The sequence below is a fragment of the Misgurnus anguillicaudatus genome, chromosome 24 (assembly GCF_027580225.2).
Source record: "Misgurnus anguillicaudatus chromosome 24, ASM2758022v2, whole genome shotgun sequence".
Lineage (NCBI taxonomy): Eukaryota > Metazoa > Chordata > Actinopteri > Cypriniformes > Cobitidae > Misgurnus > Misgurnus anguillicaudatus.
This window is the reverse complement of record NC_073360.2, coordinates 562,233-663,261: the sequence shown is the minus strand read 5'-3', so window position 1 is coordinate 663,261 and position 101,029 is coordinate 562,233. Positions and strand designations below refer to the sequence as shown.

Sequence of the window (101,029 nt, the reverse complement as noted above, 5' to 3'; positions counted from 1 at the left end):
AAAATGTTTAAAAGTATCTTCTCTTATTTTTGTGAAATTTTGGTTGTTTGATTTGCTTTCCATACCTTTCATTGTGGTGTCTGTAAATAACAAAGCATAGATTTAATTGTAAAAAGCATATTTATTGCCCATAAAAAAGAGTACATAGCCGTACACAAACAATCAAATTTCTGATAAAAATATAGTATATTTCATATCTCATAATCTAAAATGACAGATGCCCAGTAAACATTACAATTAGATCAAGTTGTACAAGTAAGGATTAATGTATTGGCAGCAGGTCATCACAAAAAAAGCCCAGACAGTTTTTTTCAGGACAAATGTCACAAACACATTGGTTTAAACATTTGCAAATTTAATGTCGGATATGTTAGTAATAGGCATTGATATTACATTTTTGTATAATATTAAACAGTACCTGTCAAAATGATTTTCAGCATCTGAGTTTTTAGTTTTAGTAGTAGTAGAATGTCATGACTGGCCAATCAGAATCTAGCATTTTAGAGAACCATGTAATAAGAAATGGTTAATGTAACAAATAAGATCAACACAAAGTGGCACAAACAACATATGATCAACATGAATTATCACCTTACCATGACAAGTAACTACACAGACTTCTTATAGAAAGGGATTTCGTTCTTGGGAGTTTGTAAACAACAGTCTGCAAAAACACCCACACTGGTGTGCACTGCTTGGTAAAATTAATGTCCAAAACATAAAAAAAAAGTTTCAAACATGTCAACAGCACCAAGGAGGGTGTATTGCTGGAGTGACTGTGTGTCAAAAACAACTAAGGCTTGATGGCAGAGATCGCCATCTTCCAAGCCATGCAATCATGTTGGTCCCAACCTGTTGAAACAGTCAAAACACTTCTTAGAATGCAGCAAAGACTCTAAATGCATGATGCAGCATTATTATACAAAACCAAACAATTCATACAGACAAATGTACCATCTAGTATAACTGTCATGAAATGTACAAATTTCTGTTTTATTTCAATAACCTTGCAATATACCCTTCATGCCAATAACTCTCACAGTAATTTCAGATTCTGCCACGTCGCTCTACCTGGCAGTAAGCCCAATTTTCAAAGATCGCATACATTTTAAAATACTTCTAGTCACCTATAAAGTCTTAAATTAACCATGTAGAATCTTTGAGAACTACTATCCCTGCTGAAAAAAACAGCATACCAGCAAGACCAGCATATGTTGTGTTTTGGTGCTGGTTTGCTAGTGAACACCAGCTAAACCAGCACCAGCATTAGCACCAGCTAAACCAGCATTAGCACCAGCTAAACCAGCACCCAACCAGCATTAGCACCAGCATCTCATGCTGGTCATACCAGCAAGACCAGAATATGTTGTGTTTTAGTGCTGGTATGCTGGTGACCACCAGCTAAACCAACATCAAACCTGCATGGGAATTATGCTGGTCTATGCTGGTTTGATGCTGTTTTTTTTTCAGCAGGGATCAGAATACAATCCATCACATACACTACCGTCGCAAAACTCTGGTCACTTAATTATCCCTAGAATATAAAAAGTGTCTAAACGTGGTAGATCCTTTTCATACTAAGCCCCTAAGCTCTGGACTGATTTACCCGTCAATGTTCGAGAATCAGACACAGTCAATCAATTTAAGTCTAAACTTAAGACATTTCTCTTTAACAAAGCATTCACATAATTTGCCTAGTAAATATACTTATGCCGTAATAGTTAGCTTGTCCTGAACCGACCAGATATCACACACAGGGGCATACTATAAATGACAGGCAAATCCCTTTGCCTTGTACAAACTTTGACTGACACTATCATAACCCCCCCAAAATGCCAAACAACTTGTTTGACACTAATTCCATAAATATGAGAGTCAACCTGAGTGACAACTTAAAGCCATTAAAATGACCTTCAAACTTGATTGAGCCCAAAAAAACAAAACTGCCTGACGTGTACCATTTTGATTGACAGGGGGCCATAAATCTATAGGTGATAAATCACATTTGACACACAGTCTATGATTCAACTACTTAGGTGCCATGAGAACACACAAAATTTAAAATACTTTTAACCAGTGGCGGCTCGTGACTGCTCATATATATAATGGGTCCTTTCTGCAGCCTTATGTCACATACCCATACTCCAGCCCAGCCTCAGGGTGTTTTCACACATGTTGTTGCACACCGTGGTGCGGCCTCAGAGTGCACAAAAATTACATTTACATTAGAGTTGTGTAATAATCTATGTGGTGAAACTGCATAATGTTTAGTGCACTGTGAACTTCCTGTACTGATGGGGCACTAGGGGGCATAGTTGGGACAGATAAATAAACCACATGTTGAGACCCTGAGAGCTGGTGTGTATGTGTGTTCTAACGGAGCTACTAAAAAGTAGATAATACGACATGGTTTCAGAAGTGGGATCTTCTAGGTAGTTTGCGGAAGAAGTTTGCTTCGGGCAGGTGAAGTTTATTAATGTTGTTAGATCGCAAGCATGGATCAAGCAGCAAGAGAACGACGCGCTCCAGGTGATGCAGCTCAGAGTCCTGCAACGGGTCGGGTACCCGCTTTTAAACACGGCTGTTTTTTTCAGCCAAGCGCTTTTTAGCTGTGACACTTAAGCTTTGTATGGAAGCCCGTTTCCGCCATGTTGTAAAAAATAATAAAATAAAATTCTGACTTTGTATCTCAAAATTCTGAGATACAAAGTCAGAATTCTGAGATACAAAGTCAGAATTCTGAGATACAAAGTCAGAATTCTGAGATACAAAGTCAGAATTCTGAGATACAAAGTCAGAATTCTGACTTTGCATCTCAGAATTCTGACTTTGCATCTCAAAATTGTGACTTTATATCTCATCTATATGATGTGTTTTAAGTCGTTGCTAAGGTATTATGGGTGGTTGCTAGGCTGTTTCTGTTGCATTCTGTGTGTGTTTTAAGTCATTGCTAGGGTATTATGGGTGGTTGCTAGGTTGTTTCAGTTCCTTTTTGTGTGTGTTTTAAGTCATTGCTGGGATATTATGGGTGGTTGCTAGGCTTTTGCTATGGTTATTAAGTGGTTGCTAGGGTTTAGCTATGGTTTTCTATGTGATTGCTAGACAATTGCTAGGATATTATGGGTGATTGTGAGGCTGTTGCTCTGGCATTCAATGTGGTTGCTAGGCTGTTGCTCTAGTGTTCTTTGGGGTTGCTAGGCAGTTGCTATGGCATTATTTGTGATTGCTATGCTATTTCTCTGATTTCCTGGCTAATTGCTACACTGTTGCTAGGGTATTATGGGTGGTTGCTAGGCTGTTGCTCTGGTGTTCCGTGGGGTTGCAAGGCAATTGCTGTGATATTATGGGTGGTTGCTTGGCTGTTGTTGTGGCATTCTGTGTGCTTGCTATGTTATTTCTCTGATTTCCTGGCTAATTGCTACACTGGCAATTGCTGTGATATTAGGGGTGGTTGCTGGCTGTTGTTGTGGCATTTTGGTTGGTTGCTAGGCTATTGCTAAAATATTATGGTGGATTGCTATGAAGTTGCTAGGATATTGTGGGTGGTTGCTAGGGTGTTGTATTCTATGTGGTTGCTTGGTTGTTGCTATGCTAGGGTATTTTAATTGGTTGCAAGAATATTATTATGGTTTTCTTGGTGATTGCAATGGTGTTGCTATAGCATTCTGGGTGATTGGTAGTCCTTTTCTAGGGTATTTGAGGTGGTTTATAAAATTGATAGGCTGTTCAGTGTGGTTCACAGAGAACTGCTATGCATTCAATAGGGTGTCTTTGAGTGAATGATAGGCAGTTACTACAGTGTTATGGGTGGACCCCTAATTTAAAAACAGCATATCATGCTGTGATGGTACTGCAGGAGTGACAACCCGAGATGGGGTAATATCATTCTGAAGTGGAATGATTCTGTAGAATCGGGTTGTTTTCCTTAAACATTTACTTGAAGGAATAGAAAAGACAGCATATGTGTGACTTTTTAGAGACCCCTAAATTAAAAACAGCATATCAGGCTGTGATGATACTGCAGGAGTGACAACCTGAGATGGTGTCCTCCTATCATTGGAATGATTTTGTGGAAACAGGTTCTTTCCCTTTAACATCTAGCTGAATATATAGACATTTTGCATGTTTGCAAACAGAGATTATGTTTTTTGTGAGTGGAGCCCAACTGGTGGCAGAAAGTGAGTGACAGATTTCATCACACATTCCTATTCTGACACTCAATAGCACAACAAGACATTTTCCAGTGAGTTATCTTGCTCGTTTCACTCGTGTATATTTAATTTTTACTGTTTTTCTGGCACCACATTGCACACACAGCTTGCAGTGACGTAACTGTGACATCTACTCGCAAATGGTCTATAAAAATACAGCATGTGCTGGACATTTTAGATCACTCTAATTTAAATACCCTATCGATTATATAGCAATGCTCTGTCAAACCCCAAACTACCAAGCAACTCATAACACTAACAGCCATCCATGATAATATAGCAACTACCTATCATTTTCTCACATACACCATATTAAACGCATAGCAGTTCTCTGTCAACCCTCCCTGAACAGACTAGCAATTTTATAAACCACGTTAATACCCTAGTAAAGGCCTATCAATCACCCATTATGCCACAGCAACACCATCGCAATCACCCAGAAAACCATAACAATACCCTAGCAACCAATTAAAATACCCTAGGCCAGCAACAGCCTAGCAACCCTAAATATCCCATTAACTTCATAGCAATCCACCCAATATATTAACAACAGCCTAGCAACAACCAGTATAACCCTAGCAACTGCCTAGCATTCACTCAAAACACCCTAGCAACAGTATAGCAACCACCCATTATACCCTAGCAACAGTCTAGCAATCATCCAGAAAACAAAAACAACAGCCTAGCAACCACCCGTAATACCCTAACAACTGCCAAGCAACCTCACATAATGCCAGAGCAACAGCATAGCAAACACCCACAATACCCTAGCAACAATCTAGTAATTACATAGATTTCAGATGGAGAAGCATTTACTACACAGAGCCGTAGTTCACTGAGAAGCTAGGCAAAATCGCATAGATTATCTGGCCCGATTTTCCTCAATTATGAACACGATTTTGCCTAGCTTCTCAGTGAAATACGTCTCTGTGTAGTAATGCCACTCCATCTGAAAGCAGGTGATAGCGATTTAATACTAATCAAGGAATTGGCCTAGCAACCACCCATAATACCCTAGCAACAATTTAAAACAAACACAGAATGCAACAGAAATAGCATAGCAACCACCCATAATACCCTAGCAATGACTTAAAACACACAGATATAGATGAGATATAAAGTCAGAATTCTGAGATGCAAAGTTGACTTTATATCTCAGAATTCTGACTTTATATATCAGAATTCTGACTTTATATCTCAGAATTCTGACTTTATATCTCAGAATTCTGACTTTATATCTCAGAATTCTGACTTTATATCTCAGAATTCTGATTTTATATCTCAGAATTCTGACTTTGTATCTCAGAATTCTGACTTTGTATCTCAGAATTCTGACTTTATATCTCAGAATTCTGACTTTATATCTCAGAATTCTGACTTTGTATCTCAGAATTCGGACTTTGTATCTCAGAATTCTGACTTAACATCTCAGAATTCTGAGATATAAAGTCAAAATTTTATTTAATTTTTTTACAACATGGCGGAAACGGGCTTCCATAGCTTTGAGACGGTTGGTTGTTGTGATACTTGTCCCGCCCCTTCTCCACTGTGATTGGACAGCCGTGTGAGAACTGACATTGACGAGCGAAGCATTTCACCCAAACTTGAATCTCTTTCAACTCTCAACGCTCAGCACTGAGCGCGGAAAAAACGCTGACCGCTGGCTTATTTGAAAAACGACCGCGGGGGTAAAAGCGTTGGTGTGCACGCCCTATTTACCATTACACGCGCAACATATGACATTTGACCCATCATGTCATCACTACTACAACAGTGCTGTTGATAGCCGGAAGCTGAACGTCTTCTCTTAGAAAGCATTTCGAGACGAGACTTAGGAGCACAGCAGGGGTTGTGTAGGTAGGTTGTTCTTTTTCTTGGTTTTTTTATTAATAGGTCTATTTGTGTATAGTTATCAGGTTCCATTTGTGCCGATAGGCTACTTAAATGGCACAAAACAGACTGCACTTTAGCCTGTTTCATTAGCCTATTCATGACGCTGTTGTGATGTTGAGAGAGGTACGAGATAAAAAATAAAGTATTTTAATTGGAATGATTTTAGCGTGTGTGATTTATGCGTGTGCGATTTATGCATGTGCGATTTATGCATGTGCGGGTACAGGTCGGGTAACGGGCCAAATATTAACGGGTCCGGGTGAGTGCGGATTTAATTTTGATATTATCACGGGTGACGGGTCGGATCTGGTGCTGAACTTTGCGAGTACCGGTGGGAGCGGGTCTCCAAAAATGGACCCGTGCAGGACTCTGATGCAGCTGCCGGGGGCAGAGAGCCGCCCGCGCCGGGCCCGTGTGCTACGTTTAGCATCCAGCCACCGGAGCCATTTAACTTCTCTAAACACCAGGAATGGGAAAGATGGATTCGACAATTTGAACGTTTCCGTCAGGCCAGGAATCTCCACATTTCTTTGCAAGACAACCAGATAAACACACTCATGTACTGTATGGGCGATGAAGCGGACACCATCTTAAAAGGGCTGAACTTGACACACAAAAACATGCAGAGGTACGACGCAGTGAAGGAGGGTTTTCACACGTTTTTCATCGTCAAGAAAAATGTGATCTACAAAAGAGCATGTTTTAACATGCGTAAACAGGGTGAAAATGAACCTGTTGACACTTTCGTGACTGCACTTTATTCTTTGGCTGAGCACTGCAAATATAGGCCATTACACGACAAGCTCATCAGATACCGTTTAGTCGTTGGTTTAAATGATATACGTCTGTCTGAACGGATGCAGTTAGATAAGGATCTAACGCTGGAAAAATCGATTAATATGGCAAGACGGACCGAAGCTGTGAAGCAGCAGCAAAGTAACCTGCATGGTGAATGTGTCGCTAGCAAGCATCTGGCTCTGTAGATAGAGTCATAAACAAAAACAAGACATTTCAAAGCAGGCAGAAAGTAAAGAGTTACCAAGGTGCAAATGAGAAATATAAACAGTCTCAGTCAAGATGTCACAAGTGTGGGAAAAGCCCATCTCACCCAAAAACACACTGCCCTGCAAATTCAGTATTTTGTCACGCCTGTGGAAAGAAGGGGCATTATCACAAAGTGTGCGCTTCATCCAGAAAGGTAAATGAGATTCAAGAGAAAGATGATGAAATATTTTTTTAGGCACTGTGATGGCTAAGGGGGATCCCTGGCTAGTGGATATAACAATTAAAGACTGTGAAGTACAGTTCAAAATTGTCACAGGTCCCGATTTCACTGTTATGCCTGACCATATTTTTCACAGAATATTTAAAGATGGCAATAAACCAGCTCTCCAGAAAGTGACAAACCTCTGCTGGGACCCAGATGTGCACCTCTCAGTGTCATTGGGGTATCAAACATACGCCTTCAAAAAGGTGAAAAGCATACATTAGAGGAAGTGTATGTTGTTAAGAGGTTACACTCTCCACTACTAGGCAGGTCAGCTATAACCAAGCTGGGTCTTGTTACGCGTGTTGATAGCTTAAGTATGAAATAATTAACCAAAAACTGTGCAGTGGCCTTGGCATGTTACAGCGGCCATACACCATTAGACCAGAGAATCTGTGTTGATTTAACAAAGCTCAAGGAATCAGTGCAAAGGGAAAAATTCATTCTACCATCCATGGAACAGACCCTCGGAGTACTGGCAGGAGCTAGACTTTTTAGCAAGCTTGATGCTAACACAGGGTTTTGGCAAATCCCTCTAACAAGCCAATCAAAGTTTCCGTGGACGCATCATCGTACCGAGGAGCTTATGGAAAGCACCAACATCTACATGGACAACATCGTGGAACACCTACCCGCCAGTCAGTCATTCCTAGACAACCTAAGAGAACACCTCAAACATGACAGTGTGTGCTCAAATGTTATGAGAAAAACTCTATTGGTCTGAACGAGCTTACCTGTTTGTATATGACAGCCTTCTTCTAAAAGGTACCAGACTTGTTATTCCTTCTGTATTGAGAAACAATGTCCTCGCTAGGTTGCATGAAGGGCACCAAGGAGTAGCTAAATGCAGGGAACGTGCACGTCAAAGTGTGTGGTAGCCAGGACTGAGTCAGCAATTAAATGAGCTAGTTCTGAAATGTCATGCTTGTATCAAAGAGCGCATCAACCATACCAAGCCATTGATTCCAACAAACCTACCTGAGAGGCCCTGACAAAAGCTAGGAACGGATTTGTTTGTCCTGAAAGGGAAAACATATCTTTTAGTTGTGGACTATTATTCATCGTATGATGAGGTGGCAAATCTTTCACTTACCAGCTCTGCAGACATCACTACACACCTGAAATCTATCTTCGCACGCCACGGCATCCCAGAAACATTAATTAGCGATAATGGTCCACAGTTCTCATCCAGTACCTTTTCAGATTTTGCAACAAGCTATGGATTCAAACACATCACCAGCAGCCCAAAGCATCCATGCAGCAATGGAGAGGCGGAGCGTGCTGTACAGATGGTAAAGAACCTCCTTAAAAAAGCACAAGATCCTTATCTTGCATTGTTGTCATACAGATACAGATCAACTCCTCTTCAGAATGGGTACAGCCCAGCTCAGATGCTCATGGGACGCCGTCTTCGCACTACGGTGCCAATCCTTCCAAAGTTGCTAGACCCTAAGACGCCTGATAGCGTCACTATTAGTGGTAGAGAGAGAGAGAAAAGATGTGCAGACATGAGACATTTCAATAAACGCCAGAGTGCATGATCTAAGCAACCTCTCGCCAGGTGATCAGGTGTGAGTCACAGACCAAAAGGTGTCTGGAACTGTGGTGGAAAAACATCATACACCTCTGTCTTACCAAGTGGATGTTCCCCATGCAACAATTCGCAGGAACCCTCATCTCCTCATTCCTATGAATGTAAAGAAGGGTGATTGTGACACCCTGATTGATTCACAAGAACAATGCTGTGCCACAAACAGCGCTTACACCTCACACATCTCCTGTTTGTTCAAAAGGACCAATAATTAAAACCAGACCTGGGAGGCCAGTCATAAAACCTAAAAGGCTCAATTTATAGTTATTCTGGGTTTATAGAGTTTTATTCAGTGTTCACAGTTTTTTTAGAATGGTTACCCTTACTACAGAGATAATGTGGGAGATGTTGTTGTTATGCCGAAAAAAGATACCTGTTGAAGATACCTGTATATGTGTTTACAATGTTTGTAACCTGAAATAATTTGTTTCCAGGAAATGTTATATATGTACAAGATATGCTTTAAATTCATTGTTGAATTGTACTCTGAGTAAATGTTGCTAAAAGTAAGATGTCACCAGCAGCCGAAAGCATCCACGCAGCAATGGAGAGGTGGAGCGTGCTGTACCTCCTTAAAAAAGCACAAGATCCTTATACTCAAAACGACACACCGTACACCATGTAACAACAGTCAGCGCTGTCATTGGTCTCTGACAGCTCTTACCATCTCATGACCATGCCCCATGTTTCCACGACAACCAGCCTTTTGCACAACTGTTTTATTAAAAGCCCTTCTCATTAAGCCATCACTATTTTTGTGTGTGGAGGACAGCTATGCTTATATAAAATCATCAGCTCAAATGTCCAGGATACAGCGAATCCCTGCAACGGACCCAGATTGCCTTGTTTGTTGTTAACCCACAATATAACACCCGGCTCACATCAAGACGGAAGCCCAGTGGCTCAAACATGTGGAGAACTTCCTGTATTTGGTTCGACCCGAGGTTGAGCAGTGTTCACACCACAGATGGGTTGCATAAGAGTTCGGCGACAGACGCTCCGAGACCATCTGTTTAGAACGTTTAGTGCGCACCAAAGTGCGGCTGTTGTGTTCACACTGACCCAAACTAACCGTACTTGGACCGACAAGTCAATTGGGCCGACCTAAACAGTGTATGTGTGAAAGACACATTGTTACTCCTGATTCCAAAGAGTCACACCCTCGCTCTTCAAGTTTCCGTCAGGTGCACACTCATTCTCCTGCCTCCAGCAAAGTGCACACTAACCCTCCTGAACTCTACCTTGAGCCGGAGCTAAAGGTAGTTGTTTTGACCGTGATGGCGTTGGAACTCATTTGCCTGACCCCAGAAAAGCTCAATTTGACTCTCCAAATGCCCGTTGTCTACCCTGAGCTCAGATCAATGCCCGCTGTCTACCCTGAACTCTGCCCAGCACCTGCTGTCTTCACTGAGCTTAGTCCAACGCCCGCTGGCTCGCCTGATCTCAGCCTAGCCCCCCTGATCCTACACTTCCCTGAACTCACTTTTCCCAAGGAATTTTTTGGGGGGCTCCCAAGGCCACAGTGTCGGTCTGCCTCATCTACTCTCCAGTCTCCTGGGTGGCGGTTACTGTGGGCGTCTACATTTCCAATGCGCAGTGACTTCCTGCTTTGCCTGCTCCTCCTTGGCTTCCTGCTCTGGCGGCTCATATCCCGCTCTGCCAGTGTGCCTGTGGCTTCCTGCTCTGCCAGTGTCCCCATGGCTTCCTACTTTGCCGGCTTCTCCCTGGTTCCCTTGGCCACCTAATCTACCTGCACCTCTCTGGCTCCCAGTGCGGGCTGTACTTTCCTGACCCCCGGGTTCCATGTGCACTGTCTTGGAGGCTTCCTGTCCTGTCCCATCCATCCCCCAGCCTCCAGGACGCCCCCCTCTCTTCAAGGTGGGACTTTTTTCCTTTTAGGCACAAGGACACACCTGCCAGGAGGGGGAGTACTGTCACGTTCCCAGGTTGTTCATGCCTGAGTATGCCATGATTCCCCAGTCGTCGCCCTTTAGACTCCATTTCTCACAATTCTCTTCACTCCATCACCTGAACTGTGTTTGTTATTATCCTTACCTGACAGTCATCACCCTCATCACTTCATTGTGTTTAATAGACCCTTTTACAGCTCACGTGATCTAATAGCCTGTGCGCTCATTTCGGCAACAGGAGTGGTGTTATTCCCCATTGGTTCCAACGTGTTAGCAACTCGGAAAGTTTATTAAAACGGTTTCCCAGCATCAAACTGTCTGGTTGTTGCGATTGGTTGCACTAATATAATATATATATACGTATATATGTGTCACGGCCGGGGGCGGACCCAAGGTAACTAAAGGCCACGCCCCTCTCTAATGACCAGACAGACGAGTAAACTACAATTTAAAATAAACTTTATTTAAATATTTAAAAGGGGAAGGGGAAAGGGGGAAAGGGCAATTAAAACTAATGTGGCTTCTTCTCGCCTCCAGGGCCACTTGGGGCAAGGACTGGGGACAGGGGCTCCTTTATGGCTTTGTCCTAGAATCCGTGGCGCCCTCCGCTTCTTCCTGGAGGCAGAATCAAGAAAACACAGGTAGGTGTCACCACACAAAGGTAAGTTACTCACAGCACTGGGGGTCTTCGTTCACGACAGAGCATTCGTTTGGGGAATTCACTGGTACCCAGGGAAGTGATTTACACAATTCACACTGTTCGCTCTTCCTCAAAACATTGTCTTAGACAAAGGGAAAGTGTCACAACACACAGGTAAGCTACTCACACGACTTGGGCGTTTCACTCACTTCGGGGCATTCACTGGTACATGGGGAGGTGATTTACACAATTCACACTGTTCGTTCTACCTCAGAACATTCCTATATAACACATGTGAGAGACACAAGACACTTGTAAGCTACTCACTGAACTGGGGCTTTACACTCACTCGCAGACAGTGGGCTTTTGCTACAGCATCGGTGCACCGTATGCCTTCACCCGTCCACTCAAGCTTCTCGGGCGTTGTGGGGACTGATGGGTCGAGTGACACAGAGCCGAACGCTTCCCGAACTCCCCCTCCTGTTTCAACGACCGGGGTCACGAGCTGGAGCGAACTTTCGTCGAGGCTCCGCACACCACGAGCTTCTGTTGGGTAGGTCAACACACACAGCTATGACCCTCAATCCGCACAGTACACTTCGTCTAATACTCACTACTATCTACCGCTGGGCTTCGCCACTGTCCGCTATTTAGAGGAGTGGGGCTCTCGCTGACACACCGGGGCAAAAGGCTTAATTTCTCTCTCTTCATAGGGCTCAGGCCGCAACGTATGTTGTCATCTCACGACTCGTCCGAGGCCGGGCAGTTTGGTCGCTACAAGCACAGCATACACACAGCAAGCATAGCGTAAACACCAATAATAAGTGAAACTCACCCACAGCACTCTTGTACACACTTCACGTGATTTTCAATGGACTTGGCCACCTGGCTTCGGCTCCCTTGTGAGAGTGGTTGGGTGGTGTTCTTGCCACCGAGGAGAATAGGGTGATTCACAGTTATATTACTCACAGCCCCGGTATGTTCTTTATTACTTCTCTGGCTCACCCACGCTTTCCTTTCCCGCAGGGCCACTGATCTGATGGCAGACGGGTTTCCCAACCGAAGTGTCTTGTCTGTGCTTCCGGTCAACCCGCGGCTCAACCACACTTTCCTCTCCGGTGGGGCCAGGGACCTTAAACACACGTAAAACACACACCAAGCAGCTCCTCTTCTAAGTACTTCACAATATCACACAACGGCTGTTACTCACTCTTTGTTGTCAATATATTCCTGTATTCATGGACTCGATGACTCCATATCTGCCCACTCACGAGTGAAACCAATAACCCAATAACTCTTCGCCCGGTCGCCTTTCCGTCTCTTGTTTCCCCAAGGGAATCGATCGAGGCCAGCACAATGCGTCTGCACAGCAGCAACACAACGCACACAAAGTACACCAAAAGCACCCGGTGTAGTGCCCCTTTAATTATTTTCACAGCCCCGTCCATTTCGCCTCTTCTGGCAGCCGCACTCTTTCCTTACACTATAAGTGGTTAACGGATCAACGGCGCCCTTCGGCTCCTCCAGGGACGGAGCGTGTGTTTACGTTTGCCCAAGGCAGAAAGGGACTCACACCCGAAAACAACTCGCCCTGCTTTGTGCTTCTTTTGGCCTTCTTATGTGTCCTGTCTTTTCTCTCTCCTCCAATCGTGGGCGCCCAGCCTAATTCACCCCACCTGTTACTCATTTTCTCCTGCTCTGCGTTGCTAGGGAGATCAGGAAGTAAAGTGGTGTAGTTAAAAATCGGGCCCGGGCGGAAACCGTCTTCAGGCGGAACCTTTCTCCGCCACCTTCGGTTCCGCCCCATCATAGTCACCCGGTGACATATGTATCTGGCAACTTTATTTTTGGCCATCTGCTAACGTCTTCTATCCACTCCAATATAGTACATGAATCTGGTAGTTGTGTTGAAAAAGTTGATAGTCAACTTTTAAAATACCTTTCTCTGTCTGTGTTGCTTCACTGCTGATTCTTGCCATACTTCCGTTGCCTAAATGCGTGCACATACGCTGCCACAACATCATTGTTAACAAACTGTAAAGGGTCTATACCCTGCTGTTTCCTTTGTTTTGTCTGTTCTTGTCTTTGCAATGTTAAATTGTCCGTGTAACATTGTAATTTAGTTGGTTCATGTTAGATAGTCTTTTGTATATTCTAAGCCATTTACTTCATTAAAAGTTATATTTTATCCAGTCATCCTCTCCTTCCATCTCCTCCATCAAATACTCTTTGTCTTTTACAAAATGTTTTTGTGCGTTTTGGGTCGTATTCCAGAACATGGTGTGTTCTGTTGGTTAATATCCATCATCCCACCAACAACCAACACATTAGCCTACCAGTTAAGACAGTTTTTCTTTTTGAAAGTATCTATTAAGTGACCTTGGGTACCATGAAAGGCGCTATATAAGTGTTATTATTATTATCATTAAAACCAATACAATTTGCATTTCCCCCTACCCCTTAACTGGTTGGAAAGGTCTAAAATGTAGTTTTCATATTTTAAAACCTTTTAGCAGTTATAATAATGCAGTGACCGTAATTTATTAATTTGTGACCAGAGCAGCAAACCTCACAACAAACCAACACAAACCCTAATTTGTTTGTGATAATTTGATGTATAAAATAATGCTATATGGAATTATTTTTATCTATGACAATAAATTTAAGCTGCTATAAAAAATGTATTTAATATTTTCACTTCCATACAATTCTGTAAAAAGCTTTCTTCTTTAAAACAAGACCAAAATTAGGCTTCTAGACCAAAACAATGCCAGTTATATTAGGTTTCTACTTATTTTTTCTTTTCCTTTTTTGAACAGGATTGGGACTTTAATTCGACATGAGTTTTCTGTTCTAAACAGAAATTTCCTGGCACGCCAGAATATACGTTTTTTTTACCGTTTAACGTGTTTAAACAAATACTGTAAAAAAATGTAATGCACATGGGGAAAATATAAGGACAATGCACAGGTCTTACAAAATGGCGCAGTAAGGTCTCACAACAACACGACGGTTGCTCTGCTGTAATTCAAATCGAGTTTCAGTTTTTCAAGTTCCTTGCTAAACCACCCGGCTACGCCTTTAAAATGGGAGTGAACTTTCACTTTCGTTTAGTATTCCAGATGGGAACAGGCAGATATCTATGTATGCCGAACTCCGTATAGACCGCTTTAGGTTTTGTTTTGAAAAATCCCCGCTGTGGTATTTTAAGCCTATTTACCGGATTAGCTTTCATACTGTGGCCGCAATTCCAGGGTTTTTTTTTCTTTTGCGGCTAGCCTCAATGCGATGAAGTCTGTGCTGTGGATTCTGACAGCCCTGCTCGCTCAGCAGGCCCAATGTATCCTGAGGAAATATTATTTAGCTATAAGAGAGGAAGACTGGAACTACGCACCCACCGGACATAATCTGATCAATAACAGAAACATTGATGAAGACGAGTAAGTGTAATAATGTTTTTGTGTAAAAACCAAATAAAGAGACCAAATAAATTATTAGAGCTTTAATCGCTTTCACATTAGCTACCGTATTAATATGACGCAACACACGCATGTAATTGACTGTTTTTGAATGTTTTTTATCCATAGGCTTTTGTAAGGATTGTACAGTTTATTCTAATATTTTTAACAGACTTAGCTGTAAATAACTATAAAGAGCTATAAAGAAATGATATGTTGTAACTTGTACAACCCCAAATCAGAAAAAGTTGGGACACAGTAGAAATTGTGAGTAAAAAAGGAATGGAATAATTTACAAATCTCATAAACTTATATTTTATTCACAGTAGAATATAGATAACGTATCAAATGTTGAAAGTAAGATATTTTGAAATGTCATGCCAAATATTGGCTCATTTTGGATTTCATGAAAGCTACACATTCCAAAAAAAGTTGGGACAGGTAGCAATAAGAGGCCAGAAAAATTAAATGTACATATAAGGAACAGCTGGAAGAGGGCCAATGTTTAGGAATAGGAATGTTGTCCTATTCTTGTCTAATACAGACTTCTAGTTGCTCAACTGTCTTAGGTCTTCTTTGTCGCATGTTTATGATGCACCAAATCTTTTCTATGGGTGAAAGATCTGGACTGCAGGCTGGCCATTTCAGTACTCAGATCCTTCTTCTATGCAGTCTTGATGTTGTAATTGATGCAGTATGTGGTCTGGCATTGTCATGTTGGAAAATGCAAGGTCTTCCCTGAAAGAGATGACGTCTGAATGGGATCATATGTATCTAGAACTTGGAAAAAACCTTTCAGCATTGATGGTGCCTTTCCAGATGTGTAAGCTGCCCATGACACACGCATTCAATTCAATTCAATTTTATTTATATAGCGCTTTTCACAATTTGGTAATTGTATCAAAGCAGCTTTACATAATAGATGCAGTGAAAAGCACAGAAAATCAACAGATAGCACAACATAATAAACGATAGCACAAGCAGTTAAATTTGCTACGGCTATAAATCAACATTATAAGCAAACGTATTACTAATGTAACGTATAGAAGTTAAGCCCAAAAAGGCTGTCTCCCCGGGTTGAAAAACCCCCTAGGAGAAAAAAACCCCGGAATTTTAGCCGGGGAAGTAAAAAAGTCATAGGAGGAAAAAACCCTTGGGAGGTATATATATATATATATATATATATATATATATATATATATATATATATATATATATATATATATATATATATATATATACACACACATTGAAAAGGAAGGAGATTAAGCGGGTTCTGCCGGTGGTCTTTGGTCAGGCATCAGCTGGACATCACGTTGAAGAACAGCTAGATCAGTTGTGTGCCGACTTTCACATGTACCGGAACTGGATCTGTTTGTCTCGTCCTCGGGATCAAGGACGAGACAGGGAGAGAGAAACAAAATCTTATTAGCGTAGGGGCCGTTCACATAGAAAACAAGTGTCACACAGTAATGTGGTTTTAGTCAGCTCGGTTCCGGACAGGCTAACTATTGCTGGTTAAGTGTATTACATATAGTTGATGATTTTAGAGACGAAAACAGAACTCGTTTGACTAAGGCCAGAGGCCCCACTGCCGTCGTTAATACTAACGTACAGTGGCAAACGGTTCTGTATGACATACTATTTTAAGGTCATGGGAAAAGGCCAAAATTGCAAGCCGGCCATATTTGGCAGTTAAGACTCAATCGAAAACCAATTCAAAGTTTCAGCATATTACTAAAGAGTATTAATGAGATTTACCATGCTTTGAAGTGTTGACGAAAAAAAAAAGGTTTTAATTTATTCATTAATTTATTTATTTATTAGGTTGTACAAGCTAGCTATTAGGAGATAAGTACCATTGTTAAAACAACTATTTGAAAGCCTTGTTAAAGAGAAAAGTTTTAAGTCTAGATTTAAAGTTATCTACTGTCTCTGATTTTCGGACGTCGGTTGGTAAATCATTCCATAGCTTAGGGGCTAAGTAGGAAAAGGATCTGCCACCTTTAGACACTTTTGATATTTTAGGGATAATTAAGAGGCCAGAATTTTGTGACCGCAATGCACGTGATGGATTGTATTCTGATAATAATTCTCTAAGATATAAGGGTGCTAGGCCATTTAAGGCTTTGTAGGTGATTAGTAATATTTTAAATTGTATACGATATTTAACTGGTAGCCAGTGTAAAGATGCCAGAATTGGGCTTATGCGGTCATACTTCTTAGTTCGAGTAAGAACTCTTGCAGAAGCGTTTTGAACTAGCTGAAGCTTGTTGACCTGTTTTGCATGGCATCCTCCGAGTAACGAGTTACAATAGTCTATTCTAGAGGTCATAAAAGCGTGGATAAGCTTCTCTGCATCTGATGCAGACAACATATGGCGTATTTTTGAGATATTTCTAAGGTGGAAGAATGCTGTGCGGCAGACATTGGAGATATGGCTGTCGAAGGATAAACTGCTGTCGAACATCACACCTAAATTCTTAACCGTGGAGGTTGGCACCACAGTGCAGCCATCTATACGGACTACCGGCACATCCGGGAACTTGACTGTAAATTTCGTCACCGCCCCTTTACGGGGGATAAAAAAGCAGCGCTTCCATTGGCTTCCATTCAAAATAGCGGAACAAAGCAACGTTTTTACACAGCCGGCAGGCGTAAATAACTTATGAAATCACTCAGATTAAACATGTCGAGTATTTATCTGTCCATCCTGCCTGCCATAGAGCGCGAAAGATACATTAACACATTTAATTTGGTCAATATAAAAACATGTCCCTTTCATTCTCACAGCGTCAAATTTGTGTAACAACGCCAACCAGTGATTGCTGTAAATATCGCTAAGCCAGTTAGTTGTATGGCTGGACGGAAATGTGCACTCATTACTCTAAATATAAAGACATAATAAATAAATACGAAGTAACTTTCAAATACGAAGTAAAATCATTCACTTGCTTCCCTGTTGACTCGATGAGGTACGAGTTTAATGTCCGGGTAAGACACCTCTGGCCAATAGGAAGCGTTGTTACACAAATTTGATGCTGGGAGAATGAAAGAGACATGTTTTTATATTGACCAAATTAAATGTGTTAATTTATCTTTCGCGCTCTATGGCAGGCAGGGTGGACAGATAATTACTCAACATGTTTAATCTGAGTGATTTCATAAGTTATTTACGCCTGCCGGCTGTGTACGAAGGTCTCTGTGCTATGGTGGGGCCTGAATCCTGATTGGAACTTTTCATACGTACTATTATTTGCTAAGAATGTGCGTAGCTGGCTTGCCACTACCTTTTCTAAAATTTTGGAAAGAAAAGGGAGATTTGAGATTGGTCTAAAGTTATTTAGATCTCCCTGGTCAAGGTTTGGTTTTTTAATGAGCGGTCTAATAACTGCTAGTTTGAAAGCTGATGGAACGTAGCCTAATTCTAATGATGAGTTAAAGACATTTAATACTGGGTTAGACACTATAGGGAATACCTCTTTGAGTAATTTTGTTGGAACAGGGTCCAATATACAGGACGATGATTTGGATGACGCTACTAATTTAGATAGCTCTTCTATTGTAGTAGGTTTACACAATAGGGGTTGTGGGGTTATACAGCCCCAAACCATCAGAGATGCAGGCTTATTTTTTATTTGGTTTATTTGCACAGATATAAAAATATGTACAATAAAAACAAAATACAATCCATATATTGTGCAGGGAGAGGCAAAAAACCCAAAGGGCTTATTTAAAGCCTCCACCTAAACAAAACAACAACAAAACTAAACAAAATATAAAATTAAAAAAAGAATAATAATAATAAACATCAAAACTATATAGAGTAGATAAAATACATAAAACCTCAATAAACAAAAACACAATTACAAATCAGCAATAAAATTATTCTTTATACATCTTTTATAACTTTTTAAAGAAGAACATTTTTCTGCTAAATGAAATAAATTATTCCACAATTTAATACCCCTAAATCGTATAGAATATTGACCTCTACAAGTAAGAATTTTAGGGAAATGAAAATCTGCACATTGACGAGTTAAGTAACTGTGAACCTGTGAATTAACTTTAAAATACCCTGTAAATTGCTCTGGAATGTTACCTTCACCTGAATATATTTTATAAATAAAGACACAAATTTGAGAAATGTTGATATCACAAACAGTAAGAACTTGAAGTTTTTGAAATAGAGGAGCCGATGAGGTATATGAATTGGATCGGGTTGCAATCCTAACAAAACGTTTCTGAAGGGAAAAAATTTTATGAAGAGTGGTAGGAAAAGTGCTCGCCCAAACTATATTACAATATGAGAGATACGGATAAATTAAACTATAATAAAGAGTAAGAAGACACTCTGTCGTAATAAGATGCCTAACCCTCCTTATTATTCCAGTAGATTTATGCATTTTCCCACTTACATAATCAACTTGTTCCCTCCAACTCAAACTCTCGTCAACAAAAACTCCTAAAAACTTTACAGTTGACACTTGTAGTCTGGTAGGAAGGGGGGGTTCACCTGCACCCGAAAGGTATATTTTTTTAACCTAGTTTTTTGTAATCCTTAAGGTGTCTAGTAAAGGAATTTTGATGTTCCCCATGCAAATTATTGTCCCATATGTGATTTTTTGTACCATCTTTTGTGACTGTGCTTGATATTCGGCTGTGAAAAATGTAAACTTTAAATCTACATAGAATCTGAACAATACATCCTACAGACACAATCCACCCCATTTTCTCTTAATCTTTGCATAAGGAATTGATAGATATGAGGATTGTCATGATTAGATGATGTATGGTGCATTAAAACTCAAATAAACACAAATAATTAAAAAAAATCTGTGACCTTGGATCAGTGGAACTTCTCCCCTTTGGACCCTATTGATATATGTTTTCTAACTTTTGTATTTTTACAGTCTTTAGGATGTCTAAGAAGCAAATGTTAATGATCCCTACTTAAAATATTGTCACATGTTGGTCCAACTGAACATCTTCCATAATAAGGAGTTACTATTCAAACCGTTATTTTGGTATTATATTTATAGAAACAAAAGAGAAAACCACTCATATAGTCAAATATGTGTATATAGGGTATAACAAATCCCCATTAGAATAAACTGAAATAGAAAAAAGTGATTCTAATCAAAGGTCAAAAGGTCAAGGGCAATGAAGTCTATTCATCATACAGCAGGGCTGTTTCTCAATATGCGTTCTTCAGCGATCTTGCGTTCTCGTGTCCTCGCTCTATGTCATCATTAACAGTCGAAGTTAAATTTCAATTCTCAAGAACGCAAGTATACAGAGGACGCATGAAAATACCCGGATATGTTCTTGATATCGAGGATGCATCGAGTGCAGACTTGAACGCTGAAATCGCTTTACGCCTCAGAAGTCATTGAGGCAAAACAATGGCGGAGGTCAGGTGACCAACAGGAAGATCGCACACATCTCAATTCTCATAAGTGCGTTCTGTGTTCTAGCGACCTTCTGAGTTCGTTCTTCCGAGGTCGCCTGGCAAGTTCAATCTCCACAAGGACGCAAGTCCGTTCTTTGCGTTCTTGGAATTGAGAAACAGCCCAGGTCTTCATAATCGATCTCTTGCTCCTCGTCGTCTTCACCATCTCCATCCATCTCCTCGACTGTTTCCTCCAGCAAGCCAGTGAGTGAAGTGGGGAGGATAGGTCCACAAGACCACACTGGTTCCAGAGTACCCTCTTCAGTCTTTTCCCAGCCTTGGCCAGGATCATGGGGCTTGGGACACCAGAATATCGGTGTGGCTGCTCTCTTGTAGATGGCCAGACGGTGGTTGACACAGTTGATGTGTGGGACCAGGTTGTCTCTGCAGGGCAGGAGCCCGGACAGATCCACCTTGGTTTGCCAAGCTGAAAGTTGGTTAGGAGAACTGTGTGAAGAGTTTTGCAAAAGTGACCTATGTATTGAGAAATGTGTCCTAGCATCTGTAAAAAACTGTAATTGCCATTACATGCTACAGAATATCTGCCTTGAAAAAACTCACTTGAAGGCTGCATGGTACTTGGATTACTCTGCAGCTTTTTCAGAGACCCAACCTTCCCTTTGCCTCTAAAGGTACTTGTAAAGCTTTCCCTGTGAAGATGTAGAGGCAGAGTATTGTGCAGTAGTCTGCCCCCTTACATTCTGCCAGTTCGCTGAATTTAGGATCTGCCTGTGCTTTCCGATCCCAATGTCGACGTAGATGGTCAGCGGGACGGATTGGGCGTGGTGTAGGAGGATGAAGAAAATGTCTGTGTCTGCAGTCCTCACCACAGCCACCTTGTGCCCCATTTGAGCGGCATACAGCAAGTACAGAACAACCCGGTTGTCAGTCTCTTCCTGGGTTGAATCCAACTGAGGTATCTCACATAGTACTTCTCACATGGCCATAAGTGTGGTCCTTCAGATGAGACGTTAAACCAAGGTCCTGACTCTCTGTGGTCATTAAAAATCCCAGGATGTCTTTCGAAAAAGAGTAGGGGTGTGCCCCGGCATCCTGGCCAAACTTGCCCGTTGGCCTACTAATCATCCCCCCATACTAATTGGCTATATCACTCTGTCTCCTCTCCAATAATAAGCTGGTGTGTGATGGGTGTTCTGGCGCAATATGGCTGCCATCGCATCATCCAGGTTGATGCTGCACATTGGTGGTGGTTGAGGAGAATCCCCCTTTCATATGTAAAACGCTTCGAGTGCTGCAGAAAAGCGCTATATAAATGTAACAAATTATTATTATTATTATTTAACACCATCATCTCTCTTGGATTTCTTTGTAGCAGGATTGAACTCTTCAGACTCACTATCATTTTCTTCCTTGTGTTTCTTTGACTTGGGCATGATTAGCAATGATCACCAACTAGCCAATTAGCTATTATAGTATAACAGTGTTGACTTTATTTTTCCTTAATGTCTTCAAGGCAGCTTCAAACTTGGTAGAGGAGTATATTTTTCAGACTCACCATAGATATCAATCTTCTCTTTTTTGAGGATGATTAGCATGCATCAATTCCAAAAAAAGAGAATCTGGGAAGATGGGCCGGCACTGATACAGTGTGGCACTGGATTACTCCAAACAGCTTTTTTTGTATTTTGGGCTTGCTAAGTCTGGACTTTCTGAAGGCCTTCAGAGTTATTAACTTTCGACCACACTTATTGCTCTAAGTTTCAAATTGATTCCAATCTAAATAAAAAACTTGGCACAATATTTTAATGTGGAATATGTTTATCAGACACCTGAAGCATTTCAAATATATACCAGTTTGAAAAAGACATTATGTAAATGTTCTTTTTTGCTTTTTCTGGAAATCCAGGGAGGCAACCAATATAGCCAGAAAAGACATACACGTGACAATATCATATGTCAGGTGTGGATCATCAACGTTTGTTTATTAGACATCTTACAGACTGTAAAAATACAAAAGTTAGAAGACATATATCAATAGGGTCCATAGGGGAGGAGTTCCAGTGATCCAATGTCACAATTTTATTTAAATTTTTTTGTGTTTATTTGAGTTTTTATGCATTATACATCATCTAATCATGACAATCCTCATATCTATCAATTCCTCATGCAAAGACGAAGAGGAAATGGGGTGGATTGTGTCTGTAGAATGTATTGTACAGATTCTATGTTGATTTAAAGTTTTCCTTTTTCACAGCCGAAAATCAAGCACGGACACAAAAGATGATACAAAAAATCACACATTGGACAATAATTTGCATGGGGAACATCAAAATTCCTTTTCTAGACACCTTAAGGATTACAAAAAACTAGGTTAAAAAAATATACCTTTCGGGTGCAGGTGAACCCCACCTTCCTACCCTACTATTGGGGCAACTCAATAGATTCAACTGTGATTTTTGCTAAGTCCTTAGGGTATAATTTTTTTCCACTTAAAATAATAAAATTAGATTTTTTTAAGTTTAAAGATAATTTATTTAAATTAAACCAATTAGCATAAGCAGTTAGGCCATCATTTACACTCTTAATCAATAAATTAAAATTTGAATGAGAAAAAATTAAGGTGGTATCATCTGCAAACATTATTGGGGTAAGAATATTTGAAACATTCGATAGATCATTTATATATATAAGAAAGAGTAAGGTCCAAGAATGGACCCCTGAGGAACCCCACAAAGTAATCTTGCTGTATTAGAATAGCAACCATTAACACAAACAAACTGTCTTCTATTAGAGATGTAATTTTTTAACCACTTATATGAAAAATCATGAAAGCCATATTTGTACAACTTTTCCAATAAAATATAATGATTAACTGTGTCAAACGCTTTTGACAAGTCAATAAAAATACTACAAGTGAATTCATGATTTTCAAGTGCAAGAGTAACATTGTCAATCAGGTGAAGCAGAGCCATATAAGTAGAATGTTTTTTTCGGAATCCATACTGATGTTTATAAAGAATAGAATTAGAATTTAAGTGACATAAAATCCTTTTATATACAATTTTTTCTAAGATTTTTGAAAAACATGGTAAAATAGATATAGGTCTATAGTTGTTAAAACATTGAGGATCATCTGCTTTAAACAGAGGAATAACTTTGGCTAATTTTAAATCTTCTGGTACTATGCCTGTTTTTAAAGAAAGAGAAAAGATATGAGTAAGCGGATGTAATATTAAGCCTTTCACCTGTTTTACAAGAAAAACAGAAATATTGTCATGTCCAGCTGAAGATAACTTTAAATCATCAATTATTTCACTTATTTCATCAATCTCAGGTGATTTAAAGATCGAGATAACAGGAAAATTTCCTGATAAATAATCCAAAGGTTTGCCACTACCAACAGGAATATTATTAGCCAATGTTTGACCAATGTTAACAAAAAAATCATTAAAATTTTGAGCTATATCATATGGATTATTATAGGACCTGTCACCATCCACAAAATCTGAAGGTAGCTTTGAAGTAATCTTCTCTTTTTGCAGCACCTGATTTATAACTTTCCATGTTGTTTTAATATCATTTGAACACCTCTTAAATTCTTCACTAAAATATTGCTTTTTTGCACATCTAATAGACTGATTATATTTATTCCTATAAGATTTATAAACCCCTAAAGTGAGAGGTGTAGGATTTAAAACATATTTTTTATAGAGTTTGTTCTTAGTCCTCAGCATCTTTTGTAAACTAACTGTATACCAAGGTTTATTAAAATGATTGGTTTTCTTTACAGAGCTACTAACTGGAAAGCATTTATTAAAACTAGAGCTAATAATAGTCATAAATTGTTGATATGCTCTTTCAGCATCATGTTCTTCATACAGATTATCCCAGGAAGTACTAGCAATCAAATCTTTAAATTTAGAAATATTTACATTATTCATGATTCTCTTTTGCTGTATATCTTTTGAAAGTTTAACTCTGTTAATCCTAATTTCAGAATAATGAAATATGGGAAAATGATCGGATAAATCTGAATATAAAACACCAGATTTAATTCCTTCGCTTATAGAATTAGTTAAGATATTATCAATCAATGTTACTGATTTTTCTGTAACTCTTGTAGGTTTATGAATTAGAGGAAAATTATAACTAGAATAAAGAATATTAAGAAAATCTGCAGTAGGGGTATCAGATTTATTTAAGAGATTTATGTTAAAATCTCCTAAAATATAACAGTATTTATGCTCATTATTGATCAAATCAAGTGAATTGGCCAAACTTTCATTAAAATCTTGTATACTAGAATCAGGTGGTCGGTAAATAACCCCAACAATGATGTTCTTTCCTCCAGAACCAGTAAAAAGCTTGACAAATAAAGATTCCACCTCATTTCTATCTGATTTTAAAGTGAGATCATCCCTAATTTTAAATTCATACTCTTCATAAATAAACAAAGAAACACCACCTCCCGATCTATTTTCTCTAACATAATGAACAGAATTATAATTAGACAAATTAAAAATGTCTTTAGAATTCATAGTAAGCCATGTTTCAGATAAAGCAATAACAGAAAACTTAAGTTTTAATAAAAATAAATAGTGAATGAAATTGTCATAATTCCTAGAAAGACTTCTTATATTTAAATGAAAAGTAGAAAAAATATTAGCAGGCAGAGATCTACATAATTCATTAAACTTCGTTTCGGTATAAAAAGTACAAAAATTTGAAGCACCCAATGATGAAAAAAAATTTGAGTCTGGGTCAACAAAAACATTATAAGATCAGATGTAGAAAAATCAAAAGGTTTAAAGGTCTCAGCTTCAAAATCAAGTTTGTTAGAATCAATAGTGTATTTAAAGAATAAACAGATATGTCATTACTAATAAAAGAATACTATAAGTGGTTATGTTATCAAATTTAATGAACCAAACTCTAAGCATTTGGCTTTCTTTGTGTTAGTTGATTTTGGAAAGGTGGATGAACAATAAGTTTGTCATATCTCAGATATGCAATATCACCTCTCTCACGGGCTGCCTTCATTGCTGGAAGTAGTTCTCTCCTTCTTTGTCGAATGGTTTCAGGAAAGTCTTCATTTATGAAGATGCCTGTGCCCTTTAAGTTCTTAGCTTTATCCAAAACTGCAAGTTTATCCTTCAGCCGCAAGAATCTAACAACAATGGGTCGGGGTTTCTCTAACAATGCCCTTTGATTCCCAACTCTATGAGCCCATTCCAGCTCTATTTTCTGCTGATCCAACTGTAGATTTTCACTAAAAAGTTTTCTCACTTTTTCTTCAGATTCAGACACATTTTCTCTTGTAGATTCTTTCAAGCCATCCACAACAATATTATGGCGTCTTGACTGACCCTCCAGATGTTCTGTCTTGTCTGAAGTTGTGATCAAACTTTTACCAATTGTATCCAGATCCTTCCTGGTTTCCTTACAATTTGTAGACCAAGTTTTACAGTTGCTTTTAAGATCATCAAGTTCTTTTTGAGTCATTTCTAGACTCACCTTAAAATCATAAACCTGCTTTGACAGGTCATCAATTCTCCTGTTTGAAGAATCAACTATGATTTGTACACAGGTTTTGAAGCTTTTTTCTTGTTGATCAAGCAAGGTTCTGTAGAAATCTTTTTGCTGTTCCAACAATTCACGTACTTGGGTCATGGTAACATAATCCTCAGTATTGTTGTTTGTTGCTTTAGGTGGCATGGCTTGGTCTTCAAGGCCTGTTAGGCCCAAAGCTCACCTACAGCCAAAAATCTTCCACAAAAGATGATTAAAGTCCACAATTTAGTAATTTAAACTTGATTTATCTCCTCTTAACACTCTCTTTAAAAAAAGAATGTCGTTTTGGACAGGATTCTTCGGATTATTGTTCGATTGAAAACCTTGCACAGCTCAGAAAAGCACGACAGCAGCCATCTTGTCAATCTGTACGTTGAATATAGATGACATACCAAATGTTGAAAGTAAGATATTTTGAAATGTCATGCCAAATATTGGCTCATTTTGGATTTCATGAGAGCTACACATTCCAAAAAAAGTTGGGACAGGTAGCAATAAGAGGCCAGAAAATTTAAATGTACATACAAGGAACAGTTGAAGGACCAATTTGCAACTTATTAGGTCAATTTGCAACATGATTGGATATAAAAAGAGCCTCTCAGAGTGGCAGTGTCTGTCAGAAGTCAAGATGGGCAGAGCGCTTCTGAAAAGAGCGCTAATAACAACTTGGGTTGTCATGTCCTCTTTAGTCCGAATGAAATGGCATCCCAGTTTTTCAAAAAATAACTTCAAATTTTGATTCGTTGGACCACAGAACAGTTTTCCCCTTTGCCAAAGTCCATTTTAAATGAGCCTTGCCCAGGGAAAACGCCTGTGCTTCTGGATCATGTTTAGATATGGCTTCTTTTTTGACCTACAGAGTTTTAGCTGGCAACAGCAAATGACACGGTGGATTGTGTTCACTGACAATGTTTTCTGGAAGTATTCCAGAGCCCATGTTATGATTTCCATTACAGTAGCATTCCTGTATGTGATGCAGTGCCGTCTAAGGGGCCGAAGATCACCAGCATCCGGTATGGTTTTCGCTTCTTGACCCTTATGCACAGAGATTGTTCCAGATTCTCTGAATCTTTGAATGGTATTATGCACTGTAGATTATGATAACTTCAATCTCATTGCAATTTTTCTCTGAGAAACTCAGAAAACTATTTTTCGCTGCAGCATTGGGGGAATTGGTGATTCTCTGCCCATCTTGACTTCTGACAGACACTGACACTCTGAGAGGCTCTTTTTATATCCAATCATGTTGCAAATTGACCTAATAAGTTGCAAATTGGTCCTTCAACTGTTCCTTATATGTACATTTAAATTTTCTGGCCTCTTATTGCTACCTGTCCCAACTTTTTTTGGAATGTGTAGCTCTCATGAAATCCAAAATGAGCCAATATTTGGCATGACATTTCAAAATATCTTACTTTCAACATTTGGTATGTCATCTATATTCTACTGTGAATAAAATATAAGTTTATGAGATTAGTAAATTATTCCATTCTTTTTTTACTCACAATTTCTACTGTGTCCCAACTTTTTCTGTTTTGGGGTTGTATATTTAATTTTTTAAGTGCTTTTTTTTCTTCAACAGACATGCATCTGTTTTTCTCTCATCTGGCCCTACTCGAATAGGGAGTGTTTACCGAAAGGCTGTATACAGACAGTACACAGATGACTCTTATTCAACAGAGATCCCCAAACCTGACTGGCTTGGCTTCCTTGGACCTATTTTACGGGCTGAGGTTGGTGATGTCATGGAGGTCCATCTGAAGAACTTTGCAAGCAGGCCGTATTCCCTTCACCCACATGGAGTGTTTTATGAGAAGGATTCAGAGGGTAGGATATACTTTTTCTCTCCTTATCTTTTTTAGGAGACTTATCCTCAGTGTATGAAGCAATAACAGAGTAATAAACAAACATTTATATGCAAAAACTGTGTTTTCGCGTTCTGATAAGAGATATAGCACCAGAAAAAAAAGAGTGTTTACATTCCTCTTTCCAAGTGTTAATCGTCCACACGATGTGACAAGACATTACTCCCATTAACTTTAACGTAACATCCAAGAGCGCTGATCTTTGACGAAATAATAACTTCCGATTGGGGATTCACAGACTGATTTATGAGCTAGTGAACTAATGAGAGACACGGAGAGTGTTTAAAAACAGGGCGTCTGTGTTTTTCCATTCAGAGATGAGCCTGTTTAGGACCTCCATTCACTAGGTGGCGGAATGATACGAAAGGTGAAGCGGTTACTGTGCCGTTATCAGTACAATATTGTATAGCTCTTAGCCAATCAGATTCGAGAACCAGAAAGAACTGTTGTATAATTATAAGACGCTGTTTTCCCCATCACCCAGTAAGAAAGCTGTGCGTGTGATTGTGGAGGACAAGACATTGTTCTGTTTTGATGCGACATGCCTCTTATCAAAAATATAACCTAGGCTGTGCACAGAAAAGACAAAACAGAAGAACAGATAAAATCTTTTTTTGGTATAATAATATATTTTTTAATTTAAAGGTCCCGTTTTTCCTAGAGGTCGACCGATATATGGCTTTTTCTCTGGCCGATGCCGTTATTTATAAATCAGGGCAGCCGATGGCCGATATGTTTGGCCGATTTTCTATATGTACATAATAATCAAAATGTTCTCATCATTAGCAGATATTTTAAATGTAAAATGTCACTATTTAAGTTAAAGTATTTTAAAAAATGATGACTGGTCTTTCTGAAGAGTTTTACAACCTCCTCTGCACCATGCATTTATCAGACACAGATATTACCTGACACTCTGCTGTCATCATCTTTGATCAGTTTTTTACCATGACTTTTATTGCTTTGTAGGATAAAATCCTTATTTGGTAGACCTGATAAATTATTTATTCATCATAAAGTTAACATAGTAAATGTCTATGTTTTTTAGTTGAGATTGTTATTAGGGCAAATCTTTCTAAACACGTTTACATTCTCATTTCTGAGGCGCTATAAGTGACTGATTGTGCTGACAGTGACGTCTTGTGAGTTTGGTGTTGGTACAGATCTGTTTTTTCAACCGTTCATTCAAACGAATCCGTTCAAAGGAGTCAGTTCGCGAATCTGACGCGTGGTGTTGTAATCCAGGCTGAGCAGCGCAAAACTGTAAACAAACTGTTACTGTAACAACACGAAAAACATTTCCTCGGTGGATATGATTTGGTCTTCCGACCTTTCGCCATCGAGTCAGTTTTGTTTTGAGTAATAAAAGCAGGGAGACAGTGCGCAAACTAAGATCATCATCACTCATTATTCACATGAAATGAGCCTAATCTTTGCATAGACAGTGCACTGCGAGACATAAGCCCGTCGCGCTGTTGTTCTGGCTGCTTAATTCGCGCGATCCCGCCATCGTTTAATCACTAAAGCTGTTTGTGAACAAGGCACGGCTGCCCGTGTAGTGCGTGAACGCACAGCGTTTGAAGCCCAATTCATGCGTCCCGCAAATTGAGACCGTGTCACGCATAATCAATGCTTGCTTAAAAAAGTTTGTTGCTCTATATCCTTGAGCCCCAGGCAGCCAAACGAACATTACTAGACAGTTCAGGCTCGCTCGCCACTCGCACGCTACTGTTGCCCCTCAGCTGAACTGCTGACTTGGTTGTTGTCAACTTTTCGTTGTTGTCATGATAGCGCAGTCCGCACGCAGCCACGCACGTGCATCCCTTTTAGATGCGCGCTTTCCAATTCGAAAAATGGAGAATAAGACTGAGTCTGACTCTGCACCGCCATCATCAATTAAAAAGAGAAGGTGTGGGTACAAGAAAGACTGGGAAAATAAATATTTGTGGCTGGAAGTCCTAAAGATGTCTCCAAAACACTGAACAGTTTTTTTCCTGCGCCTGCCTTTACTTAGCCTGGTAATACCATCCTCTGCTATTTTGCTTCGCTTCATAGACAGAGTCTGGCTGGGCATAATTGACAATCGTTTTCCTTCTCGTGGGAGGGGCTTGTCTGAAGTTTAAAATCATTGGTCTAAACGTAAGCCAATCACACATAACATTTGGATATGATGTGCTTTATGCGCCGGATCAGCTGCATCGAATCTCTGCTGTAAAATACACGTATGATGTGAAACCAAACCCATCGAGCGAAATACCAGAGTTAACATGGCTATGAACGACTTTTGCAGATTATGTAAAGTAAATCGGGCCAGAGCTAGTTAAACACTATCCTTACGGTGGCTTTCCACTCACGTCTAACGGGAGGAAAGCCCCTCTCTCCTCTCAAACTCTTCCACCAGACAACCATAACCATATGTAAATTAAATCTTCCTACCTTATTTTCTGGTTAATCAGGAATGTCACCAAAGAATGCTTGCCCACGCGTCCTCCACCATTAACTGTGAACAATATAATTCCCTTCCATGATTTCTCGATCGTTGTGCACGTCAAGCTGTGCTGCACACAGTTTCTCGCTGACGATCGGTAAAGTTGATAAATTAAACTTTTCCAAAAACTTGTCGGGAGTAGGGCAACAACATAATCTCCATTCAAATGTTTAACAAACACTTTTCTTGTTCGGGTTTAAGTTGGCAAGTGCCGGTTCTCCACAACAGAGCTTTCTGTCTCTCCATGTCCATAACAGACTACAACCGTGATTCGGCGTTTAGCGTCTACGTCACGGCTCTCAGCCCGCCCTCTGTTCGTTGATTGGACGGTCGTTTTGAGACCGGTGGAAAACGGTTTGAATGGGAGGTATCTCAGACTGAGTACAGAAGCGTAATGAAATTTAGCGGAAGTACGAAGTCTGACGTAGTCAGGCTAGCCTTTACTATAACTACTTTAACATGCAAGTTCACCATCCTTCCTATCCCTTCTCGTTCCGTGAGAAGAGTTGTGAGTTAAGACTCTTTTAAACTTAAATTCCTGTTAATTCTATAATTTTATATTATAATTTATTTAAATTGAATAAATTATAATGAAAAATAAATTAAATAGCTTAAGTAAATCGTAAGTGGAAGTGCATCTGTCAATTCATTGAATGTTCAAAATATTATGAATCTTTATTTAAAAAAAATACACATTGGTTGGCCTATTCATGAGCATACATCAGCAATTACACATGTTTAGGGGAAAAGGGCATTATTAATATGCCATGTACACTGCAAAAAAATTATTTTCAAGAAAAAAAATGTCTTGGTATTTTTGTGTTGTTTTCAGTAAAAATATCTAAAAATTCTTAAGATGCCTTTTCTTAAGGAGCAAAACGACCCAAGAAAATAAGTCTAGTTTTTAGACTTATTAATATCAAAAATATCAAATTTAAGTGATTTTGTGTATAAAACAAGGAAAAATCTTGAATTTAGTGTTTTAGAAAAATGTTTAAGATTTTTTTGCTTACCCCATTGGCAGATTTTTTGTTTTGTGCACAAAATCACTTAAATCTGATATTTTTTGTCTAAAAACTAGACTTATTTTATTATTTGGGTCGTTTTGCACATCAAGAAAAAGCATCTTAATTTAAGAATTTTTAGATATTTTTACAGAAAACAAGACAAAAATACAAGATTTTTTCCCTAGAAAATAAGTTTTTTGCAGTGTAAGGTGGTATGTGCTAGAAATGGGTAAACCACTATCAATAAGTCGGCCCGTGGGTCGGGTGGACCGCCGGGTCAGGGAGTGTCCCACATTGTCCCTCAGAAACACACCCCTTGTCCCCCCTTGGGCTTATTAGCAGGTGGTCACCCTACACACAAGGGAGCAATCTGCTTGCAGCAAGAGGCAACGTCACGAGTTCTACAACAGCGCTTAGGTGCCCGCAGATGCGCCTGCATATTAATCGGTCTAATTTTGCATCTAAATCGGCCAAAGCCGATATTTTAAAATATGCCAAAAATTGGCCAATTAATCGGCCCATTTTTCAAACTTTAGTTAGTGTGTAACGTTGCTGTTAGAGCATAAATAATAACTGTAAAATTATAAAGCTCAAAATTCAATGCCAAGCAATATACAGTGGGTACGGAAAGAATTCAAACCCCTTTAAATTTGTCACTCTTTGTTTCATTGCAGCCATTTGCTAAAATCAAAAAAAGTTAATTTTATTTCTTATTAACGTACACTCAGCACCCTATTTTGACAAAATAAACAGACATGTAGAAATTTTTGCACTTTATTAAAAAATAAAAACAGAAATATCACATGTTTATAAGTAATCAGACCCTTTGCTGTGACACTCATATTTAACTCACATGCTGTCCATTTCTTCTGATCCTCGTTCATTGGAGTCTTCATGATGGTTCTACTCCTTCATTGGAGTCCAGCTGTGTTTTAATTTTTAAAAAATGATTGTACTTGATTAGGAAAGGCACACACCTGTCTATATAAGACCTTACAGCTCACCGTGCATGTTAGAGCAAATGAGAATCATGAGGTCAAAGGAACTGCCCAATGAGCTCAGAGAAAGAATTGTGGCAAGGCACGGATCTGGCCAAAGAATTTTTGCAGCACTCAAGGTTCCTAAGAGCACGGTGTGCTCCATAATCCTTAAATAGAAGAAGTTTGTGAAGACCAGAACTCTTCTAGACCTGGCCATCCCGCCAAATTGGGCAATTGTGGGAGAAGAGCCTTATTGAGAGAGGTAAAGAAGAACCCAAAGATCACTGTGGCTGAGCTCCAGAGATGCATTAGGGAGATGGGAGAAAGTTCCAGAAAGTCAACTTTCACTGCAGCCTTCCACCAGTTGGGGCTCCATGGCAGAGTGGCCCGACAGAAGCCTCTCCTCAGTGCAAGACATATGAAAGCCCGCAAAGAGTTTGCCAAAAAACACATGAACGACTCCCATACCCCGTTTACACGAAGGAAAGACGCATATATTTCCCTGCGGTTTGGCCTGTCATTTACACGAAAAGCGCGCTTTTATTACGATTATTTCTAAAACCTCCGGCCAAAGTGGATATTTCTGATTACCCCGGTTATGTGTTGCCGTGTCAACTGGGAGAAACGGGGTTTTAGGTTCTTAAACGTCACATTTTGCGCCAGAAAATGTTTAACGTCATGAGAGCGCCCTTACAGTTTGTTTGGCTACTGATCAATCAGGTTTATCATGTTTGCTGTTATGAAAGGAACAGGAAGTCGCTCGTGTTCTTCGTTGGTGTCGATTCTGACGATTTTGATTGGCTTGCATGGCTGTATTCCCCTTCCTACACTGCCTCCCACAGGTTTGGCATAGTTATTATGCCGCTCGATGGCGTATTTATGTGGGTTGATGTAAATGGAAAGTTTTTTTTGAAATCAATGTTGTGTGCACGATGTTATTATTGAAAACAGAGGCGGGAAAGTATTCGTTTCTCAAAATACCCGGCTATGTGTAAATGTAGCCCCAGACTATGAGAAATAAGATCCTTGAACTTTTTGCCGTTAATTCTGTTTGAAGAAAACCAGGCACTGCTCATCACCTGCCAAATACAATCCCAACAGTAAAACATAGTAGTGGCAGCATCTTGCTATGGAGGTGTTTATCAGCTTGCAGGTACAGGACGATTGGTTGCAATGAAGGAAAGATGAATGCGGCCCAGTACAGAGATATCCTGGATGAAAACCTCTTCCAGAGTGCTCTGGACCTCAGACTGGGCCGAAGGTTCACCTTCCAACAAGACAATGACGCTAAGCACCCAGCTAAAATAACGAAGGAGTGGCTTCGGAACAACTCTGTGACCATTTTTGACTGCCCCAGCTGTCCTAAAACATATCTCACATCTCCAGAGCATGTTAACAGCACGTTAGAGATGCGCGGATGGGCTATTATTTCATCCGCAACTGCATCACAAAACTCATCATCCGTCCGCCATCCATCTGCACCAACGTTTCTGACCAGTTTTCAAAACCGCACCCGCCCGCCATCCGCTGACTGGGTGATGCAAGGCGCTGCTGTTGACAGCCGCGAGACTAGAAAGCTCTAGAATATCAGCAGTGAACTCAGTCTCCGATCGGCGCACATATGCCAAAAATAAATAAATAAATAGCCTAAATTAAACGCACAAATTACATAGTCTGCACTGGTGTCATCCTGATTTACCACTTTGTAAAACTTATTCCAGGCAACCCTTTTCTGACCTTCTATTTCCTTTGTTTTTAATTCTCATTGTTTGAGTTTGCCACGTACCTCCTTCGCCAGCGTTGATAAGAGCTGTGTCAAAATGCGTCCTCATTTCTCCGCGCTGTTAATGATAGAACGAATGGATCCTTAATTAACATGCCGAGGCTATCCCAAACAATTAAAACCTTTATTAAATAAAAGTGTATTAGAAAACTTTTTCTTGTCACTGTTTTAGTACTATAAGTTATGTTTTGTGTTAATATTATTCTGTGTATGTTGCGTATATTTCTAAGGTTGATTATTTGATATACTGTTGAATAGTTTAATCTACATCTGTCATATTTTCTAAAATAAATTAATATTGTTGATTACATATTTATTTTAATAAGTCAGAAATGTCTCCGCTGTTTTCTGCTGACAGGCGCGGTGGGCGCTACTGGGGACGCGTGCAACAGGTGACGCAAATTATGGGTCCTCAGAAGGCTAGACCGTTGTCATGAGCAATTCGGTCCCCCCGGGCAATTCGGTCTCCCCTAGGACCCTGCGTGATTCCATTGGCTGAAAAAACTCCTCATGGGTAGTTTTCTTAGCGCCTTATTGCAATTCCTACAAAATCGCGTTATGATTTATGTAGTTAGAACACACTTTTACTATTAAAAAATATATTCCGTAAGGTATGTTAATAATTTACAAAAAATAAAAGTATTGTTTTTGTAAAGCAGATGATGACACAAAAGTACGTGACGTGTCTGCAACATGAATATTAGTTCATTATATTATTTTTTAGTTAACTTTTATTTTTAAAAAATGTTATGCTTCTATTTTGTACAACATAATTAGCTTGCTAGCCGCGTATGCAGACAAGATATTGCAATGACAAATGACAAATTTTTGAGCAGGCATTAGTGCTAGATACCAATCGGGGTCCTAGGGGAGACCGAATTGCTCGGGGGGACTGAATTGCTCACGACACCGTCTCATTTCAGTTCTCTTTGAGAACTTCTGAGGCTGCCACCCTGAAAGACAGAGTGCTCACCTTTGAAGGTTGCATGCTCAGAAGGACACAGCTAATAACAAGCAGTCAATCTGCCACCCGCCCAAATTTAATTAAAAGATTATTTTTGGTTTATCCGCGGAGTGCGCAGCTGTAACCGCCAACCGCGCATCTCTAGCCTACAGCACGTGTAGCATTAATGTTATCCAGAGCAGCAAGTAACATGTTAGAGATTAGCCCACCATTAAAACACGACAAAGAAAGGGATTTATAATAAAACTTACTTTAAAACATCAAAAGTTGAGTGCTTTAAACAACTGTGCGTGATCTGATTTGTCTTCTGATCACAAAATGAGATAGAACACTATTTTACAGAACAATTTTATGTTATTTATGCTTGATTAGCATAGCATTATTATACATTATTGTTATAAAATACCCACCATAGCGTGAAGAACACAGATATAAACCATATATCATCTCAATCGTGTTTATTGTCTCCATGCTTTAAAACATCACAACATCTTCATTTGCCTGTTATTGAATAAAACGTTGATCTCTGCGTGACACGTTTTCTTCATTAAAGGAATAGTCTACCCTTTTGCCATATTAAACTATGTTATTACCTCAACCTAGACGAATTAATACATACCTATCTTTTTTCAATGCGTGCACTGTACAGCGCGTTGTGAATGTGTTAGCATTTAGCCTAGCCCCATTCATTCCTATGGTACCAAAAAAAAGTTTTATTTTGTGGCACCATATTTACTGGTATAACTCCTCATGTAACAGTCTTTAAATAGGGAAAACACGAAAGTGTTTGGTGGCTTCCCTGTTTGGTACCAAAGGAATGAATGGGGCTAGGCTAAATGCTAACACATTCACGACACACTGTACAGTGCACGCATTGAAAAAGATAGATATGTATTAATTCGTCTAGGTTGAGGTAATAACATAGTCTAATATGGCAAAAGGGTAGACTATTCCTTTAAGTTGTCATAATGAGACTGTCTGTCACGAGCGCCCTCTACAGTAGCTTAATGTATGAATAAAACAGACAAATAACGTGTGAATGGCTGTAGCCATTGCCGTGTATGGCATAAATATGGGTTAAATATATTACCCATCCCTGCAGAGATTTAAAGTAAATATTTAAAATGGAATAAATATTTCTACAAATATGCACACTTTGAATAAAAAAGCCGAAATTAACATTGTTGAGTGCGTTCATGAGAAGCCTGCAGGAGGATTTTGCTCAATGACAGCGACTGAGGGTCATAATTAAATATTAAATACAAATTCATAACTCCTGACAAAAATGAAGACATTTCTGTAACTATAGGATTTTCAGAGTAAAATAAAGGTCAAAAACTGATTCTTAAGTAAAGTATTAAACGCTTTTTAATGCTGTATAGTTTTTTGAGGCAAGTATTTAAACTTTAAACTTTTTTCTTTTAAAATAGAGTGCTGAGCTTACATTAATGAGAAATAAAATAAACATTTTAGATTTTAGCAAATGGCTGCAATGAAACAAAGAGTGACAAATTTAAAGGGGTCTGAATACTTTCTGTACCCACTGTATTTTCTTTAATATAATTCCCCTTTCAAAGCCTACAGCAAATGGCCGGTTTGGACTACAGCCCACTACTTCCCAGTTGAATGATTTCAAAATATGTTTTTTGACAAAACTCTGTTTTCCTGTACAAAGTGTTGTGAACTCTTTTAAATATTGTAAAGCTAAAACAAGTCCGGATCCAGATAATATTGGCAGTCTTGTTCTTTCTAGTTGTGTGGAACAGCTTAGCCCTATTTTTTCTTATATTTTTAATCGATCTATATATCAACAGAAGGTCCCTGACTTATGGAAACAGTCAGTGATAGTTCCTGTTGCAAAGAATAGCCACCCTAAGACTTTAAATGATCATAGACCCATAGCCCTTACGTCACTTGTGAAAAAGTAAACTGTCATCTATGACGAATCACCTCCTTGATCCACTACGGTTTGCATACAGACTAAACAGAGGTTTCCAGGATGTGACTGTAACAGTAATCAACCTCATTCTAAATAATCTTGAGGGCAATAGTAATCATGCCATACTACTGTTTGTGGATTTCTCGTCAGCCTTTAACACCATTCAACCCCATTTGCTGGTTTAGAAGCTCCTACATCATTTCAAACTGGAGACAAACACTGTGGATTAGATTTCCTCACAAATAGACCCCAGCTAGTGAGAGTTAATTGTCATCTTTCTGACTAGGCCCTTACATCAACTGGTTCACCGCAAGGGTGTGTTCTTTCCCCCCTTCTCTATATTCTGTATATTAATGACTGTCGCTCTATGACTGAAAACCGATTCTTTGTGAAATTTGCTAATGATACGGTCATTGTCAGCTTATTGAACAATGAGGAAACTTCACATGGTTCGGTCATTGATCACTTTGTTACATGGTGTCAGGATGCTTTTCTTGAACTGAATGCCTGTAAGACCAAGGATATGTGTATTGATTTTAGGCGCAATGCCATTAACACTGAAAAAACTAGGATACATGGTCAGGAAATAGAGGTTGTTAAAAAGTACTTAGGATCCATTATTGATGATGAGCTGTGTTTTGACTCAAACACCAGTGTGCTTTGTAAGAAAGGCCAGCAACGTCTGTATTGCTTGAGGAAGCTGGCAAAGTTTAATGTGGATAAGACTTTGCTTACCCTCTTTTACAGGTCCTTTGTTGAGTCAGTTGTTACCTTTAATTTGCTGGTATGGGTCTATCAGTGTAGCAGCAGCATCACAGGTTCTAAGCAAAAAGGTCTGGAGGAACATACCACAAGCAGATGTTAAGAAGGGTTGAATCTATCCTGGTAGATAATTCTCATCTATTACTGGCTGAATTTCAGATGTTGCAACTGGGATTACGCCTCAAACTCCCAAAAGTCAGAACAAATAGATACAAATACTCTATTGTGCCTGCAGCCATTCTGCTTTTCAACTCTATAAAGAACCATAGATAACTTAGGGATTTAAATATGTATTGATTGTTTATTGTTTTTATTATTTTTAACCATGTTTGTATGTAGGCATTCTTTGTATTGGTTTGTGTGTGCATGAAATTGTGTGTGATTGTGTTTTGCTATCTGCTTGCACAGCAAATTGCCCCATTGGGGACAAATAAAGAACTTTGAACTTAAAGACAATTATAATGTTTTGTTTCAGGTGCACTTTACCCAGATGGTACGTCTGGTCATAATAAGAGTGATGATGCAGTGTCTACAAATATGAGACACACATACACCTGGAGAGTCACATCAGAATATTCTCCTACTGAAGCAGATGGTAGCTGCCTCACTTGGATTTACCATTCACATGGTGATGCACCAAAAGATATTGCATCAGGTCTTATAGGAGCTCTCCTCACTTGCAAAAAAGGTAATGCCAAGAAACCACAAATAAACAATTCATGCATAAAACCTGTTTTTCTTTTTAACTAAAGGGGTCATGACACTTGAACTTTTGACATATAACAGGTCTTGCTATCATTAATACATTCTGCAAGTTTCATAGCTTAAAACGCCCTCTCTTTCAATGGCTAATTAAGCATTAAACCACCATTCTCTGGAACAAGTGAATTTGAAATGGCTGGATTAGTGACGTAAATAGATGCCTCAGAGAAAGATACAACATGTCATTGTATTGTTGGCTCCGCCCACTGCCCTATTGTCAGAGGAGCGACACAAATGGGACTCCACTTGGATATTATTGTCTAAAGGAGTAGTTAAATTGTAATAACAGTAAGATCATAATGTCAGACAAATATTGTTGTTGCTGGCTGTGGAAAATGATAATTTTTGCAAGAGAAATTGGTTGTTTATCTTTTAAAAGATGTAAGTTCATATCAGTGCTGATCTATATGCCAACTGTTTTGAACTAAACAAGAATCCAAACTAGTAGTAACATATCGTCGCTGCCTGATAAAACTCACGTATGTCCAAAACGGTTACTTTTCAGAAAGTGAAAAAAACACTGTATATCAAAAGCAGTTGAATGTAGCGTTGTCATACTTGGTACGGCATATTTACATGTAACCATATTCTTGCCAGTGTAATGATATAATCCACATTTGACCAAAATTGAGTTTAAATGGACATGCGTGCATATTTTACAGTAACTGTGATCGATACGCGTTCTTCCGATCATTAATTAGAATGGCCAAGTTGCGTTTCGTATTGACAGATGAATACACTCAGTTCATTAAATAGCCTACGTCTTAGTTAAATACGCTTACTTTATTTAATATTAATTATACATTTATTAAATGTCTCTTGCAAACTATGAAGGGACAATGAATCAATACACTGACATGGTAATGCTACACAGCAGGGGCGTCAGTTTGTGTTGAAAAGTGGTAAGGACAAAAGATCAGATAAAAACATTACTGCAGGACAGGAAAAATATTGAATAACGGCGCATCAAAAATGGGCATAGCGTAGGCTAGTCAACAACAAAAAAAATACTCAGCATAAAACCCTCAACAATATCGACTGCAAACATGTAACAGTCCCTACAACACCAGCTCAACCGAACAGTGCCAAAGCACCATACCGTAGAAAATGAAGTAGTTTATTTTAATCCAAATATGTGCATCATGAGTTTACCATTATAATCCAACTATGCAGTATGTGTATCAGGAGTTTAAGAACCATCTGTGTGTATCTAAGAACCAGCTGTGTGTATTCATGTTTCATGTCAAAGGGCACAAAGGGTTTAGTATAGTGAATAGCCAAGGGTCAAATAGGTCATGGAAAGGAGACACTGGTCTGAGGAATGTCATGTGGTTCTTCATATTACAAATCCTATATTGTTTTAAACATGAGGGGAGGGAACAAAAACCTATATATTTACCAAGTCATGGCTCAGAGGGTCAGATTGATTTTGGAGGATCCTCCCTGGACCACACTCTGGTTCTGGGGGGATTCACCAGGGCGTGCTCGGCTTTTTATTTTGTCCGAAAAATAAAAGTCTATCTCTTGAAATCAAAACCTACGACTGAAGATTGTTTCATGGGAGGAAAAAGAAAACCACAACAAAAACAGCAGCGCTTTTAGTCAATGATTACAAGGAATTTCATTACATATGTACAAGAAAACACACCATAAGCATACAACGCAACATATGTGACACTAGACCACAAAACCAGTCTTAAGCATCGCTTGATTTTTCAGAACATTTTAACCAAATGCTTTCAAAAAGTGGTGGGGACATCCCCAGCGTAAATAACACCAATGCTAGACAGATACTTTGTTTGCACAGTCCTACCGTAATTAAGTCACTCCTAGATGTTCGTCTGCCGTCCGGGGGAAACGTTTACCTCGACGAAGGAATGTCATTGTCATGTTTATTCGGCTATATCCAGTGCTGAGCTTCGATGAAACTTTACGAGACCGGCGAGATGCTTCACAGGCGGAAGATATGCGGCGTGATTGACAGCTTTGACACCAAACGGGTACGTGAAAATCAGATGACATGATTTCACAAGTTTTCATTGGCCATTTAGGTATGTGACGCATACTGTATACGGAAATAAACCTGGACATTCAATCTGTCGAAAAATCACAAAATCTGCAAAATGAACACACGTGATTTTCATCGGACAGGGACGATATTTTACTCTTTCATCTTTTGAATTTCATTGCCCAAGATGGAAGCTGCTGATATTTGATCAAACTATATGGAGCCAGCAACCATATCACCCTGTAGCCCAAGACAGCTTGCCCACTGAAGCTAAGCAGGGCTGAGCCTGGTCAGTACTTGGATGGGAGACCACCTGGGAAAACCAGGTTGCTGCTGGTAGTGGTGTTAGTGAGACCAGCAGGGGGTGCTCACCTTGTGGTCTGTGTGGGTCCTAACGCCCCAGTGTAGTGATGGGGACACTATACTATCCAAAAGCACCGTCCTTTGGATGAGACGTTAAACCGAGGTCCTGACTCTCTGTGGTCATTAAAAATCCCAGGATGTCCTTCAAAAAAGAGTAGGGGTTCCCCCAGCATCCTGGTCAAACTTGCCCATTGGCCTACTAATCATCCCGCATACTAATTGGCTATATCACTCTGTCTCCTCTCCACTAATAAGCTGGTGTGTGGTGGGCGTTTTGGCGCAATATGGCTGCCGTCGCATCATCCAGGTGGATGCTGCACATGGGTGGTGGTTGAGGAGATTCATATAAATGTAACTAATTATTATTATTATTATGTACTCAAGAGCATATGTGTTAGAAACACGCTGGTATTGTATTGACTATTTGTGCTTAAAGTTGATGGCAATAAGTGCATTATTTAGAGTGCAATTTTCATTTTAAAAGAGTAAAAAGGAGCAGCGTGGAAGTCAAGGCTGTAGATGAAACACGTAACCGAGTTTAATTTATTAGGGCATTCCTCTAGTGAAATGGATTTAATTAGGGGCTCTGACAAGTGAACAGACATATGTGATAAATTACAGAAAAAGTGAGTGGGTCAAATATCGTTTGGTCTTAAAATGTGAACATATAATGGTTTCGACGTCCATGACACACACACACACGCACGCACACATTCTGGTTTCCATGTTTTGTGGGGACATTCCATAGGCGTAATGCATTTTATACTGTACAAACTGTATATTCTATTCCCCTAACCTACCCCATTCCCTAACTCCAACCATCACAGAAACCCTTCTACTTCTTCACATTTTCAATATGCATCTTTCTGTTTGACTTATAAGCTTGTTTCCTCATAGGGACATCTAAATGTCCCCACAAGGTCACAAAAACACTGGTATTCCTATCTTTGTGGGGACAATTGGTCCCCACAACGTGATAATTACCAGGTACACACACACACACACACACACACACACACACACACACACACACACACACACACACACACACACACACACACACACAGAGAGAGAGAGAGAGAGAAAACTCGTTTACTCAATAGCTATTTGTTTTTTCAGTATATCTTCTTCACCTTCTGTCTCTTAGGCATTTTGGACTCTACTAGCTATAAGCGCTTAGATGTGGATGAAGACTTCATTCTGATGTTCAGTGTTGTGGATGAGAATTTGAGCTGGTACTTGAAAGAGAATGTAGAAAGATTCTGCTCTGACCCAGATAAAACTAAAGAAATCATACATGATGGGGATGAGGATTTTAGAGAGTCCAACCTTATGCACTGTAAGTCTCAGGATGTTTTACTTCACTTCAGAAATACCTAAAGTTGCCTCAAAACTAAAATTCCATGCAAATGTTTTGTTCAGTAAATTCAATTTTCATGCATTAAATTATTGACAGAATTATTGTTTAAAGTCTAATATTTTAAATGTATTTATATAATGTACAGTTTCCCTTTTATAAAGTAGTAAAACTGACATATGCTTTTTACTTACCACAACATGTTCTTATCTTTCTATTAGCAATAAACGGATATGTTTATGGTAATTTGCCCGCACCAAAAGTGTTTGTGGATAAGCCTGTGTCTTGGCATCTCTTCGGCATTGGCAATGAGGTGGACATTCATTCTGCCTACTTCCATGGCCACACCCTCCTAGATCGTGGGCACCGCACAGATGTCCTCAGTCTGTTTCCTGCCACTTTTGTCACTGCAACAATGATTCCAAGGACAGAAGGAAAATGGATGTTAAATTGCCAAGTTAACAATCATTTACAAGGTACAAACTGTGTTAACTGTATATAATAAACAGGTACTATATGTTGATTTACGGCTTTTGATTGCTTGAGAGTTCATTTTTCTGAGGCCCAATCAGCTACCCTAATAAAACAGTGATCACTTTTCCACAGTGCTTAGATGTTGACTTCATCCTGTCTAGGGCTATGCCGATACATCGTGTTCCCCATTAAAAAGACCTGCTTGAAATCGATAGTGAATCGCAAGGCTCCGATTCTGTGTTTCATGCACAGCTTGTGCGTGTACTACGGCTTTGTAATCAGTAGGAAATCCTTATCTAAAATCACTATGAGTTTGAAAAAAGCAACATTCGCCAAACACAATAATTCAAAATATTTTTATTATAATGAAAATACCTGAAACAATCTGAAGAACAGCGATATAAATATTCCTTTAGACATTTCCTGGAATAGTGTTTGGTATGCTACTTCTTCTGTGGCACAAATGGCGTTTCTGCACGAGAGCGCCCTCTGGCTTTTGGATGTGGCGGCATTTCACCGTAATTCATTCAAATTCATTCATTGAGAAAACGCGCATTTGCACGATTAATCAGCACAGCCCTAATCCTGTCTAAAGACAGCACTACTACTTTGGCCTCTTTGAAAAAGGTTAAGGAGCTGTTTTTGTTATGAGTTTGACCTAGACTCTTTCAGGGATGTTTAAAAGCACTGCACCCTTTGCTCTGGTGCTCTGGTATTCCCAATTTGGAGTACATGACAGTTGAGGCTGTCAGATCAACTTTATTCTGTTTAAGTGAATACACCAATGGCATAGCAGTCTCCAAACAGAAAGGTTTTCATGGGATTGTCAACACAATTGCCCTGGTGTTTTAATCCCTTTTTATGCCTTTAGCACCACATTACAGTGAAGCCCACTGTACAAGAGGTATAATTTCACATAAATAGGACATCAATAGGATCATTGTTCTGCTTTAGGCAGATTAATAATCTAGACATATCATTGCTTGCTTCACTGGCAGTTGAAGTTGAACATTGCGTCAGTAATGTTGCCTGACTGTACGCTGTTCCCTATGATGTCATGTATTAACAGAACAGGCAGTCTAATGCACTCTATTTCTTTATGTTTTATGGTCTTTTTTTGGATCAGCGGGAATGCAGGGTTTCTATGAAGTCGTGGCTTCTGGATCTACAGACTCTCCGGCAAAAACCCCTGGCACTGAGAGACATTTCTACATTGCTGCTGAGGAGGAGTATTGGGACTACGCTCCTTCAGGCAGGAACTACATGAATAATACATCACTTACTGATCCAGACAGGTAAAGACTTTGGATACTTGTTTTGTACAAACATTGCTTAAAGGCGGGGTGCAAAATGTTTGAAAAAAGCTTTGAAAAAGGGAGTTAGGTGACTACCAAAACACACTTGTAGCCAATCAGCAGTAAGGGCCGTGTCTACAAACGGACATCCTTGCCAGGTTGCGTATGTGTGGGGTGGGTCTACCAAAAGAAGGTCCAGATTCTATTGGGGTAGGGGCGTGTTTGTTTAGGCAATTTCAAATGTCAACATTGGCTTTCAAACATTGTGCACTCCGCCTAGAGCCACTAATTTGACCCCCAAAAAGTTTATATATGATTTATATGATTGTTGTTGGGGTCTGCCACAATACTGTTGTTTGATTTAAAGAGACCCTTCCACATAAAAACGTTTTTACTTGTATTGTTTGATATGTGTTAGGTCCATATGTGTTGTGTTGTGAATGTGAAAATTAACTTCCACCTCCTCTGTCAGCTCTAGCCACTGAAAAGAAATAAGTGGAGAAATCAGGTCAGTTAGAAAAGCTGATCAGTGTGACGTGGAATTGATCGAGGTCATTACTATTCATGAGCTCTCCAACTTGAGACCGTGCCCACATAATACGTGTAATTCAGTGAGTTTTCATAACAAGTTACAGCAAGGATGGCTAAACGTCAACCGTACCGTATTCGAGCCATTGTTTTTGTCGAGAGACATCATTCCTATTAAACGAGGGAATCATAACAGTTGCTACATGTTTGGATGTTCAGAAGAACGCTGGATTTGAAAAGAGATTGCGATTAAAAAGCAATGCTCCTCCATCAATATTGGATCCGGACAGAATGGCGCAGCTTATGTGAGTAAAACATTTTAGTCCTATGTGTCACTGTGGCGGCCGGTGACTTCTCTTCCGAGGGACGCGAATTTATGCTGCACAAACGTTGAAAGGGTTTATGATAAAAGACACGCGTGTGTGTGAGTAAAACACTTAAGTACTATGTGTCACTATCAGTTGCGGCCGAAACTTCTCTTCAGAGGAACGCAATTCACGCAAATTCATGATGCACACGCGTCGAATGTGATAAAAGACATGTGTGTGTTTGTGCGTTCGTTACACGCGCGTCAAAAGGTTTTATGTAAAAGACACGTGTGTGTGTGTTTGTGCGTGCGCCCGCTGCTACACGTTCATCGAAAGGGTTTACGAAAAAAGACACGTGTGTGTGCACGTGTGTGTGTTTGTGTGTGTGGGTTTACGATAAAAGACACGCATGTGTGTGTCAAATAGGTTTATGATAAAATATGTGTGTGTAAAAAAAGACACTGTGTCTTAAGACACTCACTTAACATTAAACTGATTAAACATAAGATTAAATAAGTATTGAAAGTTAGTTTGACTACGAAAAACTGTTATCCAATCATAGCAGTGGGCGTTTACTTCCAAGTCGTCAATGCAGCCCGCCCATTAAAACGGATCATTTCTCTAACCAGCTTCAAAATCAGGGTACAAAAAGGCCTATTACTTGCTTTTGATGTTTTTGGATGTAAAAACCATGCATACGTCATGAGTAGTAGACCTCAGACAACAGTATAAAACAATAAAAACGACAGAGGAAGGGCACATTTAAAAAACACATTATTTCACGCGGTCTGACACAGCAGTGTCATTCTCATTCAACACATTGTGAGTTATTTGAACAAACATAATAAACATATTAAACTAAATATTATTACATCGGTTCTTACACACTAACGTTAGGTAGAGACATGAACTTATGAAATTATTTGCTTACTTTTTAGTAAGTATTTGTTTTTCATTTAAAACATAACAAAACTACGCGCAAACTCATTACAAACTATTATAAACATTAACTAAGCAGATTATGTCGTATATATTCTGTAATGTAATCGCAAATTTTGTAATAATATATAGTAGCAGAATAAATAAATCAGCATATTTTTATCAGCATAATATTAGTTGTTTTTAAACAATTATTGTTTTTATTGTTTACTGGCAGTTTCTATGAAAGGTTTTACTGTCATGGTGGATACCGTGTTCTGTGTTTGTATGTGTGCTGATTGTTCTCACCTGGGGCCCGTTTCAGAAAGGTGGCTAAGTGAAAACTCTGAGTTTGTTAACCCTGAAATAAGGGAAACTCTGAGTTTTCCGTTTCAAAAAGGAAACAGGGGCCCGTTTCAATAAGGAGGTTCAACCAACTCTGAGTTTAAACTTGAACTCTGAGTTGACTTACTCTGAGATAGGAAACTCTGAGTTTTCGGTTAGAGAACAGCTGATCTGAATTAGTTAAATCAACTCTGAGTAGGTTGACTCTGAGTTAAGCGCGTGCCCAGCCACAATGAAAAGCCATCATCAATGGAGCTCAGATATTACGATTTACCATGGCAACAGCACGTAAAAAAGAGGTCTTAATCATTTAAAACTGAAAGTGTTACTGCAAGTGTACAGCAACTACGAGCATATATTTTAAAGAAAAGAGTTGTTGTTGGAAATTGCTACTCTAGTAAATGCGTACATTTAATTTTTCATCACAGTTAAAATATCCAAAGTAAATAAACTGAGGACTGTACGTTATTATATTCATTTACATGCAGATGCAATCCCATGGACAAAAAGATGACAGCAGCTCAGCTAAAAATGAAATTAAGCATAATACTTTGTCATATAAGGCTACGAACTTTACAAATGTTTGTCGTGAATAAAACAGAAATTCGCCAAACCGGGATTCGAACTCCGATCGCCGACAATACGTCTGCCCTAACCACTGCACACAGCACTACCCACTAGACCAGCAGTAATGATGAGTGTATTCATAAGAAATGTAAAGGCAACTGTTTAGATGTAAGAGCACCACACAGACTGATATTAGTCATATAAGGATATTTATATATCTAAAATGACTGCAAAAAATAATAATTTCGCTCACATAAACGTAAGTGGATATGACAAAAAAACACTTGGGGTCTCAAAATCCTCTCACGACATAAATCTAACTTTCTACAAATTAATGCAACATCATCATCTGCAGGATTTTCTATAAAAGTACATTACATTTTAGTCACTAAGACGATCTATGCACCTAAGTATATCATATTAATTAGCTTTACAATTTAGCTTTTCAATTTACTGTTTTAATTTTTTAGTTGAAAGTTTAGTGTAATATATAAAAATATAAAGTAGTAAGTTAAAATGGTTTGCACTGGGAATTTAATTATAACTTAAAGACAGCTAAAAACATATTTTACAGTGTACATAACACTAGCGTAGCCAGGATTCACAATGTGGGTGGGCCCAGAGAAAATCAGGTGGGCCTTAACCAAAAAGGCATCTATTATCAAAATATACAAACACACAACTACACCAGTTTCAATATATCACCGTTTAATAAGAACAAAAGCCTGTATGGGCCCTATTTTAACAATCTAAGCGCAATGTGCAATAAACCAATAAGAGTCTCATCTCCTTTACAAGCCAGTTGCGCTTGCGCCATCCCGATTCCATATTTTGGCAGAATTTGTAAACTAAAAAACTGAGCAGAGGAAGAAGACCACCAGTTTAAGATTGATATTAAAAAATTGCGTTGTTTTTATTTGTAATGAAATTGTTATTCTTTGGTATTAAAACCTTTAAAAGTCGTTTTCTTTCAGTCATGATCATTCAAGTAAAAATAGCAGGCTTTTAATTGCTGTAAATGTATTGATAGCCCAGATGATCCGTGTTATCTCAAAGAATAGTTTACAAATATGCAAGAAAAGCTTTAGGCCTACTTTAAAAATACTTTAAATAGTAGCTTAATTTGTTGGTATTTGAAAAGTTTCGTTGCAAAAGAAATCTCGTTTTTTGGTTGTGCATTCCAATTAATATCAATTCAACTGCGGTTGGTTTGTTTTTATTTAAACCTTCATAACTTAAAAAATACAGCTAAGTAGCACTATAAAACAAAATAATAACATGATAACATAATAATAATTTGATAAAAATGTTAAAAACGTAGTTCTCTCGTTTTGCAACGAAATTCTTCATTTCATTCCACCTTTAAAAGTCGTTTTCTTTCAGTCATGGAAGTAAAAATAGCAGGCTTTTAATTATTGTAAATGTATGGATAGCCTACATGATCAGTAATCTCAAAGAATAATTTACAAATATGCAAGAAAAGGTTTGTACTTTAAACAAAATAATTTATACAATAAATAATTTATAAACGCAATTTCAGCACTAGAACAGCGCTGTGGGTGTTTTGAAATGTAAGCATAACATAAAAACGGTTCTCATCTCATCATATCCACAGGTACAAAGTCATCATATATAATAAATCTTTGGGGTAGAATTAAAACAATTCTAAATAAATGCAATATTTGCATTAGTTTAAAGCAAAACATTTAATTACTTACCAGGCTACAGGTGCAGCAGCTTTTTACGCCTTCTAACGTCTCATAATCGGTCCTCATTTATGTCCAGTCCAAGACACTCAATAATAATCTTTTTAAACATTTTAACATTTTAATCCTTTGATTTTTCATATTTTAAACGTTTGTGTGCTGCTGCGCATCCATGTGATAAGCAAATGCACGTTGCCGTTTATAGGCGCAAATGCGCGTTGCCGTTTATAGGCGCGTATGCGCTCATTAAATAACAAAAGCAATATTTCTCCATTGGCAAGTTTTAGTTGGTCAGTGGCGTAGGCTAGTCTATTTTATTTGCCTCAAAATAGCAAAGCACCAACAATGCGCTTGAACACATCTCGTTTTCAGACCAGAAGGCTCATGGGCGCAAATGTTATCTGCAAAGACTTTTCTTTTTTTAGCTGCTGAACCAACATCTCAGGTTCAGAAACCTCAAAGGTAATGTTAAAGGGTGCACCATCAAGCTGTAATAAAGTCTTCTCACCGAAGGTCTTCGTGACCTTCATTCTAAGACAATGAATCAGCGCAGCTTTCATTATTCCTTACGTGTCAGCCTTTAAACCGAGTGTTAATTTCTATGATGTGGGGTGTAGGAGGGGCCAGGAGGCTGTTCGAAATGTGCTATTTATTGCACTACTATTTACAAAATTAACTTATTCCTTATTATAATAACAAACAAGAGTTTAAAAAAAGATTTATTTTATAGGTCAAGTATAGTGATAAATGCAACATAATTTACTCTTTAGGATAACTAATAGGCTTTACTGGATAGGCAGGTGGGTGGGCCTAGCTGACAGGTGGGTGGACCCAGGCCCACCCAGGCCCACCCATAGCTACGCGACTGGTACATAATAAAAATATGTGCAATGAATGAATGTACTAAAGCAACTAACAAGATTAAACACAGCTACTCCTTTAAAAAAGGGGAGGAGACCACAAGAAACTCAGAGTTTACAGGATAAAACCTGCTCCCGACCAGGTTAGGTTCACAGAGTAAGTTACCCCGGAAACAGGCTCTGAGTATAAGTTACCTTTCCTTCTGAAACAGGCTTGACTTACCCCGCTGTCTAAGGTTTAACCTACCTCCCTTTTTGAAACAGAAAACTCAGAGTTTCCCTCATTTCAGGGTTAACAAACTCAGAGTTTTCACTTAACCACCTTTCTGAAACGGGCCCCAGGTTTTATCCTGTAAACTCAGAGTTTCTGGCAGTCTCCTCCCTGTTTTTAAAGGAGTAGCTGTGTTTAATCTTGTTAGTTGCTTTAGTACATTCATTCATTGCGCACATTTTTATTACGTAGACTGTAAAATATGTTTTTAGCTGTCTTTAAGTTATAATCAAATTGTGCAAATCATTTTACCTTAGTGCTTTATATATTTTATAAATTACACTTGTCTAAGGGTGTTTTCACATATACACTGTTTAGGTCGGCCCAAATGACGTGTCGCTTGTACGTTGCGTTTGGGTCAGTGTGAACACAACAGCCGCACTCGGGTGCGCACTAAACGGCCGCTCCGAGACCGCTCTAAACAGGTGGTCTCGGAGCGGCTGTCCCCGAACTCTGGTGCGACCCACCTGTGGTGTGAACACTGCCGGACCTCGGGCCGAACCAAATACAGGAAGTTCTCCACATGTTTGAGCCACTGGGCTTCAGTTGTGACGTGAGCCGGGTGTTATATTGTGGGTTAACAACAAACAAGCCAATCCTGGTCCGTTGCAGAGATTCTCTGTCTCCTTTACGTTTGAGCTGATGATTGTATAAATGCATTGCTGTCCTCCTCACACAAATAGTGACATTACAGACTTTTTTAACAAACGGCTTCATGAGAAAGGCTTTAATAGAACAGCTGCACAATTTCGCATTAAAGCAAAGAAACTTCGCAAAGACGTGCATTGTTTATCTCCACATCTTGATAGCTGCGCTCTCTCTGTCAGGCTGGTTGTCGTGGAAACGTGGGGGTGGTTATGAGACGGTAAGAGCTATCAGAGACCAATGACAGCGCTGACTGTTGTCACGTGGTGTACGGTGCGGCATTTCGAGTGCAGTAAAAAAAATAATATGTGAACACGGACCGCACTAACTGAAAAATGATACAATGTATTTTGGTGCGCTCCGAGGCCGCACCACGGTGCGCACCAACATTCAATTCAATTCAATTTTATTTATATAGTGCTTTTCACAATACTCAATTGTTTCAAAGCAGCTTTACATTAATAGAAGCAGTAAAAGCACAGAAAAACGACAGATAGCATAACATAATACACAATAGCATAAGCAGTCATATGTGCTGCGGCTATGACGCGACATTATGAGCGAGCATATTACTAATGTAACGTCTAAAAGAAGAAGCTAAGTTAAGCCCAAGCAGGCTACCTCCCCGGGGTAAAAAACCCCCTAGGAGAAAAAAAACAAAAACCCCGGGTTGTTTAGCCGAGGAAATAAAAATAAAAGTCCTAGGAGGGAAAAACCCTTGGGAGATATACATGTATATACACACATATAAACGGATAAGGAGATTAAGCGGATATTAAGCGGGTCCTGCCGGTGGTCGTTGGTCAGGCATCAGCTGGGCATCACATTGAAGGACGACCAGTAGATCAGAGGTGTGCCGACTTTCACATCTACCGGAACTGGGTCTGTTTGTCCCATTGTCCTCAGGGTCAATGGGACCCAGGGACGAGACAGGGAGAGAAAAACAAAATCATATTAGCGTAGGGGCCGTTCACATGTAACATATGTGAAAACAAGTGGCTAGCTAAAATTTTAAGTGCTTTTATAGATGATGCTGCATTAATTTCTAGGAATTTCCATTTATGTTGCAAGAGGATTTTGAGACCCATCCATTTGCATGTGTGTTAGCCAGTGTTGTAGTCGAGTCACCAACTGTCGAGTCCGAGTCGAGTCTCGAGTCCCAGTGTTCGAGTCCGAGTCCAAGTCCGAGTCACCAAAGAAGAGTCCGAGTCGAGTCCAAGTCGAGTCACCATTACCAGAGTTCGAGTCCGAGTCGAGTCTCAAGTCCCCAGTGTTCGAGTCCGAGTCGAGTCTCAAGTCCTGTATTCGAGTCTGAGAGTGCCTACATGTCTCCACTTCGGGACCTTCAAAAAACTGATAAAATGTATTAAAAAGGTTCTACATTAAACAAAAATGACACCACTGTCACGATTCCAAAGGGAGTTTATTTACTGATTTGACATACACTTTGGAACACACTTTGTAACTTTACGAAGCCATCAAAAGCATGTGTGTACTTCCATTGTTGTAAACTTGTGATTGAGAACTAGCGTAGAAAATTTACAAATTTAATTTGTAATCATGCTGCATTTTGTTTTTTGAGGAAATAAGAACAAACAACTGAGTTGGCATTGAAGTCTATTAAGAAAACATCCTGAAATGATTTTCTTAAAAAAACAATTTATTTTCCATAGTAGGAGTCATTTTTTGGACCCAACATCAAATAGGAAAATTCAACTGCAGTAGCCACCGTTCAACCTGAAGAGGGCAGCACTCAGACGTTTTTACACCATATATTGTAGTATTGAAACACTTTATATCCAAACGTACATCAAAATCAATGAACAGCACTAATAAACCATCATTCTTACAGATCAGTAACTAAATAAACTTGGATTAGGGTTTAGTTACTCTTTTTAAGTTATCAACAGACAAAAAATGCTGTAATCTGAACCAGACATACATTAACCCTAGCTTCTTCTGTTTGTTATATATGCATTAGTCAGTAATATTTTAAAAAAAAGCTAACGTTAGGCAATGGAAAGCATTTTACTTACTTTTCTGGGTGCATCCGTGACAGGTGTCTGTTAAAGTTTGAGGTTGTCCCAGTCTTTTACCTACACACACAACATTTAGCGCTGCTCTTTCCAGCATTACTCTTTCCAGAAGCAAAATTTGCGTAGGCGAACTTCACGATCCGGGGCACGTCTTTCTGCATTTTACAAATGTGAACATTTAACCCGCGAATCATGCATCATGCATTGCACGAGCGTAAAAGTGAGTGACGTCAGTGAGTGTGTTGTCAAGCAAAGAGAGCGAGAGGTAGCAGTGTCTGTGAAGGGAGATCGCGACCGGTCTTGGGCACGAAACAGGAGGAAAAGTGTAACACCTTATATAATTTTTTATAACATATTTAGTCAAAAACAAAGTGATGAATGCTCAAGTCCGATTGTATATATCCTCGAGTCCGAGTCCAAGTACGAGTCATCAATCCGCGAGTCCAAGTCGAGTCACAAGTCCAGAGAATGGATTCTCGAGTCGGACTCGAGTCCAAAGAATAGTGACTCGAGTCGGACTCGAGTCCGAGTCCAGGACTCGAGTACTCCATCACTGGTGTTAGCTGATTTTTTTATTTTTTTTTGCAGTCATTTTAGAAATATAAATATCCTTACATGACTTATATCAGCTTTTGTGGTGCTCTTACATCTAAAAAGTTACCTTGACATTTCTTATGAACACATCATCATTATCATTATCGCTGGTCTAGTGGTTAGTGCTGTGCGCAGTGTTAATGTTGGTGATCCGAGTTCGAATCCAAATCCCGGCTCGGTGAATTTCTGTTTTATTCATGTCAAACATTTGTAAAGTTCGTAGCCTTATATGCCAAAGTATTTTGCCTAATTTCATTTTTAGCTGAGCTGCTGTCATCTTCTTTTTGTCCACTGTATTGCATCTGCATGAAAATGAATATAATAACGTACAATCCTCAGTTTATTTACTTCTGATATTTTAACCGTGATGAAAAATTAACGCATTTACTAGAGTCGCAATTTCCAACAACAACTTTTTTCTTTAAAATATATGCTCGAAGTTGCTGTACACTTGCAGTAACACTTTCAGTTTTAGTAGTAAAAAGGATAAAGACCTCTTTGTCACATGCTGTTGCCATGGTAAATCATAATATCTGAGCTCCATTGATGATGGCTTTTCATTGTGGCTGTGCACGTGCTTAACTCAGAGTCAACTTACTCAGAGTCGATTGAACTAACTCAGATCAGCTGTTCCCTTTCAGTCGGTCACTACGACGTCACGTCGTGACCGACGAATTGGGAACTCGCTTAGAGAGACCAATCTGCTTTGAGTACTACTAAAACGCCAATGAACTTGGCATTGAGATATTTGCATAATGCTGGTGCCGCCCCACCAGGTGCCTATATAAGCAGCAGGTGCAAATATGGAAATTAGCTTTTTCGCTTCGAAAGCCAGCATTATCTCCTACTGAGAAGCTACTTGCTCTTCTGGGAACGGTTGCTGAGTTGATTGACAAGCAGTACTAACACAGCGGACGCTCGCAGTATTCCACTGCTCTGCATCTTTTTTGTTTTGAGTTTAGTGTGTGCGTTGCCTCTCCCTGTGCGCATTATCAGCTGAGCACCTAAAGAGTGATTTCCCTAAAAGAGTGATACGTGAGAGCTCTGTGTCTTTTTAAAAACAGCCACTCTCTCGTATATTCGGAGATTAGCGTCCTTTTCAGGATAGCTTTTCATCCGTGCGATCTTGGATGTGAGAAGTATAAGGGCTCCAGTGACAGTCACGAGCACTGTCTTCGTGCTTGGTCATCGAGCACTCCGGGGCTGCATTCGTAGAGAGTTTTTGCTCTCTCTGTGAGAGCATAACCCTCTTGGATTGGGGAGACGACTGTCGTTTCTACGGGAACGATGTCCGCGCCTTTGCAGTGCTGACCCCGCCATGGTGCGGTTGTCAAGCGCTCACAGGACGCTCTTCGCATCACTATGCTGAGTAGGACGGAGGATGCGTCCTCCACCTACCGGCCTTCTTCTGGTCCCATCACTTCTGCAGCATCAGAGGGGTGCCCAATTTTCCCTCCGAGGCGGAGTCGTCCCGGAGATAGTGGCCGTGCCCGCTCGAGCAGCGGAAACGGTAGAGTTGAAGGGGTTAACCCCCGTCCGCCCAAACCGTCCCGCCTGCATGATTGGTACTTCGGAGCTGCTCGGGCCTCTCGGTCCTCTCCTCCTATGCCTTTCTTTCCCAACGGCACGAAGAGCTGACGTGATTTGCGGCCGTCTGCGGCTGTTCAGCTTTCACCCCTCACCTCCATCACCAACAGAGCCACTAAGGGCGGGGACCCCTTCGGTGGAGCGGGGGTTTGCGATGCAGCTGCGTCCGGCCACCGCTGCCTCCTGGAGGGACCACCCAAACCTTCCCTCCCGTCTTTGTAGACAGTTGTCCGGTTACGGGCGCTGCCCATCTGGCATGCGGAGAGGCGGCTTCAGCCCTGCACGCAATAACATTGCTGCAGGTTCACCAAGCGAAGGCTTTAGAGATTTACGAGGGAGGCCGCGACCTTCAGTCGTGCGATGTCCACCACAGTGGTTCAAGATCGCCACCTTTGGCTGTGTCTGGCTGACATGACGGACGCAGACAAGAACAACTTCCTCAGAACAACACTGAGACACAGACCAGGCTACATGCCCAAAGTTCCCACCACTCCCTTCAGAGATCAGGTGGTGAGCTTGCAAGCGCTGCCCCCGGAGGAGCCATGGCTTTGTTGTGCCCCGTATGCGCACTGCGACTCTACGTGGATCGCACGCAAACCCTCAGGACCTCAGACCAGCTCTTTGTCTGTTATGGTGGTCAGCAGAAAGGGAAAGCTGTCACTAAGCAGAGGATGTCTCATTGGATAGTTGATACTATCGCCCTGGCTTATAATCTGCAGGGTATTCCTTGCCCCTTTAATTTGAGAGCGCACTCCACACGGTGTGTTGCCTCATCTTGGGCTCAAGCTCGTGGTTCCTCGCTAACAGACATCTGCAGAGCTGCTGGTTGGGCGACACCTAATACATTCATTAGATTTTACAGTGTTTGTATCGAGCCTGTATCCTCTCGTGTTCTTTCCTCTCCAGGGAGGGCACGGAGAGCAGACTCGCAAGTCAGCTTGCAGCCTCCGACTGATGCTCCATAGCAGTGTCAGTATGGAAGGCCTTCAGAACAAAAATGCGTAATGGTTTGAATTGTTCTTCCTCCGCTACCTTGGCCGCCCATGTTGCGGAGCATTGGCTGTCAGCCTTTCACTAGCTGTATCCTCGCGAACCTACGTGTCTGGCTCGGGCCCCACATTGCGTCCCACCGGGTTCCTTTGTGAGTATTTTTCCGTGGGGTTAATCCTACCAGCCCATGTTTCCCTTAGCAGAGCACTGCTTTGCTTGCACAGCCACGGCTGTCCTTTATCAACTAATATATTTTTTCGTCCACCATTAGCCCTTAAGAGGGGCTGTGGCTTCCGCAGCGTTCCTATCCCACTCAGATAGGGCGCTTCCCAGTCGCTGGCACTTCTGTGGGTTTAAAGGAACATCTAGTGCCCGGCCTTCTGCCTTAATCCTATTTCTCCATATCCTTAAGTGGAATCGGAGGGCTTTTTGCAGACACTGGAAGAGGTCAGCCCCTAGTGGCGTTTTGGTAGGGATTTCCAATTTGTCGGTCACGACGTGACGTCGTAGTGACCGACTGAAAGGGAACGCCTCGGTTACGGATGTTTTTACAGAATAAAACTATAAAATAACTTTTTCTGTTGTTTCCTTCATATTTTGGTTCCCAGAATGCTTTGCATGAGGCTGTTATTTTATAGTTTTATTCTGTAAATAATAAGACTTGTTATTGTTTAATGTTCATTTAACTTTGAACAAACTGTTGCCAGTAAATAACATACATTTAAATCTACAGTAAGTTAATGACAAACAGCTGACAGTAATACTGTCATTTCTACAGAATTTTTTTACAGTGTAGTGTTAGGTGTTGATAGATAAACAGAGTTTTATGAATGGTTTCAGGGTGAGGATCAGTTGAAGAGAAGCCTGAGGTATAAGCACATTATACTGTAAGTCTGAAGCCAACTTGAAATTGAGTTGTCAATTATTGTCTGCTGGACACTAACAATATTCTCTGGGATCACAGGCAAAATAAGTTGTAAGTCATTACAACAAAATTTCAAGGGCATACCATCACATAATTATATTATGTTCCTTCAGACATGCAGACACCATAAATATGTTTTTTACATTTCAAGAAAAATGTAATAACTAAAGATACAAATACTGTAGATCTTTAAAATAATGTGCATTTTTATGCACACCAAGCATAAAAAATTCAATGACTGTACTTGATTTGTGTGTGTTGTATATTTAAATTAAATCTCATTTCTGTATGACAGACAGTCTGAATGAAAAAAAAAAAAAAAAATATATATATATATATATATATATATATATATATATATATATATATATATATCATCAATAAATTGCAATTATATGGATTTAGATATATCTTAAATTTAGATACAAATTTTACTGCTGTGGCTATTATCCTTATATTGGGGTATAAGATTATCATTTATATTCAACATTTGATAGGCCTATAACATACCATATTATGAAACACATGTCTATATTGTATAAATTTTTATTGTAACAGAATTTATCGAATTTAATATTTAAGTTGATTTTCTTTAATTGTTAGATTAATAGTAGTTAAAAAGTCAAATAAAATGTCAAAGGGTCAGCTGTAATATCACTGCATTCACAGTTCAGTGTTAGTGGAAGTCTAGTTAAGCAACAACTGTGGCTTAACCTGACAGTTAGGCTGCCCCGGACCAGGCTAGTTTCCAAGCATAAGTTTCCATAGTAACCGGGGTTGAACTAGTTCAAGTTTGTTTTATGAAACAAAATCCACAACAAAATAAGCCTGGCCTATTCTGTAATCTAGTTTTATGAAATAGCCCTCAGGTGTAGGTCTCACTGGCTCATCAAGGCCATCAAAGTTTACATCATTTAAAACACTCATTTTGAGGAATGAATGAACATAAACAAACCTCTGTTCATAGCGCCACCATTGGATTACGTAGAACGCTCACCGAATTGTGATTGGTTGAGAGGATAAATTGTGTTTAGGTTAAAAATAGGCTCTGGCGCTTAACGCGTTTTGGAAAAGAACGGCATCTTGTACCTACATTTTAACAAGGAAATGTAGTGTTTTGGCATGAAACGCTTATGGAGCAGTGAAAAGTTCAGTTCACAGATTTGTTTACACTGTAAGGTTTTGTAGCTATAGTAAGCTCTTCTCCATTTTGGCAGAGACTACCGTAAAATACTTTAATATTATAAAACGGGAAGTTCTGGTTCTTCATTCTGATTGGTTGAAACACGTTCTAAGCCGTGATAAAATACCCCAGTAAATCCACGGTTCAGACCGCATTACATAAGTATCACTGCGCCACTGTTGCTGCGTACTGATTTATGAAAATAAACACCACAGTCTTTAATCATATTTTTAATTTGTATACAATTAATTATGCCGATATCCAGATACATGTCAATAAATATTGTTGAGTCATCTCATCAATAAAGAGAAAACGCTTCCTGATGAGTTTCTACCTCAAATTCATATTTCCGCTATCCACTGGGTGGCAATCTTACCCAACTTAAACACTGACGCATTCACTCAACACTAAAAACAGCATGTTTTTATCAGGCTCTGAATCTGATCTCTTACTAAATGTATTCACATAAATGGAATTATCTCTGCTTTTAGCTAAAAAATTTGAGAGGTGATAAGAGAACAAATGAAGGTAGGATGTAACTTTTTTTTGTTGACGTTGTTTGAAAGCGGATGGTCTGTTCCTTCATTTGATATTTTATGTTTATTTAAAGAAGATAATTTTTCTGCAAGGCATTAAACTAAAACTAGGTGGCAACTTAAAAAAAAACGCTGACGGTGAAAGAGTTAAGCATGCTTCCAAGCATATTTGATCATGACTTCAACAGTTGCACGATGTCACCAAAAAAGGTCTCGGAGTCAATAGCAAGTTCACAATGTTTATTTAGAAAATGGGTAGATAGTGCAGAGCAAAAGTCAATGTTCAGAGAGACCACACACGACGATCACCCTCGACTCCCTCTGGATGTAATCACTACTGCCGGTATGAAGCACACACGACAGTAGGAGAGAGTGAGCCGGTACTACAGACAAATAGTCCAGTTTTGATCTTGAAGAGAGAGAGACACCCACGCTCACAGCCGATGACAACCAGCGCAATCACCACATGCAACAGACGGCATAAATCACGTTCGACTGAAGGTGGGTGAAAGGCGGAGATGGAAAATGTTAAATCCGATATGAGCATAGACTGGAGATAAATCCACTGCGGATGCAGATGTAGCCGATGCAACCCGGAATAGCTGGTGTACCGCCTAATAACGAAGCGAACCAGCAGCTCAGAGAAACAAACAGAGTTCACGTTAATATAATCCACAATGTTCAAAACCAGGAGATATCCACTCACTGGTGAAGGTGATAGCCGATGAAACCCGGAAGCAGCTGGTGTACCGCCTAATAACGAAGCGAACCAGCTGTACCGGGAAACAGTCAGAGTTCAATAGAGTTCATAATCCACAGGCGAGTAAACTCCGGACGAAGACGAGCCTCCGGATGCCGAAACCCAAACCTGGGGTAAACTAGAGACAAAGCACAGAAATATCCGACAGGACAAGGCAAGGCAGCAAGACTGTGACCAAACCAGTGAGCGCGCAACGAGAGACAGGACGGCGTGCAATATAAAGGGAAATGTAAACAAGACACCACCGGTGAACAATTACCGAAACAAGCGGGCGGGGCTAGTGAACACATGAGGAACCGTCACACCAGGTAAATAAACAAAGACAAACCCCACACACAACCATCGATTACCCAGAAGTCATGACAGTAGCCTCCCCCCCAAGACCGGCACCAGACTGACTAGGAGACTCACCCTGTCACCGACGGAGGTCCTTGATCAGACCAGGATCCAGTATATCACGAGCCGGAACCCAGCACCTCTCATCCAGACCGTATCCTTCCCAATCCACTAGATACTGAAAACCTCTGCCCCTGCGGCGAGAATCTAGTAACCTCTTAACTGTATAGACAGGGGCACCATCCACTAGACAAGGGGCGGGGGGTTAAGGGCAGAGACGGGAGGATTATTGCGAACAAATATTACAGGTTTAACCTACATGAAACATGAAAAACAGGGTGAAACCGACCAAGAGAAAGGGGTAACTTAAGCTTTACCGTCACCGGATTAATGACCTTAGAAATACTGTATGGCCCAATGAATCGCGGAGCCAGCTTACGAGAAGGCTCACGGAGAGACAGATCCTTGGTAGAAAGCCATACCTTTTGACCACAAACGTAACAGGGTGGAGGTCGCCGATGATGGTCAGCCGCAGCTTTGGTTCGTCTGGAATTAGATAATAAAAGAGTTTTAGCTCTCCTCCAAGTGCGTCTGCACCTGCGCACGAAAGCTAACGCAGACGGAACCGCTGCCTTGGGCTCCTGTGATGGAAAAAGGGGGGGTTAATAACCGATGGATAGTTCAAACGGGGGCATATTAGTAGACGCAACGGGAAGAGAATTTTGAGAATAATCAACCCACGGAAGCTGCTCGCACCAGGAATTCGGATATTGTGACGACAGACAGCGAAGATCCTGATTAGCCCATTCACATTGCCCATTGGTCTGCGGGTGATAACCAGAAGACAAGCTGGCCGTGGCACCAATCTGTCTACAAAACTCCTGCCAAAAACGAGAGACGAACTGAGGACCCTATCTGACACTACGTCAGTCGGAATACCGTGTAACCGAAAGAAGTGATTGATCAAAACCTGAGCCATCTCTTTGGCAGAAGGAAGTTTGAGTAAGGGAATAAAATGAACCGTTTTAGAAAAGCGATCCACCATAGTCAGAATAACAGTGTTACCATTAGATGCCGGTAAGCCGGTGACAAAATCAAGGGCTGTATGAGACCAGGGGCGGGAGGGCACGGGCAAAGATTTAAGCAGACCAACGGGAGGTAAATTAGATGCTTTATTACGAGCACAGACTGAACAGGCTAATACAAACTGTCTGACGTCTGCGGTCATAGAAAACCACCAAAAACGTTAACGGACGGCAGCCAACGTTCTCCGAATTCCTGGATGGCCGACAAATTTGGATTTGTGACCCCACCGGATGACATCGGAACGTAAACGCTCAGGAACCCATAGACAACCCGCTGAACACCCCTCCGGAACTTCCCCCTCCCGGCTGGCCTCTCTCACCCGCTGTTCGATTCCCCACACGAGGGCACTGACCACTCTCCCCTCCGGGAGAATGGTCTCGGTCCGCTCCGACTTCTAGAAGAGACGGGAGAGAGCGTCAGGTTTCGTATTCTTCGAGCCAGGCTCTCTTCACGAGAGGGTGAAGTTAAAAAGATCAAAGAAAAGTGCCCAACGAGCCTGCCTAGATGTTAGTCTTCTGGCCGAACGGGTATACTCTAGATTCTTATGATCCGTCCACACCAGAAAGGGTTCCGAGGTTCCCTCCAACCAGTGACGCCACTCACCCAATGCGAGTCTAACCGCCAACAGCTCCTGATTACCTATGTCGTAATTTCGCTCTGCTGGGTTTAACCGGTGAGAGAAAAAAGTGCACGGGTGCACTTTCCCATCAACAGATGATCGCTGTGATAAAACGGCGCCTACTCCGACATCAGATGCATCCACTTCCACTATAAATTGTTTAGCCGGATCGGGAATAGAGAGGACAGGCGCAGAGATGAACCGGGACTTTAAATCATCAAAGGCCTCCTGTGCCTCCCTATTCCAACGGAAACACACATTAGGTGAAGTGAGAGCGGTAAGAGGTTTAGCGATCTGACCAAAGTTTCTGATGAAACGCTGATAAAAATTGGCGAATCCCAGAAATCGCTGAAGCTCCTTACGAGTGTCGGGTACTGGCCAATCGGCAACCGTCTTAACTTTAGCGGGATCGGGACAAATCTCTCCCTCGGCAATAACAAAACCCAGAAACGAAACCGACTCCTTGTGGAACTCGCACTTCTCCGCCTTAACAAAAAGCTGATTCTCTAGAAGCCGTTGCAAAACCATGTGAACGTGCTGAGTGTGTATCTGCATGGAGGGAGAAAAGATGAGAATATCATCGAGATACACAAAGACAAATCTGTTAATCATGTCACCCAGCACTTCATTGACCATGGTCTGAAAGACAGCCGGAGCGTTACAAAGCCCGAAAGGTAAAACGGAATATTCCCAGTGTCCCGAAGGTGTATTAAAGGCTGTCTTCCACTCATCGCCCTCTTTAATACATACCAAGTGATAAGCGTTACGCAGATCTAACTTGGTGAATACGCGCGCTCCCAGTAGCAACTCGAATGCTGATGACATTAAAGGCAAGGGGTACTTATTCTTAACAGTAATGTCATTCAGCCCTCGATAATCAATGCACGGACGAAGAGACCCATCTTTCTTTTTAACAAAGAAAAATCAAGCACCGGCTGGAGACGAGGAGCGGCGAATGAGACCGGCTTTTAAAGCTTCACTAATGTACTTGTCCACAGCCTCTCTCTCAGGTTTAGATAAAAAAATACGACCCTTAGGCGGAGAAGTGTTAGGAAGGAGTTTGATCTCACAATCATACGTTCCAATTGCAACTAATGGCAAGCGTCTTAAACTTGATAGCATAGTCAGTAACAGAGGCATTACGCTGCCGTAATCTCACCAGTTCAGCCGCAGCCATGTCTCCCTTGAGTGAACAGTCAAATAGGCTCAACATTTCCTCCTCAAGAGCCTCAAACGAAGTCGTAAATGGAGTCTTGGCCCCCCATGCAGCCATTTCCCACTCTCTCGCTCTCCCGGTGAGTAACGTCAGGACATATGCCACCTTGGAAGTAGATGATGCAAAGCGACGAGGCTGTAGAGCAAAGACGAGAGAGCACTGCTGCAGAAAGGCCCGGCAGGTGTTGGGATCGCCGTCAAAGGTAGGAGGTGTGGCTGTGTGTGGCTCCTGCTCCGTCGAAGCGGCTCCTCCAGAGGTATAAGAGGAAATTTCACCGAGTGGGGCAACTCTGTCCAACCGCTTGCTTAGTTCAGTTAGTTGTTCAGACAGAAGGTTGAAATGTCTGGCCGCTGCATTCAGCAAAGATGAATGCTGTTTGATGACCGCCCCCTGCTGTGAAGGGCGCTCTGCACAAGACCCAAACCCTCCAAACTCGCTGACTCCATAGGTGGCGCGCTCATTCTGTCACCAAAAAAGGTCTCGGAGTCAATAGCAAGTTCACAATGTTTATTTAGAAAATGGGTAGATAGTGCAAAGCAAAAGTCAATGTTCAGAGAGACCACACACGATGATCACCCTCGATTCACTCTGGATGTAATCACTACTGCCGGTATGAAGAATACACGACAGTAGGAGAGAGTGAGCCGGTACTACAGACAAATAGTCCAGTTTTGATCTTGAAGAGAGAGAGAACCCACGCTCACAGCCGATGACAACCAGCGTAATCACCACACGCAACAGACGGCATAAATCACGTTCGACTGAAGGTGGGTGAAAGGCGGAGATGGAAGATGTTAAATCCGATATGAGCATAGGCTGGAGATAAATCCACTGCGGATGCAGATGTAGCCGATGCAACCCGGAAGTAGCTGGTGTACCGCCTAATAACGAAGCGAACCAGCAGCTCAGAGAAACAAACAGGGTTCATGTTAATATAATCCACAATGTTCAAAACCAGGAGATATCCACTCACGGGTGAAGGTGATAGCCGCTGAAACCCGGAAGCAGCTGGTGTACCGCCTAATAACGAAGCGCACCAGCTGTACCGGGAAACAGTCAGAGTTCAATAGAGGTCATAATCCACAGGCAAGTAAACTCCGGACGAAGACGAGCCTCCGGATGCTGAAACCCAAACCTGGGGTAAACTAGAGAGAAAGCACAGAAATATCCGAGAGGACAAGGCAAGGCAGCAAGACTGTGACCGAGCCAGTGAGCACGCAACGAGAGACAGGACCGTGTGAAATATGAAGGGAAATGTAAACGAGACACCACCGGTGAACAATTACCGAAACAAGCGGGCGGGGCTAGTGAACACATGAGGAACCGTCACCACAGGTAAATAAACAAACACAAACCCCACACACAACCATCGATCACCCAGAAGTCATGACACACGATATAAATGTTAAGGTATAAATTAGATGAATGTTGGTTTATAAAATAAACACCACAGTCTTTAATCATATTTTCATTGTGTCTTTGCTGCATCTGTGTTGGTTGGGAACTGCGCTCAGTTTCACTCACACTTGATTCTGAGGAACTACTTTGTTTGGCGGAAGAGTAGTATTTGTACTAATATAATTACAGTTTATTTGTGTTTTATTTTATAAAATCCTGCTAACTTTATGCATATGAAGTAACCGTTTTATGAAAGCAAGAACCCCCGCGAAGCAGTGGGGTTACAGTGCATTTTATAACAGCTAAGGAGGTTTCGCGTCGTGCCTAACAATGCCACTTAGCTGTTTTGCGTCGCGCCTAACAATGCCCCTTAGCCGTTATAAAATGCACTGGTAACCCACTGCTTCTTGGGGTTTATTGCTTTAGTATAAACACTTACACTTATGACAGTTAAGACATTTGTTGCAATGCTCTTAAAGAAATCCCTTACCTCAGGGATTTTTTTCTCCCTAAGGGAAACCCTCACTTTTCATGCAACTGGGCACAGGCATTTAGTGTAGTACATTAAAAATGTTTTGTTTAAAGGAAATATCTTCCTTTAAATTGGACTCAGAGCTTTGTAACTCTGCACATCCCTTGTATGCTCAAATTAGAGTTAAAGGTGAAAATCCATGAAAAGTGCTCTTTAAACATATGTTAGATAAATACATAAAGAATACAATAAATATTCTCAATAGGGCTATATAAATAGAGTCTAGCCTACTAATAGCTGAGTGAACCTCAATAGAAAATATAAATTCAATATCGACTCTAGCTAATTGGACCAATTCTGACAAATTCCTCTTTTGCTATATGTGCTAAACTGGATTTTCATGTTAGGATATATAGTTGTTTCCCTGCACTCCCATTTAAGTTTAATAAATTATATTTCAGAATCAGGAGCTTTATTGCCAAGTATGTTTACGCACACACAAAGAATTTGTCTTGGTGACTCACAGAACTGTGTACTGTCACAGAAGAAAGGCAAATTAAGTGCAAATGATGCAGACAGGAATTACACAGTAAAATAAAATGAACCTAACATAGTAATTGTTAAACGTAAAGGGAGAGTAAGTAGGGTTTTAAGTGTTTTATCAATCAAAATCAATGTCTTTATTCATAAATATGTCCTCGTCTGTGTCAAATGACTTCTGGCCAGTGGCCAGACCTCTGATTTTTCTTTGTAAGCTTAGAATTTCTTCTCTATACTTACATTGAATGGGTAAGTCCAAGGAGGCTTCCATGTCATTCCGCCGTATTGATAAACTATAATAGCAGAGAGGGACAAAAAGCACTAGCCTACCAACACATTTCCACATCGTGTTTTCATTCAGAACACGTGAATCAGCTGAAACAGACACAGAGATCAGTGATTACATAACGGATACCATAGTTGCATGTAACGTGCTGTAACGTAGGCTGCTTACACAAAGCAAGGGAGATATGCAAAAGAGGTTTATTATAAAGTAAATTCCAAAAGGGCAGGCAAACAAATCCAATGGGCAATCCAATAGCGTAATCCAAAATACAGGCAAGAGGTCAAGGCAGGCAGCAAACAATCAGGATCCAAATTAACAGGCAGCAGGTCAAAACAGGAACAGATAAACAAAACAGGACACAGGATAAATGCGAAAAAAATATTTATTTAGTTAAATAAAAGTCACAGTAAACGGATGGTGTTAAACAAATGTTAGCCCTTAGCCGTCACCCTTTGCTAATGCTAGCAGGCTATATGCTAAGAACATGTGTTACTAGCAAAATATTGTTACGTTTAGTTATACTATTTGATAAAGTCAAGGGAAAGTTTCCATGAGTTGAATGAACTATTAAGAGAATTTAGAGGATAAACTTGACAGCTTTCCAAACTTAGATCATGCGGCAGCGGTAAACAGGAACCGGAAGACACACGGTATAGGATATGAGCTATCTGCAATTGGGTTCTGTTTCCCCCACACATGACATGCTACATGTTGTTCTGTCTTTCTTTAGTGACTCTGCAAAGTTCTTCAGTCATGACAATGGCAAGCTGGGTGGAAAATACTTGAAAGCCAGATACATTGCATACACTGATGAATCATTTACTACCAAGATACACATTGATGGCTCGGACCTGCATCTTGGTATTCTAGGTAAACATATTTGTCTATGTTTATGTTGTAAAATTTATGAACGGAAGGTAAGTGGTATGCAAAAGAATTGATGCTATAGACGGTTTCAGCAGTAACAACATAAACAAGCCGCTGTCACGGTCCGCACGTAACTTCCGGTAAAACCCACTAATAATAAATAACAAAAAGTACTTTAAACGTAGTTTATTTATATAACAAGCAAAAAAACAACACATAAATTACCTAGGAAACCAAAACATTTGTTATTTTCGACGAGGCATTTGTTCAAGAGATCAGTTTAGCAACTAGTTAGACCATTAAAAAAATGAAACCGGAAGTAAAGTTCGGATCCAGACGTGTATCACGTGCGTCCGATGAAACCGTCTATAGAGATATTGCCTCTCAAATGTTTGAGGTCACCTGAAATGTTTTATATGATCTTATAAATAAAACGTTATATGCTTACATATTTGACATTGTTATTTTAAACAAAATATAATATTGCCAACATATTTATTTATTATTTTCCAAAGAAAGCTAAAACTTATTTTAAAAAAGTGTTTTTGAAATGCATGCCTATAATAAAGAAAAAATATACAGTAGTAGATAGTAACTCCTTACTTTGGGCTTTATAAACATCCAATGTGATGTTTTTTTTAAATGCCAAGAGTATTTTCACAATTTTTGGTCAAAGGTTTAATAAATTATTTATGCTAAAATGTAAATTTATTTATTTTGAAGTTTCTTGGGAACACAATTCTCAAAGTTGTGTTATTTCATAGATACGTTTAGTATTATTCTAAAATCAGGAAAAAAATTGAAATCAATTAATAAGGAATAAATAAGTGACCCTAAACTTTTGACGGGTAATGTTACCTTTTCAGTTCCATCAAGTAAATTTTATATTAAAGTAGTAGCCCTTGTGTATTAACAATGGTGAGCAACAATCACCTCTGTTCCCCCAGGTCCTGTCATCAGAGCAGAGACTGGTGATGTTATCATTGTAACATTCCTAAATAATGCTACACATGCCTATAGCATTCAGCCACATGGACTGCATTATGAAAAAGCCTATGAGGGATCTATGTATCAGGATGGTAAGTCACATACACAAGGTGAGTTGTACACATCAATAAATAATTGACAATATGCATGAAGAACTGTCATTCATTGGTTTGATGGTATCTTTAATATAATGAGGTAGCTTTAACAGCATCGATAATGTGTTAGTTTACTTAGTTTATAATCAAAATCTAACTAGTTAAATAGTCATGCCTAGCGTGTATTTCTTCAAGCATTTTTTCATTTACATTTCAACGTCATTAGACCCTTATAACTGTAAAGCAAGGTCAAGTTATTTAAAGTAATATTTCAAAACAAATATTATGAAAAGCAAAAAAAATGTATGTTGATGTATGTGTAAAAATATTCTTCAAATCATTTTTGAAGAATTAAGTTGACTCAAGATAAACATTTTGATTTTGCTAACAAGATAAGCTCGAACTGATTTTGCCAAGTGGTTGATGTCCTCAGGGCAACATATTGTGTTGACCCAAGGACAACATTTTTCTAAATAAAACCTAAACCCACCCCAAACCCCAACCCTAACCATAACCAAACCCTAAAATCAGAGGGACATGATAACTGAAAAACAATGGTCTAGAAACAGCTAATCCTGATTGTAAGCTTAAACTTAAAACAAACTGTAAACTTATTTCTTAAATCTGATTGGTTGATTGAAATGTTGTCCCAGGGTCAACACAATGTTGCCCTGAGGACATCAACCACTTGGCAAAATCAGGAGAGCCAACAAGATAATTGCAGTAATTCACACTTCTAGGCTGTTAAATAAAATGTTTGTTGAAAAGACAAAACAACAGCACATTTGCCACATGTTTTAAACTAAATGATTAAAGATTTAGTTTTATAAACTCAATCTTTATTGTGTGTCATTAAGAACTGAAATTAGACATTTTAGATTCCTTGTTAAAATAATGCATTTATATTCTCTTTAGGTACTCAGAAAAATGGAGCCTCAGTGGCTCCAGGTACAAAATTCACCTATATTTGGAATGTAACAGAAGGTCCCTCTGACAGTGACCCTCCCTGTATTTCATACTTGTATTATTCCTCTGTTGATCCTTTTCGTGACACAAACTCTGGCCTAGTTGGGCCCTTACAAGTGTGTAAAAAAGGCATTCTTGATCGGAGTGGGCATCAGGTTAGAAAATAAGATAGACCTACAAAGACAATATGTGCAATTTATTTCTTTTGGACTAAAGGCTTCTTTTGCCTTCTAAACAAACAATGTATGTTTTCTTTCCATGCTATGGGTGTGGCTGTAGAATGCTGACAAAATTCAGCATGAGTTTTTTCTGCTATTCACTGTGATGGATGAAAATGAAAGCTGGTATCTGGAAGAAAACATTCAAAAGTTTGGCAGCAGTGAGACGAATCAAGATGATGAAGAGTTTCAGGAGAGCAATAAGATGCATGGTATGCATATGTTTAGTTATTCATAATGTAAATTCTTTCTCACTAAAGTTTGATGTTTTACAGTTTTGGGATTTATTGAAGCATTTTTATATTCTTTCTCAGCGGTGAATGGATTCATGTATGGAAACCTTCCTGAACTAGACTTGTGTTTTGGTGAACATGTTGTGTGGCACACACTTGGCTTAGGCACAGAAGTGGATATCCATGGAATATATTTTCAGGGCAACACGTTTGAACGAGATGGGACAAACCGTGACACTCTCAATCTTTTCCCACATACCACAGTGACTGTTAACATGACACCCAATAACAATGGTAAGCCATATTTGCTTTAAGACAGGGTCTGTGGGATGCTGTATCTCCAGCTCTTTTTCATACATGCATAAAATTACTACAAGTCTACTACAGGTCCAAAAGATAAGGGTCAACTGCTCATTTCATATTAATGTGTCTTTTTCACATTGTACAACAATAGTAAAACCATAAAACTATGGAATAACACAAGCTGCTCTGAAATGTGTATAGGGAAAAGTGATGCATAATTTAATTGAATTAAATATATTATTAATTACAGAATTAAATATAACACATGATGCAAACTTCTGAAAATCATAATTTTGCTCTTTGTACCTCAGGGATGTTTGAGCTAAGCTGTCGTACAGGTAATCACTACAATTCAGGTATGCAGCAACATTACACAGTAAAAGTCTGCTCAGCAGAGAGTCCTCCACCAGAACATTTTACATCTGATATACACTACTACATAGCTGCAGAGGAAGTTATATGGAATTATGCGCAAGATTATAATTGGCAACTAGAGAAGCACAAGACTACAATAGAGGACAGGTACACACACTGTTGCCTATTTAGACTTTGAGTTTCATTTATTGCCTGCCTGTTCCTTCTATATTTTTTCTTTCTCTTTTCAGCCCTAGAAGTCTTTACCTTAATAGGTCAAGTGATCGGATTGGTTCTGAGTATAAAAAGGTGGTGTTCCGTGAATATGTAGATGGGACATTTACCCAAATGAAACCAAGGAGTCCAGAGGAGGAGCATTTAGGGATAATGGGTATGGCATATCTGATACTAATAATTATATAAAGCAAACTATATTTTTCTGACATAGTTCTGTCCCAGATTTTGTTAAAGATGCTATGATTCTATTCTTTTATTAATCATACATGCAGAGCAAAGGTTACGTAAGGTCATTTTTTTCAGAACAAGGTACATAGAAAATGTTCAGTAAAAAAAAAATGATTTCCAAAGGCACTGCTTTTATACATTTTCTACCCACAAGTTTCCCAACAACAAACCCCAATGCTAAGATAAAATCATTTATAAATAACATAATAACACACACACACAAAAAGGGGGAGGTTCTCAAGTTCCTTTAAAGAGGTAGAAGTGCATTCTTCTCTAGATGGTTTATCAAAGTGTCCCATATTTTATAAAATGTTCTGTTTCTCTAAGAAAATATTTAATCTTTTCTGTTTTCAAAAACACATCATTAGATCACTGAGCCATAATGAGAGTTTGGGTGGATTGGGTGATTTCCATTCTAAGAGAATTCTCCTTCTTGCTATCAATGTTGCAGAAGCCAAGGCATTTTCTTTATCTTTGGTTATTTGCACGTCTCCCATGACTCCAAATAGAGCCATTATTAGGTCAGCCTGAGTATTCAATTCAAATGCTGAATTTAAAATCTCGAAAACTGAAAACCAAAATTGTCTCAGTTTAGAGCATGCCCAAAACATGGGTTAAATCTGCCTTTGATGTATTGCAACGATCACATGTTTCATCTATGTTTGGGTATATTTTAGCCAGCTTGGTTTTACTATAGTGAATACGGTAAAGAACTTTCATCTGAATTAGATTGATTCGTACACAAGACGAAGTCCCATTTACCCGATCCATGGCTTTTTGCCAGGTATCTTCGGATAAATCAATTCCCAACTCTTCTATCCATTCAGCTTTCTATTGATATATTTTGGAACGACATGACATGATCAAGTTTATTTTTGAAATGAATCCCTTAATATATGAAGGGGCTTTCAGAACTGAATCTAATCGTGACTCAGCAGGTAGGTTAGGAAACCCAGTGCAATGGGCTAGGATATAATGACGAACTTGAAGATAACGAAAAAAGTCAGAGTTTTTAAGACCAAATTTTTTAACAAGATCATTGTAGTTGGCAAAAATATTATCGATAAAAAGTCACTGCATTTCACTAGGCCTAGGTACTGCCACTGCTTAAAAGTACAATCTATTTTTGCTGCTGGGAAAAGATGATTATTGCATATGGGGTTTTCCAAGGAAAAGTCAGTTCGTTGAAATGCTTGTCTAAACTGATTGTAGATTTTGAGAGTCGAAATTACTACTGGGCTTGAGGAGAACTGTGATGGTGAGAATGGTAACTTCATTTTAATCAGGGCGGCAAGTGATGTTGACTTGCACGATTTGGCCTCCGCTGTACACCAATCTGTATGTGGGGACCAATAAAACACTTTTTGTAAGTTTGCTGCCCAATAATAATTTAACAAATTTGGGAGAGCCAATCCTCCATCCTTTTTTGGTCTCTCAAGAAGCTCTCTACGTATTCTTGGTTTTTTGCCTCCCCATATACAGGAAGACAGTAACCTGTTAGTCGACTGAAAAAAAGACTTAGGCAAGAAAATTGGAAGACTCTGAAACAAATACAACAGCCTAGGTAGTACATTCATTTTGACGCAATTTGGCTTTACCAGCCAAAGATAAATATATAACACTCCATCGCTGAAAGTCAGACTCAAGTTTTTTAAGTAAAGGAGTGTAATTTGCTTTGAACAGGCCAGTATATGAACGAGTAATATTGATTCCTAAATATTTAAATCCTGATTTTGATATGCAAAAGGGCAAGTCTCTATCCATAATCTGATCTGCCATATAGTTTATAGGGAAAAATTTAGTTTATAACCTGAAAAAAAAACCATAGTCTTTAAATATTTTCACAATGTCATAGATACAAGAGAGTGGGTCAGTTATATATAATAATAGATCATCAGCATATAGGGAAACTTTATACTCCACACCACTTCTTTTAATACCATAAATAGACTGTGATGATCTGAGTACTGAGGATAGTGGCTCTATAGCCAAAATAAATAGTAAAGGGCTAAGGGGACAACCTTGCCGTGTACCCCTGGAAAGAAGAAAATATTGTGAGCATATCTTATTTGTGACTACGGCTGCTTTTGGTTGGTGATAAAGTAGGCGAATCCAGGAAGTAAATTTTGAGCCGAATCCGAATTTGTCTATAACAGCGAATAAGTAGTTCCATTCGACTCTATCAAATGCTTTCTCTGCTTCAAGAGAAATAATCACTTCAGGACTACTCTCTGACGCAGAAGAACGCACAACATCAATAAGTTTTCGAATATTGATAAAGGAGAGACACCCCTTAATGAAGCCCGTCTGGTCTTGTGAGATAATATCTGAAATTACAGGCTCTATTCTAGAGGCCAGTACTTTAGATTTTAGACAATTTTGAGGAGAATTTTTTATAAAACTCGACGGGAAACCTGTCTGGTCCCGGAGCTTTACCACTCTGCATAGATCTCTTGAAGTTGTAAGGGTTCATCCAGGTTACTCTTTTGATCTTGTTTAACTGAGGGTAAGTTTACATTAGCCAGGAATGTTGACATAAAGGCCTCATCATGTGGAAATTCAGAGGTATATAAATCTGAGTAAAATTTTTGAAAGGTAGAATTAATTTCTTGGGGATCTACTGTAATTTATTGGCCTGTTTTCCTAATTTTGGGAATAAGCTGGGATGCTGATTTACTTTTTAACTGTTGGGCGAGAAAAACATCCTGCCTTTTCACTATGTTCATAAAATCTAGCACGGGCAAAGAGTAGATCACGCTCAGTTTTTTCTGTCATTAATAAATCATATCGTGTCTTAAGTGTCAGTTTAGTTCTGGATGTAGTTCTGGTGTTGGAGTCATAGCATACTGTTGATAAATTTTCTGTATTGATTCAATACGTTTGTCCTCGGTTTGTTTCTTTACTTTATTACGTTGATGCTGATTTACTTGAAACAATTCAAATCTCCACCAAATATGAGATAGTTAGTTTTTAAATCTGGCAACAAGGAGAATATTTTTCAACAAACTTAACATCATCCCAATTGGGTGCGTAAACACTGACCAAAACTACTGGTGTATTGAAAAGATGACCTGATACAATAATGTAACGGCCCTGGGGATCTGAAATTGTTCCAGATGCAGTAAATTGTATTCTTTTATGAATAATAATCGCTGCACCCCTAGCCCTATGGTTAAAATTGGAGTGGTAGACCTGGCCAACTCAAGTTTTCCTGAGTCGGTTATGATCTTCAGTGCGCAAGTGTGTTTCTTGTAGAAATGATATTTCCGTGTTTAATCTCTTTAAATGTGAGAATATGCGTGTTCTTTTCACTGGTCCATTTAAGCCTCTAACATTCCAGCTGATAAAGCGCACATCTGACCCTACAATGTTTGTCACTTTATTTCCGATGTCTACCATTATATATCAATAGTTGTCTGTATCTTCTGTCTGTAACTGAACTTCCATAAATAAGATTGAGAATGGGGGGTGGAGGGGGAGGAAGGAAAAAAACCTAGCAAATGGTAAACCTTGACAAAACCACAAAACTATAATACATTCTAGATTTGTCCACTGAACAAAGACAAACCGCAGTTCAGACCTCTCTCTCGACTCCCGATGGTTCAAGTCCATATATTTTCCATTTTTCCCTGAGCTCCCGACATATGAAACCATAGACGTTAAGCATATTATTTAAATTCAGTCATACAAAAAAAGAATCAGCAAACCATAAATAATATTACCAGATACCGTTTCACGGCGATTAACGGAACTGTAAGGGTACAAAACAAGCAACAACAGCAAAAGAGCAACCTGTTGATTAGCACACTCAAATAAAGTGCTTTGTGTTATAGATCTAAGACCGACCTATCACTTAGTGTTTTATACCTGATGTCAAATGTAGGACCTATATCATACTAAAACTATATAAAGAAGGCATTGCAATTGTTAGTGCAGGGGGAAACAAACCATCCTTTAAAAAAAACCTGCACTTAGGAAGCGTATGTTGAAATGTAGAATAAGTTTTCCAAGCACTGTAGTGTCTCAGTCCTACCTAGAATTCAACGTGTCTCTTCTGTAGTTCACAATATTGCTGACAAAGTTTTAAGATTTATTCACGTGTGGCAATCCGCTGCTCGTAAAACTGCTGAGCTTCATCAGGTTTATTGAACAGCAGGGTTTCGTCCTCAAAACGAACTCGTAGTCTTGCTGGATGAAGCAGTTGGAATCATACGTCCTTCTGGTACAACAGTTGTTTGATGTTTTTAAAAGCGGCGCGCTTTCTGACGAGGTCGGCAGATATATCAGGATAAATCCTCAAAGTAGTGTTCTTGTATTTTGTCTCATGCTGCCTGGCCCATCTAAGCGCCTTTTCCTTCTCTTGGAATTTATGAAAGCACACAACCAGCGGGCGAGGATTGTAGACTGGCCCTTCCCACTGTTCTCCGGAACATTCAAGATCCTGATATTTGATCTCCGTGACGGGATCTCCAAGTCATGAACTCGGTCCAGAAGTGTAGCGTTTTGCTCTTTCAGAGATTTTATAATTGTTTCGGCCCCAGCCCGCGCAGGGAAGTTATCGCCCGCGAGTGTCTCTGTAGCACACAAGCGTGATTGGAAACTTGCCAAATTCTCCGTTAACGCATTCACCAATGCTTGAAGTGGAACCATTGACTCTTGTATCAGAGCTGAAATGTCCTCTTTTATCGAAGCTCGTTGCTTTGTTAGCTCTATTACCAGCTGGCTCATAGAGATACTGTCATTATCTGAACAGGCTTCTTCGGACTTCCCCGCGCTAGCCATCGTGGCTAATTTGCTAGCTACACTAGTTCTCATTGTTGGCGGGGCATTTGCTGCCGATTTATTCTTACTCATCTTACTGTATCAGTGGGACTGTGTTAGCTTAAAAAGGGCTAATAAAGTGTATTTTATCGGAGATTGCCGGGAGCTCTACGGACACGCGTCTGCACCTCACATCGTCAAACCGGAAGTCACGTAAGGTAATTTTTACCCCTGGAGTTTCATGCCTTAGACTGGCCCACTTTAGTTCACGACTGACTATATATAAATAATGTAATTAAAATATCTCAGATTCTGCATGTAACCGTGATTTCCTGAGCTGCTTTGCCGATTCTACGCTATGGGAACGACTTTTGACGATACGTCATGGGCAGGTGACATTGTTGAGTGTTTGACTTTCAAACGCAACTTGCCTTAATTACCGTATACAACACAGTAAGCGGGCATCAGAATCTAAATTGCATCTGGTAAGTCCTTCCTTATCACTAACTTTGTATATTTCTACCGTTAAATTACAATCCTATTGTTAAGTGTTTGACCTTTATTGATCGTTTAATGTTCTTAGTAAATTAAAACAGTCAAACATACGTGTTTAGACATGGATGTTACAACAGGACATATCAAGCGATCTCTTCTAACAAAGCAATAGTGAAACGCAGTAACTTAAAGTAAAATGTCTTACTTACTGTGTATACTGCTGTGTTATTTTTGTCAGATCCAATATTAGTGGTGCTTTTAATCACAGTCTCTCCGCAAATCCAGCATCGACTTCTTTACAAATGAATCTGCGGTACACAAAGTAAACAAACCAGTGGCGGCTGGTGACTTCTTTTTTTGAAGCGCACGATTCGAAGTTCGTCACAACATGTATGTAGCTTGTCATGTGTGTGGTTCGTCATTTCAGGGTATGTGTTCTGCGCTTTGGGAGATCGTGTGTGCATCATGTGTCGTGCCAAAATGAGTGCCTGCTGCCTTGACCTTGAAAGGAGACGCTCGCGAGTGCCAGATACTCGCACAATCTCATGCGTAATCAGAGTTTACTGTTAAGCGAGTGTCTTGCGTGTATTTAGGGAACGTGAGCGTCTCTTTTATCATAAACGGTTTTGACGCGTCTCCAGTAGGCACTTATTTTGACAAAACACGTGATGCACACAGGATCTCTCCACACGCATGACACATGTTTTGGAAGGGGGAACCACACACGTGACAATCCGAACACTTATTTTGAATTAGCAGATCCTCGGAAGAGCAGTCACGAGCCGCCACTGAAACAAACACTTCCCACGCGAGCTGGAACTTCTTCAAAAACAAACTTTAGCCACGCATTTCTAATGTTATGTTCCGAGCCTCCGAGTTAACGGTTCTTCCACAACCGACAACTGAAACTCTGTTTCCATGGTTACTCTATCACAGGGGTGTCAAACATACGGCCCGCGGGCCGCATACGTCCCACAAAGGTGTCCAATCCGGCCCGCATGATGATTTATTAAATATAAAAATACATATTTTAAAAACCCTTTCAGGCGGGTGTCTAGTTCATTTTTAATATGAGAGACTTGCGGAAAGCAGCAAAACGCAGAACATAGACTAAACACGGTGCCCAAAAATCTTGCTGTTGTATTGTTACTGCTCTGCTAAAGATCCACTTATTCCGGTGATCCACTTCGTGTTTTCCCGACCGCTCCGCAGCATCTCTGTGTCCACTCTCTGCCTGGAGAGCGAAGACGACAGTTTCCAAAGTTCGTTGCATTAACAGGTAGATTAATTACATTAAATCAGTTGTTAAACAACAGAATTAGTAATTTGGAAGTTTGTTTATGTATTTCTTCCGGTAATGATTTGCTGTCGTGTTTTAAAAGTGCTAACAAGTGCTAGCAAGCTAACAACAACAAAATAGCCACATTCTTATTAACGTTACAATACATGTCTAATCAATTTAATGTTCCCGATCAGATCTAAGTTAATATAAACACTAAATTTCCTGTTGTTGGCACACTTTGTAGACAAAAAAATACAAAAAACACCAATGCCTTTACAAAATAACGACAGAGAACGGAAAGAGAGGCTGCTGAAGGCAGTCCAACATTGCAAACATGGATTCAAAGCTCCATCAAGCCAGCAGGTAAATCATATTGAATATTTAGCAGATTGTCACACTTTAATTCTTGTTATTATATTTCCCATTATAATCACATGCTAGTAATATAACACATCATAATATTTTATTAAAACTATAATAATAGTACCAACCCCCTTAGTGCCCTTTTTGGTTTGGGCCACTGCCCCATCTAGCATTTTCATTTTCTAAATGACTGTTCTCATTACAAATATATTCCAAAGAAAAGTGAATGATTTATAAATAATTTTGGCATTAAGGAATAATGCAAAAGAAGTTAAATTAAGGCTTTTCAACCTAAGGTCAGTGGATTTTGTACAGATGTAAATTTGTGTGTATAACATGTACAGTATGAGTGTGACCTTATGAAATGTAGTTTTCACAGAGCTGTGTGTTTCTCTAGTTTTCTTGCTGAACAAACGAATTAATCGGCCCTCACATCATGGCGTTATTTACCATCCGGCCCTCAGCCTAAAAAGAGTTTGACACCCCTGCTCTATCATAACAGATCACTGCGTCAAAATAAAAGTCTCTCATAAAAAATGTATTTAAAGTCGTTTTGGTTACATTTGGCAATCTTTAAAGACATGTTTACTGATTGTTGAGACACACGTGTGTCACGCGAAGCTGTGGGCGGGGCTACAAAAGTGGTCGTTGTATTTGGCTTTAGGGAGGTGCTTCAATTCTACTTTGACATCATATTTCTCTGAATTCATCACTCTGTCGTAATACTGGCTTGGTGCCAAAAACTGTTATATTTCAGTAGCAGGGACGTTTTCAGTTCTGAAACTTGCAGGATGTTCATTTAAGTATGATGACCTCTTATATAACAAATTATCAAGTTAAAATTAAGTATTTGATTCACCGCTCCTTTAACTGCTACAAAATAAAGACATTGAATAAACAAAAGCACAGCATCTAAGTTTACAACTTTTTTAATGGTAAGTTTAATGTTTGTGCCCCTGCTTTTTTATAATGGGAGGCATTATATTGTGTGGAAAAATTTAATTCAGATTATTATAATTCTACTCAGCAGACTCATAAAAAAAGAAAAAGGAAAAAGAAAACTGTTGCTTTGTAAACAGTAATGAGCAATACTTTTAAGAACAATTAAACAGATTTTTACTTACATTTTATGTGTCTTTGCTCTGCATATTTGGTTTGTCACTCTCTTTACTGCCTTAATTCTTCATGGCATTTATTCAACAAGGTGCTAAAAGCTTTCTTTAGAAATGTTGGCCCATATTGATAGGATAGCATCTTGCAGTTGATGGAGATTTGTGGGATGCACATCCAGGGCACGAAGCTCCCGTTCCACCACCAAAGATGCTCTATTGGGTTGAAACCATCTGAATGTCTCAACAGAAATTGAGACTAATCAGACCAGGCAACATTTTTCCAGTCTTCAACTGTCCAATTTTGGTTGTGCAAATTGTAGCCTCTTTTTCCTATTTGTAATGGAGATGAGTGGTCCCCTGTGGGGACTTCTGCTGTTGTAGCCCATCCGCCTCAAGGTTGTGCATGTTGTAGCTTCACAAATGCTTTGCTGCATACCTCGGTTGTAACGAGTGGTTATTTCAGTGGTTATATTAAGTTGCTCTTCTATCAGCTTGAATCAGTCGGCCCGTTCTCCTCTGACCTCTAGCATCAACATGGCATTTTCCCCACAGGACTGCCGCATACTGAATGTTTTTTCTTTTTCACACCATTCTTTGTAAACCCTACGAATGTTTGTGCATGAAAATCCCAGTTACTGAGCAGATTGTGAAATACTCAGACCGGCACGTCTGGCACCAACAACCATGCCACGCTCAAAATTTCTTAAATCACCTTTCTTTCCCATTCTGACATTCAGTTTGGAGTTCAGGAGATTGTCTTGACCAGGACCACCCCCTAAATGCATCATTGTTGATTAGATAATTGCATTAATGAGAAATTGAACAGGTGTTCCTAATAATCCTTTAGGTGAGTATGGTTTGTATACAGCTCTCTAGACAAACTGTTCATTTCACTGTTCATTCCATGAAGCGCGGGTGCAGCTTGAAAACAACGTTTTAATGAACTGCAAACGGTAAAGCCACCGAATTTATGAGGCTCCTCAACTCAAGGAATGGCCGCGACCTGCCATTGTGCTAATATAATTGAAACTGTGAAAAAAACACTTCCTTATCCTTATAAGGGTATTGGAGTATCTGTTGGGGAGAGGGAGAGGACGCAGGCGCTGTCTGTTCGCCGCTTCTCCACTCCATTTCTATAATTTTATAATTTTAAGTTTAATACTAACAGTAACAGTATCTGTAACAGTATCTGTTGTGCCGATTTCACTCACCTGGATGCTACGGGCTGGATGCTACTGGCTGGATATCAGCGGATACGAGCAAAGTGCTAGCGGCTGGCTGTGTAACGTTAGTCAACTGGACACGGCTACTGTTGATTTGGATGTCCTCACTTTACTGGCCTGAAACTCTTTAGTCACTCTATGAAAGACTTCGAATGCTGAGCTTGTTTCTTTTGCTCACTGTATTGCCTTGGAGGCATTGTCTAACGGCTAGCAACAGCCGCGAAGCTCATGCGACAGGCAAAATGATGTACACCGCCAACAAACTGCTGCAATACAACTATCACTATACTCCTCCGTGTATGTCACGCATCAAAGAACTTGGACTCTTACGTCGACCTTGTTACATCCATAGAGGCAAAGGCTTGTTTACTCCCGATCTGGAAACGTCATTCCCTCTGTTTGGACAGCTGTGCGCACTGTCGCAACTGTTCCACGTCATCGGAACACTGACTCCCTGTGGATTAATAGCACAGCGCCTCACACAGGCCTGGATAGGAAACGCGTGGTGGATCAGACTGTACTTCGGCCAGTACAAAAGTGTACGCCCTCATCAAACATTAAAATTGAACTGTTCAATACACAATCTCTAACAAATAAATCGGGCATTATACATGATCATATTCAGGGAAAAAAACTGGACATAATGTGTCTCACAGAAACCTGGCAACAACCAGATGTTTATTCTGTTCTAAATGAGACCTGCCCCCCTGGATATTGTTATCTTCAAAAAGCGCGGTGCACAGGACGGGGTGGCGGCCTAGCTGTTATTTACCATAGTCACCTAGAGCTGTCCCCTTTGACAATTCCAGAGTTGTCCTCCTTTGAATGTCTTGCATTTAGTTGCAAGCCCCCCTTCCCAATGACAATATTATTAATTTATAGACCTCCCAAAACAAACACAGGCTTCATCTCAGAGTTATACAATTTTCTTTTAACTTTTTGTACAACTTCTTCAAATATACTAATACTCGGAGATTTTAATATACATGTCAACAACCCTACTTGTCACTTTGCCTCTGAATTTTTACAGCTACTGGAATGCCTAAACCTCAGACAACATGTAGATGTCCCTACACATATTAAGGGGAACACTCTCGACTTGGTGATTACAGAATCTGCCTCTCTTGGTCCACCAACTGTGTATGATCTAGGTGTGTCTGACCATAAGATCATTTCCATGGAGCTGCCTTTTCTGTGCTCTTATACCAAACCAAAGCGTGTAATGCGCTTTAGAAACCTAAAAAACATAAACTCAGAAAACCTGACTCTAAGCCTCCAAAATCTGAAATTTGCAAATACATCATCAGTCACTGAATCCGTGGAAGTCTACAATAACACTCTGAGCAGCCTTTTGGATCATTATGCACCCATTAAGGTTAGAACAATTTTGTTTGCACGCTCGGCACCATGGTACACAAGTGACCTGTGAAAAATGAAGGCAGCTGGACGAGCCTTGGAGCGACAGTATACAGCATCTGGGCTTACAGTTCACAAACTGGCTTATCGTGATCACCAAAAATCATACTCAAAACTCATCAAAGCTGCACGGTCTGAACATTATTCACGCATCATTCAAAACAGTCATGGAAACTCCAAACAGTTATTCTCCACCATAAACCATCTTCTCAAACCGCAAACTGCTCCGCTCACAGGATCTTCAGATGAAGATTGTAACGAATTTATGGCTTTTTTTAGGACAAAGATAGCCAAGATTCGTTCATCTCTTGCTGTGCACTCCCCTCCACCTCTTCTAACTGCCGGACCGCAGTCTGGAATTACAAGGCGGTGGGGCAGTTTTCCAGAAGTTGCACAATCTCAGGTTGAGGACATTATTAGAGGAATGAGACCCTCCAGCTGTGCCCTTGACCCCTTCCCTACAGCACTGATAAAATCAAACATCTCTTCTTTTAGTCCACACATCACAATGATTATACAGCAATCCTTGGAGTCTGGTCATGTCCCCCACACTCTCAAAACTGCTATAATTAAACCACTACTCAAGAAACCCAATCTTGATCCTAAATCCCCTGCAAATTACAGGCCCATATCCAATCTGCCATTCATTTCAAAGGTGCTACAAAAAGTAGTTGCTAGTTACCTTCAGGATCATCTGCAATACAACCATATCTATGAAAAGTTTCAGTCTGGCTTTCGCTCTGCCCATAGCACAGAAACAGCCCTTGTGAGAGTCACAAATGATCTGCTGATGACAGCTGATGCTGGCTCACCATCACTCCTTATGCTCCTGGATCTCTCATCAGCATTTGATACCATTGATCACAACATCCTTCTTGAGGGGATGGTTCGGCCAAAAACGATATTAAACCCATGATTTACTCACCCCCAAGCTGTCCGAGTTGCATATGTCCATCGTTTTTCAGACAAACACATTTTCGGATATTTTAGAAAATATTTTAGATCTTTCTGTTCATTAAATGTAATGTTGCGGGGTCCAGCAATAGTCCACGACCTTCAAGTCCAAAAAAGTGCGTCCATCCTTCACAAATTAAATCCAAACGGCTCCAGGATGATAAACAAAGGTCTTCTGTGGGTAATCCGTGCGGTGTTGTTGTAGAAATATCCATATTTAAAATGTAATTAACGTTATAAACTACCTTCCAGTAGCGCCGCCATTTTGGAGTGATGCGCATTCAGGATGAGAGCTTACGCAGCGTACAGAGTTTCTCTGCTGCTGCTCTGTGCCCCCGCCCTCCGAATTTGTCATACGTCACTAAGAAAAGTGCGTACACTACGCTAATCCTCTCTCCTGAGTCTAAGATGGCGGCGCTACCGGAAGGTAGTTTATAAAGTTAATAACATTTTAAATATGGATATTTCTACAACAACACCGCACGGATTACCCACAGAAGACCTTTGTTTATCATCCTGGAGCCGTTTGGATTTAATTTGTGAAGGATGGACGCACTTTTTTCTAAAATATCCGAAAATGTGTTTGTCTGAAAAACGATGGACATATGCAACTCGGACAGCTTGGGGGTGAGTAAATCATGGGTTTAATATCGTTTTTGGCCGAACTATCCCTTTAAACAGCTACATCACTCTGTTGGACTTGATAATAATGTCTTGCGCTGGTTTGAGTCCTACCTCACAGACAGGTCTGAATTTGTGGCCATGGGAAACTCGAGGTCCTCTACTCATGCTGTTCGGTGTGGGGTTCCTCAGGGTTCAGTTCTTGGACCCATTTTATTTACTCTGTACATGCTTCCTCTTGGAACAGTCATCCGTCAGCTTGGAATTTCATTCCACTGTTATGCTGACGATACACAACTGTACATAAAAATGGACAATCACTCATCACCATCCATGATCACTGCCTGTCTAGAGGAAATAAGCACATGGATGAATCAAAATTTTCTTCAGTTAAATAGTTCAAAGACAGAAGCACTCCTCATTGGCTCTCCACATCAGATAAGAACATCTACCATAACCTGCATTACCTTGTCTGGCCAAGTCATACCACTAACATCATCAGTCTCAAATCTTGGTGTCAGGTTTGATCCTCATTTATCATTTGAATCTCATATTAAGCAACTTTGCAAGACATCATTTCATCACCTCAGAAATATTGCCAGACTCCGGCCCACATTAACTACACGGGATGCAGAAAAACTTGTCCATGCATTTGTTTCTTCACGACTGGATTATTGTAATGCTCTTCTCATTGGGATCCCGGAAAAGAGCATTAAAAAACTTCAGAACATTCAGAACACTGCACATCACACCAGTTCTACAATCATTACATTGGCTCCCTATTTCAGCACGGATTGAATACAAGGTTTCCCTCCTCACACATTACTGTATTCATGGAAAAGCCCCCAGTTACCTGCAAGAATTACTTACACAACAGATCCCAGCACGTTCCCTATGCTCCACAAACACACATCGTCTCCTTCCCCCAAGGACTAGGACTCGCACCATTGGTGATAGAGCATTCTGTGCTGCTGCTCCCAACCTATGGAATGCTCTTCCCGAATACTTGAGGGCCCCACAAAGGACTGAGATTTTTCAAAAGGATCTTAAAACATACCTTTTTAAGAAACCTTTTAATGTTTAAATGTTTCATTACTTTTTAATCATCGTTTTTATTAACTACTGTTTGTATAAATTGTGTGTTTTATGACCTTCTTCAATATGTCTTTTGTAGCACCTTTGTGATTTTATTGTAGCACTTTGAGATTTTCTTAAAAATGTAAAGTGCATTATAAATAAAAGCCATTATTATTATTATTATTATTATTATCCCATAATGCTGGTTTAGTCCAAAAATGCGCAGTACTTTTGCCGTGAGGTCTGTTCGATCTCGGATCGCGTTCTTACCACAAACAAACCGCTCCAGAGTTGCATAGTTAGGTTATCACAAAAAAGTGCAGTGTGCAAAGAGTTATTGGGTAAACTACCAGAGTCTCTAAAGTGCAGTGTGTTTAATGTTCATATTTAGTAGGCTGATGGCATGAGGGAAGAAACTCCTACTGACCCTCTCTGCCTGAATCGTCTGCCTAACTGTAGCAGATTAAACAGTGGGTTTCCAGAATGGGTGGAGACTTTGGGGATCTTTACAACCCTAGATTTACATCTCCTGGTGTGAATGTCTGGCAGAGAGGGGAGAGATGTTTTGGAGATGCTGAGCGCACTACTCTTTGCAGGGATTTAAGATCCTGGGCTGAGCTGTTTCCGTACCACGATGAAATGCAAAAATGAGTCAAAATGTTTCTATAACCCCAATATACAAAATTTTCAAGATTCTATGGGAAACCTTGAATTTTCTTAGAAGTCTCAGATGGTACAGTCGCTGTCTGTTTTTTTTTACTTGAGCTTGAATATGATTAGTCCAGGTCAGGTCCTCGGAAACATGTACGCCAAGGTATTTGACGGTGCTCACTCTCTCCATTGGGGTCCCATTAATGATGAGTGGGGTGTAGATCCACTGCTGCCTCCTCCTTAAGGACACAACCAGCTCCTTGGTTTTGCTAACATTCAGAAATACACTATTTGTTTGGCACATGGTGTCAGACTTTCTACCTTATCAAGGTAGGCCACCTTATAGTTGTTGGAGATGAGGCCCATAACCACTGTATCATCCCCAAATTTGATGACAGAAGTAGAGGTGTGAGAGGACACACAGTAATATGTGTAGAGGAGGTAGGGCTGCGGGCTCAAAACACATCCTTGTGGAGCTCCTGTACTCATAGGGATGATGTTGGAGGTTTTCTGACCCACCCTCACTACCTGAGGTCTGCATGATAGAAAATCAAGAACCCAGTCACAGAGTGGGGTATTAAGTCTGATGTTCCTGAGCTTGGAGACCAAATTGTGGGGGACTATAGTGTTAAAGCAGGAGTGGGGAACCCTGGGTCCTGGAGGGCCACTGTCCTGCAGGGTTTGGTTCCGGCCCTAATCGAACACACCTGAATTTCATTTCCAAGTAATCCTGAAGGCTTTAATTAGATTTTTCAGGTGTATTTAATTAGGGTTGGAACTAAACTCTGCAGGACAGTGGCCCTCCAGGACTAGGGTTCCCCACCCCTGTGTTAAAGGATGAACTATAATCTATGAACAGCAGCCTCACATAATTCCTTTTATTGTTGTTGGTGTGGGTAAGATTGGCATGCAGGAGATGGGAGACAGCATTCTCAGTAGACCTATTAGGGCGATAGGCAAACTGGAGTGGGTCAATGCTCTCAGTCACTGCCACATACGCCTTGAGTCATTTATTGGAAATGAGACTCCACTCATTCTCTGTACCGTTGTTTAGCGGTTCTGAGAGTGTAACACACAGTTTTATATCCGCTCATGTCTCCCGACACAAGACCTGTATTATAAATTTACTCTAAGCGTAATCTTACAAAATAATGGACCACTTTCAGATTTTTCCTTCATGGCTGAAAAAAATCAGTCAGAGACGGACATTTTTCAGTTAACTTGCCTCTGATGTAGAGGTATATTTTATTAGTTCTACAAATCAATACACATATAAGGTCCAAGCTCTTTTGCTTCGTGAATCTGTGGTTGTCTTTGTGATTTAAAACATTGTGGGTGCCTTTGTAACTGTGATTTCAGGACCCATCCTTAAGGCTGAGATTGGGGAAAAAATTCATGTTGTGTTTAAAAACAAAGCCAAGAGACCATATTCTCTTCATGCCCATGGAGTAAAGACCAGTGAAGCCCATCAGCATCATGTTAAACCAGGTTTGTTAATATAGCAATCTGTCTTTTGTTTAAAGGTATTGTTGCATTATATAATGTATGTAAATCTTTCTTTTTGTGTGTATTAGGTCAAGTGGTAACATACAACTGGACCATTCCAGAACAATCGGGTCCAGGCCCCAATGATCCTAACTGTATAACATTTGCATACTATTCAACTGCCAGCTATGTTAAGGTACAGTGCACATAAACAATATGCTTTCCATGTACAGTACATACAATGTGTTTTACATACATTTAACATTCGTTTTGCTACTGGAGATGTGTTATAACAGTATTAGGTGAGGTAATGAAAAGTTTAACAATTAATAGTTTTGCACATTTGCACATACTTGGCTTAACAGAGAGATTAGTATGAACAAAGCCCTAGCGTTGATTTAAAATATATGAGAAGTTTTTAAAAGATTATTTATTTCATTAAATTGCATCAACAGGAGTGTAAGCAGGAACTTTTTTAATTGATTTTGTTGATTTTGTTGTTTTAAGTTAAGAGAAAAGAAGCTCATAACGTTTGAAGAGAAAAGATATATAGAGACCAAATGGTAGCATCCTTTGAGGGACTGGCCACTTGTCCTGGGTGTTCCCTTTCAGTCGGTCACTACGACGTCACGTCCGACGAATTGGGAACTCGCTTAGAGAGACCAATCTACTTCGAGTACTACTAAAATGCCAATGAACTTGGCATTGAGGTATTTGCATAATGCCGGTGCTGCCCCGCCAGGTGCGTATATAAGCCGCAGGTGCAAATATGGAAATTAGCTTCTTTTCGCTGAGAAAGCCAAAAAGTACGACCGGCCGTAAACAGCAGGGAGCAGCCCTGTGGCGACGGGACGTGACGTCTCCGTTCCCTTCCTTCAGGGAACGTGGGTTACATACGTAACCGAGCCGTTTTCCTCCTTTTAGCCTAAGAATGATGGGATAGGTTCCAGTACTCCCTGGAACTCCAATAGGGAAAGCATTATACAGTAGAAAGTTATGGATGGAAAAAGGCGTGTCTTCTGTTCTTATGGTTATGGGATAAATTCAAAATGCTAACACAGCATAGAATGAGCTTGAGAACAAATTTCACCCAAAATAATAAATACTTTTAATCAGCTAATTATTAAAAATGAGGGGTAAATTCAAAATCATGCAAAGAGGACTGCACATCCAAAAACACCCAGAATTTGGCTTCAGGTGCTGGGAAATGAAAGATAAAACATGAAAAAACAGCAAAAAAAAAAGCCAGCACACTGATAAATTGCTCCAATATAAATTTTATTAATTTAACTTGAAATTAAATTTCAGTGTGCATGCTTCGTTTGCAGTTTTTTTCCCGGTAAATTCAAATGACCCCCAGAAACTGACCAAATTGACCTGTTCTCTGAAGGACCAACGTGGACTGGAGTCTATTTGTGTATCTTATGGCACTAGCCAGGTATTTCCTGGATGATGGCCAGTGCATCCCAAAACAATACAAGAAAAAAATGTCCAAATTGATGTACAAATATTTAAAATCGTTCTCTCATTGATATGCCTTAAAAAATTTAATTACATTTATTTTGATTAAAAACTAATACTAACCCTTTGATTATTATTGATGATAACATTTCTAAACATCATAGCAGGTGCAGTCCCTGTTTATGATCTTTCTCTTATCAACACACTTTAATCTTACATTCTCTCTCCATAACAATGGACTTGTTGTTTTAGGACTTGATGAGCGGTTTGGTTGGTCCACTGATAGTGTGCCGTAAAAACACCCTGGACACCAAAAGACGTAGAAATGACATTAATAAGGAGTTTGCCCTCCTATTCATGGTGTTTGATGAAAATGAGTCCCACTACCTGGATGAAAACATTAACACTTATCTCATTAAAACGGATACTGATAGATCTGATAATGACTTTATGGAGAGCAACAGAATGCATAGTAAGTGTGTGTAATTGAGTGTGTAACAAGGTTAACAAAAAACAATGTTAACTTTTATCTGACTTTTTAGAAGAAGTTAAAACTCTCTCTCTTTCTCAGGTATTAATGGAAAGCTGTATGGTAACTTGCATGGGTTAAACATGACAGAAGGCGACAAGACTGAGTGGTATTTGCTAGGACTGGGGAACGACGTGGACATGCACACTGTGCACTTCCATGGACAGAGCTTCATTTACAGAGTATATGCACAAACACACATACACAAAAAGGTCTTTCAATAGATGTTCTCAGTACACTTTGACCTTGCCGGCTAATCCAGTTTAGGGAAATTCAAATTGCAGCTCATATGAATGAACACATACACTCTTATTCTAATAAACAATGAGTGCTTATTTGGCACAATTCTTATGGCTTAAGTATTTAACAAGTGGGGGTATACTGAGAATAAAAAAAATAGGTTAAAGTGTGCATGGTATATGTGTACTTGTCACAGTTGTGTGTTCATTGTTTTGTTCATTGTTCATGTCTTTTATTATAAAGTTCTGTGTTTTATAGTCATGTCTTTTATTTTGAAAGTGTTCATTGTTCTGATTGGTTCCCTTTCTGCATAGTAGCCCTCTTGTTCCCATTGTCCTTTGTCAAGCTTTGTTTAAATAGCAATACTTGTGGTGTTGATTGGTTGTTTTGGATGTAATCGGATTCAAATGTATACCACAGTGTGACAACATAACAGCAGTGTAAAAAGTCATTGTAGTTCAACAGATGCTCTTTTTGAAGTATTTTCAAGTAATTTTTAAGATATAAAATTTTTTAAAAAGTTTTTTTTCATATTATATTTACCGCTTATATCATAGACTTTCGGAGATTTGATTCTCCAAAATATTCGGTGATTTCTAAAAAAAATCTCTCGTTTTCAGATGGATCATTCCCATCGTGCTGATGTATATGACCTGTTTCCAGGGACGTTTCAGACCATAGAGCTAACTGCAGGAATAACTGGGCAGTGGTTGCTACACTGTCATGTTACTGACCACATTCATGCTGGCATGGAGACACTTTTTACTGTTAATTCTAAAGGTCTGAGTTAAATTATATGTAATTCAGATGTTTGCATTGACTAAAGTGTATATATAAGTCATTTATTTATTTCTTTTCTAGGGTAAATGAGTAGTTCAAGTCTGGATGAATTACTAAACTAAATGATGTCAACATATATTATTTAGTTAAATAAGTATTTGACACATCAGCATTTTTATCAGTAAGGGGATTTCTAAGTGGGCTATTGACACAAAATTTCCACCAGATGTGGCCGTCGAGCCAAATATTGAATTCATGCAAAGGAATTAGAACGTTTGAGTGTACAGGTTGAGTCATGGTAAATAAAGTGGAATGACACATGGAATAAGTATTGAACACACTTTATTTAATACTTTGTAGAAACGCCTTTGTTCGTGATTAAAGCTTCTAGACGCCCCTTGTATGGAGAGACCAGTCATCTGCATTGTTCAGAAGTGATTCTGGCCCATTCTTCCACACAAATGGTCTTTAAATCTTGAAGGTTCCTTGGGCCTCTTTTATGAACTTTGATCTTCAGTTCTCTCCATAGATTTTCTGTGGGATTTAGGTCAGGTGATTGACTGGGCCATTCAAGCAACTTGATTGTCTTTCTCTGAAACCACCTCATTGTTTCCTTGGCCTTGTCTTGCTGAAATGTCCACCCTCTTTTCATTTTCAGCTTTCCGGTAGATGGCAGCAGGTTTTTATCAAGAATGTCTCGATACATTTCTCCATTCATCCTGCCTTTAATAATATGAAGTCTGCCAGTACCCCTTGCTGAAAAGCAGCCCTAAACCATTATTCTTCCACCCCAAAACTTAACTGTTGGTATGGTGTTCTTAGGGTGGTGGGCAGTGCCATTTCTTCCCAAACATAGTGTGTAGAATGACTTCCACAAAGTTCACTTTTGCTTTCATTTGACCGTACTATAGTCTCCCCGTAATCCACAGACTTCTCCAAATGCTGTTTCGCAAATTTTAACAGAGCCTCATCATGCTTTTTGTTCAGCAATGGAGTCTTGCGTGGTGAGCATGCATGGATCCCATAGCGGTTTAGTGCATTGCTTATAGTTTTCTTTAAAACATCAGTACCTGCTGCTGCAAGGTCTTCCTGAAGTTTTGGCTGTTGGAGAACTCTCCTGATTATTCTTTGGACTCCTCGGACTGATCGTGGCTGGATTATGGTGAAGTGATGCTCTTTCCATTTTCAGCTAATGGCCCCCACAGTGCTCACAAGAACATTTAGCATTATGGACATGCGCCTATAACCATTCCCATCAAAATGCTTTTCAACGATAAGATTACAAAGATCTTGAGAGAGTTCTTTGCGTTTACCCATCATGAAGTCTTTCCTGTGTGCCTCCTGGGTAATGAGAAGCCTTTATAGGCCATCAATTAGTACTAAAGTAGCAGATATGAATTAGTACTGATACTGTAGGTGGCAGGGTTTCTCTCTCAACACTGACAGATTTCAGGTGATCTCCTGGCTTTTTATGCCATTTGCCCCTTGTTCTCTTCATGTGTTCAGTACTTATTACCTGTGTCATTTCACTTTGTTTGTTGTTACTCAGCTTGTATACTTAAATTTTCTTTTTTTTTGAATGGATCCAGTGTTTGGCTTGATGGCTGCATGTGGTGGAGGTTTTGTGTCGGTAGCCCACTTGGAAGTCCCCTTGCTGGTGAAGGTGCTGATGTGTCAAATACTTATTTTCCCTGCTGTACATATACACATATTTCTGTATATTATTATTTTATATCATTACATATTCCATTATATTAACTGTTTTCTTTTATTATTATTATTCATTTCAGCAATTGGTATTTGGAAGGGTCGGAGCAGAGGTACAGAACAATTTTTATTATTAACTGTTTTGCTTCAGTTAGTGTTAAAGATGTACAATTTGATAACTGCTAAAAATGTTTCTATGTTTCTTTTCAGCTTTCAGTCATTTTGAAAACCACTCCACTTTGATGCTGTGTTTACTTGGATTGGTCCTGCTACGTCTTGCAAAATACTAGAAATATGTGACCATATTGCAATTAGAATTAATAGTGTATAATAATTGTATGGAAATAATTATGAAAATGAAATGGATTTTTTATTCACCTTGGAAAACATCTCATTGTAACTAGAAATATTGACTGGTGATACTGATTAATATAATTTATTTTACTGTGAATTTACTGTGAATGTCATATTTAGAAGTAGTTGTTTAATTTTGCTTGAACATATTCATACAACTTCTCTGTGGGAAATCAAACCTGTGTGACGTTCAGTTGTCACTAAATAACGCTCATTTCACCAACCTCATTCTGCACCCACAGTTCTCAGCCTGGCCCTGCATGTAAAACTGTATTTACCTAAGCATAGATGAATAATACGTGCTCTGTACATGGTAATGACATATCATAAGCCTCAAACACAATTGTTTTCTCCTTCTTATGTAAACCTTGTGCATGCAAACAACAGCTTGAAAACAGACCAATCTAAAAATTAAACCGACTGTGACGTTAGAGTCAAGATGTATGTGCCAAGCATTAAATTACTCTTTATATTAAGTACAATGTTGTAACAATGCTAATGCAAAGGACTTTTTCATAGAGGACTATGAAAAAATTAAAGCACTTAGGAATTTAGGCCAGGCGATAATAAAGAAGCCAAAAGTAATTTTATAAAAGAACAAATTGAAATAAACAAGGAGGACCCTAAATCTATGTGGAAGGTGCTTAATAGATTACAATTAACAGATAAAGCAAAGGTAATAGCATCTAAAATATGATTAAGTATAGATGGTGAAATAAAATATTATAAAGGAAAAGTATAGCTTATAAATTCAATCAATTCTTTTCATCAATTGCAAAGAGATTAGGGAGTTTATGGAATTGAGTTTGTCAAAAGTTTTTATTTTAAATAAGGGAGTATTGCCTAACTCATTTGGATTTAATGAAGTTACGGTAGATGAAATTACTAAGATCTTAGAAGATCTTCAGGTGACTAAGGCATGGGTTAGATGACATGATCCAGGTAATTATAATCCAGTTTCAATTCTCAGTGTGGCATTAAAAATCTTAGAAAGGTTTGTTTATAATCAGATGTATCAATATGTATGTAAGAATAGTTTAATTTATGATTTTCAGTCAGGTTTTAGAAGATCGTATTCGACATCATTATTACATTTAACAAATTTTATAGGGAAACAGATTGATAGAGGTAGGATGTGTGGAATGATACTCTTGGATCTCCAAAAAGCTTTTGATACTGTGAATCATTCCATTTTAATTGATAAATGAAGTGTCATGGGTTTTTCAAGTAACGTGATTGCCTGGTTGAAATCTTATTTATCTGGGAGAGTACAAAGGGTAGAGATTGATGGGATTTTATCCGAAGAAAATAATATTATTACTGGAGTTCCTCAGGGAAGTGTTTTAGGCCCTCTTTTATTTATTTTGTACATAAGTAACTTAGAAGCTCAGTACTTGAGTAAATGCACTTTGTTACTGTTCTTTACCGTATTTTTTTGGGCTACTTTGTACTTGTACTGAGTATCAAAAATATAAGCCACCTTTACACTCTACTCAACTACATTTTCTTTACTCCACTACATTTGAACTGACACTCCGTTAAAACAGAGGCAGAGGTAAAAATCTACTCGGCAGGACATCAGCTTGCTGCGTATGTCATCAACTGTACAGAAATGTTAACGTCTGGTCTGAGAGAAGAGATAAAGAGCAGACATATGGATGCATATCACATTTGATTCTGTCAAGGGACCCTTTGTTAAACTTGTGATGCTACAATCAAAACAAACAAGAAACGTGATTGCAGGAGGGTCATCCCGCAACTCAAAGGCACAAATGTTTTATATACTGATGCTTATCAGCTGATGCCTGAGCTAGTACATTAATTGATATAACTTACTATATAAGCCAAAATAAACTAGCGATGTCCTGTACTGATTGCCTGAGTAACTTAAGTAGATTAGATATATAATAAGTGTACAATTTCACTGTCCTCACATTTAATCAAGTATGCTGTAATGTATTTACTGTAAAGAGTGCAGTGGTTCTCAAAGTTTTTTCTGTGTGCGGCCCCCCTTGGGTATGCTGCATTCCTTGCCCCCCCCCAAACAAAATGTATGACAAAAACAGTTCTAAAATGTAACATTTTAATTAAACAAAACACATTAAATTATACATAGTGGTGCCGTTGGGTAGTAAGGTTGTTAGGTTTAATTGCATAGAATTCATGAGACAGTAATGTCTTTGATACAATGACATAAAACTGGGGCCCCCCTGGCACCATTGGCCCTGGCCCCCAGTTTGAGAACCAATACTGTAGTGCACTTATTGTGAAATAGTGGTGTTACGTACTACATGTGTTTTAAATTAATCTTACAAATGAACAACTTTTAACTGTAACAACATGCTGGAGTCTAATACTGGAATTTTTGAAATATTAAGATAAAATTTTAATCAAAAGACTGTGACTATGTTTAATCTGTGTTTGTTTTGCCATGTCGAAATATTCAGGTGTTTGATTTCTTTTCTATATTAGGAAGTGAAACTTTATGAATAAACTTTATTGTTTTTCACTGACCTTCAATATCTCTTTGTGTTGAGTACTAGTGCATCTTTGAGGCAACATTCAGTACGAGTAAAATACTTAAATTGGGTTACTTTAAGAATTTTACTCAAGTCGTATTTCAATTGGTGACTTGTAACTTGTAGTGGAGTAATTTTTACAGTGGTATCTGTACTTTTCCTCAAGTAGGCTATGGCTTTCAGCTACTCTTTACACCTCTGAGAAGCTGTTTGTGATTGTAATTTGTTTATGCTGATGACTCTGCCTTATTAGCTTCAGACAAAGATGTAGGGTTAATTCAAAGGACATTATGTGAGGAACTTGGTAAGGTAAGAGACTGGCTTTCTGAAAACCAACGTTCGTTAAATCTTGATAAAACTGAAGTTATATTATTAGGGTGTAAAAGAAATCTAAAAAAGGGACCTACTATGTCCATTATGGTTGGGGAGTGTGAAATATCTAATAGAACTTCCGTTAATTATCTTGGATGAACCAGTATGGCGTGAAAGATCTTGGGTAAGGTAAATGTTAGATTTCTTGCTAGACATGCCAGTTGTTTGGATAAACAAACTCAAAACTTAAATTACTCGCATCTTGTTTAGTACAATGTCATTTTGAGTATGCATGTATATCCTGGATGTCTAACTTGTCCCGTGTATGGCTAAGTGCTGAAGTCACAAAACAAATTAATGAGTTTTAGGTCTTAGTAGTTTTACACATGTTGATGTATCTCATTTTAGACAGCTTAATTGTTAGAGGGTAGATTTAAAATATGGAGTGAATTTTGTGCCATATTTTAACAAATCCAGCATGTTGCAAACAAACTCAATCTGCTTTGCAAAGGGAAAACTTGACTCACAAACAAACAGAAAATGCTTTGCAAATACAAAAGGCAGTTTGAGAGAAAATGCAGGTGTTACAAATATGTATTGTAGTTTGCAGCAGAGATTCTCTTAGCTTAATTTTCTCACAAATGTGACCATGCAGATTTTCTCACAAATGTGTTCACGGTTTTCTTACAAATGTGACCATGATTTTCTCACAAGTAAACATGCATTCCAAAACAGCAGATGGCGCTATCAGGCATTTTCAACTAGTTTGCCTGAAAAGCCCTGAATTTTACCCCACATACCACCCCTGCCAGTGGCAACAACAGAATAAAGACATATTTCATTTGTCTGGCTCCATCTGGTGGTCTCATTGAATTTATTGAAAGTGTTAATAAATGTCTGTTAATAGAAAACAAATTCTGTGTGTCAAGACATTGAATTCAACGTATAAAGCCTATCATGGTACTGCTCCTGTATACATTTGCAATTGTCAATCCCTATACCCCACCTCATTCTCTACACTCTCTGTCTCTGAAATTCTATCCCCTTGGTGATAAGACACTCACCATCACTGGACTGTTTTAAGTGGTCAGTTGATTACTACTAACTTCTTGTCTGCTGTATGTGTATGTTCTTGATAATCTCTTATATTATGATGCTTCTACCAAGATCATAGTCTTTGAACACTCTGAACAAGATAAGCTTCTACAAAATGTTAGTTCTTTCAAGTTTGTCTATAGCTGGTCAGGCTGGAAGACCAAGGGGCCTCATTTATAAAATGCTGCGTAAAAACCATCCTACATTTGATCTTATGATCATGTAACAAAAATGGGTACGTGTGATTCACAAACCGAACGTAGGCGCAGAAAGCGCGTGTACCCCTTGCAAATCTATAAATCGCAACTGAACTTGAACGTGGGCGCGCAGCCAAGCAGTTTCAGATCTCTGCCTTTAAACGATGCGTAATTAATGTTAGACATATAAAAGTGCGCTTATCAATGTTTAAACCCAATTTCAAACAGCAAGAATATTTCCAAAAACCTGCAGCAATCAGACAAGCAAAAGCACTTTTCCACGTCAAAGACCGTTTTTATAAATATAGACTTTGCCGTGGATTTTTGCCTACGCACACTTTACGATCAAATCTGTGCGTACGCACGCTTTATAAATGAGGCCCCAGATCTACCACATAAAACCAGCTGACCCGCCAGCTTGACCAGCTTTGCAAGGCTGGGAGGACCAGCTTAAACCAGCTACTTCCACCCAAAACCAGCCTAGCCAAGCTGGATTTGCAGAGCAAAAGCAAAAAACCTTCTAAAACCTGCCTGCTGAACCAGCTTAACAAGCTGGAACACCATCTTAAACCAGTCAACTAGCATAGGCTGGTTTTAGCTGTTAATTTTCTGCCGGGAATATAATACATTTTATTTATAATGCACTTTCTTGAACTCAAAGCACCATAATATAAGAGCAGTATGGCTTACAATCAGCAGTAGTAAGCCATTTTAAAAAGATAAGTCTTTAAGGATCACTTAAAACAGTCCAGTGATATTGAGTTTCTAATCACCAAGGGAAGAGAATTTCAGAGACAGAGAATGGAGAGAATGTGACGGGTATAGGGATTGACAATTACAAGAATTTGATTACTATTAACATACATTTATTATCGTTAACACTTTCAATAAATTCAATGAGACCAACAGAATAAATCCTGACAAATGAAATATGTCTTTGTTTAGTTGCTGCCACTGACAGAGGTGGTATACAGTGCTTGAAGTGGGAAAAAGTACCGGTACTCACTTGTGCACCATTGACATAGATATTAAAGATAATAAAACCCATAGCGGTGGTTTCCTGGACATGGCTTATCCTAGTCCCTGCCTTTATTTAAAAACATCTTGCACTGACATACCTTAACATATAGCAGTGACATTTTTTTGTCTCAAGATGCTTACAAAAATTGTTTTCTTTTGTAAGGTTTGTTTGTAAAAACTACTTAAATCTCAAAATAACTAGTCCTGAATTAATCTAAACCCTGTCCGGTAAACTGCCCATAGATATTTAAAACCTTTTCAAATGACCACCCAAATTAAGACTACATACACCACATTCCAAATTATTATGCACCTGCATTTTTGTTTACTTTTCCAATACAGTCAGTAAGTTAAGAAATGTTATTTTACAGTTATATGACAGTGTGGATGTTATTCTCTTTGAATGAAAAAAATGTCAAAAGATACTTTAATACTTTGAAAAATATGCAAAATATGCTGTTCCAAGATGTAGTTCTCAAACAATATATGAGTATAAAAAAAGATATATAGAGTATGAAAAAATATATTTCTAAAGAAAAAAGTGTGCATTATCTTGAAAAGCAAATATTTCCTAAAAATATATATTTTGTGGACCTAAACAGAAACCATTGAACAATTATAAGATTTATGAGTGATTCACAGTACAGAAAGATTTGACTATATAAAGGCTTTTTTAAAATATGTTTTTAGGAAAATGTTAGGAAAATGCAGCAATAAAAAGCCACCATTAAGAAGCGAACATGTGTTTAAACCTGCTGGTGTCTCTGGAACCCCAAGAACCTCTTCATACAAGATCCTTTCAGTGCATAAAGCTGTATTTTTACCCCTCCCCTAAACCAAAACTTGCACAAAGAAACATTTGCTGTGAGCTCAAAATACAAGAAGACTATTTTCAAACAGTTTAATTCATTGTCATAATAATACACTGAATAATGAAGATGAATTTCATTCTGGATTGTTGGTGAATAGCCACAATGTTCAAACAAGACTGTAACATTAGGGAGAGGTGGCAGAGTAATGATTTGGACTGGAATATTAAGATGGTAGATCCATTTAGGGTCCCTGAGTGTGTCAAAAGGACATCTAGAAAATATGTAGAGTTCCTAAAAGATGATTTTCTTACAATGGGATATAAAAAGAATCATATCTTCTGAAATAAATGTACTTTCATGGAGATAACACACTATCCCATGCTGCAAGAAGCATCCCTGATTATTTTCATTCATATGGGCATAAAATAAGAAAGAAATCAAGATATTACCACTATCATCATCTGACCTTAGTCTTATTAAGAGCCTGTGGAGCATCATTATATGAAATATCTTTCAGGTAGACAGCACTATAATTCCAAACATCAACTTGATGCAATTCTAGCATCTTCAAGTGAAATAAAGACAAAACCTATACTTGTATACTTATAAGTTTAATAAATTGGAGAGTTAAAGTCAGGTCAAAGATATGCTCATATATTATTATATTACTGTGTAAATACATTATTTATTTTTACATTGTGTTTGTTTTTTTGGAAAAAAATTCTGTCCATGCAGCACATTTGACAGATATTTGTTCTTGGATAATTATATCATCCATTATATCATTATAAAGTTGGTTAAAGTGCATTCTGCATAATAGTTTGGAACAGAATATTTTGCATATTTTTCAAAATATTAAAGTATCTTTTGACATTTTTATTTCATTTAAATAAAATAACATCCAAACTGTCACATAAATGGCATATGCATAACCATTTGAAATGCAGTGTATTGTATATTTGTATACTGTATATTTAGCTGCATGAAAAACATAAACACAAATAACCTAAAAACACTTTAGATTTATTATCAACAGCAGTGAAAACTGCTCAGTCAAGACATGTAACTGTTACATGAATTTTACTGTCAACTTGTTATGCAGATTGTATTTTATAAGCTTGGTTTCTGTGGTTTAAGACTATATTGAAGGTACTGACAACTGTCAGGAGGGCATTATTGTTTGCACAAAAGCAGATGATGATGAGCGCAAACCTTTCTCCCCTCGACAGTTTAATTTGCCTTTGCAGAAAGTGGACACGTTCTCTCAGATACTGTTACATTATGCCCTGTGCCCAGTTGCATGAAAGTCCTTAAGCTAAGAAATCCTTTATTCAATAAAATTGTATTTATATAGCGCTTATAGGGTTTACAATTGTTTAATTGTTTTAAAGTAATTAATAGAAGTAGGCGAAAACACAGAAAAATCATAAACATAAGATTAACAGTACTAGCGAGCGTAGTAATAATGTAATGTATATAAGAGGGTGCTAAGTTAAGCCAATGTCAGCAGACTTCCCAGGGGTTGAAAAAAACCCTAGGAGAAAAACCCTGTGGGACAAGGCCTAGGAGGGCAAAAAATGAACTGTAAAATACTTGGTATAAACACTTAGGTAAAGGTTAAGACTAGGGTTGTCACAATTATGAAATTTTGTTGAAGCTTAATTGTCTAAAAAATTGTGACGTTATGACGATTAATTTCCTGTTTTATTGCGTTCACATTTAATTCTTATACATTTTTTTGTTTGTTCATGAAATACTTTTCACACATTGTGATTATTTAAATTCTATATTTTGCAAGGTTTACCTGGCAGTAAATATGAATACACATAACACATTTTTAAAAGTAATTATTTAATAAATATATCTTTCAATAAATGAAAATTCTTCATTTGATATAAACACAATAATGTCTGAAAAATAAAAATGCAATCAAAATAAACTGAACAGGCCTTAAATAGTAGGCTGGTTTAGGGTGGAAGTAGCTGGTTTAAGCTGGTCAGCTTTGTCATGTATTTTATGTTCTATGTTGCCACCCCTAGAGGGCGCTTGACACCTTAAGTAGATGCTGTACTTGACAATAAAGAAGAGAAAAGTTTCCGCTTGGTTAAACTCACATGTTGTCCGTGTTGTACATACAATACATGGTGTCAGAAGAAAAAATACGACAAAATTAAATATGGCACAATTACAACCACCGTCTGCATTAAGTTTCGAAGGCAACCTTGCAGAAAACTGGAAGTTATGGGAGCAGAAAGCGGGTTTGCCAGAAAAGCGGAGGATGTTCAATGCGCCACGTTTCTGCACGTCGCGGGAGAGGAGGCGGTAAAAGTATACAATACATTTGTGTTTACTCCAGATGAGGTTAAAAGTTGTCTGAATTAAAGAAAAATTAGACTACTGTGAGCCAAGAAAGAATCTACCGTATATCCGTCATCTGTTCTTCACGAGAGCTCAGGGCCCGACAGAGAACATTGATGCCAACGTGACCGACCTCAAAAACAAGATCTCACGTTGAAAAGAGCCATTGATATCTGCCGTGCTAATGAAATCACTTTAAATCAAGTAAAAGTACTCAAAGAAGAAATTGAGGTGAACAAGATAAGAAGTGTAAAGCATTCTGGAAAAGCTGACAGAACTAAAGCCCAGAATACACTGCAGGATTTTTGCCCTCTTATAAGATCATTAACTTATCAAACTGTACGACATGGATCGTTTAAACTCGGGTAGGACAGGCATGTAGATAGGGCTGAAACGATTCATCGAGTTACTCGATTTACTCGATTCAAAAAATTCCTCGAGGCAAAAATTCTGCCTCGAAGCCTCGTTAAATTCCTATGACGCGCACTACACGCGCCGAGATCTGATTCACACGGACCGTTGTTCAATGTTCAGGAAGCACATCATAGCGCGTGGTACATTTTGAATTTAGTTGGCGTGATGGCGGAGCGAATATGTCCATAAACGGCAGAGAGAGAATGTCTAAAGTTTGGGATCATTACATTCAGCATCTGAACCGAAAACATCCACCGCTGTTTCACCAAGCGTTGATGAAACAAGGTAACGTAGCTTCCGCTGATTTTAATCCCATACTGTATTTGTAGCGATGTTGTTATGCGGTTTGACTAGATATGATGTTTTTAAGTAGTAAATGTCCCGTTCAATTGCAGGAGAGTATAGTTTTAAAAAGAACCCCTTCACACACACGCATGCACTTTACAGGTGTGTGTACCAAAAAACGGCACCACAGTGCAATCATATATGGGCAACTTGTAATTTGACATATTTTGTTCAATAATAATAATCTCTGTCTTATTGGAGTTTAGCATAAGGAAGTTATTCTCTCTCACGCGAGTCAGACCGATCGCGCAATGCATCACATATGCTTAAACTTATGTAGCCACGCAACAATAATTTCAGCATGCATTCACTGTATACAGCGGGACGTGATGTTGTGATTTTTCGAACAGATTCTTAACCTAAAATGCACCGCAATGCAAGTAATGCAAACCAAATGCAGCGTTCTATTGAAAATGAATGTATGTATTTCTGCAGTACCAAAATGCAATGAAGCAACTGAACGTCTGACTGGGGTGTCACTCTTCCTCACCCACAGCACGCATGCACAGACAAACGCAGGCGCAAGTGCGCGCACACACACAGGTTGTTACCATAGCAAATAGGCTCACCCCAGAAATGATATATTATTTAGTATCCTAATGGTAAATGCTGCAGGTGTAGAAATAAACCAGATATTTACTTTGATGTCAGGGCTAGATTACAGCATGAAACCTGCTGTGCATATTAATAAATTAAAGTGCTTAATTGTTGGCACTGGCACTTATAAACACTAAATGGGTAAAAATTTAAATAAATAGACTTATTTTTTGGAGCCAAATACCTCTGTTTTTTTAGAAATAAAAGCCAAATGCTTGAACATTTTAAAGCCACGTCATTTTCGTTATGCATTATTTGTTTTAGTTGTTTAAAAACACACACATTTTTATCCGATTACTCGATTAATCGATCGATTCAGTGCTAGATTAATCGATTACAAAAAGAATCGATAGCTGCAGCCCTATATGTAGACTGTACGATCATGACACGGAAGCTTCGGCGGCAGCGTCACATGTTGCGCAACGTCAGCATGCGATAGTGGTAAACAAATACCAGTGCGCAGGTCGTAGCAGCAAACACACTGTGCGGTGATCATGCCAAATTTCTGACACTGTCAGAAAACTATCGTACGCTATTTTTGGACGCAAGACCGGAAAAATGGCCGTCTTTGAACCTCTCTCATTGTACGACATAGGATCACAGATGAAGAGCCACAATAACAAAAATCGCGGCGATTGTTTCACGATGGCAATCTTTCATCTGGGAAAGCCAATAATCGTGCAGTGTATCCCAGGCTTTAGGCAAAAATGAGTCCATTTGAACACAAAAGCGGAACGAAAATAACTGAAAATCACCAGACAGCACATTCAACATGTTCCAGATGTGGTTACAAACATGGACCAAAACAATGCCCAGCTTATAGTCAGACATGCAACGCATGTAATAAGAAAAATCACTTCGCAAAAAAATGCAGATTAACAAAGAATCAAAACAGCGGAACGAGGAAACTACATGTGCTTGAAACAGAGGAAGATTTTTTCATAGGAAATATTTAACTGAATAAGACTAAACAACAAAGAAAAGTCAACACGGTAACACATGAAAGTCAGTGCAAGAAAGCCATTTGGACTGAAAAGCTAAAAATAAACGGAAAGGATTTGAGCTTTAAACTAGACCCGGGTGCAGAATGAAATGTTCTTGCAGAAAAAAGCTACAAATCACTTGAAACCAGAGCAAAGCTAAAAGTTTGGTGCTGCAAGCTGCTGACCTAGTCTGGCCACCAGATGTCGCCAGTTGGCAAAGCAACACTTATCTGTGAATACAAAGGCAAAAGCCATGAAATTGATTTCCAAATCAGATTTTTTGCCAGACATTGCATACCAAACATCATAGTTTCTGACAACGGACCTCAATACGCTTGTGCTGAATTTAGTAAGTTTGCAAATGACTGGGAATTCACATGTTACCTGGAGTCCTGGACATGCACAGTCCAATGGACAGGCTGAAAGAACTGTCCAAACAGTGAAAAACCTGCTCAAGAAAGCTCAGGATGGAAAAGGAGATCCATACATCGCACTGTTGGAATATCGCAACACTCCACTAGAGGGCATAGGTCATTCTCCTGCTCAGCTCCTAATGGGTCGATGCCTGAAATCCAAAATTCCCACTACCACCACACTGCTAACACCTGAAAGCAACATCTTGATCAAAAGAAAGCTGAAAGGGAAACAACTTATACAGAAAAGCT

At 39.3% G+C, this 101,029-nt stretch overlaps 1 protein-coding gene across 1 annotated transcript; it reads left to right on the top strand.

The window, feature by feature from the left end:
- The first annotated feature begins 14,489 nt into the window (after window positions 1–14,489).
- hephl1a (hephaestin-like 1a) lies at window positions 14,490–92,225 on the top strand. The gene is made up of 20 exons (XM_055195567.2): window positions 14,490–14,952; window positions 27,537–27,781; window positions 38,218–38,430; window positions 42,023–42,214; window positions 42,454–42,708; window positions 43,833–44,001; window positions 65,444–65,583; window positions 66,528–66,659; window positions 67,578–67,783; window positions 67,908–68,058; window positions 68,161–68,373; window positions 68,694–68,904; window positions 68,988–69,127; window positions 84,516–84,644; window positions 84,731–84,837; window positions 86,355–86,574; window positions 86,674–86,813; window positions 87,492–87,651; window positions 89,442–89,471; window positions 89,569–92,225. Exons 1-20 carry the CDS (start codon window positions 14,801–14,803, stop codon window positions 89,646–89,648), a joined length of 3,285 nt encoding a protein of 1,094 aa, XP_055051542.2. The 5' UTR covers window positions 14,490–14,800; the 3' UTR covers window positions 89,649–92,225.
- Window positions 92,226–101,029: the final 8,804 nt, after the last annotated feature.

Bases quoted from the DNA above. Each gene is read 5' to 3' on its own strand.
- hephl1a (XM_055195567.2), top strand. From the start codon at position 14,801: ATGAAGTCTGTGCTGTGGATTCTGACAGCCCTGCTCGCTCAGCAGGCC. The intron at 68,905-68,987 runs GTACACACACTG...TTCTCTTTTCAG, and splicing joins AAGACTACAATAGAGGACAG to CCCTAGAAGTCTTTACCTTA. The intron at 86,575-86,673 runs GTAAGTGTGTGT...TCTCTTTCTCAG, and splicing joins GGAGAGCAACAGAATGCATA to GTATTAATGGAAAGCTGTAT.